Raw genomic sequence first — 141,195 nt, forward strand, 5'->3', positions numbered from 1 at the left:
AAGGGGCCTGTGAGGGTCATCTCATCCTACAGAGAAGCAGCGTGGCTCAGTGGAAAGAGCACGGGCTTTGGAGTCGGAGGTCATGAGTTCGAATCCCGGCTCTGCCACTTGTCAGCTGTGTGACTGTGGGCGAGTCACTTCACTTCTCTGTGCCTCAGTTACCTCATCTGCAAAATGGGGATTAAGACCGTGAGCCCCACGTGGGACGACCTGATTCCCCCGTGTCTACCCCAGCGCTTAGAACAGCGCTCTGCACATAGTAAGCGCTTAACAAATACCAACATTATTATTATTATCCTCACCCCCCGCCTTCGGGTAGGACCCCCCCCCCCAACCTCCGAAGGACTCCGGGAAAGATCTTTAGGCAACAAGATCCCCCTTGCTGTCTAACCCCGAGCCCTCATAATAATGACTGTGGTATTAAGCGCTTCTTATGCTCCAGGCGCTGTACTACGCGCTGGGCTAGATACAAGATAAGGAGGTCGGATCCAATCTCCGTCCCACATAGAGCTCACAGTCTTAATCCCCATTTCACAGATGAGGGAACTTGTGAAGCGACTCGTCACGCAGCGGATGAGTGGAGGAGTCAGGATTAGAACCCAGGTCCTTCTCGCTCCCAGGCCCGTGCTCTATCCACTAGGCCATGCTGCTTCTCTCGGGTTGCCACTCGTCTGCTGTGAGACCCTGGGCGAGTCACTTTGCTTCTCTGTGAGCCCCACGTGGGACACGGGCTCGGTCCAACCCGATGAGCTTGGATCTCCCCCAGTGTTTAGTACAGTTCCCGGCACGTAATAATAATAACGATGATGATGATGGTATTTGTTAAGCACTTATTATGTGTCAGGCCCGGTACTAGACGCTGGCGTGGATACAACCAACTCCTCTCCCTCTTCGATCCTGCTGAATAATAATAGTAATAATATTAAAAAATTACGGGATCTGTTCAGCGCTTACTACGTGCGGGGTACCGTACTAAGCGCTGGGGTGGATACGAACAAATCAGGTCGGACCCCATGTGGGGCTCACAGTCTCAATCCCCATTTTACAGGTGAGGGAACTGAGGCACTGAGAAGTGAAGTGACTTGCCCAAGGTCACACAGCAACAAGTGGGGGAGCTGGAATTGGAACCCACGATCTTCTGACTCCCAGGCCAGTGCTCTCTCCACCAATAATAATAACGACGGTATCTGTTAAGCGCATACTATGTGCAAAGCACTGTTCTAAGCACGGGTGGGGGGGTTACAAGGTGATCAGGTTGTCCCACGTGGGGCTCGCAGTCTTGATCCCTATTTTACGGAGGAGGGAACTGAGTCACAGAGTAGTGACTTGCCCGAAGTCCCCCAGCTGGCAAGCGGCAGAGCGGGGATTCGAACCCGAGACCTCTGACTCCCGAGCCCGGGCTCTTTCCACGGAGCCGCGCCGCTCCTCCGACCCTGCGGCTTCCTTATTAGAAATCCTTCTCCGCGTCTTATGGCTTCCTTGGGCAAATCACTTCACTTCTCTCCGCTTCACTTCCCTCGTCTGGAAATTGGGGATTGAGACGGCGGACCCCACGTGGGACAGGGACCGTGTCCGACCTGATCTATCGTATCCACCCCAGCACACAGTAAGACCTTAACACCCTAATTTTTTATATTATTATTATTATTATTATTATTATTATTCAGCAGGATCGAAGAGGGAGTCTCCACATTTCCGAGACCTCTGAGGCTTCAAGACCCGTCTGTTCCCTCGCCCGAGACGCTGCCGAGTGGCTCCTCCGCCCCTCCTTCCCGCCCTCTTTGGCCTCATTTTCTTTTCCCCTCTCCTCAGATCCAGGTGACTGCACCCCGTCCTCCTCTTCTCCGCAGAGCCGGAGGTGGTCCTCCCTCCCTCCCTTCATCTGCAGAGACTGACACCTGGAACGTATTTATAGGCGACGATCACGTCTCCCCCGCCGTCTCCCCCGCCACCCCCGGGCCGCACCGCCTGGCCCTTCTGTCTACGAATCCAGTTCTCGTGCCCGCCGCCTGGCTCCCGTCGCTTGTCCCCACCCACTCACGGTCACGGGGTTGGGGGGGGATTTGAAGGGGGGGTCCAGACAATTCCCCCTGACTGGCTCCTCTTGCCACTTCCCGCGCTGACCTGACCAGGGAGAGGAGGGTCGAGACACGAGTTCTACCCTTCCTGCTCGGCCTTTTTGCGTGTGTATTTTTTTAATGCTTATGAAGTGGCATTTCCTAAGCACTTACTACGTGCCAGGCCCTGTAATAAGCGTTGGGGGGGGGGATACAAACCGTAAGCTCGCTGTGGGCAGGGAATGTGTCTACTTACTGTTGTATCGAACTCTCCCAAGCGCTTGGTAGGGTGCTCTGCGGACAGTAAGCGCTCAATAAATACGACCGAGCGAACGATTACAAGCTAATCAGGTTGGACACAGTCCCTTTCCCGCGTGGGGCTCGCGGTCTTAATCCCCATTTTACAGACGAGGCCCCCGAGAAGGGAAGTGACTTGCCCAGGGTCACACGACGGAAAAACGGCGGAGCTGGGATTAGGACCCGGGTCTTTCTGACTCCCGGGCCCGTGCTCTATCCACTAGCCGCTCCCCTTGCTGCATCAAACTCTCCAAAGACGGTTCGCTGCGAGGAGCTCTTTGGGAGGGGCTGGGGACGGAGCATTCATTCATTCAATAGTATTTATTGAGCGCTTCCTACGCGCACCGTACTGAGCGCTTGGCAAAAACCCTCCTCGTCGACTGGCTGATTGTGACCACGCTCTATCCGCTAGGCCACGCTGCTTCTCTTCATAAAGCGTGGCTCAGTGGACAGAGCCCGGGCTCGGGAGTCAGAGGTCATGGGTTCGAATGCCGGCTCTACCGCTTGTCAGCTGGGTGGCTGTGGGCAAGTCACTTCTCTGTGCCTCAGTTCCCTCATCTGGAAAATGGGGATTAAGACTGTGAGCCTCACGGGGGACAACCTGATCCCCCTGTATCTCCCCCAGCGCTTAGAACAGTGCTATGCCCATAGTAAGCGCTTAACAAATACTAACATTATTATTATAAGATCATCTTTGCCCTAGGCCCCTGTAGAAAAACCCAGTTCGCACCCCTCGCCACCACCCTGTAATTTATAAACGGGCCGTATCCTAGATCTTCCATCTCTCAGAAGTGACGGGGGATGGCCACGATGACTTTTTTTTTTTAAAAGGGGGTATTTGTTAAGAATTTACTATCCGCCAGACGCTGTTCTAAGCACTGGGGTAGACGCGAGCCAATCGGATCGGGCACAGTCCCCGTCCCACGTGGGGCTCGGAGCCTTAAACCCCATTTTACAGGTGAGGTGGCCGAGGCACGGAGCAGTGAAGTGACTGGTCCAACGTCACCCGCCAGACGAGCGGCGGAGCCGGGATTAGAACCCAGGATCTCCGACGCCTGGGCCCCGGGCCCCACCCACTGGGCCGCGCGGCTTCTGCGTGTCCAGGCGGGGGGCAAGGTCCCGAGGGAGAAGCCGGTGGGCCGATGTCACTGAGAAATGACCCGCCCTCTGACCCCTGAGGGGATCGGAGCCGGGGAGGGGACGCGGAGGGGTGTCAAGCGAGGAGGTCTTTCCCGTCGATCGATAGGTCTGTCCGTACACTATCCGATCCGACCCGCGGGTCCCCTGAGTCCAGAGGGCTTCCGGATTTGGGGGGCGGGAGGGGGGTGGGGACGGGGAGGGGGGTGAAGAGGGTCCACACGGATCTCTGACCACGGCCCTCACCGCCCCACCGGCCCGCGCGCGCCCTCGTCGCAGAAACACGGTGTATACAAATAATTAAATGGAAGAATTGGAGTGATTAGAGCAGATGATTATTGTCAAATTATGATTTATCTTGTAGTGAAATTAGTATTCCCCCCAAAGGGAGCCGTCTAGCTCGGAGCAGGGGCCTGGCGCGGTTGATTAATAGCTGCCTTCAGAAGGTCACCCTACAGCCTCTGCAGATTAACTCAGTGGGAAAACTTCTTTCAGTAATTCAAGCTGCATCACAACCTGTCATCTCCCCGTGAATAGGACGGTCCCATCAGGAAGCGAGAGGGCACCGGGCTTCCCCCGTGCAGCCCCCCCCGCCTCCTTCACCTCCCACCCACCCCCCGCTTTCCCAACCGGGCGGACGCGACGGACGGCGGCGTCCGGCTTCTCGACGCGGGCGACTGGGAGAGCGGAGAGGGCGACACCCCTCGGGGAAGCGCCAACAGTGAGGAGGGAGAGGAGGGGAGGAGGAAGAGAAGAAGGACGGAAGCGAGGGGACGGCCGTGAACGGGGCGGGAAGGGAGAATTGACTGGGAGGAGGGAAAGGAGGAGAGAAGCGGGAGATGGAGAGAAGTGAAAGGAGAGCGAGATGGGGAGGGGGAGGATTAGAGGGAGGAGAAGAAGAAGGGAGGGGAGAAGAAGGGAAGAGAAGAAGGAGGGGAAGGGAAGGAGGGGGAGGAGAAGGAGAGGGGAAGGAGGGAGGAGGAAATGACGGGGAGGAGCGGGAGATAGAGTTGGGGGTGAGGAATTACGACAGGGAGTCCCACCCGGGGGGTCCGGTGCTGGGGGGGTGGGTGGGGGAGGCCCCAGCAGGAAGGCGAAGAATTAGGGCAGGGAGCGGGAGAGGAGGGGGGACGGCAGGAGGAAGCGGGACGGAACTAGGCCGTCCCTCCCATAGCGAGGGAGGGCGGCAATTACGGAGAAAATTGGATCCCTCCTGGACGCGGTCGCTGAGACGGCCGGGAGCGGGAGGCTGGAGACCGACCGGCGGGATGTCCGTCACGGCCCAGGTGCCTCCCGACGGGCCGGCTCCGCGGGGTCGGCGGGCCGGAGGCCGGCTCCGACCCGCCGTCGTCCGGGGTGGCCGAGGGAGGGGCCCGGAGGAGGCTTGGCCGAAGGAAGAACGGACGGGGAAAGGGAGACGGGCTTTCTTCTTGGCACGACTGCTTCCGGCCCGGGGGTGGAGGGGTGGGTCTCTCCTGGAGGTGCCGGGGCCATCCCCAGAGGTGCCGGGACTCTTCCATGGCGTTCGTGGCGTCCAGCCCGCGCCTGGAGGTCAGAAGGTCACGGGTTCTAATTCCGGCCCCACCCCTCGTCTGCTGGGACACCTTGCAAGTCACTTGATTTCTCTGGGCCTCGGTTCCTCCGTCTGTAAAACGGAGATAAAGACCGTGAGCCCCATGTGGGACAAGCCGATGACCTCGTATCTGCCCCAGTGCTTTGAACAGGGCTTGGCACGTAGTAGGCGCTCAATAAAGGCCATCATTATTATTATTATTATCCCCAGGGCAAAGGTCGCCCTCCAGAAGGGCCAAAGATCACCAAGGACCATCAGTCTCCCCCCGCCACACCTGAGCGACCGGACCCTCGGCGACTCCCCAGCTCCTTCCGGACCGGAGACGGAGGAGCTCCGGTGGTGAAGATTAGACTGTAAGCCCGTCAATGGGCAGGGGCTGTCTCTATCCGTTGCCGATTGGTCCATTCCAAGCGCTCAGTACAGTGTTCTGCACACAGTAAGCGCTCAATAAATACTATCGAATGAATGAAGAGGAGCTGGCCTTCCGGTGGGGACAGAATGACCTTCGTCTGGGCTCAAGGTCAGGGGTCTCGCAGCGAGGGGGGAAAAGAGGGCGGGGACTCCGCGACTTTTAACGCCCAAGCCGTCTCGGCCAGCGGGAGCGGGTGATTTCTCCTTGGGAGAGGGCGGGTTTTACCTAAGCGGCTTAGGGGAGGGGGCCGTCTGCCGCTTCTCCTTGTCCCCCCCCTCCTCCAATCTCGCCCCCCATCCGGTGTGAACTGGCGCTGAAGAAGGAGGTTGATTGCAATCAGAGCACGCAGCCCCCTCCCCCTAACCCTCAACCCACCCTCGCCCATCCCCGGGGTCTGTTTCCTTGAGATCCTGTTTCTCTGGGCGCTTTATCCCGCCACGATCCCCTCCGGGCATCTCCCACCTCTCCCCTGCGTCCCCTCCCCGAACTTGTGCTTTTCCCTGGGCCGGGGACAATAACGATAATAACGTTGGTATCCGTTAAGCCCTTACTATGTGCAGACAGTGAGGCTCCTACAGTTAATCCCCATTCTCCAGATGAGGTCACGGAGGCCCAGAGAAGTGAAGTGACTCGCCCACAGTCACCCAGCTGATAAGTGGCAGAGCCGGGATCCGAACCCATGACCTCTGACTCCCAAGCCCGGGCTCTTGCCACTGAGCCGCGCTGCCCCCAATATCCGTCAGGCGATCGCTCTCCCCACCTTCGAAGACTTATTAAAAGCGCATCTCCTCCGAGAGGCCTTCCCCGACTAAGCCCTCATTTCCTCTTCTCCCACTCCCTTCTGCGTCACCCTGATTCCCTCCCTTCCTTCACCGCCCCGGCACTTCTATCCACCTCTGCAGTTCATTTCTAATAATAATAACTGCGCTATTTGTTAAGCACTTCCTATCTGCCAGGCCCTGTACTAAGCACCGGGATGGATACAAGCTGCGAGCCCGTCGTTGGGCGGGGCTCGTCTCTATCTGTTGCCGAATTGTCCTTTCCAAGCGCTTAGTACAGTGCTCTGCACCTAGTAAGCGCTCAATAAATACGATTAAATGGATGAATGAATACAAACTGAGTTGCTCGCAGTCTCATTCCTCATTTTCCAGACGAGGGAACTGCGGCCCAGAGAAGTGAAGCGGCTTGCCCATGGTCGCCCGGCAGCCAAGTGGCGGAGCCGGGATGAGAACCTATGACCTTCTGACTCCCACAACCGTGCTCTATCGGAGGTCGTGGGTTCGAATCCCCACTCTGCCCCTTGTCAGCTGGGTGACCGTGGGCAAGTCGTCACTTCACTTCTCTGGGCCTCAGCTTCCTCAACCGTAAAACGGGGATTAAAACCGGGAGCCCCGCGTGGGTCAGAGAAGCGGCGTGGCTCAGTGGAAAGAGCCCGGGCTTGGAGTCGGAGGTCATGGGTTCGAATCCCGGCTCTGCCCCCGGTCAGCTGGGTGACTGCGGGCAAGTCACTTCACTTCTCTGGGCCTCCGTGACCTCATCTGTCAAATGGGGGTGAAGACTGGGAGCCCCACGTGGGACAACCTGATGACCCTGTATCTCCCCCAGCGCTCTGCACGTAGTAAGCGCTTAACAAATACCAACATTATCATTATCCCCTGCCCACAACGAGCTCCCAGTCTAGAGGGGAGGAGAGAGGGGTCGACAGCAGCTAAGCGGCGGAGCCGGGATTAGAATCCAGGTCCTCTCGACTCCCAGCCCCACGTTCCGTCCCCTAGGCCGCGATCCTTCTTATGCCACCTCGTTATCATCAGCGCTTGAGGCCCGGAATTCCCGGGGCCTCAAGGACAATCCCAGATGGAGAGCTGGACATTCCTCCTCCCGGGTTCATCCCCTCGGCTGCCCCGTCGCTCCCTCTTCAATCGGTCGGGTTCACACTGGTCTCCGGGCCTGGCAGACCGGGCATCCCGAGCAAGAGCCGAATTGTCCATTCCAAGCGCCTAGTACAGTGCTCTGCGCGTAGTAAGTGCTCAATAAATACTAATGAATGAAAGAACGAATGAAAGAGGCCTATCTCTGTGGGACAGGGCCAAGGTCGTGGGTCATCCCGTCCGGTCTCCCGCCTCTGTGACGAAGGGAAAGGAGACGGGGCGGGGTGGAAGCGATCCCCAGTCCAAAGACGACGGTCGCATAACTCCACCGCAGCAATCGCTAGCCCTTGCCGGCAAATGTCCCCCACCCAGGCTAGCCCGCATCCCTCAGGCCGCAGCGGCTTCCCTCCGGTCGGTCGATCGTATCTGTCGAGGGCTTACCGTGCGCGGAACGCTGTACCGGTTGCCTGGGGGAGGACAATACGACAGCGGACGCGTACGTTCCCGGCCCACGACGAGCTTGCGGTCTAGAGCGGGAGGCAGGCGTGAAGAGAAATCAATAAATTAAAGCTGCGGGCAGAAGTGGGGTGGGGCTGGGAGGGGCGGCCGAATAAAGGCAGCGAGTCAGGGTGAGGCGGAAGGGAGTGGGAGAAGAGGAGGGGCTTAGTCAGGGAAGGCCTCTTGGAGGAGGCGCGCCTTCGATGAGGCTTTGAAGGAGGGGGGGAAGAGTCACCGTCTCCATCCCGACTTCCTCGGGGTCCCCTCCACCCCAAAACCTAAGCGGCTTAAAGGAAACGGGGGTCCCTCGGGGGGGTCAGTCCCGCAGCCCAGCCCTTCCCCGGAAGGCTCCCCGCATCTCACCTCTCCTCCCCGAGGTCAGGACGGACCCTCCGTTCCGGCTCTCGGGCTTCCGGCCGCCTGGGCCGCCTCCCCGAGCCAGGTGGATGTGGATTTTATGAACCGTACCTCGGGGCCTAATTAATGCAATTAATCAAAGGACTCCCGGCCCCGACACGGCCGACGCTCTCCACCGCTCGGCTCGTCTGTGGGGACAGCCGGGGGGGTCGGGGCCGCCATTCATCATCCTGGGCCGGGGCCCCCGGGAGCTCGGCGGGGAGGGGCGGCCGGCCGGTGGGGACGGAAAATGGAGGTGGCCCCCGGGAGGTGAGGAGCTCCCTCTTCCCGATGCGGGAGGGCAATTTGGGGGGCTTAATCGCCACGGGCGGCGCGGCCTACCGGTTGGCGCCCACTAACCACCTCTCCCACGTGAAGGGGGTACGGGTGCCCCTCGGGGGGCCGTGGAAGCGCGCACGGGGGCAGGTACGTACACACGCCGTCGATCGGTCGTATTTATCGAGCGCTCGCTGTGTTCGAAGCACTCTACGCAGCACTCTGCACCCACGCACGCAGACTGACCCCCGCCCCCCGAGCCGGGATCCGTCGCGTCCGGCCATTCCCCTCCCGCTACACCGGGACCTCCTGTGTCCGGCCGCCTACGTTGGGGGCCTCTGCGTCCGGCCGCCCCCCGGCCCCCTTGCGCGCCCTGTGGCCCTGCCCCCCCAGGGGCAGCAGGAAATGGCCCTGGAGGAAGGCGACTGCGGCCAGCGGAGAGGGAGGGAGGAAAGAGAGCCGGAGGAAGCGCCGTTCCCACCGGCTGAGGCCTCTCCCCGGGGAAGGGGCTGCTGTGAGACCCCCACGCTGAGGGGAGGCGGGGCAGAGAACCGGACGACGGCGACGGCCCGGCTGGCCGTTGGGCCTGCCCGAGGCTTCGGGCCTCCCTCCCGAGCCGGGGACGTTCTCCGCGACCTCTGCCCCTGGGAAAAATGCAGCCATCTCCGGGGTGCGTCCGCACGGGCCGGACTCGACCGCGGTCCCCTCGGGAGGCCCCGCGGGGTCCCGCGAGGGGACTCGGCAATGGTCCCGGTTACTCCGGAGGACACGGGCGTCCCCTTGCCGGGGATCGAGCCCTGGGGGTGGGGGGCAAGAAGCGTGGCCAGGTGGATAGACCCCGGGCCTGGGAGTCCAAAGGAGCCGGGTTCTAATCCCGGCTCCGCCGCGTCACAGTAACGATAGTGGTGTCTGTTAAACGATGGCTACGTGGCGCACACAAGCGAATCGGGTTGACCGCAGTCCCTGTCCCACATGGGGTTCCCTACAGAGGAGGGAACTGAGGCCCAGAGAAGTGAAGTGACTTGCCCAGGCCCACACGGAAGACCTTCACACCCCCAAGCCCGGGCTCTATCCACTCCATCGTGCTGCTGCCCTGTGACCCCGAGCCACTCCCTTCCCTTCTCCGTGCCTCAGTTCCCTCATTCATTCAACCGTATTTATTTGAGCGCTCACTGTGTGCAGAGCACCGTACGAAGCGCTCGGAGAGTACGATTCAGCAAGCGAGAGAGACCGTCCCTGCCCACAGGCGGGTTTACGGTCTGGGGGAGGGAGATAGACAGCCAAGCAAGTAAACGGGCATCGGTAAAATGGGGTGAGCCCCGTGAGGGACGGGGTCCGACCTGATGACCCCGGTTCCTAGTACAGTGTCCGCCACATAGTAAGCGCTCAATAAATACCAATAATTTTAAAAAAATACCATTCTCTAAGGGGGTTCTGAAAAATGTCCTTACTCCCGGGTCGGGGGGGGGGGCGATACGAGAGAGGAGGGCTCGATATCCTGGGCTGCACACGGCCCCCTCCCCCCTCTCCGTTTCCTGTCCGGGACGCGGGGGCCTTCGCATCGATCCCTCCCGGAAGGGGGCCGTGGCGACCCCATTAGCATGCAGCGGCACGGCCAAGGCCGGAAAGCCGATCCGGCCCATAAACGAGCGCGGAGCAGATGAAAGCGGCCGCCCCCTCCCCGCACCCCTCCACCCCCGGCCGCCCCCGCTGCGGGACACGGGTTGGGGGGGGAGGGTGTCGGAAAGGGGAGCGTCCCGGGGCCCCCTTAGGATTCATTCAGTGGTATTTATCGAGGGCTTACCGTGTGCTAAGCACCGTACCGGGCGCTGGGGATAAACCGGAGTGCGACGGAAGGCCGGGGGGGGGATGGTCTCACCTTGGGGTCCCGGCGGAGGGGGCTGCCGATTCCTCCCCTCCCAGCTCCTGTCTCCGGATCTCACCCTGGGGGGCTGGGGAGGCGGGACGGCGTTCCAACGAGCCGGTGGGGGCACACACCCCATTTCCGGCAGAAAAGGGCTCCGGGCGGAGACGCGGCCGAGGCCGGACGGTGAGAGGTCGACCCTCTCCGGCACCGCGCCCCGCAGTGCCCCCCATCCCTCTCCAACCCTCTCAGTCCCGTGACGCCCCCCCCCCCCTCCCCAATCCCACCCCCACGGCGGCCGGGCTGGATTTTGCCGGATAATCTCCCCGGGTTGCCTATTCCCCACAAGGTTTGATTGAAGTCGCAGGCGAGGCCTCCCGCGGTTCTCGGCGGGAGGGGGAAAAGGGGAGGGGGCTGAGGGACGGCGGTGGAGGAAGATCGAGTGACCCCCCCCCCCCATTCCCAGGGGCCTCCTGGATCCAGTCGCCTCTGGATCCTGGGGACCACTTGTCTGCTGTGTGACCTTGGGCTAGTCGCTTAACGCCTCGGTGTCTCAGTTGGAAAATGGGGGATGAAGGCTGTGAGAGCCCCACGTGGGACGGGGGCCCTATTACCTCGTATCTCCCCCAGCGCTTAGAACAGTGCTTGGAACAGAGTAAGCGCTTAACAAACGCCATTATTATTAGCGGGGAGGCAGGGATCACGAGGAATGCCACCCCTCAGGGGTTCTCCATCCCGGGCGGGGGGGGGAAGGAGTCATTGGTCCGGAGGCAGAGGGATGGACACAATGACCTCTGCCCATCTCCCCCTCCCCCCGCCTGGGGGGTAGTAAGAGAATTTCCTGGTGGGAAAAATGGGGGGCAACAAGAGTCCGGAATCCCGCCTCTCTCTCCATCCCCCTCTTCCTTCATTCAATCAGATTCCCTGAGCGCTCACGGTGTGCAGAGCACTGTACTAAGCGCTTGGGGAGTCCAGTAGAACGATAACTTCTCAGTGCCTCAGTTCCCTCATCTGTAAAATGGGGATTAAGACCGTGAGCCTCACGTGGGACAACCTCATTCCCCTGTATCTACCCCAGCGCTTAGAACAGTGCTCGGCACATACTAAGCGCTTAACAAATGCCAACGTTATCAAACGGACACATTCCCCGCTTGCCTGTCTAGCCGTCTAGCTCGGAGTGCTCGCTTGGTTTCCCCATCTTTTTGTTTGTTTATGGAATCTGTTAAGCGCTTACCACATGCCAAGCAGTGTACTAGGGAAGCAGCGGGGCTCAGTGGCAAGAGTCCGGGCTCGGGAGTCAGAGGTCATGGGTTCGAATCCCAGCTCTGCCACTTGGCAGCTGGGTCACTGTGGGCAGGTCACTTCACTTCTCCGGGCCTCGGTGACCTCATCCGGAAAATGGGGATTAAGCCTCATGTGGGACAATCTGATGACCCTGTATCTCCCCCAGCGCCTAGAACAGTGCTCTGCACCTAGGAAGCGCGTAACAAACCACATTATTATTATTATTATTACTAAGTGCAGGGGTAGATGAGGGAATTGGGCGGGATACAGTCCCTGTCCCACATGGGGCTAACAGTCTTAAATCTCCATCTTACAGATGAGGTCAGCGAGGCTCAGGGAAGTAAAATGACTTGCCCAGGGTCACACAGCAGGCACGTGGCAGAGCCAGATCAGAACCCAGGTCCTTCTGACTCCCAGGCCGGTGCTCTATCCACTATGCCAAGCGCTTATGGTACACCGCCCTGCACACAGAAGAGCTACGTGAAGAGCCCACCAGCGGCTGGGCAGCGTGGCTCAGCGGAAAGAGCCCGGGCTTGGCAGTCGGAGGTCCTGGGTTCGAATCCCGACTCTGCCACCTGTCAGCTGGCCGACTGTGGGCAAGTCACTTGCCTTCTCTGGGCCTCGGTGACCTCATCTGGAAAATGGGGATGAAGACTGGGAGCCTCACGTGGGACAATCTGATGACCCTGTATCTCCCGCAGCGCTTAGAACGGTGCTCTGCACATAGTAAGCGCTTAACAGATACCACCATTATTACTCAAACGTATTTCCTGAGCGCCTACCGGGTTCAAAGCGCCGGTCCTAATCCCGGCTCCGCCGTTTATCTGCTGCGTGACCTTGGGCATGTCACTTCACGTCTCCGGGCCTCCGTCCCCTCATCTGTGAAAAGGGGATTGAGGCCGTGAGCCCCACGTGGGGCCGGGACTGTCCAACCCTATTTGCTTGTTTCCACCCCAGCGCTTAGCACGCTGCCCGGCACGTAGTAAGCGCTTAACAAATACCGTAATTATGATTATTATCCGCTAAGCCATGCTGTTAGACCAGGAAGGGGTCGGTGAGAGCCGCCCCCGCGAAGCAGGCTAGAGAGGAGGCGGGGGGGTGGGGTGTTCATCTCGGTCTCGGGCGCCGCGTTATAAATCAAACGCGACTCAATTAGGGCGGCGTGAAAACTTTCTGCTCATTCGGCAGAAACGGCCTCGTCTGGCCCTCGGCCAGCTGCCCGCCCGGAGGGGCGTCGGAGCAGACCCCGCCCCGGGGCCGGGGCAGCGGCCCCGGGACCCCCAAAGTGTGTGTGTGGGGGACGGCACGGTGGAAGGGGCTTTGTTCTGAGCAGGCCCGGGAGGGGGGAAAGAAGAACCAGGAGAGATGGGGGACGGAGGAGAAGGGGAAGGCGGGGGGGGTGGTTAGAGGGAAGAGTGAGGAGGGTCCCCCCTCCTCTTTGGGGAAGGAGGGAAAAGGCTCTTCCCCGACGGAAGGAGAGAAGGACGTGGTGGGGAGGGGGAAACTGAGGCTCTGGGGACGGGGGCCAGCACCCGGAAGGCGCCCCCCACCATCCGGGCCTTAGGTGGGAGGCAAGGATCTGGGGGGAGACTGCCGGAGGGGGGCTGCTGGAGAGGAAACGGTCTGTCGTGGGCGGGGGGTTGCTGGGGGAGGGTCTCCGGGGAAGGGAGGGGGGACTGTCGGGGGCTAGCCGGGGAGGGGGTGCTGCCGGAGAGGGGCTGCTGGGGCCGGGGGGCTGTTGGGAGAAGGTCTCCGGGGAGGGGACGGGGGGAGGAGGGGACCGTGAGCTGCCGGGGCAGGGGCTGCGGGGGGCTGGTCTGTGTGGGGGGGGGTCTCCCGCCTTGGAGCTGACAGGTGGTGCGGGGAGGGGGAGCGTCCGCATTCCTGTCCCAGGACCCCGGCGGAGGAGGCCTCGGCCTTGAGGCCGGCCCCTCCTGGCACAATCCCGCCCCCCGCCGCCCCCTCTGCCCGGCACGACGGACCCCCCCCCCCCCCCGTCCCCCTCCCCCAACGCCCGGCTCGGCCCGGCCCCCACACAAAAGGGCCTTCAATGTCGGTGGACAAAGCATTCCTCCTCGGCCCATAATCAGATCCCCGCCAGCTGCCCGCCAGCCAGCAAACCGCACTCGCCCGGCCCCGGGCACCGGGGTTCCACCCGGGACCCTCTCTCCCCGGGCCGGGCCGCACCGGGTTCCGGAGAAAGAAAGGAAAGGAAATCTCTCCTTTTCCTTCTTCGTTATTATGGTATCTGTTAAGCGCTCGTTAGGTGCCAGGCACCGCACTACGCGCTGGGGTATATAGAAGTCGATCAGATCGGACGCGGTCTTGATCCCCATCTTACAGACGAGGGAACTGAGGCCCAGAGAAGCGAAGTGATTTGCCCAAGGTCCCCCGGGAGAAGGGAGGCGGAGCCGGGGTTGGACCTCAGGTCCTTCTGACTCCCAGGCCCGGGCTCTAGCCGGTAGGCCTCGCTGCTTCTCCCATTCACCGGGCGCTTAACGTGTGCAGAACGATGTGCTGAGCACTTGGGAGTGGACAAAAGAACAATATAACATCCTCCTCCGTCTCTTTCTTCTCCACTTCCCCTCCAGGAGTCCGGCCCCTCGGTTTCCCCGCCTCTCTGTCTTCCCCTCCTTATTGTCCAGGTAACTGCGGGCCAGAGAGGGTAAGCTACTCACCTGAGGGCACCCAGCAGCCGCAGCAGAGATGGAACCCCGGTCCCCCGTCCGGACCCCCTGTTGCGGTGTGACCCCCCCCCCCAGCCCCCGGGCTTCACCATCTAGGAAGATTTGGACGAGACCCTGTTCTTTTTAAAGTTCTTTTTATAAAGTGAAGGCATTTAAGCGCGTACGGCGTCTACCCTGGAGAAGCGGTGTGGCTTAGTGGAGGGAGATGAGGCCTGGGAGTCGGGAGACCCGGGTTCCAATCCCGACCCTTCCAGCCGCCTGCTGTGTGACCTGCTCCGTGTTTCATTTTCCTCATCTGTAAAACAGGCGATAGAAATACCCGTTTTTCCTCCCCTCTTAGACTGCGAACGACTCCCAAGTTGGTGGTCTTCTCACTGGACCACACTGCCTCCCCCCCGCTTCCCCTCTACGTTCCTCGAGAACCCTCTGGCCGGTGGAGAGCGGAAGCCAACGCGACAGCAACGGTGATAACGACGGTATCGCTCAAGCGCCGACCGCGTGCGAAGCGCCGGTACGAGACGATCACGTAGGACACGACCCCTCTCCCGCCCCGGCCTCACAGTCGAAGCCAGGGGGACGGAGAACAGTATCGACTCCCCATTTTACGAACGAGGCAACTGAGGCACAGGGAGGTAAGACACTCACCCGGGGTCACCCAGCGAGGAGCGGAGCTGGGGATTAGAATCCAGGTCTTCCGATTCCCGGTCGCCTTCCGCTACGCCGAGCCGCTTCCTTGAAAGTGACAGAGAGGAGGAGGAAGTGGATATGCAGACGAGGGAGTGCTCAAGCAACAGGGTACACAAGATGTGTCACAGATCGACTTATAAATACACAAGCTACAGCGGAGCGCTGTGGCGTAACGGATAGATCGCGGGCCCGGGAGGCGGGAGGGCCCCGTATCAGTGTGTGGATCTCATAATAATGATCGTAATATCCGTGAAGCGCTTACTACGCGCCAACCACTCTTCGAAGCCCGGGTAGACACAGGATCATCAGGCGGTCCCACGTGGGCTCACAGGCTTCATCCCCATTTGACAGAGGAGGGAACTGAGGCACAAGAAGTGGCCCGCCCAAGGTCACGCAGCGGACGAGTGCGATTAGAACCCACGTCCTCTGACTCCCAAACCCGGGCTCTTTCCGCCAAGCCACACTGCTTCCGTTGGTGTGAGAGGGCATCTGATGTCAGCGTCTGTTAAGCGCTTACTATGCGCCGAGCACTGTTCTGAGCACTGGGGTAGATACAGGGTCGTCGGGGTTGTCCCACGGTGAGGCTCACGGTTCATCCCCATTTTACAGAGGAGGTCAGTGAGGCACAGAGAAGTGCCTTGCCCACAGTCCCACAGCTGACGAGGGGCAGAGCCGGGATTCAAACTCGCGACCTCTGACTCCCAAGCCCGGGCTCTTTCCGCTGAGCCACGATGCTTCTCTGCGGGGCACCTGCGCGTGTGTCTGTCTGGAGCGCGTGACGGCGTGTCCGCGACTGGGCCAGCGTGCCTGGCGCGTCGTAAGCGTTAGCGGATTCCATTCAAAACGCAACAGGGAAGAGAGCTGTGCGTTTTCAGCGCGGCGTCAATCTGTTGGGTCTTTCTCAAGCGTTCTGAGACGTGCCCAGGTCCCTGGGTATCGGGCGGGGGGGTGACTCTGGGGTGAGTTAAGGAGTGAACGTGGGACAGTCAGCCAACGGACACTGCCAACCCTGGCTTAGCCAGCCCGGGGCTCTGTCTCTGACAGGGAAAATGGGATACCTGGAAAAACCGGGTGTGGATGCCCACGGGACACGGTCCACGCTCACGGTAAGGCACGGACCACTATCCCGGCCCCTCCCCATCCTTGACTCTCCCCCAGAGACCCAGCCCGGACCATCCTCCCCGCCCCCCCGACTCTTCCCCTCGGCGCGCCGGCCGGACCCTCCAACGCCCCGACTCTCCTCTCTCCGTCCCCGACTCTCCCGGTGACCCGGCACGGACGCTCATCTATAAATCCGTCCAAGCCTCTCTGGGCCCTGCTGCTATTTTTAGCTGCCCTGGCTTCCTGTGGCTTGGAGCAGGGGCAGGCTGAGGGGCAAGACGGAGGCCCCTCTCAGGAAGCCGATCACTTCCCGGCCCTGCCCGTCTCCCCCCCACCAACGCCGCCCCCCCAACCTACCGGGATCCTCTCCCCTCCCGCCCCCGGGGGACCCCGCCGCTCCGTCCCCCTCCATCCAATCCCCCAGACCGGAACCGCCCCTCGGCTCGGGCCGGCGTCCGTGCGGCCCCGAGAAGGAGGCCTGGCTCGGTCCCCGCCTTCTGACGGGTCCGGTCAGCGCCCCGGTCTCGCCCGCGCCGCCCCCCAGCCGTGGACGGTCCGTCCCCTCCAGGCCCACCGGGGCAGGGGGCGGCTTCCCCGTACCGGAACGTCTGGGGGTCGGAAGGGCGACGGTTCTCATCCTGGCTCCGCCGCTTGCCTCTTGTGCGCTCTTGGGCAAGTCATTTCGCTCCTCTGTGCCTCAGTTCCCTCACCTGTAAAATGGAGATCGAGAGCGGTGAGCCCCAGGTGGGACGGGGACCGCGTCCGACCCGATTTACTTGGACCCACCCCGGCGCCCGGTATAGCGCGTGGCACACGGTAAGCACTTAACAGATACTACGGTTGTTATTCCCTCGAAAATTCCCCCGTCGCCTTCTGGGAAGGAGCGAGACGATGGCAGGAACGGCCCCTCCTGGCTCCCGAGACCCCCCTCCCCGGCCCGCGGCGGCCACCAGAAGCTGGAAACGTCTCCCCGGCCCCCAGGAAGCCCCACCCTCCCTCCCCCGCCTCCAGGGAGGCTTCAGGCCCTGCCCGTCCCCACGTCCCCCACATCCCCCTCCCGGAATCGGCCTCATTTCTTCTCCCGCCGCCCCCCGCCGCGCTCGGTTTCCGTGACTGATGGCGACGCGGCCTCCTCCAGTCGGAGCTCCGGGAAACCGGGTGGCCGTTGGTTTTATTTATTTCGCTCTCCCTCGCTCTCCGGAGCTGATAATTATTCAGATCATCGCGGTGATGATTTACTCGGCCATCAGAGGGGCTTGACGCCGGCGGCGGCCGGTGGCGGCGGAGAGAATGAGAATGACCGGGGGCAGCGGAGGGCGGGGGCGGGGGGGGGGTCCCGGCCCTCTTTCTTTGCTTCGTGTCCCCGTCCACCCCGGGACCCTCCCCAGAATCCACCGGGGCAGACCCGGGGGCAGGCGGGCACCCGGGCAAGGGTATGCTTCTTCACGCACGTGAAGGGGCGTGGAGATGCACACGGGTGTACGGAACGTGCACGCGTGGCCTCAAACGGGTACGGGTGCCCGGCCGTCGAAACGCAGGCCCGTGCGCAGGCGGGGTGCATCCACGTGTCCGCCCGCCCGGTGGCGGGCGGGCCCGTGGGTGAGGTCGGCCTCGTGTGCCGGCCCGCCCAGGTGAGCGACGGTGCGTACGCGCTGTGAGTCTGGGTGCCCACACGTGGGTGTAAGTGGGGCGCGTGCATCCGTATGCACGCAGGCGCGCCTGGGAATCCGCTGGTGAGGGCACGGGCGAGCAAGGGCGGACACACGCGTGTAAATGGGTGCGTGTGTGATCGTGTGTTCCTCCTCTCCTGATTGCCGCTACCAGCTTAAATGGCGGAGGCGAGGTGACCTCATTAACATCTCTGCAGCGTCCCCGGAAAAACCCATCCCATCCGTCTCATCCGGCTGCTTTAAGCGTCGGAGAACGGGGCTGTGTTTCCTTCGTCGGCCGCTTAAAATTCAGGGTCGGGGCTCAGCGCGGGGGTGTGTGTGGGGGGCGGGGGGGGGGGCTGGGTTTCCTCCCCGCTCCCCTCTCTCACGCTCACACTCGCTCGCTCTCTTTTTGGAAAACAGGGATGCTGGCGTATTGGAAAATCTCCCCCCCAACCCCTCCCCGCCCGGCCCCTCCCCGCTCTCTGGAAGGAGCTCGGTGGGGAATAAACTCTGGAATCTGTTCCACTTGAGCAGATGGCTGAGAAACTTTTGGCTGAGAAATAAATTGAGTGTGACGGCCTAGGTCCAATCACAGATGGCTGAAACCCTAGCGCCGTCCCCGATGTCCTGAGCGGAGAGAGCTCCCCGCTCGCCCCTTTCGTGCCGGAGAGCCACGGTCGGCTGTGTGACGTGGGCTGGAAGAATGTGGGGAGAAAAGCGTGGAGGGGCGAGCTTCCCGGCCCCCGGCGCTCCCATCACAAGCTCCCTCCCCGGGGCCGGTGTCCGTCGTCCCGAGGCGGGGGCGGAAGCCGGGCCCCGGGGGGGCCCCCTCCCCATCCCGCGCCCTCCTCCGCTCTCCTGCTCCCCGGTCCCGTCTCCCCTCTCTCCCTCGTGCCCCCAATCAGGCGTCGGGGTTTGGAGCACCCTCGTCCTCACTATACAGAGCTGCCCGTGTCGGGGGGGCGACGGGGCGGTGGGCCGTGGTTCCCTCCCCCCAGACCGTAAGCTCGTTGCGGGCGGGGAACGTGTCCGCTCGTCGTCGTGCTGTCCTCTCCCAAGAGCTTTAACGCCGGGCCGTCCGCACGGTGAGCGCTCGATCGATCCGATTGAACGATGGCGTGAACGGCTCCCAGCCGCGGGGGTGAAGTCACCGTCTCCCCGCCGCCAGCCCGGTTCATCCCGGGTCCCCCGCCGGGCGGAAAACGGGGGCTCTGGGACCCATTAGCTCTGCCCCCTCGACGGGGGACGCGGAGCCCAGTCGGGGCCGGCCCCGGACGCCGAGCCGATTCTCCGCAGAGGCCCCGGCCCAGAGCCCTACCTGGCCCTACCCTCCCTCAGCCTGGCTCTGGTTTCCATGGGAACTACTTGGCCACCTGCCTCGGTCATCCCGGCCTGGGGATCTGGATTCCCGCCCCCCCGCCCCGCCCCCTGCTTCCCGGAGCTCTCTCTATTCCTCAGTTTCTCCGGGAGTAAAATGAGACCGACCCAAGGGGGAAGCGGAGAGGGGGGAGAGCCTCGCGGGGAGGGGGGGATCCTGCTGAATCAGATCCTGCCAAACTCTTCAGCTCTCTCCAGACACCCAGCGGAGCCAGTATCGACCAAGGTGAAGTCAAGGTCGACATCCACTTAAGCCGCATTAAATCCCCTTCTCCCCCGGCCCCGGCAGGTAACGCCCGAGTTGCTTACGCCCTCTCCCAAACCCCGCCGGCGGCAAGGTCCTCGTCTCCCCTCCCCCGGCTCCCCGTGACGACCCGTGCCCTTTCGGGGTTTAAGACTTCCCCCACTTTCGGGGGGGACGGTCAGCCTGGGGCTCCGCTTTCCTGGAGATCTCAGGGAGCCCAGTCTCCCCTCCGCCGGTCACCTGAGCCGGGGGCCGGGGCGGGCCGAGGGGCGGGGAGGAGGGGCGGTCCTACCTGGAGGCAGGGGGCTGGACGGGATGACCTTTGGAGAGTTCCGTCGACCCGGCCTACGGTTCTTAAAAAAATCTGAAAAGGGAGACGACGACGGCTCCGTCGGGGTCGGGGGGCGACGCGGCCAATCCGGAGGCGCCGACTTACACGGGCGATGCGATTGGCGAAGGTTATTCCTCTTTAGGGTGGCACATACGGGGGTGGGAGGGGCTCAGGTGGGCCGGGGGCGGGCCCCGCCGCCGCGGCCTCCGTTCATAAAACTCCCCAGCCCAACCGCTCCATCAACGGCATTTATTAAGCGCCGGCCACGTGCGGGGCACTGGGCGACGCGCCTGGCGGAGGGCAGACCGCCGGGCCCCTTCCCTGCCCGCCGGGAGGCCGACTCCGACGAACTCCGGAGCTTACGGTTTGGAAGCCGAATAACGAGAGTGATCACAATCGCAATCAAAGGTATCCGCTAAGAGCTCACTAGGTGCCAGGCGCCGCGAGCTAGGATGGGAAGCGGCGTGGCTCGGTGGAAAGAGCCCGGGCTTGGGGGTTCTAATCCCCGCTCCGCCGCTCGTCGGCTGGGTGGCCTTGGGCCAGTCACTTCGCCTCTCCGGGCCTCAGTTCCCTCATCCGGAAAATGGGGATGGAGGCCGCGAGCCCCACGTGGGACGATCCCAGTGTTTAGAACAGTGCTTGGCACAGAGGAAGCGTTGAACCAACACCAACATTATTACTATAATTACTATCGGCAGAGGGCAAGACAACGGGCCCGTTCCCCGCCCGCGAGGAGGGTGACTCCGACGAACTACGGAGCTTGCGGTTTGGAAGTCGAATAGCGAGAATGATCACGATCGAAGGTATCTGCTAAGAGCTTACTAGGTGCCGGGCGCCGTTCTAAGCGCCGAGGGGGATTATAGGAATAAAGGCATTTGCTAAGAGCTTACTATGCGCCAAGCACTGTTCTAAACACTGAGGTAGATCATCATATTATTAACGATGGCATTTGCTAAGAGCTTACTATGTGCCAAGAACCGTTCTGAGCACCGAGGTAGATTACGATAATATTAGTTAGGGTATTCGCTAAGCGCTTGCTATGTGCCAAGCACCGTTCTAAGCACTGAGGTAAATACGATGATAATAATTATTATGGTATTTGCTAAGCGCTTACTATGTACCAGGCACTGATCTGGGGTGGATACGAGGTGACTGGGTTGGACACAGTCCCTGTCCCACACGGGGCTCACGGTCTTAATCCCCATTTTACAGATGATGTATCTGAGGCACAGAGAAGTGAGGTGACTCGCCCCAGGTCACACAGCAGACAAGTGGCGGAGCTGGAATTAGAACCCAGGTCCTATGACTCCCAGGCCCGGGCTCTATCCACCAGGCCTCTCTGCTTCTCAATCCATCAACCGATGGTACTTGCAGAGCACTGAACGAAGCGCTTCTCCCCCCTCTCCCCTCTTCCTTCTGGGCCCCGCACCGGGGGACATCCCAGACTTTTTCCTCGGGGCGTGGGGGGGGTGACTCCAAGCTCTCTAAGGGTGATGACCCTCTGGGCCCAGGGAGGGAGGGGGCTGCGGAGAAGCCAGAAGCCGATCCACGATCCACGCTCTGCTTCTTCCTCTCCTCCTCCTCTTTCTCCTCTCCTCTTATCCCTTGCCCTCTTCCCTTCTCCTCTCCCCTTATCCCCCTTTCCCCCCTTTTCCTCTCCCCTTAACCCCTTCTCCTCCACCTCTCCCTCTCCTCCCCATCCCCTCTCTCCTCCTCCTTCCCACCCCCTTCTCCTCTCCCCTTAACCCCTTCTCCTCCATCTCTCCCTCTCCTCCCCATCCCCTCCTCTCCTCCTCCTTCCCATCCCCTTCTCCTCCTCTTGGTCCTCCCGTCTCTGGGGTGGGCGGGCTGAGCTCCCCCACCCTGCCCGGAATCGCTTCCCGGGGGTTCCCGGCCATCACGTGCCCTCCCTCCTCCTCCTCCTCCTCCTCCTCCGGGGGACCAACGCGGCGCTGGGAACTCGTGCCCGGCTCCTCGGGACCCCCCAGCGCCCAAGCCCAGCCTAGCCCCCCTTCCCACCCGAACCCACGCCCATCGGAGAGCTGACGGGGGCGGGTGGGAAGGGACGGGAAAGAGGGATGTGCGTTCCAAAGCCTGAGAGCAGATGAACTTGCATCCACCCAGCGTTTAGTACAGCGCCTGGCACCTAGTAAGTGCTTAACCAATACCGTTATTAACTGGTTTAAAGCTTGCCAGGGAGAGGGATGAATCAGTGTGTCCCCCCCCCCACTCTCATTCGCTCACTGTGGACAGGGAATCTGTTTATTATTTTATGGGACTATCCCAAGTCCTTCCTGATAATAATAATGATGATGATATTTGTTAAGCGCTTACTAGGTGCCAGTCACCGTACTAAGCGCCGGGGTGGATACAAGCAAATCGAGTTGGACACAGTCCCTGTCCCACGTGGGGTTCACGGTCCCAACCCTCATTTTACAGATAACGGAGGCCCAGAGAAGTGAAGTGAATTGCCCAAGGCCACACAGCAGACATGTGGCAGAGATGGGATTAGAACCCATGACCTTCCGACTCCCAGGCCTGTGCTCTATCCACTACGCCGGGCTGCTTCTCCAGTACAGTGCTCTGCGCACAGTAAGTGCTCGGTAAAGGCGCCCGAATGAGTGACTTCACATTCGCGTGAATGCGGTCCCCATTCCAGCCGCTTCAGAAGCAGCGTGGCCTAGTGGAAAGAGCCTGGGTTCTAATCCCAGCTCTGCCACGGGTCTGCTGGGTGACCTTGGACAAGTCACTTGACTTCTCTGGGCCTCAGTGACCGCATCTGTAAAATGGAGATTAATCCATCAATCCGATTTACTGAGGGCTTACCGGACGCGGAGCACTGTACTACGAGCACGGGAGAGTATACACACTCCCTGCCCACAGTGATCTTAGAGTTTGCAGGGGGAATTAAGACCGTGAGCTTCACCTAGGAGAGTCAGGATTAGAACCGGGTCCTTCGGACTTCCAAGCCTGAGCTCCACCCACCGGGCCGTGGCCCAGGGACAGAGCCGGGATTCGAACCCAGCGTGGGAAGCGCACCCAGAGATTCCCCGGGGCTGGCGGAGCTCCTGTTGCCGAACCAAAAGTGTCGCTAATTCATTCGATAGTGTTTATTGAGCGCTTACTGTGCGCAGACCACTGTACTAAGCGCTTGGAGTGGACCATTCGGCAACAGGTAGAGACAATCCCTGCCCACTGACGGGCTTGCGGTCTAATCGCTCCGTAGTATTTACTGAGCGCTTACTCTTTGCAGAGCTCTGTACCAAAGAATTAGGAGACTTGAGCTCTGCCCTCAAGGAGTTTATAACCTGCTACGGTACGAGCCGGCGTAGGAGACGGCGTGCCATGCTGGCAAGAGCCCAGGTCTGGGAGCCAGAAGGCCTGGGTTCTGATCCCGGCTCTGCCACCCGTCTGCTGTGTGACCTGGGCAAGTCACTTCATTTCTCCGAGCCCCATCTCGCCTGTCCCGCCGTCGACCCCGGGCCCGGGTCCCACCTCTGGCCTGCGATGCCCTCCCTCCTCGAATCCGCCAAACTAACAGCCGTCCCCCCTTCGGGGCCCTCCCGAGAGCTCGTCTCCTCCGGGAGGCCTTCCAGACTTCCTCTGCTCCCCACGGCATAAAAACGCACATCTTTCTAATGCCGATTCCATTTCTTTTTACCAACGATGTGTACAGATCTACAATTCTATTTACTTATAATGACGCTACTGATGCCCGTTTACTTGTTTCGATGTCCGTCTCCCCACCTTCTAGAGCGTGAGCCCGTCGTGGGCAGGGACTGTCTCCATTTGCTGGCGAACCGTACTTTCCAAGCGCTTAAGTACACAGTAAGCGCTCAATAAACCCCACTGAATGAACAAATGGGGATTAAAATCCTACTCACTCCTACTTACACTGGGTCCCCCAGGACTGTAAATTAGTAGACACCACCTCTGCCCCGGAAGTGCTTAGAATCATGGTGTGAAATGCCTTGAAAAGCTTGAAAGGGGACAGTAGACTTTTAGTAATCAAGTTCCCTGCCCTTAAGGAGCTTATATGCGAGCAGGGGACGCGCGCATATAAGCGACCCTGAAATAATTTACAGAAAGACTAGGGTTAGGGCCCACCCCTGGAAGAATACTTCACCCCCTCGTGACTTACTGGTATTTCACCGTTCAAAGACGCAAGGAGACACAGAGCCCTGAATGGCAGAGTGAAACGGAGAAGCATCATAATAATAACGTTGGTATTTGTTAAGCGCTTACTATGTGCAGTGCACTGTTCTAAGCGCTGGGGTAGATACAAGTTAATCAGGTGGTCCCACGTGAGGCTCACAGTCTTCATCCCCATTTGACAGAGAAGTGAAGGGACTCGCCCACGGTCACCCGGCTGCCAAGTGGCAGGGCTGGGATTCGAACCCATGACCTCTGACTCCCAAGCCCGGGCTCTTTCCACTGAGCCACGCTGCTTCACATCAAGCCTCCACCCACGTCACGTCACGCAAGTGCGCGACCGCCCTCTCCTCCCCACAATCCCCGCTTGAGAAGCAGCGTGGCTCAGTGGCAAGAGCCCGGGCTTGGGAGTCAGAGGTCACGGGTTCTAATCCCGACTCCGCCACTTGTCAGCGGGGTGACCTCGGGCAAGTCACTTCACTTCTCTGAGCCTCAGTTACCTCAGCTGCCAAGTGGGGATTGGGACTGTGAGCCCCACGCGGGACAGGGACTGTGTCCAACCGGATTTGCTTGTATCCCCCGTAGCGTTTAGTAGAGGGTGAGGGGGAGAGTCGAGGAGAGAAGGTCAGGGAAGGTGATTTTAGGGGGGCTTCGACGAGGGAGAGAGTGGTGGTCTGTAGGATACAAAAAGGGAGGGAGTTCCAGGCCAGAGGGAGGATGTGGCCAAAGGGGAAAGCTCGCCGTGGGCAGGGAATGTCGTTTATCGTTGAATCGCGCTGGGTCTGGGGCTCCGCACACATTAAGCGCTCAATCTGTCCATTCCAAGCCCTCAGTACAGTGCTCTGCACATAGTAAGCGCTCAATAAATACTATTGAATGAACAGATGATTGAATGAACCGAACGGGTGTGGGCCGAGGCTCCGGAGGCAGGGGGAGGGTGGAGATGACCCCTCTGGCACCTGATGATAATGCTGGCATTTGTGAGGCGCTTACTATGTGCCGAGCTCCGTTCAGCCGGGGTCAGGCGCCAGGGGGAGAAAGAGAGTGGAGGGTGGCGTTGCGGGGGAAGCCAGGCGGAGCCGGCTGCGTGTCCCTCCGCATTGCGAAGCAAAGCCGATCCCCGGCCATCTGTCTTGATTTCGCTAAACCGCTGAGCCGGGCACAGCTGTGTGCAGAGCGGCCGGGGGGGGGGGGGTCTTGGGGGGCAGGGAGGCCGGCAAAGGATGGAGGAGGAGGGTGGGCCCCAGGGCCGGGTCCGCTCACAACTGCCCCTCTGCCCCGGCGCCTTCCTCCCGCGCCTTCCCACCTTCCCGGCCCCCCTCTACGTGTCCGTTCATTCCCTCATTCGATCGTATTTACTGAGCGCTTACGGGGTGCAGCCGCGTCCCTCCTAAGCGCCCGGGGAGAGGACAGCACGACAATATAACGGACACATTCCCTGCCCACGAGGAGATTACGGTCCGGCGGGGGCAGACGTCGACAGAAATCGATTTAGGAGAGTGCTTTGCACGGAGTAGTAATAATGTTGGTATTTGTCAAGCGCCTACTATGTGCCGAGCACCGTTCTAAGCGCCCGAGTGGATACAGGGTAATCAGGTTGTCCCACGTGAGGCTCGCGGTTAATCCCCGTTTTCCAGATGAGGTCACTGAGGCCCAGAGAAGTGAAGTGACTCGCCCACAGTCACACCGCTGACTAGTGGCCGAGCCGGGATTCGAACCCGTGACCTCCGACTCCCAGGCCCGGGGCTCCTTCCCCTGAGCCACGCTGCTTCTCCTACACGATTATTAAATAAAGGACGGGTACGGACACAAGTGGGGCTGGGACGGGGCAGGGGAAGAGCAAAGGGAGCAAGAAGGGGCAGAAGGGAGGGGGTTTAGTCCGGGAAGGCCTCTCGGAGGAGACGGGCCTCGGGAAGAGCGGGAAGGTGGGGAGGGGCGTCGGTTGGGGGTTCGAGGAGGGAGGGCGTTCCAGGCCAGAGGCGGGCCGGGGGCGAGGGCTCGGCGGGGCGCCAGGCGGGTCCTAGGCCCACTGCCGCGTCGCCACCTTCCTGTCTCCCCTGGCACGGCTCGGGGGCGAGAGCCCGGGCTTGGGAGTCCGAGGTCGTGGGTTCTAATCCCGGCTCCGCCACTTGTCTGCTGTGTGACCTCGGGCAAGTCACTTCGCTCCTCTGGGCCTCAGTTCCCTCAACTGTAAAACGGGGATTGAGACGTCGGCCCCACGCGGGGCGGGAACTCCTTCCAACGCGATTGGCTCCCATCTACCTCAGCGCTCAGGAGAGTGCCTGGCACATAGCGAGCGCCTAACGGATACCGTAATTACTATTACAGCGCACCAGCGGGTGACCAGTGCCCGCTCGCGTCCCGTAGGTGCCAAAATAGGGTAACTCGCCCCCGCCGGCCGGGCGAGGCGCCGACCCGGGAGTCAGATCGGCGGCGGCGGGTATCAGGTAATGGAGCGGGGAGTCCGGGCCCCCGTCTCCCGCCCCCGGCGGCCCCTCCCGGGGCGGCGGGGAGGGGGTCGCCGGCTTGAATGGCCCTGAATAATTCAGGGAGGCCAGCCCGGAGACATTGTTGTTTGTGTCCGGCTCCTTCTCCGACTGTCTGAGCAGCGGCAGCTGCATCCCGGGGCTACCCCCGCAAAGGCCCGGGCCGAGGGGTGCCGGCTCCGAGGGGAGGCGGCCTGGGGGGGGCCGGAGCCCACCCGACGCCGGGCTCCCAGCTGTGGGGACAGACGATGACTCTCCCCCGCCCCGTTTCCAAGCCTTATCGAGGGCCCGTCTCCTCCAAGAAGCCTTCCCTGACTAAGCCCCGCTTTTCCCCGTCTCCTACGCCCTCCTGCGTCACCCTGGCTCGCTCCCTTTGCTCTTCCCGCCCCCGCCAGCCCCACACCACTTATGTACAATTTCTGCAATTTTATTTATTTGTACTGATGTCTCTCTCCCCCCACCTCTAGACCGGGAGCTCGTTTTGGGCAGCGACTGCCGCTGTTTATCCTTATTGTTATATTGCACTTTCCCAAGCGCTTAGTACAGAGCCCTGCAGACAGTAAGTACTTTAATAAATAGAACTGAATGAACGGGACGATGTCTCATTCCCACCAACTGTCTAGACTGGATTCTGACCTCCCTCTAAACAATTATGGTACATGTTAAGCGCTTACTCTGTGCAGAGCGCCGTTCTACGCGCTGGGGGAGATGCGGGGTCATCGGGTGGTCCCTCGTGAGGCTCACGGTCTTCATCCCCATTTGACAGATGAGGTCACTGAGGCCCAGAGAAGTGAAGTCACTTGCCCAGAGTCACAGAGCTGCCAAGTGGCAGAGCCGGGATTAGAACCCATGACCTCCGGCTCCCAAGCCGGGGCTCTTGCCACTGAGCCGCGCTGCTTCTCCGCAAGCTCATCAGATTAGACCCGGTCCCTGTCCCGCATGGGGCTCGCGGTCTTAATCTGCATGTTACAGATGAGCTAACTGAGGCCCAGGGAAGTGAAGTGACTCGCCCAAGGTCACGCAGCAGGCAAGTGGAGGAGCCGGGATTAGAATCCGGGTCCTCCCGATTCCTAGGGCCGTGCTCTATCCGCTTGGCCACGCCGCCTGAGAACGACACAGAACCCGTGTGAAGGAGCCCACTGTCATATAACAGTGGCACCTGTTAAGGGTTGATGATTTGCCAAGCGCCGTACTAAGCGCTGAGGCAAAGACGAGATAATCGGCTCGGGCCCGGTCCCTGACTGACACGGGGCTCGCAGAATAAGAGGATCGCCGGTATTTAGGCCCCATTTCACAGAGGAGGAAAACTGAGGCCCAGAAAAGCCAAGTGACTAGCCCGAGGTCACGGAGCGGTCAAATGGAGGGGCCGGAATCAGAACCCAGGTCCTCTGACTCGTCGGCCTCGCCGCTCCCTTCACGCTGCATCTCCCCGGACGGGAAAGCGACGCGCAACCAGCTGGGCGGGGCTCGCGCCCTCCGGCCCCAGTCCGGAAGTTCAGAGGTGACGATATACCCTGAATCCGAAGTCCGCGTTAATGCCTTTCCTGGATCTCGATGGCCTTCCCTAACCGGTCCCGCGTCTCCCGACTCCGTTCCCCTCCCTTCCGCGTCACCTACGACTTGAGTTCTCACCCTCAAAGCACTTACTCCCATCCCTAAAGCACTTAGTTGCTTCCTCCACCGGTAATTTATCTTAATGTCCGTCTCCCTGTCTGGATTTTAAGGTCGTTGAGGGCAGGGATCGCGTCCTGTCCTGTTTATTGCTCGGGGAGTTCCACCAGTAAGCGCTCAACAGATCCAATGGATCGATCGATTGATTGATTGATTGATTGACGGGGCGGGGGGACTTGGGGCGGAAGCAAGAGGGGGTGGGATCTGAAGCAAGATCAGCCCCCCCGCACCCCGGTTTACTGCCCTCCCTCCTCCTGATCCCTTTTGCGAGGGAGACCCCTGGCGATCGAGAAATCAATAAATACGATCGACTGATCGGGGGGTTTAATGATTGAGCGGGGTTGGGAGCGGAAGCCAGGCTGGGTGGGTGAGGATGGGAAGCAGCAGCACGGCCCGGTGGATAGAGCAAGGGGCTGGGAGGCAGAGGACCTGGGTTCTAAACCCGGTCCCGCCACCGGCCTGCCGTGTGACCTTGGGCAAGTCACTTAGATGGTCTGTGCCTCAGTTCCCTCATCTCCAAAATGAAGATTCGATCCCTGTTCTCCCTCCTACTTAGACTGTGGGCCCCATGTGGGACCCGATTATCTCCTATCGTTCATTCATTCGACAGTATTTATTGAGCGCTTACTAGGTGCGGAGCACTGTACTAAGCGCTTGCGACGGACAGTTCGGCAACCCATAGAGACGATCCCTGCCCACTGACGGCCTCACGGCCCAATCGGGGGAGCCGGACGGACAAGTGTTTCATTCATTCAACCAATCATATCTATTGAGCGCTTACCGTGTGCAGAGCACTGTGCTAAGCGCTTGGTAAAATACAACAATAAAGAGTGACATTCCTTGCCCACGAGCTTAGAGGAGGGGAGAGAGGCATCACACATTAATAAAATTACAGATATGTGCAGGAAGAGCAAAGGGAGCAAGTCGGGGCGAGGCAGAGGGGAGTGGGAGGTGAGGAAAAGTGGGGCTTAATCTGGGAAGGCCTCTCGGAGGAGGTGGGCCTTCAGTGCTTGGCACAGAGTAAGCGCTTAATAAATGCCGTCATTATTAATAAGGCCTTGAAAGGGGGGAGAGGAATCGTCGGTTGGACTGGAGGAAGGAGGACGTTCCAGGCCAGAAGCAGGACGTGGCGCAGGGGTCGGAGCCGAGACAGGCGAGATTGAGGCACGGGGAGAAGTCGCGCTTAATGCAGGGCTTGGCACATAGTAAGCGCCTAACGAATATCACAATGATTATTATTATATGAAGGAGAGTGCTGTGACCGCCTGATCACCCACGTGCCGGCTCCGGCCCGAGGGTGGAGGAAGTGGGAAATTGATGCTGCGCCCGTGACCACGCCTTCACCCGGATCCCAGCTCTGCCCCCAACCCGTCAACATTAATAACAATAATAATAATAATGGTATTTGTTAAGTGCTTACTATATGCCAAGCACTGCTGGGGCCTGGGGCTTGCGGCGTGCCTTAGTGGCAAGAGCCCGGGTTTGGGAGTCAGAGATCATGGGTTCGAATCCCAGCTCTGCCACTCGTCAGCTGTGTGACTGTGGGCAAGTCACTTCACTTCTCTGGGCCTCAGTTCCCTCATCTGGCAAATGGGGATGAAGACCGGGAGCCTCACGCGGGACAACCTGATGCCCCTGTATCTCTCCCAGCGCTTAGAACAGTGCTCTGCACATGGTAAGCGCTTAACAGATACCAACATTATTATTATTAAGGTTCAGGCCCCGTCCCGGCAACGCTCCAATCAAAACCCAGGCCCCGCTCCCCGGGTGCGGGCCGCTTTCCTGGCCGTCGTCCCGGCTGTCCGTCACGGGGCTGGGTTCCCGCCGGGGCCCTGCTCTCGAGGTCACTTCCCAGCATTGTCCGGCCCCGCGGCCCGCCGGCCATCTGCTCGGCCGCCGGAGGATGTGGCCGGCGCCCCCGCCGACCCCCCGGCCCGGTCCCTGGACCCCGGCCCCAGGGGAGGGGGCGTCCTGGCCGACCTCGGGCAGGAAGGTCACCGGTCGGCGCGCCCCCGAATCCTCCCGTCGTCGGGGGGACGGGTGGGGGGGGGGGTCTCTGCCCCACTGGCATCCGGGCCTTGGCTGGCAGGAGGGGGTCCACCGGTGAACCCACCTGGGGGAGGGACCTACCCCAGATACCATACCATAATGATGGTATTTGTAAAGCGCTGACTATGTGCCAAGCACTGGGGTAGATACAGGGTAATCAGGCTGTCCCACGTGGGGCTCACAACGTCTTCATTCCCATTTAACAGATGAGGTCGCCGAGGCACAGAGAAGTTAAGTGGTTTACCCCAGGTCACACGGCAGACAGGTGGACGAGCCGGGATTAGAACCCACGTCCTCTGACTCCCAAGCCCGGGCTCTTTCCGCTGTGTGGCTTAGTCCTGCCTTCCCCCTCTCTGACCCCTTCGTCTCTGTGCCATCGATTCATTCCTGCCTCCTTCCTTAGGGTATCCGTTCAGCGCTGGCTACGAGCCGGACGCTGTTCTAAGCGCTGGGGTACGTGCGAGGTAATCAGGTCGGACCCGGTCCCCGTCCCACGTGGGGCTCACGGTCTTAATCCCCATTTGACAGACGAGGCCCAGGGAGGTGAAGTGACTTGCCCGAGGTCACCCGGCGGACGAGTGGCGGGGCCGGGATTAGAACCCACGTCCTCTGGCTCCCCGGCCCGGGCTCTCGCCGCTTGAGATCGAGCGAGCCTGGGCCTGAGGAACCTGCGTGAAAGAGTTGAGGGTCATAACGGTGGCATTTGCTCTCTGTTGCCAAACTGTACCTTCCAAGCGCTCAGTACAGTGCTCCGCACAGAGTAAGCGCTCAATAAATACGATCGAATGAAATACAACTGAATGAATGAATTTGCTAAGGGTTCACGATTTACTAAGCGCCGAAGCCAATGCGAGACGATCGGCCGGCACACGGTTCCTGCCCGACGTGGGGCTCACAGAGTAAGACCGGGTATCTCGTCCCTATTTTACAGAGGAGGAAACTGAGGCCCGGACTTGCCCAAGGTTACACAGCAGACAGGTGGCAGAGCCACCGTTAGAACCCGGGTCCTCTGACTCCCGGGCTGCTCTATCCACTAGGCCGTGCTGCTTCCGCTTCACGAATCCCCCCACCGATACAAGACCAAACCCGTGAGCTCTCTGCGGGCGGGGGACGCGTCGCCGACCGCGTCGTGCCGCACTCTCCCGAGCGCTCGGCGGAGCGCTCTGCACACGGTGAGCGCTCGATAAATGCCATCGATTGCTTCCATCTGTCCCTCCCTGTGACCGTCCCTATTGTTCTTCCTCTCTCTGTGACTTTCTCTCCGCGCTGGTGCCTGTCTCTCTCTGCCTCCCTCCACGGCTCCCTGCCTCTCTTTGTTTCTACCTCGAGGCCCGTGTCTCCGCGTCTCTGGGACCGTCTCTCTCTGCGTCTCTCTGCCTTTCCTCCCCCCCTCTTCACCTTTCTCCGCTTCCCCCACCCCCCTCCTCCCCGCAATCTCTCCCTCCGCGTGCCCTTCCTCTCCTCCTTCCTTCCTCCAGGCGAGGTCTGCACGCCGGTTCCCAGCCGGATGGCGGCGGTGGAGGCGATAATAGCCAGGCCGGCTTCTCACTCGGAATTATTTTAGACGGCAGACAGACACGAGGCAGATGGTGACGGGAGCTCCTCCCCGCTCCCCGCGGAGGATCGCTTTACGCCCCGCAGCCTCGGGGTCCTCCTCCCGCGGGAATATTTTGGGCCCGACTTCGGAGCTAAAAGCGGCTATCTGGGCTCCGTGCGCTCCGAGCCCGCCGGCGGCGGGGTCGGATTCCCAGCGGCGCGGCAGGCTCGTGACCTCCGTCGGAGTGACCGGCGGTCCCCGCCCCTCGCCTCCCGGCCCGAGACGCCCAGGGGCCCGGCGACCCCTTCCCGGCTCCCCCCCCGCCCCCCGGGGCGCCAGTCACTCGTCGGACCCCCGCCTGCCCCCGGCCCCGGTGACCGGCGGGCCGCCCCACCGATGCCGCCGGCTCTTCTGGAGGAGCCCGGTGACGACGCGCGAGTCGCCGACGGCCGGCAACCGGGCCCCCAGATGTTCTCTTGCAGGAGCTTGGCCTCCCGGGAATTTGCCTGCCGGGGGCGGGTAGTCCTTGGCTACCGTGGGCCTTCCCAATAACTGGAGAGATTCTGCCTCCACCCGCCCACCCAGCTCTTCCCCGTGCTTCCTGGACTCTCTCGGATACCCCGGGGTGTCGGGTGGTTCACGGTGGGTCACGGGGTGGGGGCAGAATTAGGGAGGGGAGAGTCGGGAGCGTCGGACGGTCCGGGCGGGGTCCCGGGGGGAGAGAGCCAGGAATGGAGGGGAGAAACTCAGGGATGAAGGGGAATTAGGAATATTGGACCATCCATCCATAACCGAGGGGTTCCCTCGAGGGTCTCGGCGTCCCCGAGGGAGACAAAGTCCCGGGCTGGCTGACCGGAGGATGACGGAGCCTGTCGGCTGCTGTTGTACGTTCTCACCTTGTTCTCCGACCCAGACGGCCACAGGAATGTGACTGGCCTCTGGTTCCAAGGGAAAGGCGGAGGAGCGGCGAGGCCTAGCGGATGGAGCAAGGACCTGGGAGTCAGAAGGACCTAATCCCGGCTCCTCCGCCTGTCTGCCGGGTGACCTCGGGCAATTCATTTCCTTTCTCTGGGCCTCAGTCACCTCGTCTGTAAAACGGGGATTAAATGCTACTCCCTCCTACTTAGACTGTGAGCCCCTTGTGGGACAGGGACCTAATTAACTTGTATCTACCCCAGCGCTCAGAACGGTGCTTGGCACATAATAAATTCCATAATTAATATTGTTATCATTCCCCAGTCCCTGCAGGGCACACCGATTCTTTGATCCTAGACCTCCATTCACTTGAAGTCTCAGTCTGGGGGGCTCACGGGCTCCTGGCCTCGAGGCCACCCCCTCCTACCACGTCCGGACCGGAGCCACATCCCTTTTTGCTCATCCTCCCCTCCGAGTCCCGCTCCCGGCTCCGAATCGCAGCCGGAAACGGGATCTCTCGCTCGGCCGATAAATTCTCCCCCATCTCACGCCCACTCGCCAGCGATTCTCAGCGCATCACTCTGCACGCTTGGTGAAGGGATTCAAGCCATTGGTCCTGGGGAGAGCGGGCTGGTAAAATCCATCCTTATTTGCAAGGCTACACGCCAACGGAAATTGGCAGTGGGCTCAGACGCTAGGTGCCCCCTACGCCCCCAACTCCACAGATTCCCCCCTCTGTGAACCTTCCAAGCGGGGAGGGGGAGGCCGGACCGCCTCCTGTGTCCCGTCCACCAGAGACCCCGACCAGCCGAGACGGAGACGAACCCTGGAGGCTGGACCGATGTCTGTGTATCGCCTGCGTTTCTTTTTTAATAATAATAATAATAATAATGATGGTACTTGTTAAGCGCTTACTATGTGCAGAGCACTGTTCTAAGCGCTGGGGTAGATACAGGGGAATCAGGTTGTCCCACGTGGGGCTCACAGACTTCATCCCCATTTTACAGATGAGGTGACTGAGGCACAGAGAAGTGAAGCGACTTGCCCACAGTCACACAGCTGGCAAGTGGCAGAGCCGGGATTTGAACTCATGACCTCTGACTCCAAAGCCCGGGCTCTTTCCACTGAGCCACGCTGCTTCTCTAAGGCATCTGTTAAGGCATCTGTTAAGCGCTTACTATGTGCCCCACACCGTACTAAGCGCGGGGTAGATAAAATTTAATCAGGTTAGACACACTCCATGTCTCCCGTGGGACTCACAGTGTCAATCCCTATTTTAAGATGCGAGAACTGAGGCGCAGAGAAGCGAAGTGACTTGTCCAAGGTCACACAGCCGACAAGGGGCAGAGCCAGGGTTAGAACAGTGCCTGGCACATAGTAGGCGCTTAACACGTCCCACAGCTATTATTATTCCGGCAGAGCACGCTACTCTCTTAGAGCAGAAGCTTCAAAATGAATCGGAAGGCAAAGAGGCAGCGCCAGGCACTGCAAACACGACAACGAAACAAAGGACGGTCTGTGCGTGTTTGTGTGAGTGTGTGCGCGCGCGCGCCCAGTGCGGTTACGATTGTGGGTCGTTCTTGGGCCCCTACCAACGCACCCATGCCCTACAGTGAATTTCTCCATTAATGGCGCCGTCTAGTTGTTCTTTGTTGTCAAAGAAGACGCCACTGATGGTGTGCGTGTGTGTCTGGAGGGCTCAAACCAGGCTAAGACAATTGTGTCTGTGTCGAACTCTAGGAAGAGAGGAAGGTGGAGGCAGGGGGATTAGATAAAGGCCCCAAACCTGCAGCCCTTTTAAAGCACCCGGGCAGCCGACTCGAAAGGTGGCAAACGCCCACGCGAATAATTTTTGGCCGGTCACTCACGTCATCGATCGTTGAGCCCTCTCCATCACCACGTCCCCCATCCCCGTTGGGTCAGAGGAGCCCAGCCCAGCCTGAAAACACACCTAGTTGGACTCCACCTAACTGCCCCCAGATCTCCTTCCACACCCCAGGGTGTTGAATACCAGGTTCACTGCTACGCGAGAGTCCAGTGGCCTCGAACCCACGTCCCGGGGAGAGAGCCGAGGCCCTAAGAGGCCCTTCTGCGTCACCCTGACTCGCTCCCTTTATTCATCCCCTCTCGCGGCCCCACAGCACTTCCCTACAGATCTGTCATTTATTCATATTAATGTCTGTCTCCCCTTCTAGACTGTGAGCTCGTTGTAGGCAGGGAATGTCTCCGTTCATTCTAATACCGTACTCTCCCAAGCGCTTAGTACACAGTAAGTGCTCAATAAATACGAGTGAATGAAGGAATGAACGAATAAAATGACTTTTCCTCAGGGCAGATCCAGTCAAATAGGGGGCAGAACTCCCGAGGCTAAAGACCTTGGAAGGAAGGACAGGAGACGGTCTTCAATTGCAGCAAGAGGGGCTAAGGCTAGACCTCACGAAGGCCTTCCTGGCAGTGAGGATTGGGAGAGACTAAAATGGGGGAGGGGAGTCAGGACATCCATTTCCCTGTGGAACTTTAGTGGCAGTAGGAATAGTATTTATTCCTGGGTGCAAAGCACTGGGAAAAATACGGGGGACAGAATAGACACAGCCAAGGTCTCACAATCCAGAGTGTAAACTCCCTGAGGGCAGGGATTGTGTCTACCAACCCAACTCTATCATAATAATAATGGCGGTATCTGTTAAGCGCTTACTATGTGCCGGGCACCGTACTAAGCGCTGGGGTAGACACAGGCAACAAATCGGGTTGGACACAGTCCCCGTCCCTCATGGGGCTCACAGTCCTAATCTACATTTTCCAGATGAGGTAACAGGCACAGAGAGGCAAAGTGACTTTCCCGAGGCCGCAGAGCAGACAAGTGGCGGAGCCGGGATTAGAACCCATGACCTTCTGACTCGCAGGCCCTTGCTCCAGCCACCACGCCATGCTGCTTATACCCTCCTAAGCATTTAGAGTTCTCAACATCGTAAACCCTTAAGGACAACGGCATCGATGGATTGATAAGGGGGGGGTTTGGAGACGACCCTTAAGGAAAGGTGAAAAGATAGAAACACAAAACACACAGGACCAAACTCGGAGGTTCACGCGGCCTCCGGTGGGGAAGGGGGACCAGGGGAAGGCCACGGGATGCCGCTGGCCGGGTCGTTCCGAATCCAGACCGGACCACGTCCTTCCCAGTGTACTTACGTTTTTGGGGCGGTCTCGCGCTCCTGGACTTGATTTCCTCACGGCCCCACGGGCACAGGGCGTGTCGGGCGAGAGAAGGGCCTTCCTTTGGACAGGACCGATCCTTCCTGATAATAACAATAGTATCTGTTAAGCACTTACGCTGCGCCAAGCACTGGAGTACATACAATACGATCAGATAATAATAATAACGTTGGTATTCGTTAAGCGCTTACTATGTGCAGAGCACTGTTCTAAGCGCCGGGGTAGTTACAGGGTAATCAGGTTATCCCATGTGAGGCTCACAGTCTTCATCCCCATTTGACAGATGAGGGAACTGAGGCCCAGAGAAGTGACTTGCCCCCAGCCACCCAGCTGACCAGTGGCGGAGTCGCGATTCGAACCCATGACCTCGGACTCCCAAGCCCGGGCTCTTCCCACTGAGCCACGCCGCTTCTCCAATCAAATACAGCCGCTGTCCAACGTGGGGCTCACGCTCTGTGGGGCATTTTACAGACGAGGAGACTGAGGCCCAGAGAAGTTGAGTGACTTGAGGTCACACGGCAGGCGAGTGGCAGGGCCGGGATTAGAACCTGGGCTTTTGCCCCCTCCAGGCCATGTTTTGGCCGCCCGCCCGTCCCGAATGGAGGCAGGGGGATGGATGGATTGACCACTTTGGTAGGGGTCTGGGAGTGTGGGTCATGAGGGCGGAGGCCGGGCGGGGAGGGAGGATGAAATGGGGGAGCTGGGGGGGCCGAAAGGGAGGTCGGATGAGGCCGGGAGAGGGGAGTCGGAGGATAACCGATGCCCAGAGTAGGGAAGGGTCTTTGGGGCAGAGAATCCTAGCTCCACAAGCGACTCTCCCACCATCCATTCCTCTAGATCGTCAGCTCTTTGTGGGCCAAGAGCCCACGTGCCTGTCAACTCAGTTGTACTGCACTTTCCCAAGCGCTTAGTACAGTGTTCTAAGCGCTCCATACAGTTCTCTAGACTCTAAGCTCATTGTGGACAGGGAATGTGTCTCTTTAATAATAATAATATTGGTATTTAAGCGCTTACTATGTGCAGAGCACTGTTCTAAGCACTGGGGGAGATATTCATTCATTCAATAGTATTTACTGAGCGCTGACTATGTGCAGAGCACTGTACTAAGCGCTTGGAATGACAGATAGAGACAGTCCCTGCCCTTTGACGGGCTTACAGGGTCATCAGGCTGTCCCACGTGAGGCTCACAGTTAACCCCCATTTTAGAGATGAGGTAACCGAGGCACAGAGAAGTGACTTGCCCCCGGTCACCCAGCTGACGAGTGGCAGAGCGGGGATTCGAACCCATGACCTCTGACTCCCAAGCCCGGGCTCTTCCCACTGAGCCACGCTGTTTCAACTTATCGTTGCATCGTCCTCTCCCGAGAGAGTCGAGGGCAGAGACTCGGGTTTACGGCGCGGAAGGAGGCGATGGTATTTTTATTTGGTATTTTTACCGGGATTCGCTACCGGGACGATCGGAGACGGAGGTGGGGCGTCCGGGAGTCGCTAAGGGCGGAAACGACTCGACAGCAAGAGACGAGACTCTCCCGAGCGCCCGGTACAGTGCTCTTTACACGGTAAGCACTCAATAAATATGATTGAACTGAATACGGTTGAGTGAATGCATTCACTAGTATTTACTGAGCACTTACTATGTGCGTTTCGAATGTACAATGCGGAAGGAATAAATACCACTCATCGATCCCCTCGCCTGTCTCACCTAAATTAGAATTCCTCAGACCTCCGCCACCGCTCCTGCCAGCCGCACGAGGAGCTCCGAAGTTTAAAATGAATCTAACTGTGGCAGCAGAGGCAGGGGAGGCTGAGGAGGCGGGGGAGGCTGAAGAAATGGGAAGGCTGAAGAAATGGGAAGGCTGAGGAGGCAGAGGAGGCTGAAGACATGGGGAGGCTGAAGAAATGGGGAGGCTGAGGAAGCGGGGGAGGCTGAGGAAGCGGGGGAGGCTGAGGAGACAGGGGACGCTGAGGAGACGGGGACGCTGAGGAGGCGGGGGAGGCTGAGGAAGCGGCGGAGGCTGAAGAAATGGGGAGGCTGAAGAAATGGAAAGGTTGAGGAGGCAGGGGAGGCTGAAGAAATGGGAAGGCTGAGGAGGCAGGGGAGGCTGAGGAGGCTGTGGCCTCGGCCCCTTCCCGGGGACAATACAGAAGGATATTATGTGTGGGGAGAGTCAGTCTTTTTGTCTGGGGAAGGAGACAGCGGTAGCGGTGGCGTCCCATTCCGGTGGACATCAAAAACAAGCACCCCTCTGTCGGCGGCCTCAAACTAAACACACCCTCACATGCGGATTCACCCAAAAGCACACAAGACACACACTCGCCCACAGACATACAAAAACACGCCCAGATACACAAAACCACACCTCTACAAAAACAAACGCAGACACACAAAACCACATACTAGACATGCACATACACACACGGACCCATTTATCCACATACACAAAAACCCACACTCACACACACTCACCCCTACACAGACTCACATTCACACACACGCCCACACAAAACTCCAGACTCACACGTATAACACCCCTCCACACGCAAACCCACTCATACACATACCCCTACACGCAAACTCAAAAAACTCACCTCTACACACAAAAACCCCTATTCACACCCACTCACCCTCACAAAAATCCACTCATATAGCTACACTCACCCCCTGACACAAATGCCTACTCACCCCCATACAAACACACACACCTACCCCTATACATACGCACACCTACCCCTACACACTCACACCCGCTCCTATATACACACACACACACACACGCCTACCCCTACACACAAAATCTCACCCACACACCCCTACACCCCTACCCACAAACACTCACACCCATCCCTACCTCTCCACACAAAAATGTCGGTATTTGTTAAGCTTACTATGTGCAGAGCGCCGTTCTAAGCGCTGGGGGAGATACAGGGTAATCAGGTTGTCCCACGTGAGGCTCACAGTCTTAATACCCATTTTACAGATGAGGTAACTGAAGCACAGAGAAGTTAAGTGACTTGCCCACAGCCACATAGCTGACTGACACCCACCCATACACCTCTACCCACAAAAACTGCCACCCACCCACATACCACTCCCCACAAAAACTAACACCCACCTACACACCCCTCCCCACAAAAGCTGACACCCATGCACACACCCCTCCCCCCAAAAACTGACACCCACCTACACACTTCTCCCCCAAAAAACTAACACACCTACACACCCCTCCCCACAAAAACTGACACACACCTACACACCCTTCCCACAAAAACTGACACACACCTACACACCCTTCCCACAAAAACTGACACATACCCCTATCTCTCCCTCAAAAACTGACAACTACCTACACACCTCTACCCACAAAAACTGACACCCACCCCTACCCCTCCTCACAAAAACTGACACCCACCTACACACCTCTGCCCACAAAAACTGACACCCATCCCTACCCCTCTCCACAAAAACTGACACCCAGCCACCCACTCGTATCCACAAAAACCGATACACACCCTTACTCCTCCACACAAAAACTGCCACCTACCCACACGCCTCTGCCCACAAAAACTGACACCCATCCCTACCCCTCCCCACAAAACCTGCCACCCACCCACACACCTCTACCCACAAAAACTGCCACCCACCCACACGCCTCTACCCACAAAAGCTGCCACCCTCCCACCCGCCTCTACCCACAAAAACTGACACCCACCCCCACACCCCTACCCACAAAACTGCCACCCACCTCCACACCTCTACCCACAAAAACTGCCACCCACCCACCTCTACCCACAAAAATGGCCACCCATCCCTACCCCTCCCCACCAGAACGGCCACCCGCCCACACGCCCCTCTCCCTCCCCGGCGAGTCACCCCCACACAGAGACACAGCCAGACACACACGCAGGCGGCCCCCGAGAGGCAGCCGTCCCGGGCCGGTTGGGGCTCCGGGGCCTCCTGAGGCCCGGTCCCCTGGCCGTGTCCCGGTGAGGCCCGCAGGCCGCAGGTCGGCACGCACGCCCGCAGACACACGGACAGGCAGGCAGGCAGGCAGGCAGGCAGGCAGGCAGGCAGACAGACAGACAGACAGACAGACAGACAGACAGACAGATGGGCAGCCGGGCTGCCCGGCCCCGGCTCTGGGCCTCGCTCCTCCCGCCATCCCGCACATCATTCATGGGAGGGAGGGAGGGAAGGAGGGCGGGGGCGGCGGCCTCGCCGCCGGGCAACGCTTAACGCTTGGAGCGCCGCGGCGGCGGGGAGGGAAGGAGGGAGGGAGGAAGGGAGGCAGGGAAGGAGGGTCACCGAGCCCCCACCCGGCCCCGGCCCCGGCCCCACCGGGCGGCCCCCGCCTCCTCCTCCCGCCGCCATCAAGGCGAAGGCGGCGTCCTAATCCCGCAGACAAAGAGCCGGATTGTCTGCGGGCCGCGGGCCGGCGCCGGCCTGGCCCCGGGCCCGGCCCCGGGAGCGAGGGTGGCCGGCCCGGCCCGGCCCGGACCCGCCTCCCTCCCCCAGCCCTGCACCTGCCCGCCTTCCTCCTCCTCCTCCTCCTCCCGCCGCCGGCGACCTCGCAGCCGATCGTGCCGAGGGGAGATTAGAGACGATTAATCTATTAGGGCGCTAATTGCCGGGTGGGGAGAGGGAGCGGGGCCGGGGGGCCAAGGGGCCCCCCCGCCCGCATCCCGTCTCCCCCGGACACCGGCCCCGCCCGCCACGGGCTGCTAAGTATAATAATGTGGGTATTTAAGCGCTTACTATGTGATGATAATAATAATGTTCGCATTTGGTAAGCGCTTACTATGCGCGGAGCACCGTTCTAAGCGCCGGGGTGGCTACGGGGTCATCGGGAGGTCCCATGTGAGACTCACAGTCTTCATCCCCATTTTACAGATGAGGGAACTGAGGCCCAGAGAAGTGAAGTGACTCGCCCACAGTCACACGGCCGGAGTGCCGGAGCCAGGATTCGAACCCATGGCCTGTGACTCCCCAACCCGGGCTCTTTCCACTGCTGCTTCTCTAGGTGCCGAACACTAAGCGCTGGGGGAGACCCAGGGTCACCGGGTGGGTCCCCCGGTCTTCCCATTTTCCAGATGAGATCACTGAGGCCCAGAGAAGCGACCTGCCCACCGTCGCCCGGCTGACAAGCGGCAGAGTGGGGATTCGAACCCATGACCTCTGACTCCCAAGCCCGGGCTCTTGCCGCGGAGCCACGCTGCCTCTCTAATAATACTGACGGCCCTGGCCGAGCGCTCGCTCCGGGCCAGGCGCCGTACTGAGCGCCGGGGCGGACGCAAGCCGATCGGGTTGGCCGCGGTCCCCGTCCCGCCCGGGGCTCGCCGCCTGAATCCCCGTTTGACCGGGGAGGGAACCGAGGCCCAAGAGAAGCGAGGCGACTTGCCCGAGGTCGCGCAGCAGACGGTTGGCAGAGCCGGGATTAGAACCCAAGGCTTTCTGACTCCCGAGCCCGTGCTCCACCCTTACAAGACGGACATACCCGAGCCCCGCTGGCCCTGCTGGAGACCCCGGGGGGAGTGAAAACACGACCACAAAAATAATACTGGTGTTTCTTAAGCGCTTACTATGTGCCAGACACCTACTAAGCGCTGGGGTGGACCCAGTCCCCGTCCCACAAGGCGCTCACCGCCTTAATCGCCATTTTAGAGATGAGGCCACTGAGGCCCAGACAAGTGAAGCGTCTAGCCCAAGGCCACCCAGCAGACAAGCGGCGGAGGCGGGATTAGACGCCATGACCCGATTTCCAGGCCCGGGCGCTATCCGCTGCGCCACGCCGCTTCCGCAAGGGAATAAGCACCCTAAGGGGACAACAAACACCCAAGGGGGTGCCCGTTTTCGCCGCCGGCCCAGTGCGAAGGTGGGGTTCCCCGGGCCCCCCCGAGACCGGCGTCCAGCGTCCGGACAGCGACACCCCAACTGGCCTCTGGAGCCCGGCCCGCCGGCTGTTTCCGGAGGAGGCCGGCGTGTCCTGTGGCTTTGTTTCTCTGGCTCCTTCCTCCGGGAACGCCAAGACCGCCCGCCCCCCACCCCCCCGCCATCCTTTGGTCTCCCCCCTCCCCACGTCCCTCCGTCCCCCTCCCCGCTCCCCGCCGCCTAGATCCAGAAGAAAGGAACGTGGCTGAAATCTGTCATCTTTAATTAAAGGCAGCGAGCGGAGCTCGAGGGCGGCACAGGGGACCCCGGGCTGCTGGCCAGCGGAGATGCCATGCGGGGCCGGCGGGGGAGGGGAGCGAGGCCGGGCGGTGGGGACCGCGGGGGAGGGGGCCGGCGGTTGGGGGGGGGGGGGACGAGGATGGGGAGCTGGCTTTTTCCACCCGCCTGTTAACCGATCCGCTGAGTGAGCTTCATTGGCGTCAGCTCCCGAGGTGTCCTTGCACGCCCGTCACCCGGGCCGGGCCCGGAGGGTCGCCGGTCCCTTCCTGCGGGCAGGAGGGAGCGGAGAGGAGAAGGGGGAGACGGGGTGGGGCCCTGGGGAGCGAGGAGACAGAGCGGAGATGGCAGCGGCCGCCCCGGTGATGGAGAGGGGTTGAGGGGGTGGCGGGCTGCGGAGCATCTGCGGTTATCAATCACCGGGTCGGTCGGGTTTCTTGAGCACTCACGGTGGCCGGAACGCCGCGCTGAGCCTTTGGGGGAAGGATGGTATAATGATGATAAAAAGAATGGTTATCTGTTAAACCTTTACTATGTGCCGAGCACTCTTCTAAGCACTGGGGAAGATACGGGTTAATCGGGGTGGACGCGGTCCCACGTGGGGCTCACACTCTTCGTCGTTATTCAGGAGAGGTCACTGAGGCCCAGAGAGGTGAGGCGGCTTGCCCGCGGTCACACAGCGGATGTGGCGAGGCCGGGATATACAGTAAAACCGACACACTCCCTGCCCACTAGGAGTTTAGAGTCTGGGGGTGGGGAAAGACATTAAAAACAAATAAAATGACAGCTGTGGACATAAGTGATTTGGGGCTGGGGGCGGTTAATAATAGTAATTGGGGTATTTGTTAAGCACTTACTACGCGCCAGGCACTGTACTAAGCAGTGGGGTGGATCCGAGCAAATCGGGCTGGGCACGTTCCCTATCCCACGTGGGGCTCACGGTCTCGATCCCCATTTTACAGATGAGGCGGCTGAGGCCCAGAGAAGTGAAGCGACTCGCCCAGGGTCACGCAGCAGACGGGTGGCAGAGCCGGGATTGGAACCCAGGTCCTCCTGTCCCCCGGGCCGGGGGGTTCTCTCGCTAGGCCAGGGTCGATGAAGCCGGGCTGCGGTCCGCGGACGGTCCATTGATCACTTTCTGCTTTCTCCGAGGGTTGGGGGGGGGGACGGGGGGGCGGAGGGAGGGCGAGCCGTGACTTATCTCGGCTCCGTCCTGCGTCTCCGCTGGCCGCCTCTAATGGCTGTTTCCCCGGCCACCCTAAATCAAGCGGATGGCAGCTAATGGCCGTTGCGATGGATCGGTGGGGCCGCGGGGGTCTCCCCCGCAACCGTGGGTGGGGGGCAGCCTGAAATAGGATGAGGGAAGGGGCCGGGGGGAACCAGATACCCCCTCCCCCGGCCGAAGGAACCGGGGGTGCAGGTGGAACGGCAAGATTCTGCAGCCCCCGGAAGGAAGCGTCATCATCGTCACCATTATTATTAACTAGCCGTAATCATTTTAAGTGCTTACTGTGTGCCAAGGACTGTACTGAACTCTGGGGTAGATACAAGATAATAATAATAATAATGTTGGTATTTGTTAAGCGCTTACCATGTGCCAAGCACTGTTCTAAGCGCTGGGGGAAATACAGGGTCATCAGGTTGTCCCACGTGGGGCTCACAGTCTTCATCACCATTTGACAGATCAGGTCACTGAGGCACCGAGAAGTGAAGCGACTTGCCCACAGTGGCGGAGCTGGGATTCGAACCCATGACCTCGGACTCCCAAGCCCGGCCTCTTTCCGCTGAGCCCCGGCTGATAAGCTGAGAATATGTCTGTTGATCGTTACACTCTCCCAAGTGCTCGGTACAGTGCTTTGCCCACAGTGAACGCTCGATAAATCTGGTCGGATGAACGATCGGGTCAGGCACAATCCCCGTCTCACCTGGGGCTCGCAGACTCAGTGGAGGGAGAACGGGCCATTTTCCAGATGAGGAAAGTGAGGCCCGGAAATGTCAAACGACTTGCCCAAGGTCATGCAGCAGGCGGAGGTGGGATGGGAATCCCCGCTTTGCTCCTCTCCTCGGTCTCTTTCCCCACCCGCCCTCTCCTGCCCCGGCCCAACCGGGCCCCCTTCCCTACATGCCCCGACACCCGGGCTCTCTACCAACCCCGGGATCCCGCTGCTCCTTGCGAACTGTCCCTTCCCCACGGACCCCTCTGCTAGGTGGTGTCAGTGATGGGGCTGAGGGGTCCTGGGTGGAGATCACCCCCCCGCCCCCAGTCCCGCCCCCATCTCACCTGGCCCCAAGACGTCACTCATTCATCAATCGGATTTATCGAGCGCTCACTGAGCGCGGACCACTGTACTGAGCGCTTGGGAGAGCACAACGGAACAATAAACAGACACATTCCCGGCCCACAAGGAGCTGTCAGCCTCATATAGGGGTCTCGCCCACAGCCCTTAGGATCACCAGCCCCCCCCAGGCCGGGGGAGGGGGGACCACCGGCCCCCGAGAGAACTTTTCAATGTGGGGAGCATCACACGGGGGTGGGGGCTGCACCTGACCCAACTGTCTTGTACCTCTCCCAGAGCTTAGCACAGAGTAAGCGCTGAGCAAATAGCCAATCGAATTTATCGAGTGCTTACTGTGGGCAGATCACGGGACTGAGTGCTTGGGAGAGTTCAATATGACAATAAACAGACACGTTCCTTGCCCACGGTGAGCTGGTAGTCTAGAGTAATAATACTACTAATAGAAATGGTATCTGTTAGGCGCTATGTCCTAAGCGTTGTCCTAAGTGCCGGAGTAGATACGAGGTCATCGGTCCCTGTCCCACACGGGGCACACGCTCTTAATCCCCATTTTGCGGAGGAGGGAACTGAGGCCCAGAGAAGGAAAAGTGACTCGCCCAAGGTCACACCGCAGACAAGTGGAGGAGCCGGGATTAGAACCCAGGTCCTTCCGACTCCCAGATTCTGCAGCAGGACCGCGTTCTACCGGATTACGCGGTATCGAACCCAGCACCTGGTACAGTGCCTGCCATATATTAAGCGCTTAAGAAATGCCACTAAAAAAAGGGGTTGCGATCCTGGAAGTCAAGGGGAGAGGGGATTGGGGAATTTCCTTTCTGGAGATTTTGAAGGCCAGGATGGATTTGGTCCAGGGCCCCACCTGCAGGCAGTGGGTGGCTGGAATTCATTCGTTCACTCAATCGGATTTATTGAGCGCTTACCGGGTGCACAGCACTGTACTAAGCGTTCGGACGAGTCCAGTAGAACAATAAACAGACACGTTCTCTGCCCACAACGAGTCTACCGTCTAGAGATGAGCATGGAGCCTAGAGACGAGTTTCAGTTCTGTCACACTTTGCCCAACTCCCCGCCGAAGCCCGGACCCACTGCCAGAGGGAAATCGAAGATCAGGCGGTCCAGAAAGGATGCCGGTTTCCATGGTAACGGGGTGGTCACAGGCGTAGCGGGGCGGTTACTGCCGTCTGTCGGCATCTCAATCAAATGATCCATCGGCCTTTCTCTTTTACGGACTTTGTGAGGCGCTTACTCTGCGCCAGGCCCTGGACTAAGCGCTGGGGTAGATCCGACTAAGCGGGTCGGTCGCAGTCCCCGTCCCACGTCGGGCTCGTGGTCTTAAACCCCACTTCCGAGATGAGGGAACCGAGGCACAGAGAAGTGAAGTGAGTTGCCCAAGGTCACACAGCAGACACGTGAGAGAGAGAGGGAGGATTAGAACTCGGGGCCTCTGACTCCCAGGCCCACGCTCTTTCCACGAGGCCAAGGGGCTTATTGAGGACATGATACATGCAGAGGACTGTACCAAGCGCTTGGGAGGGTACACTAGAGTTACTATATAGGATCCTTCCCCACAAGGACCCTATAGTTTAAAGTGTGCAGAGGATCGCACTCAGCACTTCGAAGAGTTCACCTAGAGCCCGGGCTTGGGCATCAGAAGGTCACGGGTTCTAATCCCAGCTCCACCACTTGCCTGCCGTGTGACCCTGGGCCTCAGTTCCCTCATCTGGAAAATGGGGATTGAGACTGGGAGCCCCACGTGGGCCAGGGACTGTGGCCAACTCGATTTGCTCACGTCCACCCCAGCGCTTAGTACAGTGCCTGGCACGTGGTAAGCGCTTAATACCATCGTCATTATTATTACAGTCTGTAGGCACAATCCCCAGGGTCAAGGAGTTTCCGGGCTTTGTCTTGCAGGGCACTGTACTGAACACTTGGGAGAGTCTAATAGAGTTACCAAACAGGATCCCTGCCTTCAACGAGCCTACAGTCTACTGTGCGCAGAGCACGGTACCGGGTTAAGTGATCCACGCAGAGTAGGGCCTCAATCAGGCAAGTCACTTCACTTCTCTGGGCCTCAGTGACCTCATCTGTAAAATGGGGATTAAGACGATGAGCCCCACGTGGGATAACCTTGTATCTACTCCAGCGCTTAGAATAGCATAGAGTGAGCGCTTAACAAATACCATCATCATCATCAGTTCCACTGATTAATTTATAGGCCTCTGTTTTACCAGAAGATTCCATCCTTCGTTCCTTCCATCATATTTATTAAGTGCTTACTGTGTGCAGAGCTCTGCGCTGAGCGCCCGGGAAAGTCCAGCACAACAATAGACAGACACGTTCCCTGCCCACAATTCCTAGGTCCAAACTGATGAAATCCATCAATTCTGAACCGGGGAGATCTTTCGGTTCCGGCTGATCGGCTCTCCCCCGCGGAGGCCAGAGGGACGCGAAGGGGATAAATAGCACAGGGGAAAGGGTTAACGCCACTGCCCCGTCTCCAACCTCGGAAATTCACTAAGGTTCGAGTTCCGGGCAGGGGGTCAGAGTGGGACTTATTTTATCCCACTGGCTCTGCCCTCGCGAGACACCCATCCGGAGGGGAAGGCGGAGGAAGCCGGGGAGGTTAGGGAGCGGGGCTGGGGGACTCCGTCGGCACCCCCGGCCCCCCGCTACTCGGGCACCGGCCTCTCCCCCTCGGAGCACGTGGTTTTCCCGCCGGGTCGGGTCGCTGGATCAGCCCTTCAAAGCCAACGGCCTTTGAGAGGGGGATCTGAAATGGCGGCGGCGAAGCCACCGTCCCTGGGAGCCTCTCTCTGACAGCGGCGGCAGGCGGGGCTCGGGGAGACGCCTCGGGGACCGGGCTGGAGAGGGGGATTCGGGGGATTCTGACCGGAACGGATACTCGAGCGAGGAGCCGAGTAATAGAGGCGGATTAGGCCCCACACCCGGCGCTCCAACGGCTCAAGCATGCTACTCTCCCCCTCTTCAAAGCCTTATCGAAGCCCCATCTCCTCAGAGAGGCCTTCCCTAAGCCCCCCCTCCCCATCTCCCACTCCCTTCCGCCTCACCCTGACCTGCTCCCTTTGTTCATCCCCTCTCCCGTCCCCACACCACTTACTGTCCCTATCTATCATTTATTTATTTATATTAACGTCTGCCTCCCCCCGCCCCTTAGATTTTAAGCTCGCTGTGGGCAGGGGACGGGTCAATTTATTGTTGTATTGTACTCTCCCAAGCGCTTAGTACAACGCTCTGCACGCGGTCGGCGTTCGATAAATACGACTGAATGAACGAATTCATCTTCCGTACCCGCTTCCTGCCCCAACCGGCCCTGGAGACTCACGAGATCCTTCGTGAAATAAAACAGTGCTCGCCCCCCCGGGGATGAATGGAGAGGAGGGTCACGGGGGTCGGGAGATGGGGGTTTTGGACCCCTGGCCTGCTGCGAGACCCCAGGCAGGTCCCCCTCTACCTCTCCGGGCCTCAGTTTCCTCATCTGTAACTCGGGGATGATAAATCCTTGCCACTCCCTCGCTCACGGGGAGGGTGTGAGGACAAAAGGAAATCACTGAGGTGAAAACACCGTGGGAGGAAATGACGGTGCCAACTCAATTTAAGGTGTTATTCGAGAAGGCTCCTTTAGCACTTCAGTCTCTATCAAGTTTATTTATTTCTGTTCACTGCTGGTACCAGCAAATTTTTTTTTTCCCCTCCCGTTCCCCACTGCAGGGCATTATCTGGGTCTGCCTGTCTCACTCATTAGGAGAATGGGGTTCGAGTCCCAGCTCTGCCACTAGCCCGCTGGGCGGCCTCGGGCAGATCGCTTAACTTCTCAGTGCCTCGGTTTCCTCATCTGTAGACTGGGATTCACTACCTGTTCTTCCTCCTCTTTAGACTGGGGAGCCCCGTATGGGAGAGAAACTGTGTCTCACCCGATTATCTTGGATCTACCCCAGGGTTTAGGAGACTGCTTGGCACACAGTAAGCACTTGACAAGTTATTATTAATGTTATTATTATTACCTTAGCTCTGCCACTGGTCTGCTGGGTGAACTTGGGTGTCAGAGTCTCAGCCTTCTGGGCCGCACCTGTAAAATGGGGATAAAATAGATTGTGAGGGCTTATTATCTGATCTAATGATCTTGTACCTCCTCCAGTCCAATGCCCTGGAGCCATTTCTGAGACATTTTTGATTCTGAGTCGTTTCTGCTTCTGATCCTGGCTCCACCACATGTCTGCTGTGTGACCTTGGGCAAGTCACTTCGCTTCTCTGGGCCTCAGTGACCTCATCCGTAAAATGGGGATTGAGACTGTGAGCCCTATGTGGGGCAGGGACTGTGTCCAACATGACTACCTTGTATCTACCTCAGTGCTTAGAACAGCGCTTGACACATAGTAAGCGCTTAACGAGTACCATAATGCTAGTTATTATTATTGGGACTCCATGGCTGTATTTTCTCCAGAACCTTAGCCCTTAGTCTACACTGAATAGAGTAAGCGCTTAACAAATACCATATTATTATCATTATCCGGTGAATTCCCTTGCCTCCAGGGATCTCACCCACCCCCGGAGAGGGCTGCATTTTCTGCCACAAAGGAATCAGGCGTGGACCCCAGGAATCTGATAGTCGGGTACCGGGGAGTGGAGGGGAAGGAGAGAGAGGCGCGAACGGCCGGACAAAGGATGACCTCTCCGTCCCTCTGCCTTCCCAGTACGATGCCCTACTACCAGCAGTCTGGCCCAGAGCGGAACCCGAATGAATAAAAGCGAAGCTCTCCCAGCCGAGACGTCCCGTGATCCCGGGGGATGAGGTCAGGGCGGTGACATTTTTGCTGCGGCGGAGCGGGTGGGACCCCCGAAACCGACCCTGAAACCTCCCATTCTGATTTCAAGGCTTCGAGATCACGTTGACCGCTAATCAGATTAAAGTATTAAACCGGGCTACAAAGTTGCTTCCTTAGGCTCCCAGTTCTCTCCCCTCAGCCCCCTTTCTGCCCTCCCGCCGTCTGCTTTCTTTTCCTCAGCAACAGCTCGGGCTGCCCAAGCGCTCTTCGCTTACCAGGTCCTACCCGCTGGACATCTCCAAGCCCTGGGCAGGCTTCATAATAATAATAATAATTATTATGATTATGATACTTTAGCGCTCGTTATTTGCCAGCACTGTTCTAAGCACTGGGGTAGACACAAGGTAATCAGGTTGGACATCTTGTCCCACACCGGGCTCACACTCTTAATCCCAGTTTTGTACAGATGAGGGAACTGAGGCCCAGAGAAGTTAAGTGACTTGGCCAAGGTGACACAGCAGACGTGCGGCGGAGCTGGAATTAGAACCCGAGCCCGCGCCCTGACCGCTAAACCACGCCGCTTCACCCCAGCGGGGATCTGGGGCAGCTCTCTGGGTTGAGAGGAGCCCCCCAAGCCCCCCCAACCCCCCAGTTCTGCAGAAAGGGGCCGGCAAGGGACCGCTTGGACCACCGGCTCCAGCCCGGCTGGAGACCCCCTCCCCGGGGACTGACGGGCGGTGGACGCCCCTCGGATAACTTCCAACCGGGGGGAAGGGGATGCGGGCGAGGGGCTTCGGGGATAATGAAGAAAGCCCCAGAACTGGCGGGTGGTGAGCGCCTTCGAGGGGTCGGTACACTTTTAGCAATTAGAGGGTTAAGTTTCTTTGGGTCCTTGCTGTGTTAGCTGGAAAGGAATGAAGTGTCAAGTATGTTCTCACCACAGCAGGCTGTTGGAAAGCAAGTCCCCCCCACCACCCCGGTCCCCCCAACCTCCCCCTCCTCTCTCTCACACACTCACACACGCACGGACCCACACCTCCCACTGCTATGCCCAAATAATTTTCTATCCTCCAGAGGCTCGGGATGCCAGACAAAATCCGCAAGCCCGACTCTGATTCATTGCAAAAGGATGCAGAGGCAATAGTCCCTTTTCACCAGGTTTCCCTTCCGCCGGCTGGCACCCCTCTCCTCCAGCATTTTGGGAACTTTGAGCAGCGTCTCCCCCCCTCCCCAGATCGATTCTCCCCTCACCGCCCCCCCACCCTTCAAGGGAGAGGAGGGTGGGAGGGGGAGTCGGTTCACATCAGACAGCCTCCTAGGAAGCCGGCCTCAACGTGCTAATTAGCTTCCTATTTAGAAGTAAATAGGTATGATTGGCGGCAATTTCCTGGCTGTAAGGGTAATTATTTGTTTCGAGCCGTCTGCGGAACCAGGTGAAATAGGAAACTCAATTCAAAGGGAAGTTTCCTCTTCCCACCGAGCCGGGCTAGGATCGGGTCTGAAATTCCTCTTTTTTTTTTTTTTTATATATTTATAGTGCGCCGTCTCCATGGAAACCTGCAGAGGAGGTCACGGTAGCTAGGCCTCGCCATCACCCCGGCTCGCTCGGGGGGGATTACGGTTTCGCCTCCGGGCAAGGAGGGAAGGGGGGTTCGCGGGTCCCGGGGCTGGGGGAGACTCCCGGGACTGGGGGACGGTTCCCAAAACGCTTCCCACCCCTCCCCCTCCGTGGGCAGGGACCCCTGGGGCCGGGAGGCCTGGGAAGATTTATGGGCGTCCTCCCCGCGTGCTCATTAAAGCCGGGGCCGGAGGGGGCTTTAATCAGCCGTAAATCGGGAGGGGATCGAAGTCCCCTCGGTCGTGGGGGGAGGGAGGGGGGTCTTGCTGGAGCCCCCGACCTCCTGGGTCCCACCTACCCGCGTTTCAGCAGGAGCCGGCGCGCTCGCCCGCTTTGCGCCGACGGCCGTCTCCATCCAGCCCGGCCCTGTTACTGACAGACGTGTTTCACTCAGTCGGGTTGTATTGAGCGCCTACTGCGGGCACAGCACTGTGCTAAGCGCTCGGAACGTACAGTGCCGCACTAGAGAGAGGGACAATCCCTGCCCACAACGGGCTCACAGTCTAGAGGTCTTAGTTGTGCGCCGACTGTGCGCCGGGCGTTCCACTAAGCACTGGGCTTGACACGGTCCCCGTCCCACACGGGGCTCCCGCTCCCCGTCCTGCAGAGGAGGGAACTGAGGCCCAGAGGCGGGAGGTTGGTATTTGTTAAGCGCTTGCTAGGTGCAGAGCACTGTTCTAAGCGCTGGGATAGATCAGGTTGTCCCACGTGGGGCTCACGGTTTTAATCCCCAGTTTACAGATGAGGGAACTGAGGCACAGAGAAGTGAAGTGATTTGGGTCACACAGCAGACAGGTGGTGGGGGCCGGGATTAGAACCCACGACCTTCCGACTCCCAGGCCCGGGCTCTATCCACTAGGCCGTGCTGCTTCTCAGGACTAATGAGGACGGTATTCGTCGAGCACTTACCATGTGCCAAGCACTCTTCTAAGCACTGGGGTAGATACAGGGTAACCGGGCTGCCCCCCGCTCACAGTCCCCATTTTCCAGATGAGGGAACGGAGGCCCGGGGAAGTGAAGCGACCTGTCCAAGGTCACAGAGCCGACAAATGGCGGGGCCGGGATGAGAATCCAAGTCCTCTGAGTCCGGGAGGGGAGAGGGCGAGGTGCCCGCTCCATACAGCACGGGGGACGGCGCTGGCAGGGCCGCCTCATTATCGCATCCCTTATTACGGGCGAGTCTGCCGGCGCGGAGGGCAGGGAGCTGGCATCCTCGCCAGCCGGGGAGAAGCCCCCTCCTCCGCCGGCCGCCTGGAGCGCAGACAGGCGGAGACCCGGCCTCTTTACAGCCCACTGCATCCTCCCTCGCAGCCCTGGAAACGCCGGCTCCTTGCGCCAATCGGCCGGGGCCGCCCGCGCCATGGCAACCGGCTCGGCTGCTCGCCGGCTCCCGGGTCCCCCCCGGCCCCACGGGGCGAGCACACCTGCGAGGAGGGGCGGGGGGGAGGAGGGAGAGCCGGAAAGGGCACCCGGGATCATCCGTTCGATAACGATGATAATAATTACGGTATTGGTTAAGTGCTTACCATGTGCCAGGCCCGGTTCGAAGCGCCGGGCCGCCAAGGAGCTAAGGAAATACATGGAAATCAGGTGGGACAGAGTCCCTGGCCCAGGTGGGGCTGACGGTCTCAATCCTCATTTTACAGATGAGGGAACCGAGGCACAGAGAAGTGCCTTGCCCAAGGTCACGCAGCAGACGTGTGGCAGAGCCGGGAATAGAACCCACGACCTCTGACTCCCAGGCCCGTGCTCTTTCCACTAGGTCATGCCGCTGAGGTACTGCCTGCCTTATCGTTATTATCATTCTTATTATTAGGATATTTGTTAAGTACTTACTAAGTGCCAGGCACTGTTCTAAGCACCGGGGTAGATACAAGATAATAATAATAATAATGTTGGTATTTAAGCACTTACTATGTGCAGAGCACTGTTCTAAGCGCTAGGGTAGATACAGCGTCATCAGGTTGTCCCACATGAGGCTCCCAGTCTTAATCCCCATTTTACAGATGAGTTCACTGAGGCCCAGAGAAGTGAAGTGACTTGCCCGCAGGCACCCAGCTGTCAGGTGGCAGAGCGGGGATTCGAACCCATGACCTCTGACTCCCAAGCCCGGGCTCTGGCCGCTGAGCCACGCTGCTTCTCCTAAAGTGCTCTGCCCACAGTAAGCGCTCAATAAATACCACCGATCGATCGATCGACGGGAAGGGGGTGGGGGGGATCAGAGCGCAGCACGGCCTATCCACGGCCTCTGGATAGAGCACGGGCCTGGGAGTCACGAGGTCACGGGTTCTGCACCCGGCTCTGTCACTTGTCTGCTGCGTGACCTTGGGCGAGTCACCTCACTTCTCTGGGTCTCAGTTCCCTCATCTGTAAAATGGGGATTGAGACTGTGAGCCCCTTGTGGGACAGGGCCTGCGTCCAAGCTGATTCGCTTTTATCTACCCCAGGGCTTAGACCGGTGGCTGGCGCACTGTAAGCGCTTAGCCAATACCATCGTCGTCCTCGTTATTATTAATCAAGCGCGGGGATCCATCGGAACTGAGCGGGCCAGCCCACGGAGGGGTTAAAGAGAGGCAGAGCCTGTTTTCCGGGCTCCCCTGGCCCGGCTCCGGGGCTCGGCGGATCAGCTGACCGGCAGGACCCCCCCCGGGGGAGCAAGGATGGCGAGCTGGAGGCTGCAGTGGCCCCTTTCCCTGCCAAGGCTGCGGCGGCGGCTGGTGGAAAACGCCCCCCACCCCCGCACCCCTTTGTCTCCGCAGGAACAGGCGGCCTCCCCTCCCCTAGACCCCAGGCCCGGCCACCCCAGGCTGGGTTTTCCATCCGGCTCCCGGCAGCTGTCAGGGGACGGGGCTGACCTTCTCCAAACAGGGAGTTTCAATTAACTGGAAATCAGATAAGCGAGGCCCGGACGGTATCTCCTGTCCACGGCGGCTTTCATCCCCCCCGGCCCCCCCAACCCCCGGCCCCCCGCCCCAGCTCGGAGCTCAGTCCCACGGCGAGGACAATAAGGACGCTCCAGGTTGGCACTGCGGAGGCAGGGTGGGGCTGTCACTGAGGGAGGACCCGGGGATGGGGGGGCTTCTCCTTTGGGGTATCCTGAAGGAAGGGGGCGGCGCACAAGCCCTGGGGGTCTCCGAACGGAGGGTCCCTGACCCCCTTTTACAGAAAAAATGGAATTCGTTCATCACTATGTGCCACGCGCCACATTACGCGCTGGCGAGGATGCAAGCTCATCAAGTTGGACAAGGTCCCCGTCCCACAGGAGGATCACAGTCTTCATCCCCAGTTTACGGATGAGGCAACTGAGGCACAGAGACTTGGCCGAGGTCACAGAGCAGACAGAGGGGCGAAGCCAGGGTCAGAACCCAGGCCCCGGCCTAGCGGCAAGAGCCCGGGCTTGGGAGTCAGAGGACGTGGGTTCTAATCCCCGCTCCGCCACTTGGCTGCTGTGTGGCCTCGGGCAAGTCACGTCACATCTCCGGGCCTCAGTTCCCTCATCTATAAAATGGGGATTACGACCGCGAGCCCCACGTGGGACGACCTGGTTACCTTCTATCCACCCCAGCGCTGAACAGATATCATAATCATTATTATTCCTCTCGGTCCTCTGACTTTCAGCTGTTTCCACTAGGCCACACCGCTTCCCTCCCGTCTCACAAAACGCACTGCCCCTTCTGGGGGTCTAATACGAGGGGAAGCGGGGGACGGGATGACCGGGGAGGTGACTTCGGGACCCTGGTGGTTTTTCCTCTCAGACTGGGGTCAAGGCTGTGGCCCACAGCAGATCGAGACCCCGTGGTTCCCGAGGGCCGTTCGGATGACGCCGGAATGACGTCGCGTGCCCCTCCCCAGGCGCCAGCCAGAGCTCGGTTCAGTCGCCCCTCTCCCCTTCCTGCTGACAGGGGAGGGAGATACTGTTGACCACGTGCTAATCGGGGAGGGCAGGGGCGAGATGTCGGTTTGAATCGACCCCCAGCTCCCAATCGGGAGGTCCCTCGTGCTCCTATATGAAATCAAGCTGCAATCCCATGTTTTTTTTTAATGGTATTGAGCACTTACTACGTGCCAGGCGCCGTTCTAATCCCTGGCAAGCTAATCAGACTGGATTGAGTCCTGGTCCCACATGGAGCTCATAGTTTTCATCCCCAGATGGGGGAACTGAGGCACGAGAAGTGAAGTGACTAGCCCAAGGTCACACAACAGACAAGCGGCAGAGCGGAGATTAGAACCCAGGTCCCTCTGACTCCCACTCTATCCATTAGGTCGTGCTGCTACTCTACAAGAAAAAGAGACTGAGTTACTGATTTACAAAAGAACGTAGTCTAATTTTTTAAATGGAATTTATGCGCTCACTCTTGTGCCAGTCACTATGCTGAGCTTTAGGATAATCAGGGTGGCCACAGATCACGTCCCATAGGATGCTCGCAGTCTCAATCCCCATTTTACAGATGAGGTAACCGAGGCACAAAGAAGTGAAGTGACCTACCCAAGGTAAGGGCTCAGAAAAGCAGCAGAGCCTGGATTAGACCCCAGATCCTTCTGACACCCAGTCCTGTGCTCTATCCACTAGGCCCTGCTGCTTCTCAATCTGCACTGAGAGACCAATCCATCAGTGGTATTTATTGAGCATTTACTACGTGCAGAACACTGTACTGAGCACCACAGAGAGTACTGTACAACAGAATTAGCAGACACATTCCCTTCCCATGACCATTTCTAGGTCAGATCCACACCCCACCAAGGCCAGGACTTTGTCTCCAACAGGGCACCAGGGTGCTTGGAGGGAAGCAGCGTGGCTGAGTGGAAAGAGCCCGGGCTTGGGAGTCCGAGGTCATGGGTTTGAATCCCGGCTCTGCCGCTTGTCAGCTGTGTGACTGTGGGCAAGTCACTTCACTTCTCTGGGCCTCAGTGACCTCATCTGTAAAATGGGGATTAACCTAGAGCCTCACGTGGGACGACCCTGTATCTACCCCAGCACTTAGAACAGTGCTTGGCACATAGTAAGCATTTAACAAATACCAACATTATTATTTATTATTAGTCAGTCTCCTGGACACCCTTCCTCATACAGAAGAATGTCCAGCCAAGGACATCTGTCCTTCCTCCAGTGACCCAGCACCAACCATCCAACACCCTTGACTGTCCCCTCTCCATCCCTGACTCTCCCCAGTGACCCAGCACGGACCACCCCACGCCCCGACTCTCCCCTCTCCATCCTTGAATCTCCCCCAGTGACCCAGGACGGGCCATCCAACACCCCGATTCTCCCCTCTCCGGCCTTGACTCTCCCCCAGTGACCCAGGACGGGCCATCCAACACCCCTGACTCTCCCCTCTCCATCCCTCTCTCTCCTATCGTCTCTCCTGCCACTGACCTCTAGCTCACGCTCTCCCGTGGGCCTGGAACTCCCTCCTCCTTCACATCTGATACTCCACCGCTCTCCCGTTTGAGAGCCCAAAATGGGACAGGGACCGTGTCCAACACTGATTAACTTGTATCTACCCCGGGTGCTTAGAACAGTGCTTGGCACATCGTAAGCGCTTAAGTACAATAATTATTATTCAAAACCTTCCTAAAATCACATTTCCTCTAAGAGGCCTTCCCTGACAAAGCCCTTCATTTCCCCCTCTGCGGCTACTAGTAATTATAGTATTGGCTAAGTGCTTACTATGTGCCAGGCACTGTACTAAACACTGGACTCTGAACTATGAACTTTTAGACTGTAAGCCCGGTGTGGGTAGGGATTGCCTCTATTGCTGAATTGTACTTTCCAAGCGCTTAGTACTGTGCTCGGCACACAGTAAGTGCTCAAAAAAACGACTGAATGAATGAATGAACTTAGCCAATGCCCTTTCTCCTAGACCATGCTGCTACTCACGCCTGCTGTGGACAGCGTGCTATACTATACTGAACACCTGCTATGTGCAGAGCACTGTACTGAATGCTTGCTTTGGACAGAGCGCTATACTGAATGCCTGATATGCGTGCAGAGCCCAAATGTACAATGCCCCTCTAGACTGCACGCTCACTGTGCGCAGGGAGCGTGTCTGTTGCATTATCCACTCCCAAGCGCTTAGTACAGTGCTCTGCACACAGTTAAGAGCTCAGTAAATACGACTGACCGACTGACTTGCACCCCAGGCCGCTGGCTGGTCCCACCTCCTCTCCCAGAAACCTGTATTCCCAATTCTGTCCAATGGGAAGATGGGATACCCACCCCCGGTATCCCCAACCTGGGGCCTGGCAGATCTTGAAATTCCCCACCAGCCACGGCGCCACCTCCGTATCGAGTACGGGCATCCCAGCAAGAGCAGAGATGGTCAAGGTGCCCATCTAGGGTAGAGGATTCGAACCCAGGACCCCACTCTGCCGCATCCAGTACGGTGCCCCCACATGCAGTAGGTGCCCAGAACAGGCGGTGGCTTTCTAGTGGGGTTTTGAGGGCGACTCATGCTTGGAACAAACTCCACCTCCAGGAGGTCTGCCCAGATTAATTCTCTCTTCCACAGCCCCACATACCTCCGGATCATGCCTCCATTAGGAATTCAGTATTTCAGTGATCTGAAAGCTTGTTGTGGGCAGGGAATGTCTCTCCCAAGTGCTCAGTGCAGTGCTCTGCGAGCAGTATGCGCTCAATAAATACGCTTGACTGGCTACTGGTGTCGGCTCCGCTCCCACCTTGCTGTGTGACCTGGGACAAGCTGCTTCACCTTTCTGGGCCTCAGCTTCCCCATCTGTAAAATGGGGATAAGACAGATTGTAGGGGGCAGGTTACAATTGACTACAGGGCCTAAAGGCCCCACTAGACTGTCAACTTCTTGAGGGCAGGGATCATATCTACTGAGTCTACTGACCTCTCCTAAGTACTTAGTGCTCTGCACACAGTAGATTGTAAACTCCTTGAGTGCCTACGAACTCTATTGTTCTCTTCTAAATGCTTAGTTCAGTGCTCTGCACATGAACTCTATTGTACTCTCCCGAGCGCTGGGTAAAGTGCTCTGCTCACGGTAAGCACTCAATCAATACCATTAATCGATTGACTGCTGATTGCTGTCAGTGACAAATCTTCAACTCGCTGTCCTATGCCATGATGGCTATTTTCTGAGCGACATTTCTGGGGGGAGTTGAAATCCCAAATGCCAAACTCCTCAGGCTTCGGGCAGAAGCTCCCAGAAGAGTGATCGGCACACGGTATGCGCTCAGTAAATACGACTGATTGAGGGCAGGGACTCAGTTCGATTTACTTAGTGCTCACCGTGTGCGGAACACGGCACTAAGCCCTTGGGAAAGTACAATAACTGACACATTCCCTGTCCACGGGGATCTTATAATCTAGATTGACTGGTTCTTGACTACCTAGAAGAGATAGGAAGGAGGGCAGAGGATTCATTTCCTCTGAAGACCCTAAGGGAGTTAGGGAAGGCCTGGAAAGCAAAGGTCGCAGAGCAGAGACAGAGGGAGAGAGGGAGAGAGGGAGAGAGACAGGGGGAGGCAAGGAGAGACAGAAGAGAGAAGCAAGGAGAGAGACAGAGACTGAGAGAAAGACAATTAATATTAATAACTGTGGTATTTGTTGAGCACTATGTGCCAGGCACCGTTCTAAGACTGGAGTAGATAAAAAAAGATCATCGGGTTGGACACGGTCCCTTATCCCACCTAGGGCTCATCATCTTAATCATCATCTTTTACAGATGAAGAAACTGAGGCCCAGAGAAGTGAAGTAACTTACCCGAGATCACACAGCAGACAAAGTGGGGAGCCGGGATCAGAACCCGGGTCCTTCTGACTCCCCGGCCCCGGCTCTATCAATTAGGCCACGCTGCGTCTCTTCCTGACAGAGAAAGTCAGAGACGGAGGAAGACAGAGAGGCAGAGAGAAAGAGTGAGAAGCAAAGACGGAGAGGCAGAAACAGGGAGAGACGGATCCACAGAGATACACGCCTACACAAAAAGACGGAGGCGTTGGCTGCCCACGTCCAACAAGCTTTATGCCCACGCCCAACAAGCTTTATGCCCACGCCCCTCCCTCGGTTTCATCCTCCCCCCAAAATCCCCTCCCGGGGGGGCCACCCACGGGCACTTCCTTTAAGCATCCTGGTGCCCGGCTGGTCGGGGACAAGAGCCCGGGGCCCGCGGGCCCGAGGGAGACCCAAGGAGGGCCAAGTCTGGGGTGGGGGGAGGCGCGATGACCTCTAGCTCTCCCCTTTTCCCTCTCCCTCCCACCCCTCGGCCCCTCCCCTGCCAAGCCCCAGGCTGGCACCGCCCACCCGCGCCGAGGTCTGCCAAGCCCCCGGGGCTATTTCCGTCACAGAGAGCCTCTATTCCCCAGGCGGTGAGCGCAAAGAGGGTCTCTCTGCCTTAGGGGCTGGCGGGGGTGGGGGAGCACACATATACCCACCCACCCACACTCCTATATCCTCACCCTCACACATGCTCACACCCACCCACCCACACTCACATTCATACCCACCCACGCTCGCACACATTCACACGCAGTTTTATACACACGCACGCACGCACACACACACTCTCTCTCTCTCTCTCATCTCCCCCTTGATCTGGCTGGCAGGAGGCACAGAGCAGGCAGTGTTTCTGCCCGCCCCTCTCCCTCCATCCTGTGTGGTCAGACTAATGGGTGGGGAGGAAGCCCGGAGTCCAGGCTAGAGTGCCCCGTCCGTCCGTCCATCCGGCTGGCCGAGGCGGGGGTGGGCCGGTCTCTCTCCCCCTCAACCGCCCCCCTCCTCTCCTCCAAGCAGGCCAGGCCCGAGGGAAGCCACCAGATCCCGGCAACAAGCGGCCTATTTATAATGGCGGTGTTCATCAGCGCTCATCATGTGCCAAGCACTGTGCTGTTTCCAACCCTTCACCGGCTCTGGCCGCTCTGGCCTCACTGGCCCCCGCCCCAACCCCCAGAAGCTGAGGCGGGGGTCTCCTCGATCTGTGAGCTGTAGTAGTCCCGCCTGGACTGTCTTGATGGCGTGAGGCAGTGGGGACTAATGGAAAGAGTCAGAGGGTCTGGATTAATCATAATGATTTAATAATCATATAAAAATAACAACCGTGGCATTTGTTAAGCACTTACTAAGTGCCAGGCACCGTATTAAGCGCCGGGGTAGGTACAAGTTAATTGGGTCGGATGCCATCCTTCTCTCACATAGGGCTCACAGTGTTTATCCCCGTTTTATAGATAACTGAGGCACAGCGAAGTCACGTCGAACCTTCACCCGAGGTCACCCAGCAAACAAGAGGTAGAACCGGGATGGGAACCCAGGTCCTTCGGACTCCCGGGCCCGTGCTGGTTCCCGATCCCGGCTCCGTCACCTGCCTGCCGTGTGATCTTGGGCGGATGGCTCGGCTGCTCGGTGCCCCAAGTTTTCCCAGCTCTAAAGCGGGGTTTCATTACCCATTCTCTCTCCCCCTTAGACCGGGAACCCTAAATGGGCTAGACACTGGGTCCGATAGGACTATCTGGTATCCATCCCAGCGCTTGGCACATAGCGAGGATCTAACCCCCGTGACCTCGGGGACGGAGGGAGGGACCCACGGGGGACCATCTGGGGAGGGGTCAGCCCCGTCCCCTCCCCTGACGGTCCCTTGGGCGGTGCGGGGGTGGATTCTGAGTCACCAGGCAGGGTGACGAGGTTGTGGACTCTCCGGCTCCCACGGTCACAGCCTACCGCCCCCCTACGCGGCCCCACACACGCCGAGGACCTTTCACCCCCTTACCCCAGCTGAACCCCTGCTTCTCTCCCTCCCTCCCCGGAGCTGAGGGGGTGGTTGCCTTCTTCTCTCCGACTGACTGCCCCCTCCTCTCCCCAGAAGGCTCCGGGTGCTTCCCCCCCTCAGAGGAGGCTGCGGTGACTCACCGCCCCCATTTAAATCTCATTAGAGCATCGGAGCGGGGAGGAAGAAGATCCGGACTGGCTGTTTCTGGGGGCTGCTGCGGCAGTGGCAAGCTCGCTGGGTGGGCTGCAGCTTGGGTGCCAGCTCTGCGGTGCGGGGGCCGGTGCCCCCCGCCCATCTCCTCCCGTCACGTTCCAGCTGCAGGGGGAAGAAGGCAGGGTCCCCTCCACATAACAATAATTACGTTGCTTGTTAAGCGCTTACTATGTGCCAAGTGCTCAGTCCAGCCTTGTGCACACCGAGGAGCAGCGTGGCCTAGCGGATAGGGCCCGGGCCTGGGAGTCGGAAGCTCCCGGGTTCTAATCCCCGCTCCACCGCTTGTCTGCTGTGGGACCTGGGCAAGCCACTTAACTTCTCTGTGCCTCAGTAATCGCCTCTGTAAAATGGGGATTAAGATTTGTAAACCCCACCGTGGGACAACTTGATATTCATTCATTCAATCGTATTTATCGAGTATCTATGCCAGCGCTTAGAAAAGTGCTTGGCATAAAGTAAGCGCTTAACAGATACCATTATTCGTCACAACTTCTCTGTGCCTCAGCTACCTCATCTGTAAAATGGGGATTAAGACTGTGAGCCTCATGTGGGACAACCTGATTAACCTGTATACCCCAGCGCTTAGAACAGTGCTCTGCACATAGTAAGCGCTTAAATACCAACATTATTATTATTACCCCAGCACTTACTACAGTTCTTGGCACATAGAAAGCCCTTAATGAATACCAGAATTATCATTAATCATTATTATTCTAACTCTACTGGCTCTCCGAAAGGATTTAGGACAGTGCTCTCTCAAACACTCTCAAACTCCTTAAGGGCAGGGGACATGTCTAAGTCTGTTGGATTCTCCCGATTGCTCGGAAGAGTGTTTTGCATACCACAAAGTGGAAGCTACTTGAAGGCAGGGATTGAGGTCTACTTATTATCACTGCTCTCCCAAATACTTACTATTATGCACCCAACAGGTCCTCAAAAAATACTGCTGATTGATTAATTGAAAGTAACCGTAATAGCCCCAAGAGAATGAAGACAAACATTCCATTCTCTGATCCTTTTATCTTCCTTTCCTTCTGCCCCCGAGGACAGACTGACAGAGATAAAAAAACAAAAAAGGGGAGACTTCAAGAGACAAGGGAGAGGCTAGGGGATAGAGAAAGAGAGGGAGGTGGGGAGAAAGGGAGAGAGATTGAGACAGAGAAAAAGAGAGGGAGAGAGATTGAGAGGGAGAGAAAGGAAGAAATTGAGATTGAAAGAGACAGAAATAGAGAAAAAAAGAGATGGTGAGAGATTGAGAGAGACTGAGAGACACAGAGAGAGAAAGGGAGGAAGAGGGAGAGAGGAAGAGCGAGAGAGGGAGGGATGAAGAGAGGCAGAGAAAGGGATAGAGAGTGAAAAATGCAGAGAAAGGGAGAGATGGTGGGAGGGAGGGGGAAGGAGAGAAAGGGAGAGAGATTGAGAGAGACAAAGAGATGGAAGGAGGAAGATGGGGAGAGGGAAAGGGAGAGACAGAGAGACAAAGAGCGGGAAGGAGGATGATGGGGAGAGGGAAAAGGAGAGACTGAGAGAGACTGAACGGAAGAGGCAGAGGGAGGGAGGAGTGGAGAAAGGGAGATTAAGAGAGACAGAACGAGAGGGAGGGAGAAGAGAGGGAGAGAAAGAGAGGGATTGAGAGAGGCAGAAAAGGAGACAGAGGGAGGGAGATTGAGAGAGACAGAGAAAGGGAGAGACAAAGGGAGAAAGACTGACAGAGAAAGGGAGAGACAAAGGGAGAGAGATTGAGAGACAGAGGGAGGGGGGAAGAGAAGGGAGAAAGGGAGAGAGATTGAGAGAGACAGAGAAAGGGAGACAGAGGGAAGGAGATTGAGAGAGACAAAGAAAGGGAGACAGGGAGGGAGCTTGAGAGAGACAGGGAGAAGGAGAGAAAGGGAGAGCGACAGAGTAGGGAGAGGCAGAGGGAGAAGGGGAAAAGGGAGAGAGATAGAGAGTCAGAGAGAAAGGGAGGGAGGAAGGGGGGAGGGAAAAAGGGAGAGATTGAGAGAGGCAGAGAAAGGGAGATTGAGAGGGCCAGAGAGAGACAGGAATGGAGAGAGGAAAAGAGAGGGGGGAGAGATGGAGAGGGAGGGAGCGGTGAGGAGTGTCCTTTGCAGGCCTGGGCCCCGGCTGCGTGGCAGAGAGCAATTATCACTCAGGCTGAGAGCAGCCGCCCGCAGTGAGAGAGGCGCAGAAAACCCTCCTCCTCCTGCCAGCTCCGCGCTGCCCTGTGGTCTTCCCTGCTGCCTCTTCCCACCCAGGCTCTGCGGCCCTCCTCACCCACGGTGCCCATCTCCTCCAAGGAGCGGGAACTCCCTAAGTCACCGAGCAGGTGGCAGATCACCCCCAGACTCTTGCCAAGGGGAGGAGCGTGGCCTAGTGGTTAGCGGACGGGCCTGGGAGTCAGAAGGACGTGGGTTCTAATCCCCCCTCCGCCTCTTGTCTGCTGGGTGACCTTGAGCGAGTCACTTAACTTCTCTGGGCCTCAGTTACCTCATCTGTAAAAATGGGGATGGAGACTGTGAGCCCAATGTGGGACAGGGACTGTGTCCAACCTGATTAGATTGAATCTACCCCAGCGCTTGGAAGAGTGCTTGACACATAGTAAGTGCTTAACCATTCTAGTATTCACCATTTTAATTATATTATGAAGATCTCACTCAGCCAGACTCCCTTCCACAAGGTCCGGGGGGGGGGGGGGGGGGGGGGGGTTAGGGTCCAAAGGGGACTGAGCTGAAACTGATTTTCTTCTAGCCCTGAAGGCAGAACTGGAGAAAATTCAAATTCCTAGAGTCACTTTGCTCCCCTCCCCCTCCCCCCCGGAGCTGCAGCAGAAAGGATCAGGGTTAGACATTAGGAAGAACCTTCCCCTCCCCACAGCCTTTATATACATATCTGTAATTTTATTTATATTGTTTGTCTCCCCCTCTAGACTAAACTCATTGTAGGCAGAGAACACGGCTACTTACTCTTGTTACCCTGAACTCCCCCAAGGGCTTAGTATTCATTCATTCAATCTTATTTATTGAGCACTTACTATGTGCAGAGCACTGTATTGAGCACTTGGGATAGTACAACAGAGTTGATAGATGTTCCCTGCCCACAAGGAGCTGACAGTTCAGAGGGGGAGACAGACATTAAAATGAATTTAGAATTAAAATGATAAAGACCTAAGTGCTTTAGGGCGGAAAGTGTGGTGAATATCAAGTATTTATAGGGGACAGATCCAAGTACATGGGTGATGCAGAGGTAGTCAGAGAAGACCTCTTGGAGGAGATGTCTAATAAGGAAGAAAAATCTCCCTCTGGAGGAGTGTGAGCCCCAGGAAGGGGGAGATGTGGGTTGGGCTGCTCCTTAAAGCAGTAGCATGTCCTAGGGGAAAGAACTGGGGCCTGGGGCTCAGAGTACTTGGGTTATAATCCCATCTCTGCCAATTGCTTGCTTACCTTGGGTAAGTCACTTCACTTCCTCTGTGCCTGTTTCCTTGACTGTGAAACAGATATTCAAAACCTGTGGATAGAGCAGAGGCCCAGGAGTCAGAAGGACATGGGTTCTAATCCCGGCTCCTCCCCTTGCTTGTTGTCTGGCCTTAGGCATTCATTCAATCGTATTTATTGAGCGCTTACCGTGTGCAGAGCACTGTACTAAGCGCTTGGAAAGTACAATTCAGCAACCAATCGCGACAATCCCTGCCCAACAATGGGCTCACAGACTAGAAGGGGGGAAAGCACACATCAAAACAAGTCATTTCACTTCCCCGGTCCTCAGTTCCCTCATCTGTAAAATGGAGATTGAGACTGTGAGCCCCACATGGGACAAGGACTGTGCCCAACCCTTTCTGCTCGTGCCCACCCCAGCCCTCAGTACAATGCCTGGCACCTAGTAATCGCTTAATCGTTGAGCAGCAGCGTGGCTCAGTGGAAAGAGCCCCGGCTTGGGAGTCAGAGGTCACGGGTTCGAATCCCAGCTCTGCCACTTGTCAGCTGTGTGACTGAGGGCAAGTCACAACTTCTCTGTGCCTCAGTTCCCTCACCTGCAAAATGAGGATGAAGACTGGGCGCCTCACGTGGGACAATCTGCTAACCTTGTATCTACCCTGGTGCTTAGAACAGTGCTCTGAACATAGTAAGTGCTTAACAAATAATAATATTGTTGGTATTTAAGCGCTTACTATGTGCACAGCACTGTTCTAAGTGCTGGGGGGGATACGGGGTCATCAAGTCGTCCCACGTGAGGCTCACAGTTTTATCCCCATTTTACAGTTGAGGTCACTGAGGGCCACAGAAGTGACTTGCCCAAAGTCACACTGCTGAGAAGTGGCAGAGGTGGAATTCGAACCCATAACCTCTGACTCCCAATCCCATCCTCTTTCCACTGCAACCACGCTGCAAATACCAACATTAATAATACCAACTACCATAACAAAGGCCATTAGTAACAGCACAGTGCTTGGCACTTAATAAGCCCTAACAGTGACCATTTAACAACCAAAAAAAATAGGATTGAAGGGTTTTGCTCCCACCCACCCTCTCTCTCAGAGGTGGGAGCCGTGGGCAATGGAGGCAGGAGGTGGAAGGGAGGGAAATAAACCCTCTCCCCTGCCTCATCTCTGCTTTTTCTGAGCTTTATCTTCGTTTCCTCGAAGGGCAGCCAGGCGAGGCAGCGGCCTTATGGAGGCGCCGGGCCGAGAAGAACCGTAAATCTCGCGAGATTTCGTCGGGCGGGGGTCGCTTTAACCGCTCGGGAGGATGCGCATGCGCGCGGCTCACCTGCCTCTCTATCAGGCTCTTGGGCTCCAAGGGCCCCCCATTCATTCATTCCATTTATTCATTCATTCATTCAGTCAGTCAGTCAGTCAGTCAGTCATTCATTTCATTCATTTCATTCATTCAGTCAGTCAGTCAATCCATCGTATTTATTGAGCCTTTACTATGGGCAGAGCACTGTGGATGCTATTGGGCTCCAAAGGCCTCACCATTCATTCATTTTATTCATTCATTCAGTCAGTCAGTCAGTCAATCCATCGTATTTATTGAGCTTTTACTATGTGCAGAGCACTGTGGAGGCTATTAGGCCCCAAGGGCCTCACCATTCATTCATTCATTTCATTCATTCAGTCAGTCATTCAGTCAGTCAGTCAATCCATCATATTTATTGAGCCTTTACTATGTGCAGAGCACTGCGGATGCTACTGGGCCCCAAGGGCCTCACCATTCATTCATTTCATTCATTCAGTCAGTCAATCCATTGTATTTATTGAGCATTTACTATGTGCAGAGCACTGTGGATGCTACTGGGCCTCAAGGGCCTCACCATTCATACATTTCATTCATGCAGTCAGTTAGTCAATCCATCATATTTATTGAGCCTTTCCTATAATAATAATAACAATGTTGGTATTTGTTAAGTGCTTACTATGTACAGAGCACTGTTCTAAGCGCTGGGGGAGATATGGGGTCATCAAATTGTCCCACATGAGGCTCACAGTTAATCCCCATTTTACAGATGAGGGAACTGAGGCACAGAGAAGTTAAATGACTTGCCCACAGTCACACAGCTGCAGAGCACTGTACTAGGCACCTGGGAAAGTACACTACAGCAGTAAATTGTGGATTGTCCCTCCCTGCCCACAACGAGCTCACAGTCTAAAGGAGGGGAAACAGTCTCAACACAAGTAGACAGACATCAATATAAATAAATAAAATTACAGATATATCTATATATATCTAGCATGCTGAGAAGTGCTAGATATATATAGATAGAGATATATATCTCTATCTATAGATATATCTATAGATATATATAGCATGCTGAGAAGCAGCAGGGCTCAGTGGAAAGAACCTGGGCTTGAGAGTCAGAGGTCATGGGTTCAAATCCCGGCTCTGCCACTTGCCAGCTGTGTGACTGTGAGCAAGTCACTTCACTTCTCTGTGCCTCAGTTACTCATCTGTGAAATGGGGATTAACTGTGAGCCTCATGTGGGACAATTTGATGACCCTCTATCTACCCCAGTGCTTAGAACAGTGCTCTGCACATAGTAAGTGCTTAACAAATGCCAACATTATTGTTATTATTATTATATATCCTTTCCAATGATGCAATCAGTGGTATTTTGTTAATAATAATAATAATAATAATGTTGGTATTTGTTAAGCGCTTCCTATGTGCAGAGCACTGTTCTAAGCACTGGGGTAGATACAGGGTAATTAGGTTGTCCCACATGAGGCTCACAGTCTTAATTTCCATTTTACAGATGAGGTAACTGAGGCACAGGGAAGTAAAGTGACTTGCCCACAGTCACACAGCTGACAAGTGGCAGAGCCAAGATTCGAACCCATGATCTCTGACTCCCAAGCCCGGGCTCTTTCCACTGAGCCACGCTGCTTCTCTGCTGCTTCACAACGAACTCACAGTCTAGAGGAGGGGAGACAGACTCAACACAACTAAACAAGCATCAATATAAATAAATAAAATCACAGATATATATATTATATATACCCTTTCCAATGATGTAATCGGTGGTATTTTGTTAATGAGGTGTACATCCCCTTGATTCTATTTATCGTGATAATGTTGTCTTGCTTTTCTTTTGTTCTGCTTTGCTCTGCCGTCTGTCTCCCCCGATTAGACTGTGAGCCCGTCATTGGGCAGGGATGATCTCTGTTGCTGAATTGTACATTCCAAGCGCTTAGTACAGTGCTCTGCACTTAGCAAGTGCTCAATAAACACTATTGAATGGAATGAATGGTATTTCTTGAGCGCTTAGTACTTGTGGAGCACTGTATTATTACAATGTGATTGATGGCTATCTACTTGTTTTGTTTTCTGTCTCCCCCCAGCCTTGTAGACTGTGAGCCTTTTGTTGGGGAGGGGTTGTCTCTATCTGTTGCTGAATTATACTTTCCAAGCGCTTAGTACTCATTTGATCGTCTTGGGTGCAAAGCACTGTACTAAGCGCTTGGAAAGTATAATTCGGCAGCAGATGGAGACAATCCCTACCCAACAACGGGCTCACGGCTTAGTTCAGTGCTCTGCACACCGTAAGTGCTCAATAATTACGATTGAATGAATATGATTGAATGAATACTATTACTACTAATAATAATTATGGTATTTGTTAAGCACTTATGTTCCAGGCACTGTTCTAAGCGCCGGGATGGTTACAAGCAAATCGGGTTGGACATGATCCCTATCCCACACGTCCCATCCTCTGCCATAAACCACAACCTGACGGTTCTTCCGTTATCATTTTCCCGGTCTCTCTCCATCTAGCCGGCGGTCTGCCTCTTCCACGTTTTCCCCGGACTTTTCTTAGCATCAGTGTTCCAGAGAATTAGTCCTCTTGATTATGTGTCCAAAATACGCTCATCTAAGTCGAGTCATTCGGCCTTCCGAAGACCACTTTTTATTTATTTCTCCTAGTGTCTGTCTCCCGCTCCAGACTGTAAGCTGGCTGTGGGCAGGGAATATGGTTCTTGTCATATTGTACTCTCCCAAGTGCTTAGTACAGTGCTCTGCACACAGTAAGCACTCGAAAAATACGATTGAAGACAAGTGGCGGAGCCGGGATTAGGACCCCGGTCCTTCTGACTCCCAGGCCCGTACGCTATCCACTAGGCTACTCTGTTTCTCAGCTGGGCAGCAGAGAGAAGCGATGGTTAGGGGAGGCAGAGTGAAAGTGGGAAGGAAAATGAATTTTAGCTTTAGAGGCTCAGAGAGGCCAGTAGTCATGTGACTAAGGCCTCCCCAAACCCTGCTGGGACATTAGCCACCCTCCCACTCCCAGGTGACAAGCTGGGTCCTAGAACTCTCTAGTTGAGCATTTCCTCTGTGCTGAGCACTGTACTGAATGCCTCATGAGAGCAGAATGCCTTACTGAGGGCTGTGTTCAGAACTCCTGTGTTCAGAGTGTTGTTCTGAGTCCCTACTGTTTGCTCAGAAGACTTACTCTACGCAGAATGCTCTTCTGAGAGTTTACGGTGTGCAGAACTCCTGTGCGCTGAGCTCTGTACTGAGCGCCTACTGCGTACAGAGCTCTCCCCCAAGCCCTCAGTGCTCTGAACACGGTAAGCGCTCAATAAATATGTTTGAATGAGTGAATTAACCTGGAAAGAGTATACAGGTGGGAATTAGGCATGGACCCTGTCCCTCGGTCTCTGGAGATGAGGATGGGAGATGGGATGGGGTGGGAGAAGAGGGCAGAGAGGTGTATGGAGCCAGCTGGAGTAGCCCAGAGAAAGCCCGGTCCTGATTCCCTTCCAGCTTCTCCTCTGAGTCTTCCGGCCCGGCCCTCAGGAGGCCCGGCCCGGACCCGATCTCCGAGCCAGCTGGCAGGTCCACCTCACCACCCCCGGCCACCCGCTGACCCCGGGGTTTTAACGCTGCCCCCACTGACAGGATTTACTGTACAAGCTGCTTCTGCCTTAAATCAGCGAATGGAAAATATTTTCCCGGTGTTCCCGCCCGGATCGGGGGCGTTTGCCGTCCCGGTTACCCCCTCCTTCCTGCCCGACCCGGGTTCCAGCTGGATCCGGTGCTGAAACGCCCCTCCCCCTCTTCCCAGACCCTGCCCCTGGACCCCTCCATCCTGCCCTGCTTCAGACACCCCCTCCTCCACCTCCCACCCTGCCCATCCCCCCAGCAGCCCACAGCGGAGTCGGCCCTTATTACTAATGATGATAATAATAATAATGGTATTTGTTACGTGCTTACTATGTACCAACTACTAGAGTAGATAGAGGATAATCAGTTGAGACATAGTGGTCTCCTCACAACAGTGAGCACTCAATAAATAAGACTGACTGACTGATGTGCCGGACACTGGGGTCACACATGGGGCTCACAACCCAAGGGGGAGGGAGAAAGGTATTTTATCCCCATTTCAATTTTTTCGGCATTTGTTAAGCGCTTACTATTTGTCTCGATCTCTCCTATCTCGCTGCCAACTCCTCATCCACGTCCTGCCTCTGGCCTGGAATGCCCTCCTTTCTCATAAGTGACAGACAATCATTCTCCTTGCCTTCGAAGCCTTATCGAAGGCCCATCTCCTCCAAGAGGCCTTCCCCGACTAAGCCCTCCTTTCCTCTTTTCCTTCTGAGTCACCCTGATTTGCTCCTTTTATTCACCCACCCGCCCCACTGCGCTTATCTATTCATAATTTATCTATACTAATGTCCGTCTCCTTTAAACTCACCGTGGGCAAGGACTGTGCCTGTTACGTTGTTGTACTGTACTCTCCCAAGCACTTAGTGGTCTCCTCACAACTGTGAGCACTCAATAAATAAGACTGACTGATTGATGTGCCGGACACTGTACTAAGCGCTGGGGTAGTCGAAAGCTAATCAGGTTGGACATCGTCCCTGTCCCACATGGGGTTCACAGTCTACATCCCCATTTTACAGATGAGGTAACCGAGGCGCAGAGAAGTGAAGTGACTTGCCCAAAGTCACACAACAAACAAGTGGTGGAGCTGGGATTAAAACCCAGGTCCCCTGATTCCCGAGTCTGCGCTCCTTCTAATTAATTCCAGTTATTTAGGTGTTTATTTAGAGCTTACTCTGTGCCAAGCATTATGCTGAGTGCTGGGATGGAAAAGAGGTAATCAGGTCAGATACAGTCCCACATGGGGCTCACAGAATAAGAGAGAGGGTAAGGATCTTATTGATAATAAGGTTGGTATTTGTTAAGCGCTTACTATGTGCAGAGCACTGTTCTAAGCACTGGGGTAGATACAGGGTAATCAGGTTGTCCCACGTGAGGCTCACAGTCTTCATCCCCATTTTACAGATGAGGGAACTGAGGCGCAGAGAAGTGAAGTGACTTGCCCACAGTCACCCAGCTGACAAGTGGCAGAGCCGAGATTCGAACCCATGACCTCTGACTCCCAAGCCCGGGCTCTTGCCACTGAGCCACGCTGCTTCGTCCCATTTTATAGGGGACACTGAGTGGTTAAGTGACATGACTAAGGTCACACTGCAGGCAGTGGTGGGACTAGAACCCAGGTCTCCTCAGTCCCAGGGATAGGGTGGAAGGGGGACGAGACTGGGAGAGAGAGACAGGAAGAGACAAGGGTGGTGTCTCTCCACTGACTGCCCTCCTCCTGTCTCTCTCTCCCCAAAACCCTGCACCCCATCTTTCCTCTGGCCTCAGCCAACTGGTAGGGTAGATTGCCTCTCCACCCCCAGGGTCCGGAGACAGCAGGAAATCAAGTTGAGACACTCAGCTCCATCCCCCCAGAGACAGTGAGAGATACTGACCCAGGTACACACGGACACGGACCCTCAGTTCCACCCCCAGAGACAGAGACACCAAACCAGCCTCACAGAGACACAGGGTCTCAGCCTCGCCCCCAGAGACAGTGAGAGACACTGACCCAGGTACACAGAGACACAGACCCTCAGTTCCACCCCCAGAGACAGTGAGAGACCCAGGTACACAGAGACACAGACCTTCAGTTCCACCCCCAGAGACAGTGAGAGACACCGACCCAGCCTCACAGAGACACAGACTCTCAGCTTCATCCCCAGAGACGGCATGAGAGATGCAGACCCAGGCACACAGAGACACAGATTCTCAGCCACCCCCCCAGAGACAGTGAGACAGAGTGAGAGACATTGACCCAATCCCAGATAGAGATGGTGAAAGATACTGCTCCAGCCCAGGCACAGGCAGAGAGACAGTGAGAGCCCCAGAGACACAGACATGCCTCCAACCTCTCAAACGGGAAAACATGTCATCTTTCTCTCTCCCCTGTGGTTCCCTCTTCCCCTCCACCAACTCCTTAGCAGGAATTTTACCTTTTCTGAAGCAGCAGAAACAGGCCTCCCTGCTGTCCCTAATCCAGCCCTTTGAGGGGGGACCGTGGGGATCTCTGTGATGTCACAGGTTTGTGTTCTTGTGATGTCATTCACTGCTGACAGGGCCGATTGGCCCTCTAGGAAGCAGGGGCTGGCTGATGGGCAGCCGTTCACCGTTGGCATAGGAACAGGCGATGATTGGCGTCACAGAACCCGGGCCGTGACATCAGAATCCCGGGACACCTCCCTCCCAGCCTCCTGGGGGTGTCCAGTACTCCTTTGCAGTAGCAGGGACTCTGTCTGGTCTAGAAAAGCCCTACTGAGAGCTCACCTCCTCCAAGAGGCCTTCCCAGACTGAGCTTCCCCTTTCCCTCTGCTCCCTTCCCCCCTTTTCCTCTGCTCCTCCCCCTCCCCTCAGCACTGTGCTCATTTGGATATATTTTTATTACCCTATTTAGTTAATGAGATGTACATCCCCTTGATTCTATTTATTGCTATTGTTTTTGTCCGTCTGTCTCCCCCGATTAGACTGTAAGCCCGTCAGTGGGCAGGGATTGTCTCTATCCGTTGCCGAATTGTCCATTCCAAGCGCTTAGTACAGTGCTCTGCACATAGTAAGCGCTCAATAAATACTATTGGATGAACGAATAGAGGGATGGAGGGTCGGGGGAGCCGGAGGGGGCGGAGGAAGCAGGGAACAGGGGCTTCTTTCCACGGGGAGAAGCGAGAAGCAGCGTGGCCTAGTGGATAGAGCCTGGGCCCGGGAGTTCAAAGGTCACGGGTTCTAATCCTAGCTCTGCCACTTGTCTGCTGTGTGACCTCGGGCAAGTCACTTCACTTCTCTGGGCCTCACCTCATCTGCAAAATGGGGATTGAGACTGTGAACCCCATATGGATCTGGGACCGTGTCCAACCTGCTTTGCTTGTATCCACCCCCAGCGATTATTACAGTGCCTGGCACATAGTAGGCACTTAACAAACACCGTCATCATCATCATCAAGTGACCTAATAGAGGTGACATGGCTCAGAAGAAAGAGCACAGGCCCCAGAGTCAGAGGATCTGAGTTCTAATCCCACCTCCACTTTGGGCTAGCCATTTCTCTGTGCTTGGTTCCTCAACTGTAAAATGGTGATTCAAATAATCATAATCATAATGTTATTTGTTAAGCGCTTACTATGTGCAGAGCACTGTTCTAAGCACTGGGGTAGATACAGGGTAATCAGGTTGTCCCACGTGAGGCTCACAGTCTTCATTCCCATTTTCCAGAGGAGGTTACTGAGGCACAGAGAAGTGAAGTGACTTGCTCACAGTCACACAGCTGACAAGGGACAGAGCCGCGATTCGAACCCATGACCTCTGACTCCCAACCCCGGGCTCTTTCCACTGAGCCACGCTCCTCCTCTTCAAACCTGTACTCCCTTCTACTTAGACTGTGACTCTCATGTGGGACAAGGACTGCATCCAACCTCATGATCTTTGCGTCTCCCCCAGCACTTAGTACAGTGCTTGGCACGTGTTATTATTATCGTTATTGCATTTGTTAGGCGCTTACCATTTGTCAAGCACCGTTCTAAGGTCTGGGGTAGACATGAGTCAATAAGGTCGGATATAATCCCCGTCCTAAATGAGGTTCACAGTCTAGCACACAGAAAAAGAACTTCCTGAATAACACAATCATTATTAACAACACAGATTAGCATAAATTTACTGGGATGAGAGAACCAAATAAAATAACTGACTGTACAGATATATATAATCAATCAATCAACCGCTGATATTTATTGAGGGCTTACTATGTGCTGAGCACCACATTAAGCACTCGGAACCAACCCATATTGTGCTCTCGCAAGCACTTAGTACAGTGCCCTGCACACAGAAAGCGCTCAATAAATACTCCTGATTGATTGATCGGGAAAGTACAATATAACAGAATTGATAGTGGCGATCCCTGCCCACGGGACCTTACCGTCTACAAGTGGAGACAGACGTTAAAGTCGATTCGCAAGGCCTGAGGAAGAAACAAATAATGAAATGCAATGAATTCAGGCTGGGTGTGACTATGTACTAGACGTGATCGTGGGGTCTGTTGGGACGACCCCACTTGAGGTGTCAGTGAAAAAGCAAGAGGAGGTGGGATTTTTTTAGGAGGAATTTGGAGACCGATGGGCAGGGCTGTAGTTGAAGAGGGGAGGGAGCTCCAGAGAAGGAGAAAGGGGAAGGGGGTGAGCTGGGGGTTGGGAGTTGGAGGCCTGGTGAGAAAGGGAATTGGAGAGGAGGGGCGGGGTGGCCACAAACCCCAGCTTTTGTGAATAAGAATCCAGCCACGTAGGAGTAGATGTGTCTGGGAGAGCCGAAATCCTCAGGGAGACGAGTCCAATAAAAGAAGACTCATCACCCGCCAGTCTCAATTCAGAAAGCAGGATGTCTGGAGACCTGCCACATAACCGGGATATTTTTATTCATTTATTTATTTATTGTTTTCTCAAAAGCAGATGATCGTTAACGTATTTGGTGATAGATTCTCCAGTGTGTTATACTGCCTAAATACCAGGCTAAGCTGAAAAATAAAATGATGATAATAGGAAGGATAAGTGGAATTAGACTGGGAGCCCCGTGTGGGAACAGGGAATGAACTATCTTGGATTTCCCCGGCGTTTAGTGGCAAAGAGTAAGAGCTTAATGAATTGGTTCATTATTATTGGAAAGCATTTTTCTCACACAGGTTCATATTTCAGTGATTTTCAGAAGCCCCGAGAAGCCAGAGCACGACAGTGAGGACTACGGAATCTAGGTTACAGTTGGGGGAGACTGGAGGACAGAGAGGTTAAGCGACGGCACCTAAAGTCACAGAGTGTATTAATCGGGTCCCAGGACATCTGGAATAATAGTGATCATTAAAATTAGACTGTGAACCCCATGTGGGACAGGCACTGTGTTTGATTGTATTGCATCGAGTCCCACAATCTAAGTAGGAGGGACAGGTATTGAATCCCCATTTTGCAGGTGAGGGAACTGAGGCACAAAGAAGTTAAGTGACTTGTCCAAGGTCACACAAGAGGCACCTGGAAGAACCCAAACTAGAACCAGGTCCTCTGACTTCCAGACCCATCCTCTGTCCACTAAGCAAGTCTGCCGTTATGGGGCCCAGGACGATCCCCGCCACATCACGCTACTCTCCAAGACTTCTAGACTATAAGCTCCTTGTGAACAGGGAACATGTCTACCAACTCTGTTGTACTGTGGCTACAGTACGGCCCTGGGAGATAGAAGGACCTGGGTTCTAACCCCGGCTCCGCCACATCTGCTGTGTGGCCCTGGGCAAGTCACTTCACTTCTCGGGGCCTCAGTTCCCTCATCTGTAAAATGGGGATGAAGACTGTGAGCCCCACGTGGCACAACTTGATTACCTTGTATTTACCCCAGTGCTTAGAATAATGCTTGGCACATAGTAAGTGCTTAACAAATACCATTATTATTATTATTATTGTTATTATTATCATCTACCCAGTGCTTAGAACAGTGCTTGGCACATAACAAGCGCTTAGAAAAGCAGCGTGGCTCAGTGGAAACAGCCCGGGGTTGGGAGTCAGAGGTCATGGGTTCAAATCCTGGCTCAGCCACTTGTCAGCTGTGTGACTTTGGGTAAGTCACTTCACTCCTCTGGGCCTCAGTGACCCCATCTGTAAAATGGGGATGAAGACTGGGAGCCCCACGTGGGACAACCCGATCACCTTGTATCCTCCCCAGTGCTGACAACAGTGCTTGGCACATAGTAAGCGCTTAACAAATGCCATCATTATTATTATAATTAACAAGTACCATTATTATTATTATTATACTCTCCCCAGTGCAACTATAGTGCTCTGCACACAGTAGGTGCTCAATAAATACCCCGCCCATGACCGGAAGCGATAGGTAAAGTCTCAACTGGGCTCCAGAACGGGTTCCAGGCCCATCTGGGCAGACCGAGAGTCTGGTCTCTGGCTCAAGATGCTTCCCCTGCCCTTTCCCAAGACAGATATTGGCTCTCCTTCCCACACCGGTTCTCTCTACCGGCCCAGGGTGGCGGCAGGCGGGGAACAGAAGCTTTTCACGTTTTCAGGGTCCAAGGCAAACCCTCCTCCAACCCCAATCAGGGCCTCCGGGTGCCCCAGACATTGCTTCAGCCCCTCACGGTCAGGACGGATGGTTCCCATGGAAACGGATGACAGCAACCAAGAGGGAGAGGACCACAGGGTCAAGGAAAGATGGGGAGTGGAATGGGCGGGGGGAGACGGGAAGTGGATGGGGAGGGGAGAGATGGAGAGTGGGTGGGGGAGATGGAGGAGGTGATAGAGGAGATGGGACAGTGGATGGGGAGAGCTTAGGGAGAAACGGGGGAGGCGGCGTGGCACGATAGAAAAGCGGTGGACCTGAAAGCCGGAAGTCCCGGGTTCGAGGCCCGGATGTGACACCCTTTCCCTATGTGGCCTTGGGCAAGTCACTTGACCTCCCGCGCCTCCGTTTCCCCAGCTGTAAATTGGGGATAATAATACCTGAACCCTACCTCGCAGGGGTGTTGTGAGGCGTAATAACTAGCTAATGTGAGGCGCTTTGGTAATAAAAGCAACACAGAGAAATACAGGTCCCACAGCACACATGTATACATCTGTAATTTATTTATTTATTTATATTAATGTCTGTCTCCCCCTCTAGACTGTGAGGTCGCTGTGGGCAGGAATGTGTCTGTTGTTCTACTGTACTCTCCCAAGCGCTTAGTGCAGAGTTTTGCACGCAGTAAGTGCTCAATAAATACGACTGAATGAATGAATGAAAGGGGAAATGGATGGGGGAGATAAGGAATGGTTGGGGGAGATGGGGAGGATGGTGGGGAAGAGGAGCTCCATGCTGGGGCTAAGGAAGAGGAGGGGCAGGGTCCCTGGGGTAAATCTGTCTACATGTGACCCAATGAGGGTCCAGGGCACTGTCTGGGGGGCACGATTCAGTGCCTTTGATGACAAACCAGGGGGCACCCCCACCCTCCTTCCCCTTAACAATAATAATAATATTATGGTATTTCTTAAGCATTTAGTATGTGCCAGGCACTGTACTGAGCACTGGGGTGGATGCAAGCAAACTGGGCTGGACACGTTCCCTGTCTCATGTGGGACTCACAGTCTCAATCCCCACTTTACAGATGAGGTAACTGAGGTGCAGAGAAGTGAAGTGACTAGCCCAAGGCCATACACAAGGCCAGGATTAAAACCCGTGTCCTTCTGACTTCCAGGCCCGTGCTCTATCCACATGCCATGTCCTTCAAACCCCTTCTTCCATCCTTCCCCGTCACTCCCCACCCCCATCCACACGCCCTCCTATCCCAATGCCTGTCCTTTCCCCGTTCCTGGCTGGACTAATAATAATAATAATAATGATGATGATATTTGTTAAGTGCTTTCTCCATGTCAAGCACTGTTCTAAACTCTGGGTAGATACAAGCTCATTAGCTTGGACACAGTCTCTGTCTCACATAGGCTCACGGTCTCAATCCTCATTTCACAAATGAGGTAACTGAGGCTCAGAGAAGTGAAGCGCTTTGCCCAAGGTCACAGAGCAGACAAATGGTGGAGCTGGGTTTAGAACCCATGACCTTCTGACTCCAGGCTCTATCCATTAGACCACGCTGCTTCCCTATGATCCCTGCCCTCGAGAACCTTCGGGTCCAGCAGGGGGGACAGATATAAAACGGTAGGTAGGGGAAGCAGATGAGTGGAAGGATAGGAGGAGTGGGTTTCGGGAGCCCCAGCGCGCTTAGGAGTACAGACTCAAGTGCATAAATGATGCAGGAGGGAGGAAAGTCCAAGAAATGAACCCTGTCCTGGTGGAGGTAACCTGCAACCAGGCCCCACGTTAGGTTGGGGAGGAGAGCAGAGTGTGGCACCAGGGTCTAAGGAATCTGGGGACCCAGGGAAGGGACCCCCCTGCCCCCCTCTCCCCCCCAGCTCTGCTGCTGGAGCAGGAGGGGAGGCGGAGGAAGATGAGGAGGACGAGGACGATGGCAATGACAAACCTCCAGGAATGCACGGCTATTAATCTTAGGAGCCTGTGAGTCAGCTCAACCCAAACCGCATCCCGTGGCCAGCAATAAGCCACGCTGGGGCGGCCAGCCCGGAGGAGTTAATCTCGGCTCGGGGGCTTTTCGGCAGTCCTTGTCAGGCTGCAGACATTAATTCCAAGGAGGGAAGGGAAGGAAGGAAGAGGGGGGGCTGGGGCCGGGGAGTGGGGCTCAGGGAGAGGCGGGTGGGGTGCGCAGGGTGGCTGGGAATACTGCAGTTTAGCTAGAGATAATCTGGGGTGGGGGAAGCAGATCGGACAGGGTTGGGGGCCGAGGTAGCCAGCCTTGGAGTAGACATCCCATTCTGCCCCAACTACTCCCCCGCCTGGATCTGTGCCCATCCACCCCCATCCCAGGATTAATCCATTCATTCAATCGTATTTATCGAGCGCTCACTGAGTGCAGAGCACTGTACTAAGCGCTTGGGAGAGTACAATAGAACAATAAACGGACACATTTCCTGCCCACAGGGAGCTTACAGTCTAGAGGGTCTGGGCCTACCTCACCGTTTTCTCTCCCCTCCTCCCCAGGACGGCGCCCCCCCCCAGACCCTCCCGGGCCCCCCCTCGGTTTGTGCCTACCCCCGCCCCGGACCCCCGCAGCCCCCTTCAGTTTCCCCACAGGGCAGGCAGAGTGGGTTCTTTCCCTCTGACCGCCTTAGGCGGGAATGCAGTGTGCAGTTTTTGACAGCAGATGTCTCTCCTATTATGATTTATCAAAATGCTTAAAGTAAATAATGCAAACATATTTACAGAACTGAGCACAAGGTCCCAAGCTGTCACCGTGGGTAGCCACGCCGGAGGGCCGGGCTTTGGGGCTCCCCCTTCTCCCCACATCAGGACACCCCCCTCCCCCCACAAGGGTCTGTGGGTGACCCCCCCCCACCCCATTCAATGGGTGCCCCCGGCCCCGACACTGTCAGCCCTCCCGGGGGTGGGAGCGTAGGGTATCCGGATGTGGGAAGGACGGGATGGGCCGGGGAAGCCCGGCCTGGCTCCACTCTGACTCTCTCTGCAGGACAAAACTTTGCACTTTGGGTCAGGGATGGAAGCTACTGGATCCGGTGGGAGATGGGGGCAGGAGGGCCGTGGGAGGGTGAGACCAGGAGTCCAGCCGGTCAGCAGACGCCCACTGGGCAGCAGGCTTCGGCCCACCGCTACCCAAAGCTGGGCTGGACCCTCGCACAAGCCACAGACACTTCCCCCTCTAGATACCCCCTGGGCAGGGCTGGGGCATTTGCCCCTTAAACCCCCCTCCTCCGGAGTCGAAGGGTCCCCCATTGTCCCTCCTGGGTTTTTTGTGCAGGCCGAGAGTGGGGGGCTGAAGTGGGGACAGGAGCGGTTGTCTCCATGCCCCATGGCTCCACCACCCTGTGCCCGCCCGCCCAGTCTGCCTTTCCAAATCGTCCCCGTCCTCATCCCTGGAGCCCCAACCCCGCCCCGGCGGCATCTTATCTGCGATAGACCCGGTGCCGACCCCTCTGGCTAATCCTAGCCCGGGCAGGCCGGGCCCGGGCCCCAGTGGGCCTGGACGTCTCTCCGGGGAGCCCTCTGCCGACGTGCCCCCTACCCTTCATAATCGCCTTGCGTCTCCAGCTATATTTGTATAAACGGCTTAGGGGGGTGGGGGGAAGGGGGATAGGGGAAGGAGCCAGGGAGGGGCGTGAGGTCTAGGTGGAGAGGGTAGGGCTGGAGGGAGAAGAGCTTATCAGTGGTGGGGAAAGGCTGGGAGATTGGACTTTATTCTTGCAGGATGGGGGGTGGGGGGTGCAGTTGGTTAACGTTCAGGAGACCGGACAAACCAGGGTGAGGGCAGGGGGGGGGACAGGAAGTCTGGGGGGAAGGGAGGAGTGTTGGGGAGGTGACTTTCTGGTTGGTCTCTTTCCTGCTGCGTTTTCTCCAGGGGGCTAGGGCCTGGCGCTGCAACCCTGCCCGCCTGGAGCATGAAGAGGGGGGCGGGGGGCTTCTCTCTCCACTGAGCCCGGGGCCCCCCAGACCTATAGGTCCCCAGCTCTGGGGACAAAAATGTCATCTCTCCCATGGCTGTCTGGCCCAGATCCCTAGCTTCACTCCCACCGTCACCTGAATCTCCCACCAGACCAAGAGCAGAGTGGCTTAGTGGACAGAGCACGGGCTCAGGAGCCAGAAGGACCTTGGCCCCGTCTGCTGGGTGACCTTGGGCAAGGCCCTTAACTTCTCTTTCCCTCAGTTCTCTCATCCGTAAAATGGGGATTAAGAGTGTAAACCCGATGTGGGACAGAGACTATGTCCGACCTGATAAACTTGTATCTACCCCCCGTGCTTAGAAGAGTACTTTGCACAGAGTAAGCACTTGAGTACCAAAATAATAACAACAACTATCATTATTATTAAGAGCTTCTATGCAGGTGACCCCCAAATCAGGTCTTCCGGAATCGTTAGCTTGGATCAGATTGCATGTCTTCCGTCCCCACCTCTCTGGTCTCTTCGGCCCTACCCTTTGAGCTGGCACCTTCAGCTCTACCTGGGTGCCCACCAAGGCGGAAAGGAAATCTCAGAAGCCCCTCTGCCCACCCAAAAAGCACCCAAGTCCCACCCACACCTCATCTCCACAAAGAGGTGAAGCAGCCAGAGGCAGGGGAATGTCTGGTGGGGCTACCAAAGAACCATGCAGGGTGTTCCGTGAGGAGGACAGGCCCTCTAGACTGTAATCTTCTCGTGGACACGGAACGTGTTCACCCAATCTATTATGCTGTACCCTCCCAAGCGCTTAGTACAGTGTTTTGCACCCGGTAAGCACTCAATAATAATGATCCATTTGATTTATTTTATAGTATTTGCTAAGTGCTTACTATGTACCAGGCACCGTGCAAGATAATCAGGTTCACGTAGGGTTCCCAACATAGAGTTCACGGTCTTAACCCCATTTTATGAATGAGGTGACGGAGGCGTAGAGAAGATGAATGACTCACCCAAGGTCACAGAGCAGACGAGTGGCGGAGCTGGGATTAGAACCCGAGTCCTCCGATTCCCAGGCCCATGCTCTATCCAGTAGGCCGCACTGCTTCTCTGATCGACAGGTCCAGGGAGAATCCTGGGAAACAGATGGCCACCGTGGGCAGTGGCATAAAAAATAAAAAAATAAAAATAAATGTTGGTATTTGTTAAGCGCTTACTATGTGCCGAGCACTGTTCTAAGCGCTGGGGTAGACACAGGGGAATCAGGTTGTCCCACTTGGGGCTCACAGTTAATCCCCATTTGACAGATGGGGTAACTGAGGCACCGAGAAGTGAAGTGACTTGCCCAAATTCACACAGCTGACAAGTGGCCGAGCCGGGATTCGAACCCATGACCTCTGACTCCAAAGCCCGTGCTCTTTCCACTGAGCCACGCTGCTTCTCTGCATAATAATAATTGATAGCAATAATAGTGGTATTTATTAAGTGCCTACTATGTGACGAGCACTGTGCTCAGCACTGGAGCAGATACCAGAAAATCAGGTTAGACGCAGCCGCATCGTACAAGGAGTTGATGGTCTAAGGGGGAGGGGGCGGTGACATACCGCTGGTAGGTATGAGGAAGCTAAGACTCAGAGAGGTTAAGTGACCTGCCCAGAGTCACCCAGCAGGAGATTTCAGTTTAAGACTGGAGCCTCCCGTGGGACAACCTGATTATCTTGTATCTACCCCAGTGCTTAGAACAGTGCTTGGCACATAGTAAGCGCTTAAATTAAAAAAACAAACAAAAATCCAGATGAAGGCACTACATTTCTCTAGGACATCTCTCCTCCTGTCAGATCTCTGACCCATGAGCACCTGAACCCAGAGTAAGAGTTCCTGGGGGTCAGAGAGGATCCTCCCCCAGCTCTCTCCACCTTTCTAGGCAGTGTCTCAGGGGCACATGAGGAAGCCCCGATCAAACCACTGCTTAAAGGTTCTAATCCCAGCTCCCCCACTTGTCTGCTGTGTGACCTGGGGCAAGTCAAATCACTTCTCTGTGCTTCAGTTACCTCCTCTGTACTATGGAGATTAAGACTGTGAGCCTTATGTGGGACAGGGACGGTGTCCAACCTGATTGACTTGTATCTACCTCAGTGCTTAATACAGTGCCTGGCACATAGGAAGCAGCGTGCCTCAGTGGAAAGAGCTCAGGCTGGGGAGTCAGAGGTCATGGGTTCGAATCCCGGCTCCGCCGCTTGTCAGCTATGTGACTTTGGGCAAGTCACTTCACTTCTCTGGGCCTCATCTGTCAAATGGGGATGAAGACTGGGAGCCCCACAAACCTGATCACCTTGTATCCCCCCCAGTGCTTAGAACAGTGCTTTGCATATAGAAAGCGCTTAAATACCATCATTATTATTATGAGGAAGCCCTTGACAAATACTCGCCAAAAAAGGGGAGCATATTTGCCATTCAGACCTAAATCCGCTGGGGCCCGAAGCCTAATTTCTTTCAGGCCCCCAGGGGGGCTGCCCTTTCTCCTCCGGCCCTAGATGAGCACGAGCAGATGCTCGCTCGTATGCCTCTACGGAGGCCTGGGTGGTGAATCAGACTGGATGGGATCTCAAAGGTCATTGAGTCCATCCCCCTGCCTCAAGGCATGACTGCTTTTTAACTGAAATGGAGTGGGGGGGAGAGACCTCTTATCAGATAGAACTGTGGGCAGGGGAGTGTTCCTCTGCTCTATGGCCTGGAGACCCCCACCCCCACCCTGGTTGGAGAGATTGACCTCTGAGATAAGAAAGAATTTCCAGAGGGTAAAGGTCACTAAACACTCCCAGACCGAGGCTAGGAAAATTACTTCCTCCACACATGAGGGAGATGCCCCTGGACTCTGCTGGGATGGTTTAGGAGCAGTTCTGCCTCAGAGGCAGAGGGATGGCCTTAATGATACCAGCAAGTTCCCCCCTGCCCCATTTCCAGGCCATGACTCTTTTACCCCCCCAGCAACTAGGCCAACACCCAATTCTTTGCGGGCATCTTCTGGTACAGAATCAATTAGACCAATTCAGCAGGCCGGCAAACTGAGGCACAAGAAGGGGAAGGTCTTAGATGATCCTTAGAGAAGTAGCATGACCTAGGGGATAGAGCACCGGCCTGAGTTCTAATTCCGCTCTGCTACGTGTCTGTTCTGTGACCTTGGGCGAGTTACTTCACATGATAATAATAATGATGGTATTTGTTAAGCACTTACTACGTGCCAAGCACTGTTTTAAGCACTGGGGTAGAAACAAGGTCACCAGATTCTCCCACATGGGGCTCCCAGTCTTCATCCCCATTCTACAGATGAGCTAAATGAGGCACAGAGAAGTTCAGTGACTTGCCCAAAGTCACACAGCTGACAAGTAGGGGGGCAGAATTAGAACACACAACCTTTGACTGGGGCTCTTTCCACTAAGCCAAGCTGATTCCGGGTCTCAGTCACCACACCTGTAAAACAGGGATTAAGACTGTGAGACCCATGTGGGACAGCACCTGTGTTCAATCTAATTAACTTGTATCTATCCCAACGTTTAGTACAGTGCCTGGCATATAGTAAGTGTTTAACAAATACCATAAAAAAAAATAAAATTCCTCATCCCAAGGGGGTTATCTCAAGAGCCATTCAGATCCTCATCCTAGTGCCCGGAACAATGGGAAACAGCAGAGATTCCCTCTCTCCCGGCATAAATCCTGTTCCCTCTGACCCCCTAATCATTCATTCATTCAATAGTATTTATTGAGCGCTTACTATGTGCAGAGCACTGTACTAAGCGCTTGGAATGAACAATCAGTCGTAGCTACATACGTACCGTGTGCAGAACACTGTACTAAGTGCTTGGGAAAGCACCATACATCAGAGTTGGTATCACAGATTTCTGCCTACAATGAGTTTACAGGGAGTTTACAGTTTTTCTTTTCTTTCTCTCCTCTCCCTCACCAACGGGGTCTCTATAGAGAGGAAGATGAGGAAACAGAATCCAGGAATCAACTCCCACACCTGCCATTGAGTCTTCCTGGACGTGAGGGAGTTTATGATCCCTTCCCAGACTGTAAACTTCTTGAGGGATGGTGGAAACCAATTCTATTGCGTTGTACTCCCCCGAGCGCTCAGTACAGCGCTCGGCACACAATCAGTTGGATGATTGATGAGAGAAGCATCCTGGACTGGTGGGGCTCACTGCGGATGGGGAATGTGACTTTGTGTTATTATAGTGTGCTCTCCCAAGCGCTTAGTATAGTGCTTTGCAGCCAGTAAGCACTCAATAAATACAGCTGAATGAATTAATGAATCTGCCTTCTAATCCTTGCCCTTCCACTTGCCTGCTGGGGGAAAGTCACTTAACTGCTCCGTGCCTGTTTCCACATCTGTGAAATGGGGGTTAAATAGAAGCAACATGGCTTAGTGAAAAGAGCACGGGCTTGGGAATCAGAGGTCATGGGCTCTAATCCTGTTTCTGTCAACTGTATGACTTTGGGCAAGTCACTTAACTTCTCAGTGCCTCAGTAACCTCATCTGGAAAATGGGGATTAAGACTGTGAGCCCCAGGTGAGGACACCCTGATTACCCTGTATCTACCCCAGTGCTTAGAACAGTGCTTGGCACATCATCTTTAACAAATATCATCAATACCTATTCTCCTTCCCCTTTTAGACTACAGGACAGGAACTGTGTCTGGTCTGATTATATTGCACCTACCCCTTGCTTAGCACAATGCATAGCACATAGAAAGCAATGAATAAATACCTCAGTTGGAATTATTGTTGATGGGCAAGAGGCAGAGATACATCCTTCGAGATGGTCTTCGTCCTGGTCTCTTCCCGTGGCTTAGTGGAAAGAGCACAGGTGTGGGAGTCAGAGGTCGTGGGTTCTAATCCCCACTCCACCACTTAGCTGTGTGACTTTGGGCAAGTCACTTCACCTCTCTGGGCCTCAGCTACCTCATCTGTAAAATGGGGATTAAGACTGTGAGTCCCATGTGAGACAACCTGATCACCTTGTATCTCCCCTAGAGCTTAGAACAGTGCTTGGCACATAGTCAGCACTTAACAAATATCACTCTTATCATCATTATTCTCTCAAAGCTGGAAGAGGCCAGGGGTGACCCTATGGACACAGACCCAAGCCCAGAAAGGCTGTCCTTCCCCCCAGCCCCCACCCTGGGGGGGAATTCAAATTTAAGCTGGAGCCACGATGACCCGCCCCTAACTCAACCACCTGCCAACGGTCTCTGTGTGATTTGCACCCTTTATTCTCCCCTCCCTCAGCCCTTCAGCATTTACCCATAATTTATTTATTTATATTAATGCCTGTCTCCCCCTCTGGACTGTAAGCTCGTTATGAGCAAGGAACGTGCCTACCAACTCTGTTATATTGCATTTAGTGCTCAATAAATGAGATCGATTCATTGGTCAGCCACCCTAAGAGGGTCTCCCGGCTCTCTCCCCGCCCTGTGCCTAGTCTATGGATGGGAAAATAGAGGGGCAACTTAGAACTGCCCCCAGGGGTCTGTCGGTTGCCTTCCCCAAGACCCCTCCTGGTGTGCCTGCCCCCAACCCCTTTCCGTCTCCAGGGCCCAAGGCTGGTAGTAATTAATTAATTAATTAATTCAATCGAATTTATTGAGTGCTTACTATGTGCAGAGCACTGTACTAAGCCCTTGGGAGAGCATTTTCCCGGCAGGTTCTGGCTGGAGGGGATTCTGCTTACCCTGCCCCCGCCCCCCATCCCCCGTAGGGGGACAGGGTGGACTCGTCCCCAAACCAGCATGGTTTAGTGCCAAGAGCCAGGACGTGGGAGTCAGAGGTCAAGGGTTCTAATCCCGCTCTGCCATTTATCTGCCAAGTGACCTGGGGCAAATCATTTAATTTCTCTGTGCCTCAGTGCCCTCATCTGTAAAATGGGGATGAAGTCTGCAAGCCCCAGGTGGGACAACCTGATTAGCTTGCATCTACCTCAGAGCTTAGAAAAGAGCTCTAAGCACAGAGTAAGCGCTTAACAAATATGATCATTATTAAGAAATACCATCATCATCATTATTATTACTACCCCGGCTCTTATAACAGTGGCTGGCACATAGTAAATGCTTAACAAATATCATCATTATATTGTTATTGGGCCCTGGAGAGGGGCTGTGTTGGGGAGGGGATGGGAATGGGTACATCATCCACCGCCAGCATCGTGTCTCCCCCCTGCAGGTGCTCTGGGTGGGTTGGGGACCGTGGGGAGGAGGGGAGGTAGCAAGGGGTAAGCCCACCCTTCTCGGGAGCTCGTTCGGGGTCCTTCAAGAGGCACAGACCACAGGACTGGACCCCAGAATCCCCAAGCCCATCCTCCCCGCCTTTCCCCCAGCTCTCTGCTCCCCGCTCCCCCAGCAAGATGGGCTGATGCAAGGGCAGGGTAGGGGCTATCCCGGTGGCCTGCGGGGAGGAGGCCGGGACGGGAAGGGTCGGTCGGAGCTTTAATCTCCCGGGCTGTCAATCTGCCATCTCTCACCGGCATTAAATTCCCTCTCCGGCCGGAGAACAAGGGCTTCTAAAGAGTCCGGCCAGCGAGGCGTGGAGTGTGCCAGGTCAGCGGGTCAGCGGCCGGGGAGGCACGGACACGCTCGCCCGGAGCCGGGATGCGGTTCCTGGGGCTGCGGGATCTGGGGGAGGGGGAGAAGGGCTGCCTGCTTCCTCCAGACCCCATCCCCATCCCTCCTTGGAAAAAAAAATATGATATTCATTAAGCACTTACTATGTGCCAAGCACTGTACTAAGCGCTGGGGTAGATACAAGGTCATCAGGGGGGCTCACAGTCTTCATCCCCATTTGACAGATGAAGTCACTGAGGCCCAGAGAAGTGAAGCAGCTTGCCCAAGGTCACACAGCAGACAAGTGGCAGAACTGGGATTAGAACCCACATCCTCTGACTCCCAAGCCCCGGTTCTTTCCAATAAGCCTCGGATTTAGGGCGGGGGATTCATAATAATAATAACGGTGGTATTTGTTAAGGGCTTACTATGTGCCAGGCACCGTTCTCAGTGCTGGGGTAGCACTAATAATAAAAATGATGGTATTTAATAATAATCACTGTATTTGTTAAGCGCTTACTCTGTGCCGGGCACTGTTCTAAGCACTGGGGTAGATACAAGGTAATCAGGTGGTCACGTGGGGCTTACAGTCTTAACACCTATTTTACAGATGAGGTCACTGAGGCACAGAGAAGGTAAGTGATTCACCCGAGGTCACACAGCAGATAAATGGCAGAGTCGGAATTAGAACCCACATCCTCCGACTCCCAAGCGCGGCCTCTTTCCGCTAAGCCACGCTGCTTCCCCAATCCTCCCTCCAGCTCCAGGGAGGGAGGCTCGGGGTGGGGGTGAGAGTCTCCGGCCTCCCTGCTCTGGATGAATACCCGCCCCCATCCCCCACAGGGCTCCTGGAAGGGCGGGGGGGCTGCCACTTGCCCCCCAGGACCCGACCCCCCTTCCCACCCTGCGCGTCACAGCGCATTAAGGTATCCGGCCTCACGCTTCACTCTCCGCGTCCCAACAGGATCCTGTTTTAATGTTCCCAGGCTGTAATCCAAACCCATTTCTCCCAAGCCACAAACTCCTCTCCGGAACCAGCTTCAGCCCAGGGCCGGGAGGAAGAGGAGGAGGAAGAGGAGGAGGAGGAGGAGAAGGAGGAGATGCAGGAGACTGGGTAGACTTCCCCCAGAAAGGATGAGAGAGGACAAGGGACCATCTGAATAAACAGTAGTGGGAGAGGAGACTTCCCCATTCCACTCCCTCATGCTGGGTGACCTTGGGCAACCCACTTCCCTTCTCTGGGCTTCGGAACTCCAGAATTTATTCCCCAACCACCCACCGGAGACCCCCTTTATCCCCCCTTCCCTTCCTTGTCTGTGGAGAACTTTATTCAATCAATTGTATTTATTAAGCGCTTACTGTGTGCAGAGCATTGTACTAAGCGCTTGGGAAAGTACAATACAAATTAAAAGTGACAATCCTGCCGACAATGAGCTCACAGTCTGGGGGGGGGGGGGCGGAGACAGACATGAATAAACATAAATAAAATTACAAATATATTCCCAAGTACTGCGGGGCTGCGAGGCGGGGAGGCGGGGAAGAGCAAAGGAAGCAAGTCAGGGCGATGCAGAAGGGAGTGGGAGATGAGGAAATGGGGGGCTTAGTCTGGGAAGACCTCTTGGAGGAGATGAGCCCTTGATAAAGCAGGTTCGAGGGTGGACAGTCAGCAGGTCCGAGGGCAAATGACCCAGAGAGAAGAGGCCCCCCGCTGCGCCAGCCCTGGGGCCAGAAACCTATCAAACCCCGGGTTGGCCACCCTGGCTCAGCCCCTGTCTCCTCCTCCTCGCCCAATCCGGGACTCTGACTCTGACAGGGATAGCAGGACTACAAGGAGAACCGTTTGTTGGTCATCCTCTTGGACATCTCTCTGCCCCCATGGTTAAGAATGCACCATCCCACACTGCTGACTCTCTCCGCTCCATCCCTGACTCTCCCCTTTTCATCCCTGACTCTCCCCCACTGACCCAGTATGGACCATCCCACACCCGACTCCCCCCTCTCCATCCCTGACTTTCCCACACTGGGAATTGGGAAGTGGAATTGGGCAGCTCTCCTACCTCACACTGGTCATCTCATACCTCTGAATCTCCCCTCTCAATCCCTGACTTCCCCCCAGTGACATAATAATAACAATAACAACAACAACAACAACAATAATAGTAATAATAATGATAACTGTGGCATTTGTTAAGCGCTTACTCTGTGCCGGCCACTGTCCTAAGCACTGAGATGGATACAAACAAATTGGGGTGGGCACAATCCCTGTGCCCACATGGGGCTCACAGTCTCAATCCCCATTTTACAGCTGTGGTAACTGAGGCACAGAGAAGTGAAGTGACACACCCACTGTCCCACAGAAGACGAGCGCCGAGCGGGGATCAGAACCCGTGATCTTCTGACACGTAGGCCCGTGCCCTAGCCACAACACCACGCTGCTTCTCTGTGCCCAGCGTGGGACCGGAACTGTGTCCAACCCAATTATCTTGCGTCCACCCCGGTGCTTAGTACAGCGCCTGTCACATAGTGAGCGCTTAACAAACGCCACAAAATGATGGAGCAGAGACTGGGGACAGGGGTCCGGGAGGAGGGCTGGACGATGAGGGGGAGGAGGCCGGGAGCGGGGCGGGGGCTCCGGGCACTGAGTTTCAATGGCCCCTTTGATGGAGCCTGAGAGGAAGCGGCTGAGACGTGCACTGGACAAAATGCAGCCATAGAAACGGAGCCTTAGGCGGGGCAGGGGGTGAGGCTGGGGGGATCACGGAGACACCACAGAAGGGGGGGTCAAGGGCTTTGATGTTCTCCCCCGCCCCTGCCCCTGCCCCCCCGCTTCCAGCCGAGCTGGCGGCCTTACCCAGATAGTAATAATAATAATAATAACTGTGGTATTTCTTAAGCTCTCACTATGTGCCAGGCACTTACTAAGCAGTGGGGTGGATACAAGCAAATGGGGTTGGACACAGTCCCTGACCCGCATGCAGCTCACGGTCTTTATCCCCATTTTACAGCTGAGGTAACTGAGGCCCAGAGGAAATAATAATAGCAATAAAAATGGTATTTGTTCATTCATTCAATCGTATTTAGTGAGCGCTTGCTGCATGCAGAGCACTGTACTAAGCACTTGGAATGTACAATTCGGCAACAGATAGAGACAATTTGATACCAGGCGCTGTACTAAGCAGCGGGTTGGATACAAGCAAATCAGACTAGGCACGTTCTCTATCCCATGTGGGGCTCACAGTCTCAATCCCCATTTTACAGATGAGGTAACTGAGGCCCAGAGAAGTGACTCGCCCAAGGCCACCCAGCAGACAAGCGGTGGAGCTGGAATTAGAACCTGTGACCTTCTGGCTCCAGGCCCCGTGTTCTATCCACTACGTTACGCTGCTTCCCCTGAACTCACCTACCCCTAATAATAATAATAATACTAATAATGTTGGTATTTGTTAAGCGCTTACTATGTGCAGAGCACTGTTCTAAGCGCTGGGGTAGACATAGGGGAATCAGGTCGTCCCACATGGGGCTCACAGTCTTAATCCCCATTTTACAGATGAGGTAACTGAGGCCCAGAGAAGTTAAGTGACTTGCCCACAGTCACACAGCTGACAAGTGGCCGAGCCGGGATTCAAACTCATGACCTCTGACTCCAAAGCCCGTGCTCTTTCCACTGAGCCATGCTGCTTCTCTAACTGCTACCCCTAACCACTCCCCAACCTGGAATGCCCTCCCCTGCTGGCCTCTTTGCCCCAAATCTCCGCTTCCCTCCTTCAAACCCCTCCTCAAACCCACCTCTTCCAGGAAGCTTGGCTCTGGCTTGACCCCAGATTAACCTCCAGTCATTTTAATCATCCCAGTTCCCCCCGCCCAGTCCTAGTCCAGTTCTCTGTGACTTGCATTTGTCCGCTTCTGATGTTTACGTTCTCGTGCGTTTTCCCATTCACAGAGGTTTCTGTGTTTATTTGTAATTTAGATTCCGTCCGCTTTCCCATTAGACTGTCTGTCCAGCCGCCTTTTCTGACATATTTAGAAATTAGGCCCCGGGAGGAATAGATTGGGTGGGGGGTGCAGTTTCGGAGGTAGGACAGCTGTCCAATTCCACGCCATCCGCCATATGGAAGATTTTTTTAAATAACTGATGTCTGTGTCCCCGCCTAGAGGGTAAGTAAGCTCCTTGTGGGCAGGGAACGTGTCTACCAACTCTGTCATATTATAATAATAATAATGAATAATTACGGTATTTGTTAAGTGCTGACCATGTGCCGGGCACTGTCTTAAACGCTGGGGTGGATACAAGCAAATGGGGTGAGACACGGTCCCCGTCCCCGCGTAGGGCTCGAGGTCTTAATCCACATTTTACAGACGAGGTAACTGAGGCATAGAGAAGTGAAGGGATTTGCCCAAGGCCACTCGGCAGACAGGTGGGGGATCTGGAATTAGAACCCATGACCCTCTGACTCCGAGGCCCGGGCTCTATCCATTACATCATGTTGCTTCCCAGCACAGGCGCTTAGTACAGTGCTCTGCACATAGTACGCGCTCAATAGATACGATTGAATGAATGGTACAGTGCTCTCCACCCAGCAGGCGCTCAATAAATCGCACCATAATCATCAATAATATCACTGACTGATTAATTCATTCATTGGAGGGGAGGGGTTTTCTGGGCATTAACCGGAAACAAATTAAATGCAAGTGACGCCCCTGGTTGAGGAAGTGGGGGTTTGAGTCCCCACTTGGCCGGTTTTATGCAGGAACCTTCCCCCCCACCCCCGACCTATTTCTTACCGTGCCCAACCTGATTAAGTTGTATCTATCCCAGTGCTTAGAACAGTGCTTACTACATAGTAAGCGCTTAACGAACACCATCATCGTTACTATGATCAGCCCCGGCCGGGCCTGCCGGGGCCCCTAGGGCCCATATCCCGAGTGGCCGCTCGCCCTGACCCAGGAGCAACAAAAGCAGAAGTAAGGGGGCCCTGGGTCCCCGGGTCATGGAGGGAGGCAAAAGCGGGAGGTTTCAGGAAGTGACCACCAACCAGAGCTCTGGCTGGAGCCGGACTTCCTGCCTCCCGCCCCGTCCGTGCCTGGGGGGTCCCCGGAGGGCGGGGGAAGATCCGCTTCCTGTCCCCGGCCTCAGTTTCCCCATTAGCGAGGCGCAGGGAGGAGGTTCTCCGCAGGCAGGATGTGGTTCCTTTTATCATCACGCCCATCCCATTCTCGCCGTCTACCCTAAATCCGGTCGGTCGGCTGCAGTGCCGGAGGGCGCGTAAGGAGACTCGCCCCCCGCCCCCCCCATCGATTTGGGCCTCAGAAGCCCCTCCGCCCCCGAGCCCCGCCAACTCCCGTGGAGTTGGCACGGAGATTGGCACCCCAGCCCACTTCCTGTCCCCACCCTTGCCCCAGAGACTCCCAGAATGACCACCTCCCCGCTCCCCGCACCGCTTACTGTATTTACTCACATAACGGCGCACTTGGGGGGCGACCCAGGCACCCCCTACCCATCTTCCTCCGTCCCCTGCTACTTCATATACCCTTCTTTAAGTCTGCCACATCCACGGGGACGTTCCAGGTTAGAGGCGATACCCGAATTTCTCCCCTTCCGAGGGGGAGAAACAGTGGCCACGTTTAATCAGGGTAAACACAGGAGGGGCTTCTTTCTAGATACCTTCCACTATGGGTTGGGGGAGGTTCGGGGCTCACTGAGGAGGAAGGTTGGGGGCTGCTGGGGAAATTCCTGAAGGACAACTCTCTGTCTCTCCAATATAGGGCGAAGATCGTGTCCACTAGCTCTCCTGCACTCCCTCGAGTCCTCAGTACAGTGCTCTGCACACAGTAAGTGCTCCATAAACACCACGGATTGCCTGATCGCTTGACTGACTCCGGCCCACTTTACCTGGGTGTCCAGAGCAGTAGGGCGGTGACCGAAACTTAATCCCGGCTCCGCCCCACGTCCGCTGTGTGGTCTTGGGCAAGTCACTTCGCTTCTCCGGGCCTCGATTACCTCATCGGTAAAATGGGGATTGAGACTGCGAGCCCCATGTGGGACGGGGTGGGACGGGAACGGTGTCCAACCTCATTGGCTTGTATCCGCCCCAGCGCTCAGTACAGCGCCTGGCACCTAGCGAGCGCTTAACGAATACCATTATTGTTATTATTATTATCATCACCCCGTCCCAGGTTGGATCTGAGGGCCGGCCGCGGGAGACGGGAGCGGAGAATCCCCATTTCAGTTCCCTGTAAGGAGAGAATTCAGCTGATGAGAGATGCCCCCCTCTCCACCCCCGCGGAGGCTGCTGGGAGCGGCCGGGGTTGGAAACCAGGCCATGCGGCTCCGGCGGCCCCAGGGCTCCCACATCCTGGATGGGAGTGGGAGGGGGTCGTGGGGCGGGTGGGGGAGGATTTTTCCGAGCCGTGGGGGGTGCAGGGGGGGGTCACGGGGAGGTCAGCCTGCTAATTGCGTCAAAGGGAGGAAGCCGGGGGAGGGGGGGCCGGCTGGAGAAGGGGGGCGGAGGTGGGGGGGGGCGGGGGGGATGCAGCTCACAAACTCCGGGCGACCGAGCCTGGAAGTGCTATTTTGTCAGGAGCAACAGCAGGAGCGGAGAGCAAACTATGACGTGGAGCGCGGCCAAAGCCGCGTTGGGGAGAGAGTTGGAGAAGGGGGGGACTGCCGGAGGGGGAAGGGCGGGAGGGAGGAGAGATAGGGGTGGGGGCAGAAGGGGAGGGCCAGAGGCCGAGGTGACAGGCCAAGAATTCACCCCTCTGTACGGCCCTTCCATGGATGGGGATCGAGAAATCAAAAATCACCCAACAGAGCAGGAAGAGCATACCTCATTGGCTGCCCGGGGGGGCATTTTAATCCTCGCCAGCGTTGTCTGCCAGGGAGAGAGCGGGGAGACGGGGACAGTTGGGGGGCGATGTGTGTATGCAGGGCTCAGCTCCTTTCTACTGAAGGAGCATTACAAAGCCAGCCCCAAATGGCCAGAAAACCCCAGAGGTCATCCCGTCCTTCCCCCTGCCTCCACGCCGCCGCCGAACACTGGCTGGTTTGCAAGCCCTCCAGGGGGCTGTGGCCTCTTAGCTCTCTCCATCTCAGCCCCTCTATCCCGACATCTACCGCCGCTGCTTTGGTTGGGGGGAGACTTGAGATTAAATGAAACCCCCTCCTGATGGGTGACCTTTGACCTCTCCTTCTCCGCTTCTCAGAGGATTCAGGTCTCCTGACCAGCTGGAGACTCTCGGGCTCCTCCTTCGCTTGTTCCAACGGGGATGGAGGTCGGGGGCGGGGGGAGGGTGCCCAACGGTTGGGGCTGAGCCGTTTCCCAGGGTCCCGGGGAACTTGCGACTTGCCAGGACCCCCTGGTTCTGCTCCCAGAAAACCTCCTGCTCTCCCTACTAGTATTTATAGTTGCGCACTGTGCCTAGCGCTGTGGTAGATAAGAGATAATCAGATCAGACCCAGCCCCTGTTCCACTCTGGGCTCACTTAAAGGGAGGGAGAACGGGATATTTAACCCCATTTTACAGCTGAGGAAAATGAGGGTCACAGAAACTAAGTGACTTGACCCAAAGTCATACAGCAGGCGAGTGTCAGAGCCGGGACTAAAACCCGAGTGTCCCGATTCCTAGTCTCACGTTCTTTCCGTTAGTTCACCCTGCCTCTCCTCAAGGACAAAGCAGCTGAAGGCTGAAGGGACAGGAAAGGCTACCAAGATGGTCAAGGGGAGGAAAGAGGAAAGAGTTTGGGCAGATACAGACTGAGCGGGGATGGATTGGATTTTACAGGATCGAGAAAGGAGTGGTTGGGGCACCCCTGGAATTTCTGGACCCCCAAACCTCTCCCCCGCGAAACCCTAGAGCAAGGGGTACCCAGTGAGGCGGGGTAGTGGAGGATTCAGAGCAAACACCCCGTAAGGTGTCTTCTCCAGTGTGGTGCGGGCACGGGGAATCGCTCCCTCAGGAAGCCGGGCAGCCGGGAACGCCAGCCCAAACCGCGGGGTTCGGACAGATCCGTGGACACGCATCCATTCTGGAGCACTAGGGGAGAGTCGGGGTGTTGGACGGTCCATTTTGGGTCAGTGGGGGAGAGTCGGGGTGGAGAGGGGAGTCTCAGGGGTGTTGGAAAGTCCGTCTCTAACCACGAGGGCAGTTATCCAGGAAGGCAACCAGCAACTATTCCCTCCATGGGTCCGGGTGTCACCGTCAGAGACTGACTCCATCCGCCACGGGCCTTAGTCGAGGCTTGGTCCCAGGGAAATCAGCCAGGGAAACCAACAGGACAAGCTGGCTCTCTGAAGGCGGCCTGGGCCGGGATTGGTCTGGGGTCCCGGGTTTGCTGAAGGCACGGATCTGGGGGGAGGGGATGGAACAGGGCAGGCCGGGGGGTGGGGGGTGGGTGGGATGGGGCTTAGGTCCCTTAGCTCCCCACGGTGGAACGGTGTCGATCTGAGCCAGACCCGGGGCCGATTTGGAGCCAGAGCCCGGACCACGCGGAGGGAAGGGGCTGCTTCGGGGGCAGGGACGGGGACAGGGGCAGAGGAAGCAAACAAAGCCGGACTCTGGGGAGGGCCCCTCTCTCTCCCCCGCTCGGACGCACCATCCGCCCCTCTCCGGTCCGGCGCTGCCAACCGGCGCCGCCGAAGCCGCGGAGCATGGAATGCTATTCCAGCTGCGAGGGAGGGGGCGGGAGGCCGAGTGGAGAGCCCCCTCCCCCCGTCTTCTCTCCCCTCCCCCCCACCTCCCCGTCTCCCCTCGAGCGGCCTAGGGAACGGAGCCCAGGCGGGCGGAGAACGCGCAGCTGGTCCTGCCACCTGTGCCTGCCACGCTCCAGCCTGAGACCGAGCGCCCCCTCCCCACGCCCCACGCTGCCCCCTGCCACGCCTCCTCCTCCGGGCGGCCCCCTCCCTGCCCGTCTGCCCCTCACCCCCTTCCCCCACCCACTCCCCCACCCCTCCTGCCATACAGCCCCTTCCCTGCCTCAAGTCCCTTTCCTCCGCCCTCCTTTCTCTCCCCCGCAACAAGAGGCAGCGTGGCTTAGTGGAAAGAACCCAGGCCTGGGAGTCAGAGGAGGTGGGTTCTAATCCCCACTCCGCCGCTTGTCTGCTGTGTGGCCCCGGGCAAGCCACTTCACTTCTCTGTGCCTCAGTTCCCTCATCTGTAGAATGGGGATGAAGACTGTGAGCTCCACGTGGGACAACCTGATTACCTTGTCTCTACCCCAGTGCTTAGAACAGTGCTTGGCACACAGTAAGCGCTTAACGAATACCATCATCATCAACATCACTCTACGCCCTGCTCCCCCTCCTGCGCCCCATCGGACCACTTCCTCCATGCAGTCCTCTCTCTCTGTCCATCTGCCCCACGTCACCTTCCCCGTGCGGGTCCCCTACTCGCCTTCATTCAATCACATGTACAGAGTGCTTACTGTGTGCAGATCACTCTACTGAGCGCTTGGAAAAGTACAAAACAGCAGTAAAGAGAGACAATCCCTGCCTCTCCTGCCCCCCATCGGACCCCCTCCTCCATGCAGTCCTCTACCAGTCTGCTCCGCACCTCTTCTCTCCGCACCCCCGCCCTGCCCCATCGCATCACCTCCTCCATGCAGCCCCCTCTCTGCCAGCCCGCTCTGTGCCCCTTACCCTCTCCTCCATGCAGCCCCACGCAAGCCTGTCCTCCCGCACCTCCACCGCGACACCTCCCTGGCACGATCGCCTCCGCCGGCCCGCGCCCTTCCCATTGCGCGCCCCTCTACCCTGGCCCTCCCCCGCCGAGGGACCTCAGCTGGGGTGGAGTCGGGGGAGGAGGAGTCGGGGGGCCCTGCGGCAGGCATCGCCCCCCACCCCACTCGCCACCCTCCCCACCCTGGACACGAAACTCCAACCCAACACCGGCCAGCTACGGGGAGGAGACATCCCGGGAATGGTCAGGCCGAGGGCGAGGGGTGTGGACAGGGTAAACACTGAAAGGTTGCCCTCCCCAATCCCACCCCGGCAAGGCGAGGAGTCCCCAATGAAGCGGGGAAGGGGCTGACTCAAAGCAAACGCCGACTAACGTGTCTTCCCCCAGCGTGGGACCAGCGTGGGGAATCGTTTCCCCAGGAACCCTGGCAACCGGGAATAGCAGCCCATCCCGGCGGGGTTGGACAGATTAATGGACGAGCGTCTGTGCTGCGTCGCTAGGGGAGAGCCAAAGATGGAGGAAGGAGAAGCAGGGGTGTGGGATGGTCTGTATTGGATCACTGGGGGGAGAGTCAGGGATGGAGAGGGGAGTCGGGGGTGTGGGGTGGCCTGTGCTGGGGGACTGGGAAGAATCAGGGATAGAGAGGGGAGAGGCAGGGGTATTGGACGGTCCATGCTCGGTCACCGGGGGGAGAGGCAGGGATGGAGAGGGGGCGTCAGGGGTGTTGGATGCCTATCCCAGGGATGGCCAATGGGTCTGAATCCGGGTGGCAGTGTCCACATCCACATGTCTGACCGCCCTCCTCCCCTTTCCATCCTGCACTGCCCTGCCAGGCACAGAGTCTCCATCCCGAAAGCTGAGTCCCTGGTCACCTAGGCGAGTGGCTTGGACATGAGAGGGCCAGGAGCTGAGCCCTTTGGACAGGCAAACCAACTGACAAGGAAGGCTGAAATCCAGGCTTCCCTCTAGGTGCCTTGTCCCCCGTCTCCCTCCATCTGTCCCTCTCCCTCCGAGTCTCAACTACGGGAACCTCGGGGTCCGGTCCGAACATCGAGGGGGTTCAGAGGACGCCCCACCTCGGCCCCCTCTCCTCCCCAGCCCCGCACGCCAGCCACCCGAAGAGATCACATGCAACCACTTGAAAAGGAATTTTTGCCGGGCCTCTCGAAGAGGTTGGCAGTCGGGCCCTTCCCTTGGCATGGTTTCCCTTCCCCTCCCGGAGGGAAGCCCCCTTCGGCCCCCTCCCCTATTCTCCTCTGACCCTGGAGGTTTTCCAGATTGCCCGTATAACCCTCTCACCAACGGACCACCGCCCTCAAGCAGGCAGGGTGCCTTCCCATGAGGCCAAGCGGCCAGGAAGCCGTGGCTTGGGTTTCTGGGAATGGGGGTGTCCTGTGGGGCGATCGCTGAGGGCCAGACTGGGGGGCCCCGCTGCCTCCCATCTGCCCCCCCTCCAGGAAGGCTAAGGGCAGAATGCCCCAGTCCTGCCACGAGGGACGCAACACGACGCTATGACGTGACGAGAAACTGTTCACAGAATCCCACGGAATGGAAAGCTCGTCCCCTGGGGGATTCCCCCGGCCCCTCCCCACCCCTTCCCTGTTCTCCTTCAAGCTCCCGGGGCCACGGGAACCGAGACTGAGGCTCAGTGCAGAACATTAAAACAAGCCAGGACCCGTTTGGGAGGACAACCGGCTGGAAACTGGACCGACGGGGCAGTCAGGGGCCGGCGTAGGCCTGATTCTCTTTCGCCTTTGAGAAGGCGATTTTACACCCTGCGGTGTCCCAGGGTCCCATACCTACCACGCTCCGTGGCCTGCTTGCCCTTCCTATGGTCTTTCCTGAAACCCTCCTGCTGCCAGGGAAGCCCATTTCCTATCGTTTGATCTCCGGTGAAGACGGTCAGTCCTCTGGGACTGAACAAACGGGTCTCTGTTCTCCCTCTACTCTTCCCCAAGAAGGCAGAATCAGGGGTTATTGGATGATCTGTGCTGGGTCACTGGGGAAGAGCGAGGGATGGAGAGGGGAGAGTCAGGGGTGTTGGACGGTCCTTGCTGGCTCACCTTTCTAAGCACTGAGGTAGATACGAGGTTGGACGCGCGATCCCTGTCCCACATAGGACTCACACTCTTAATCTCCATTTTACAGATGAGGTAATTGAGGCATGGAGAAGTGATTTGCCCAAGGTCACACAGCAGACTCTTCTAATAAGACGCTGAGATGGGTGGGGACTACAGGTCTGACAAAGCCAAGGGGTGTCCGGCTCTGCAGGAGCTCAGGCAGGGGGGCTACTCCCCCTGGGTGGTGGCATTGCATTCTCCCGAGTGCTTAGCACGGTGTCTAGCACTCAGTTGAGCGAGAGACTCCGAGAGAGAATGGGTGGAGTCGGAATCAAGGGGTCCCGAGAAGCCTCAGACAGCCGAGCCCGGTGAGAGGTCGGGGGAAGAGGTTCTGCTTTAAAGGGAGAGAAAAAGGTTAGACAGTCCAAATGCACATGATTCCCCCAGCCCTCCCAACCCCTCAAGTTCCCCAAACTCCCAGGGACGGTGCCCCCTTCCCAGACTGAGAGGGGAACAGAGATTTAGGAGGGGCAGCCCCTTTCCCGTCCCCCCGCCATCCCCCTGTCCTCCCGGCCCTGAGAGCAATGAGAGATTGGGGAATCATGACACAAAACATGCTTTCGTTTTATTCACAAAACAGCTCGGGTGGCTAAAACATTACAAACAGCGTCTTCATCTCGGGTGTGGGGCTGGGGCCGGGGCCGTGGGGGACCCCCGGGTCAGCGGAAGGCGGGTGGGAGGGAGGGGCATTTCATCTTGGTTATTTTCACCGAACCTTGGGCAACATTATAAAAACAATTTCCTCTAAGTAAAACTCTGGCTGAGGCATCCCGCCATCTAGATTAATAAACTAAGGTAAACTTTTTTTTTATTCTTTCGAAGCCTGTGTTGGGGGCAGAAATTAGGTATTTTCCGACTCGAAACACCAAACTCCTCGCGGGTCAAACGTACGTGTGTGAACGGTAAGGGGAGGGTTGGGGGGGTGGGGGGGTGTCTACGTCGCTTTAAACATGTTCTCATTATAAACATGAAATTGAGTATTCTATAGGGAACTATGCACTATTTTATGGCAGGGAGGGGGTTAAAGAAAATTTAACTGAGGGTAGAAGTTAACTGCTAAATTACAATAGTGCTTATTAGTAACTAGATTTCAAAAGGGTACTGAAAATTTACATTTTCTACACAAAACTGCATCTTCCACACGTAAACAACAGCAACACCAGAACACAAAGAAAATGATTGTCCCATAGTCCGTCTATTAAATCTTGGTACTTTACAGATTCATTTTTTTTCCCCCACCCTCCCCTCCTCGTAAAGCAGTTAAATGTTTGATACTAGGACTGGAAGGTGTTAAAACCAAAAAAAAAAAAAAAAAGAAAAGAAAACAAACAAAAAAAACCCCCAAAAAATAAAAATAAAAACCAAAACAAAAAAAAAAAACCAAAACAAAACAACCCCCCCCAAATTATAAAAACAGGAATGAAATCTGCGAGAGAATATTTTTGGTTCTAAAAGAGACACGGGTGTGTATCCATTGTTTGCATCCCAAAGCATCTTGGTCGGTCTGGCGGGAGACCACACAAGCTAGCAGGAAACACTAGGGCCTTGGGGTTGCGACCTTCACTGAAACCATCTGAATGCCGTTCCTGTAGGAAGCATGACCTTCTAGAGAAAAAGGAAGAGAAGAAAGGGAGGGGAAGGGAAGGGAGAGAAGGAGGGAAGGGGCAGGAATTAAGTCAAATCCACAGAACTTGGGGTACCCCCACCCTCCCGAAGCTTTATTCGTTCATTTTTTTAAACCCTGACTCTGTGCCAGGCACTGTGTTATGTGCTGGGGTGGACTGTAAGCTCAGGGAATGCGTCTATTGTACCGTACTCTCCCAAGTGCTTGGGTCAAGGTTCTGCACACAGTCGGCTCTCGGTAAATACGACCGAATGAGTGAATGAATGAGCTAATCAGGTTGGACACAGCCCATGTCCCAAACAAGGCTCACAGTCTCAATTCCCATTATAATAATAATAATAATGTTGGTATCTGTTAAGCGCTTACTATTGCAGAGCACTGTTCTAAGCGCTGGGGGAGATACAGGGTCATCAGGTTGTCCCTCGTGAGGCTCCCGGTCTTCATCCCCATTTTACAGACGAGGTCACTGAGGCACAGAGAAGTGAAGTGACTTGCCCACAGTCACCCAGCTGCCAAGTGGCTGAATACAGATGAGGTAACGGAGGCACAGAGAATTTAAATGACTTGCTCAAGGTTGCACAGCGGACACGTGGTGAAGCCAGGTCCTTCTGGCTCCCGGCCCCATCCTCTCCGTACTAGGCCACGCTGCTCCTTTATTGTTTCCTGCACCCTGAGAGATTCAGGGCGTCCACAGAGTCACCCAGGACTGTGGTGAGGAGGTGACCTCTCAGTTGGGGTGCAATTAAAGCTTCAGTTCCCACCGCCCCGGGGCAACTGACAAAGTCACTGCCGGGAATCCACCCTGAAATGAACTTCTCTCCCCTCCCAACTCCTCAAATCCAACAATTACTCTCCCTGCCTTCAAAGCCTCATTGAATCTCATCTCCTCCAAGAAGCCTTCCCTGATTAAGCCCCCCTTTCCTCTTCTCCCACTCCCTTCCGTGTCACCTTGACGTGTGCCTTTTGTTCATCCCTCCTCCCAGCCTCACATCACTCCCGATTAGACTGTAAGCCCGTCAAAGGGCAGGGTCTGTCTCTATCTGTTACCGATTTGTACATTCCAAGCGCTTAGTACAGTGCTCTGCACATAGTAAGCGCTCAATAAATACTATTGAATGAATGAATGAATCACTCACGTTCGCATCTGTCATTTATTTATTCATATTAACGTCCATCTCCCCCTCTCGACGGTAAGCCAGTTGTGGACAGGGAATGTGGCTGTTCTAGTGTTGTAGTGTACTCTCCCAAGTGTTTAGTCCAGGGCTCTGCACCCAGTAAATTGCTCAGTAAAGCTGAATGATTGACTGACTTCTTCAAGCTCTTAAGGGGCTCACTGACGACCCCCCCAATTTAGTTCCGGACTTGGGGGGTGTCTTCCTGGATCGTGGCCGTGGGGCTCCCCTGATCCCTTTTTCCCGCAGTTGGGGCTGGGGCTGGTGTTCCCCGGCGGGGTGGAGAGGAGCAGGGTGGTCTCTGAAGAACTTCCCGCTGCCCCCTACTTTGAGTCCCGGCTCCCACCGCCCTCTCCCGGCCCCTCGGAGGGGAGGGGGGGTAAGGAGGGATAGCACAGTCTCTGCACACAGTGAGTGCTCAATAAACACTACTGGTCGACTGAGGGAGATCCAGGGGATGAGGGGCCTGCCGCTAGTGGGGGGCGGAAGATTGGTCGCGGCTCCCCGGCTAGACGTTGCCCTTCAAGTATGACACCTCTGACCTTCAACCCAAGGTTCTTGCCTGTCTCCCTCCCTACCACTGGCCCCCCCAAGGGCCAGCCCCGCTCACCTCGGTCCGATCTTCCCCTTCCTCAGCAGAATTCTCCCTTTCCAGCTCTCCCCTGACCCCCAGTCTCCTTCATCCTGCCTTCCTGACATCCGTAGCCCCGGGAACCAAGCCTGGCTTCCTGCAGGGGACCCGGGAGCGGGGGTCATCTCATCCAACCCCCCGCCTCCGAGCGGAACTGCACCTCACTGGGCCACGAGGACGGGAGCCCCTCCCCACCGTGGGTTTCCAATTCATTTTTCCTCTGTCACTCCCCACTGCCAGAGAGCTTGGCAATGGGTTGGAGGCTCTCGGGGGCTCTTTCCTTTCATACAGAAACAGTGTGATCTAGTGGAAAGTGCAGGCTGGGGAGCCAAGAGACGGGGTTCTGATCCCGGCTCCGCCACTTGCCTGCTGTGTGACCTCGGGCAAGTCACTTAACTTCTCTGAACCTCAGTTCCCTCGTCTGTAAAATGATGACGGTATCTGTTAAGGGCTTACTATGCTCCAAGAAGACACCAGTTGACCCCCTCAGACTGTGAACCCCATGTGGGATGGGGACCGTGTCTCGTATCGGCCCCAGTGCTTAGCACGGTGCTTGGAGCATAGTAGGTGCCTAACAAATATCACAGTTACCATTAATGGTGAACTGTGATAGCCTGGGGACCAGATCAGGGCAGGGAGGAGCCCCTCTGGGTACCTCCAGGCTGCTCTCTGGCAGACCAGGTGCTGGATATCGCTGTCCCCGGCCCGCTGGGCGACCCCGGGCGAGTCGCAGAACCTCTCTGGGTGGGACCTGGGTGGGACAGGGACTGTCACCGACCTGCTTTCGTGAGTCCCGTATAGGAGACCGTGAGCCCCAAGTGGGCCAGAGACCGTGTCCGACCCGATTCGCCCGTATCCACCCCACGCTCGGTACAGTGCCTGGCGCACAATAATTGCGGTACGTGTTAAGTGCTTACTACGTGCCAGGCTCCGTTCTAAGCACTCAACGGATACCACAGTTATTATTACCGCGTATCTACCCCAGCGCCTCGCTCAACGCTTGGCACCTACAGAACGCTCCTCCAAAGCCACCGAGTCGATCATTAAAGGAGCCGGGGAAACTCCGCTTGAATGGGCGGGGTGTGCGTTGGGGTCCCGGGGACTCCCGCCCAGCCCCGGTCGGTCAGCGGACGGACGGACGGACGGAGACCGCCCACCCCGCTCCCCTGGGCCCCCGGGGCCCCGCCGGGTTTACCTCCAGGGCGGCGGAAGGCTTCTTTTTGAGTTCCTCACATTTTCTGAATTTGCAAATCTGGTGACCAGTTTTTCGGTTTCTACAACTGCTGCACTGCTCGCAGTTGACCCGCCGCCGGCAAGGCGGGCACATCCCGCAGCGCTTCCGCTTCTTCTTCCCGGAGCCGATGGCCGACGCCAGCTCGTTCTGCATAGGGTACTCGGCCAGGCCGGCCATGTGCAGGGCGCTCTCGGCCAGGAACACCCCGGCGGGGGTCATGATGAAGAGGCCGGGGTTCAGCGGGAAGGCCCCCAGGTAGGGGAACTCGGAGGGGCTGTTCGTGGTCTCCGCGGCGACCGCGGCCTCCATCTCCGCGAGGCCGTTGCCGTGGTCGCCCACCAGGGGCATGTGTTCCTGGACCACGCGCCGGAGCATTTCGGTGGACTGGGCGTACTGCTGCAGGGCCGCCTGCCCCTCCGCCGAGATGCCGGCCACCTGCTCCACTTTGCTCAGCAGGTGGGCGATGCTTTTGTGCTTTGAGGTAGGCTGGTGCTTCTCCCCCGCCGCCGCGGCCGGGGCGGGGCCCTCGCTCCCGCCGCCCCCCGCCGGCCCCCCGGCGCCCTTCTCGGGGGGCTCGCCCAGGGAGCTGCCGCCTCCGAACGGGGAGTAGTGGGAGAGCGGCCGCGACTTCTTCAGGCTCTTGTTCAGGGGCTCGCTGATGATCCCGCTGCGGTTCCGGCGCTCGGCCGGGGCGGGGGGCTCGTCCGGCCGCCCCTTCTCCTTCCCGCCGCCACCGGCCTCCCGGGGGCTGCTCAGACTGGCCATGGTGGGAGACGGGGACGGGGCCAGGCCGGCGGCCGCTCGGCCGACCGCGGGACCGGCCCGGCCGACGGGCCCCGGGCCGGGGGGAGGGGGGCGGGGAGGGGGACGCTCGGGGGCCGGGGGGCTCCCGGGGCGGCGGCCGCGAGAGGAGGAGTCCGGGGGCCGGCGGGGTTCCTCAGGGCCGGACCATGGTGGGCCGCACCGACGATCGAGCCGCAGGCCTGCGGGGAGGAAGGGTACGACTCGGTCAGGGGGCGGCCGGGCCCTCGAGGCGCCCCACCCGCCGGACAGCCGGCGGAGGGTCGCCCCCACCCCGGGCCCTTGGCCCCTCCGAGAGACCGCCCGCCACCTCCCCCGACAGGACCCCGCCCCGCTAACGGAGAGAGAGGGCACTACCAGCTTACGGGAGTCGTGGGTGGCCTAGAGGAACTGACCGGGCGGGGGATGGGGACGGGGTCCCTCTCCCCCAAGACGGTGGGCCCGCCTGGTCCTCCCGGCCACGTCTTCCCCGGCTCCTCCCCCGCCTCCGCCAGCCGCCTGCTCCCTGCCGCCACGCAGGTGGGAGTCAATTAACGTCTTGTTCCTGCGGCTGGACCGGGGGAGCCCCTCACTCTGCCTTCAATCCCCCCTCTGTACCTCCCTTCGCTGCCTGGGAACAGCCGCGCTGCCCCTTCCCCCCCAGCCCACCTGCCCCATGGCTCCCGGCCTCCCGCCCAGCCCCCAGAGCAGGGCTCTGAGGGCATCGCAGACCATCCCCCCACCCTGACTCTCCACGGACCATCCTCGGACTCGCTTCTACGCCGAACACAGGCTCCGAAAGGCCTCACAGAAACCTGGCGGCAGCTCCTACAGAAATCAGGCAGCGGTTGGCCACGGGGCTCTGCCACTCACTGTTATATGATCACGGGCAAGACCCTCAACCTCTCTGAGCCTCCCTCTCCGGCCAACGGGGGGAACAATCCCCGCTCCTTCCCCAGAGCTCGGGACCAGGAGTCAGGGGACCTAGGTTTGAATCCTCCCCCTTGCCACAATCCTGCTGCGTGACCTTGGGTTAGCCACTTCACCTCTCTGGGCCTCACTTTCCTCTGTAAAATGGGGATTCGAGACCTGTTCGCCCAGCCCCTTGGACTGTGAGCCCGACGCGGAGCAGGGACCGGGAATTGTAGTATTATTACCCTAGAGCTTAGCTCAACGCTGGGTCCCGAGTAAGTGCTCAAGAAACACCACAATTACCGTGACGATTCCCGGGATTCCATCCTAGGAGAGGGTGGGGAGGAGAGTTGGGATTGGACTCCCTAGCTGGCCCTGGTCATTGATGCTGGGGGAGGTAGGGACTCGGTCACCGAGCCTGCCCTCTCCCCCTCCACAGCTCCCCGGGACCTGAGGCCCGAGGATGCTGGTCCCGCCGGCGGCCGGATCGGCCTGACCTCCCAGCGAAAGGCTGCCGTCTCTGCCTCTGCCTGGGTCCCGGGGTTGGCAGGCTTTGGCCCCCGGTCTGGCCCCGGACACTGACCCCGTCGGTCTCGGCCGTCCCTTCCCGGCCTCACGGCCGGGTGAGTAGGGCGACAGGCCTCCTCCGGGCCCCAGTCGAGGGTCTTCCCGTCTCCCGCTTCCCCCCGTTCCTCTCTGGGGCTGACTTGCGGCTGCTTCTGGGGTGCAGCGTGCTCGGGGGCCAGTGGGGAGATAGGTTCAGTTGGCAAGAAGAGAAGGGAGGGGGTCTGGCGATTCTCCACATATCCCCTCCGACCGCTGGGCCGGCTGGGCTCTCGGACCACACGCTGAAGAGGGGGATGGGGCGGGGCCGGGATGGCGGAGATGGCCCCCCCGGGGGTCAGATGGTCGGGGACGGGGCGCCCGGCTCTACTGCGGGTACACGAGACCTTTGTCCAGCTCGGCCCCTCCACGGTGGCCCTCACCCTACCGGCCTTTCCCGCCACCCGGGCCGCCTGTAGTGTGCAGGAGGGAAGGACTGGGGAGGAAAGAGATGAGGAAGAGGGGGGAAAGGAAGCAAGAGAAGGAAAAGGAAGAGGAAATGAAGAAAGGGGAGAATGGAGGAAGGAAAGAAGAGGAGAAAGAGGAGAAGAGGAGGACGAGAAAGGGGAGGGAGGTAAGGAAAGCAGGAGAAGGAAAAGGAAGCAGAAATGAGGAAAGGGGAGAATGGGGAAGGAAGGAGAAGGGAAGAGGAGAAAAGGAGGAGAAAGGGGAGGGAGGAGAAGGAGGGAAGGGGAGGAGGAGGAGGAAAAGAAAGCGGCAATGTCTGCATTCCACTGGATCCCGATCTCAGCCTGCTCTGGGAGTCGCCCCCCCAGCCCGTCAGGCCCACCGGGCACAAAACCGGCAGGAAGTGGTGGGGTTGTCCCGTTGGGCCAAGTGAGGACGATTGCCTTGGGAGGGGGAGGGGATGGGGGAGGAGCGGGAGGAGGGGGAGGACAGGGGAAGGCCCGGACCCTACGGCTGAGGGAAGCTAACTCCCAGACGGAGGTGGAAAGCACAAGGCCTTGATCCAGGAGGATCTTCGAGGAGGAGAGAAGAGGCCCGGCCTGAGAGGCTGGTCAGTTGGAGGAGCAGAGGATGATGGGAAAGGGCAGAGGCCAGAGGCAGGACTGGCTGGGGACTGGTTCGGGGAGGCGGCCCGGCAGCCTTCGGTCTAGAAGGTCTCTGCCACGTCCATCTTCCGGAGGGCGGCCTCTCCAGTGAGGTCCAGAGAGGCTGAGTGACTTATCCAAATCCACCCAGCAGCCCAGGGTGGAGCGGAGCTGGGATTAGAGCCCTAACATTCAGAATTTGACATTCTTTCCACTGGGCCACACCGCCTGGGGTGTCCAGTCACCTTCCAGCCCCAAAGGCTGCCCGCTCCAGGATCCTCGCTCTGACGCCTGACCCCCCGGACCCCACCCACCCTCTCCACAATGCCAACCTCCCCGAGGGGCCGGGGACACCCACCTAACTGGAGCCGTCCACTGCAGCCGTGTCCTCGCTGGGTCCCGGGCTGCGGCCTCACTCCTGGGCCTGCTGGACCTTTGACCTCTGCCCTCTGGGTCCCGGGTCAGGGGCTGGGATGGCGCCCCGAAGCTTCCGGCAAACACCGCCGCATCGGCAAAGCTGGAGGAAAGGAGAGACCGTCGTCAGAGAGGACTAGTTGGGACTTCTTCATCCTGGCCACCGGCACTAACGCAGATGGAGTCCCTGGGCCGGAGCACTGTATGGGCACCTGCCGTTGGCAGAGCACTGTAATGGACGCCTACTGGACTCCTTACCATCGCCTTTAAAGCACCCGATCACCTTGCTACTCTCCTACTACAACCCGACCCGCACATTTCGCTCCACTAATGCCAACCTTCTCACTGTACCTCAATCTCGTCTATCTCACCGATGACCTTTCGCCCGTGTCCTGCCTCTGGCCTGAATCTCCCTCCCCCTTCACATCCGACAGGCAATTACTCGCCCCCTCTTTCAAAACCTTATCGAAGGCCCATCTCCTCCAAGAGGCCTTCCCTGACTACACCCTCCTTTCCTCTTCTCCCACTCCCTCCTACGTCGCCCTGACTTGCTCCCTTTCCTCATCCCCCCTCCCAGCCCCACAGCACTTATAAAAATAATAATAATGGTACGTCCACGTCTGCAATTTTATTTATTTATATTAACGCCTGTCTCCCCTTCTAGACCGTAAGCTTTCTGTGAGCGGGGAACGTGTCCGTTATAGTGTACTCTCCCAAGAGCTTAGTACAGCGTTCTGCACACAGCAAGTACTCAATAAATACGAGTGAGTGGGTATCGGGACAGGACAAAGTATCAGGGGCCTGCTGCAGGAAGAGGAGGCTTTAGTAGAGGAGGTGTGAAAAGACACAAATGACCACTGGATCAGTAGGGAAAAGAGAGCAGAAACAACCTCTCAGAGCCCTCGGCATTTCAATAAATACACAAACAAGCAGATAGTCCATAAGTCGGCGATTCAAAAACCAAACAAGCAGATACTCTCCTAAGCACTGATGGAATTGAAGGGATGACTCGGCTGGAGGGAAAGGGGAGTCGTGGAAGACCTCCTGGAGGTGGGACGCTTTCGGGGGGTGCTGTGAAGGAGGGGCGGGATGGGGTTTGGAGAGGGGAGGGGAGGCAGTGGCAGGAAGGGGATGGGAGGAACTGGAAAACCGAGCCAGGCATAGAGAGATTTGCTGGGAAGAGCAGGAAGGGAAAGTGTGGACGGGGGCGCGATCGGAGAAGAGAGCAGAGGTCAGAGGGAAACTCTGGCGGGGGGCCTTGAGGTCAGTGGTTGGGAGTGACGGCCAGGAGAGTACCGAGGGTCCCCCCCGCTCATGTAGGACCTGCCAGCTGATGGGGGTGGGGACGCTGACCCTGACTCCGTCCCAGGAGTGAGGGAGGAAAAAGGATGCCCCCAGAGCGTGGGAACCCCAGAGCTTGGGGGCCAGATACCAGGGACCCTAGCATCTGGGACCTAGGGCCAGCCAAGCCCCTGAACCAGCAGTCCTCAGTTGCCCCATCTGCATAATTGGTGGGATCAGCCCCAGCCTACTCGGTGAAGGGAGAATGAGAGGACTGGCCTAGTTGGCCTTGGTGATTCAGGAGGGTCTGCCCTGCTAGGACCATCAGGAGTCTCTGAATCAGCTGACCGGGGCGGGGAGGGGGTGAGCTTTGGGACCCTCTGGAGAAATCCAGGAGGGAGGGTCGCTGCACCTGGGCTGGAGCCCCTGGGCTCCCCCCATAGTGGAAGCAGCATGGCCTAGCAGAAAGCGCATGGGGCTGGGAGCCAGGAGACCTAGGTTCTAATCCTGCCTCCACCACTCGCTTGCTGAATGATCTTGGGCAAGTCACTTTTCGGTGTCTCAGTTTCCTCCTCTGCACACAGCAAGCACTCGATAAATACGACCGACTGCCCGACTCCCCTATGAAACAGGGATTCGATACCCATCCTTCCTCCACCTTAGACTGTGAGTCCCGTGTGGGACAGGGACTGTGTTCAGCCTGACGGTCTCGAGTCTACCCCAGCGCTTAGCACATAGTAAGCCGTTGCCGGATACCACAATTATCAGTATTGTTTAGCGGGAATTCTCAGAAGCTCTCTCTTCCCTCCATCCTCCGCTCTGTGGAGCAGCCAAGAAGGCCTGGCCCGGGAGGCCGGTCGACCCCTGTCCGACCCCTGCCCAGCCCAACCGGGGGGGTTTCACCTTGTCCCCTCGAAAACGGGCCAGGGCCCGAGAGCTGGACCGGAAGCGGCCTAGGTTCTGGGGAGGTTCCGGCCGGGGGCAGCCGAGGGGAAGAGAGGAGCCATCCTGGCAACCGGTCCAGGCCAACGGCCCCACGTCCCCCGGAACCCTCTCTCGGTGACATCATAATGACCCACTTCCACCAGCAGCAGGTGGGCAGCTGGGAAGTCGGTCAGTGGTATTTATTGAGCGCCTACAGAGCACTGTACTAAGCGCTTGGGAGAGGACAAGAGAACAATCCCCAGCCAGGTCCCACTGGGGAGTTAAGGCTCTCTTATCAGGAAGGAGCAGAGAGAAGCAGCATGGCCTAGGGGAGAGAACCCGGTGCTGGGAATCCGAGGACCCGGGTTCCGATCCCGGTCCCTCACTCGCCCGCTGGGTGACTGGCCCAGTCACTTCATTTCTCTCTTCACCTCCACTTCCTCATTGGGGATACAATACCCGTCCTTCCTCTTTAGATCGTGTGCTCCGTTTGGGACGGGGACTGTGTCTGACCCGAGAATCTTCCATCTACCCCGGTACTCAGCATTTATTAAGTGCTTTGCAAATTATTAGTGTTATGAGCATTACAGAGGGTGCAGCCTCAGCCGAGTCACTCCAGACTGGCGGAGGGAATGCTGCGGGCTGGGGTCCGGGCTTGAGAGAATCCGTGGATTTGGGAATCCGAGCAGGGGGAGGCTACAGGTGACCGAGGGCGGGAGTGTTTTTCCGTCCGCCCTCAATTGCTCTGATTCTGTTCCAGGAGCTTCCCAGTGGCCCCAACCGTCCACACCCAGCAGCTGCCACGGAGGCAGGGGGTCGTCTAGGTGACTCCGAGAGGTCATCCTGGACCCCGGCGGCTCCCTGCTGGATGTATTTCGGGTCGCTAACTCTGCCGGGCCAGCTTTCCCCTTGGGGCACCCAAGTGAGTTATGCTTCAAAGTCATAAGCTCGCTGTGGGCAGGGAATGTGTCTGCTGTTGGACAGTTCTCTCCCAAGAGCTTACTCCAGTGCTGTGCCCACAGTAAGTGCTCAATAAATTTGACTGCCCGACTGACAGAGGGCAGAGCCACCAGACTGCGGTGGGGTGTGGCCTGTTCCCCGAGAGAGCTTCCCATCCTCAGTACTGGAACAAGACAAACACACTCAGCGGCAGGAGAGGGGGTGGCGTTCACCTCCCGGGACTCTCCCGAGCCGCTCCCCAGTACCCTCCGTCCTATTCAGACTGTCCCAGGGTCGGGGCCGGGGGGCACCCACAGTTGGCATCTGGGATCTGGACAGTAGAGGGAGGGGCACCAGAGCATGAGACCCCACCCCTTATTGATTGGTGTCCACCACCCCCCTGAAAGGCCAGAGGAGGAGTAGGGGGTTGGGAGAAAGAGGCAAAGGGGTTAAGGGGGCGATCCGGGATGGTGGGATGGGGATGTTGGAGGTTTTCCAGGCCGACAGGAGTTGGGGAGGGTGGGGGTGAGGATGGGGGTGTTTGGGGTCCGGGCTGGGTCACCAACTCCCTAGGGTGACCACAGGCCAGGCGAGAGGTGGGAAGAACAGCTGTGAGCGGGGTGGGGGGGGACGGGGGAACCAGCTGGACCGCAAGGGGAGGCCTGGAAGGGGGAGGAGGCTGGACCATGGAAGGGGGTTGGAGGGGGCAGGGAGCTGGCTGGACTGTAGGGGGAAGGCTGGGGGGAGGGGGCAAGGAGCCAGCTGGACTTCAGAAGGGGGCCGGGGGCGTGCGAGGAGCCAGCTGGGCCGGGGGGAGAGCGGGGAGTTCGTTGGGCCGTGGGAGAGGGCTGGGGGGGCTGTCCGGACCACGGGCGGGGAGCGGGCAGGTGGGCAGGGGCTGGGCCGTGGGGAGGGGCCTGGATGGGGGCGGGAAGCCGGCTGGGCCTCGGGAGGGGGCCGGAGAGGGGGAGCCGGCTGGATGGTGGGGGTGGGCGGGGGCGGCCTGTCCGTCCCCAGCGGTCCGTGGCGGGCGCGCTCTGCCTTTGCCTGGCAGCGAAGGTCACCGGATTGATGGCGTGGAGAGAGGAGGCCTGCGGTCCGCGGGGCGGGGGGGAACCACCGGCCACCACGACAGGAAGGGCTCCTCCCTCGCCGGCCCAGGGCCCTGGAGAGCTGCATGCCGGGAGGGCCGGGGAAGGGGGTGTCGCCGGGGGTGGCGGCGGTGGAGTGCGTGGGATGGGGATAACGACGGGAAGAGAAAAAGCAGCAGGAAGTCTGCCCCGACGAGCGCTTCCCATGAGCCCGAGGGGGTGGGTGCAGCAGGAGAGCATGCTGGGAAAGTTCCCAAGCACTAAATCAGTCCCTGAAGGACCTTTGCTCCCAACGTCCCTGGGGCCTGGGGGCCCGGGGGTCTGCCGTCTGACGGGTTTCAGGGGGGCAGGGGCCAGGCCAGGGCCCGGGCCGATCCAGGCCGCCGGCTACGGACGCCACCGTTTGCCCGCCGCTCCCCGCTGTAGGGGAGCGGAGGCTGATGGGACTTCCCGGGGGCAGCCCGTTCAGCCCTGGAAAAAGCCCCCGGCCCCCCGGCTCGGGTTTCCGGGCAGACGGGACTGACCGCCTGAGGCGGCGGGGGAGGCCGCGGCGGCCTCCGAGCCGCAGACGTGAGCCGGACGGATGGCACCGTGGGGCGGCCCCCGGGGCCTCCTCTCTCCACCGTCCCCCGGGGTCCCGGAAGACCGGCTCGTTCGGGGAAGGGAGAAACACCAATAACCGGGACCATTCCTGGCATCCTTCGCTCCCTAATCCAGGCTCAGGCGGTGGGGGGGCGGAGGGGGGTGTTGGAGAGAGGGACCGGGAAGGGAGAGGAGGGGAGGAGCTGAGCCATGCAGGAGATTTCCCTGTATCAGCTGCAGTGCTCCCGCCCCCAGCCCGGAAAAATCCTCTGGAAATCTTTGCCCGGAAAAGGAGGAAAAACAATCTTCATGCCTCACATGCTCACAGACGCGCACACACACACACCGAGCCCCAGGCTCGGCTTCGCTCTCTCACGTCGATAATCCCCCAGATAAGGAGGGTTTATCTTGCCGCCACAGATCGGATCCGAACAGCCCCCGAGAAACTGGCACTGCCCTGCTGCCCAGGAACACCCCCCCCGCCACCGCCACCACGCGCCCCTTAAAGATACACGTTTATATGTGCGTGTCTGCGTGTATGAGAGCATGTGTGTAGTGTGTGCAGGCGTTACGGGGAGCATGCAAGGGTGCGTGTGCAGAGAGCGGACGGGAAGAAGAGAGTGGACAATGGGAAGATTCCTGCTGAGGGAGCAGTCGTCCATCCTATGCAGGGCTGAGTGTTGCGCCTCAGTTTCCCCACCTCCCAGTCCCGACATTCTGGGAGGCTGGGGTTCTAGACGACCACACCTGTGGGCCTGGAGCCAACGGACCAGCACCGGGCGCGGTGGGAAGCCGCTGGTCACCCGCTAAGCCCAGTTGGGCACTACCGGCTCCCCATCGAGCCCGGACCTCGGTCTGTCTTCCCGTAAAATGGGAGCGAAGCCGCTCAGAGCCTCCGTTCGGCCCAGGCTCAAAACAAAGATCCTGGTTCCCTTTTTCTGGCGGGGACCTGCCCGGGCTCCCTTCCCACACACGCACACCCCCGGCCTACTGTCCACCCCCCGGCCATTCTCCGCGGTTCTCTCTCCCCACCGGCAACTGTGCTAGCCAGCTCTCTGGGCCCACAAGCTCAGAGAACCCCTCTCCAGCTGCCGCAGCTGGCCCTCCCTGGCAGCAGTGGGAGGGGAGAGGGTGCCCTCCCGGGCATTCGGACAGAGAGCCGGGGTCCCCCGTGACCACCCCCGACGAGGGGAGCAGGAGGCCGCATAATCAAAGCCCCCCTCCCCGTGCGGAGCGGGGCACGGAACGGCAGCGGGCTCTGGCGGGCAGGGGCGCCGTGACCCGGGGCCTCCCCGACCGGAAACGCCGGAAGCCACAGCGGGCTGCGCCACCCTCCACCTGGGCCGCCTGGCTACGTTCCCCACGGGGACCACCGGGAGGAGTGCCCCCAAAGGGTGGGTGGGGGGCAGGGAGCGGGGCGGTTGTAGGGCCGCCGGACCCTCCCCCTCACTTCCGCGGGTCTCGACGCCCTCCCGGTCTTCCTCCCCAGGCCGGTCGGTAGGAGCCAGCTCGGCTCCCTGAAATGCAGCCAGCTCTGGGGTGGCGCCTGGCAGCTCTTTCTCTCTCTCGCAGCGTGCAGGAACGCCAGGCAACCCTCCCCCCGCCGCCCCCCCCGCCGCCCCCCTCCCGGGCCTGGAAAAGCCGCCCCAGACCAGCTGAGGCTGCCAGAGTTGGGGGGGAGAGGGGATGTTGGGGGGCGGGGGGGGAGAGAGAAGGGGATGAGGAGGGGGAAGGGAGGGAGGCCGAGCCTAATTAGTCGGCTTGGGATTTAGCCGGGGACTTTGGGAGCTGCTGCCTCCAGCTCTTGCAGAAGCGACCAGAGGAGCTCTTGACACAGGCAGGCACGCACGTATGTGCGTGTACGCGCGCGCGCACACACACACACGCACACACTCTCTCACTCTCACACACACGCTCAGGATCGAGGGGTGGAGGAGAAGGGGAATCTGACAAGCCACGGACAAAGGGATGGCAAAAGAGAAAAAGAAACGGCAAAGGGGTGTGTGATGGGGGGAGGGGGCCCCGGGCGGGGGGCTGCGGTGGGGGGGTGTGAGGGGACGGTCCGGTAGGGCGACTTGAGACCCGATCAGCTGGCCGGGGTCTCTCAACTCCTTGGGGCACCCCAGGCGTCTCAAATAAAGGTTTCAAAGTTTGTCCTTAATTGGTTTCATTTTTGCCTTATAAATGATTCATGGGGGCCCATAAGGTACAAGCGGAGATGGCGGGCTGGGGGTGGGGAGGGGGATGGAAGGATTGGGGGGGCGGACAGCTTTAGGAACAGCTTTCTCCCCCCCACCCCCACGGCGTCCCCCTCTCCCCACTCCCATCTTCCCTGCTGCCGGGTCCGTGGGGCCAGCTGGGGGGAGCGGGGAGGCAGAGAGTAGGCTAAGCGCTTCGCTCCGTGCTAAGCGCTGGGGACGGAGATGAGATGAGCAGATCGGACACCGCCCCGGTCCGCAGGCATCTTTTCCCCATTTGCCGGACGAAGAGAACGAGGACCAGAGAGGCGAGGCCGCCTGCCCGGGTCACACAGTAGACGGCGGGCCGAGCTGGGACTGAAACCCGGGAGCAGAGGGGGAGATGGAATGGGCTGGAAGAGATGTTCCTTTGCTCCGTTCCCGCCAGGGACCGTGGCAGGCTCAAAGCGGACGGTTGGTTTACGCGAACGAGGTGGTTTGAGGAAGGGGCGGGGAATGGGGGCAAAAGCGTCTGGGTGTTCGTAGGGGGGCAACTCGAGATCAAGCCTCGCTGCACCTCAGGCAACATCTTGTTAGACGTCTGCAGCGAAGGTACTGGATTTAAAACCAGGAAATAACCCAAGCCCCAAGCTCCCCCTCAGACACGGAACACGGTCGGAAAAAAATATATATATAAAAAGAAGAGGATTTGACTTTTAAAGTTCGCTCGGTCTTAATGAGCTGGCTAATGAAGAACTGCGGGAAAAAGATGTCTCTCCAGTCCACGGGCTGGTGCCAAGGGGCCAGGCTGGGCCAGGAGACGGGGGCTCCCGTGGTCATCTGCAACACCCCCCCGTCCCTCAACGCACACATACTTCCTGCTCGGCCTGTGGGTTGGGAGGCCCTGAGGTTAGACACCTGGAAGGACTTCCTGAAAGCTGTTTGGGTGGAGGGGGCGGGTAACTGGAGGGGGGAGACGCAGTGGGGTCTTGTGGGAAGAACGGTGGCGGGGGGAGGGGGTCCAGGTGTCAGGACACCCAGTCCTGGGTCCGGTTCAGCCCCCGGCCTGCTGCCCTGTGACATCCGGCAAGTCGTTTATTAACCTTTCTGAGCCTGTTTTCTCATCTGTACGACGGGGGTTATAATACCTGCCTCTCCCTCCCTCCTCACAGGATGAGAGGAGATGGGTGTTCACCCGTTCATTCGGTCCTATTTATTGAGCGCTTACTGGGTGCAGAGCCCTGGACTAAGCACTTGGGAGAGGACCCCAGAACAATAAAAAGCCACATTCCCGCCCCACAACGAGCTCAGTCTAAAGGGGAAGACAGACATTAATATATGTGTGAAGCTGCTGTCCCAGTCCCACAGCACTTACGTCCATAACCGGAATTTTATTTATTTGCAACGAAGTCTGTCTCCGCCTCTCTAGAACGTAAGCTTGTTGTGGGCAAGGACGGTCACTGTTTATTGTTGTAGGGAACTTTGCCAAGTGCTTAGTACAGTGCTGTGCACACAGTAAGCGCTCAATAAATACGACTGAATGAATGAACGGATTGAACAAATCCAGAGGATGGTTCGTAGTAGCGCAGTAGCTCAGCAGGCACAGAGAAGACCGGGTTCTCCCCCGGACCCACACCTTGCCCTACTGGCCAGTGGGTTTTTGTATTTTTTTATGGTATTTGTGCAGCCCTTACCATGTGTCGAACACCATACAAAGCACTGAAGTAGATACAAGCTAATCAGGTTGGACACAGTCCCCGTCCCACATGGGGCTCACGGTCTTAATCCTCACTTTACAGACGAGGTAACTGAGGCCCTGAGAAGTGAAGTCACTTGCCCAAGGTCACACGGCAGACAAGTGGCAGAGCCCGAATTAGAACCCAGGGCCTTCTGACTCCCGGGCTTGGGAGAAGCGGCGTGGCCCAGTTGGCAGAACAGGGGGTCAGAGGGGGCCCGGGCACATGCCCCGGGGCACTGGCGCTGTTGTGAGCATCCACCCCCTCGACCCCGGGAAGCCCCCTGTCCTGGTTGTCCCCCGGCCGCCCGGGGCCATTCTCCAGGGGGGTGAAGGCGTCCCTTTTCTGGGACAGCCCTCGCGCCCGCCCCTCCTAGTCGTCTGAAATGGGGCATCAGGTGCAGGGTGGGGGTGGGGGGCGGGGGGCTGTCACGGGACCCGCGGAGCAGCCCCGGCCGCCGGCCACTGGGCGGGCAGTGGGGGCTATTTTGGTTTGCACCTGTGTAAAGCAGCGGGATTGGGTTTCCTCCAGCAGGCGGGACAGGGGCGGAGGGGGGCGAGGGACAGGGTCGGGGAGGGAGATGGGGGGCAGAGAGTACAGAGGAGGACAGGGTGAGAGAAGGAAACGGGGGGGGGATGGTTTTAAGGGGACACGGAGAGGGGACAGGGTGGGGACGAGAGCTAGGAAAATGGGGAATGCAGAGGGGGACGGGGTAGGGAGACAGACCAGGGCAAGGGGGACACGGAGGGCGACGGGGTTGGGGAGAGAGACGGGGAATGAGGGGACGCAGACGGGGACAGGGCACGGTGACGGGGTGGGGGGGGGGAGACTGAGGGACAGGGGTTGGGTGGGGAGAGAAGGCTGGGTATCGCCCGAGTCCAGCTGGCCTCGAGTCCTGTGTGCAAGAAAGCTCTCACCCCACCTCCAGCCTGACTCCGTCCCCGCTCCCCTTCTCCCTGGAGCCAGCAACCCCAAAGGATCTCTCCCCTTCTAGACTGTAAGCCCACTGTGGGCAGGGATCGTCTCTCTTTATTGCTGAATTGTACTTTCCAAGCGCTCAGTACAGGAGAATACAACACAAGCATAAAGGCAACCTATGGAATCTTTTACAGATATCTGCAAGGTCCTCAACTGCGTCTTGGGAGGCAAGTCACTTTACTTCTCTGTGCCTCAGTTCCCTCATCTGTAAAATGGGGATTAAGAGTGTGAGCCCCATGTGGGACACGGGCTGTGTCCAACCTGATTACATTGTATCCATTCCAGTGCTTAGTACAGAGCTCTGCACATAGTGAGCACTCAATAAATATTGAATGAAAGAATGAATGAATGAATGATCCCCGCTTGGCCCAAATGCCCAGGCCTCGCTGACCAACACAGCTGAGTCCAAGCGCTTAGTACAGTGCTCTGCACACAGTAAATGCTCAATAAATACCAACGACTGTCAGCTCAACTCACCCGGGATGGCCGGGGGCAAGGGGGGTGTCCCTCATCCTCAGGCAGGAGGGGGTTCAGAGTGGGGGTGGTCCCAGAGGGCTAAAGAGAAACAGCATGTAGTAGATAGAACATGGCCCTGGGAGTCAGAAGGTCATGGGTTCTAATCCTGGTTCTGCCACTTTTCTGCTGAGTGACCTTGGGCAAATCACTTTACTTCTCTGTTCCTCAGTTACTTCATCTGTAAAATGGGGTTAGAGACGGTGAGCACCACATGGGACAGTGACTGTGTCCAACCCGATTTGCTCGTATCCACCCCAGCGCTTAGTACAGTGCTTGGCACATAGTAGCTTGGAGCTTAACGGATACCACAGTTATTATTATTGTTATTAAAGTCACATGCCTGGTCTCCCGCCTCTTAAAGCTGACCCGGAAGAACCTCAAGGACAAGGATCTGGGCTACAGGAGGTCATTGGATGGGGTCATGGGGCTGTCCTTGCCTCTTCCCTGTCCCTTTCACCCCCAAATTCTTTCCCAACTCCTCCCTGGGTCCCCTGCTGACCCCCAAGGCTGGGGTCTCCCTGGATGGAATGGTGTCTTGGAAAACAGTCATTGCTTTCGATCGGGAGTGTCGGGGAGGAACGTAGCGAGATGCAGAGAAACCGAGCGGACCGAGGGACGGGAGAAGGCCGACCGCTGTCCGACCCACGGCCTGACAAAGCGGTACCCCTTTCGCCCCGCGCCGAGTGCCCCCGCGAAGAAGGGTGGAGCCTCTCTAACTGCAACACCAAGCTGCCAGTGTCACACCCATGAGGGTCCCTTGGGGTGTCAGAAATCAACCCTGTGGAAAGAGGCCCACGGCTACTTCCCTCGGGACCATTTTTGTGTGGGGGTGGGGGAGGACACTTCCCGGGACCCCGGGCTCCCCGACCCGCCCTTTCCACGGGGAGGAAGAAGAAAGAGACTGCAGTAGAAGCACCCCGCGGTCAGCGGCCATGTTAGCTCCGTCGCCCATGGCAACCGGACGACTGGGACTTTCTAGGCCCTTTGCTCCCGGCCTCCCTGACTGCGCTCTCCGCCCGCCGGCCCCTCCCGGCAGCCGGTCCGGAGGCCAGGGACCCCCGGGACCCTCGGCGGGGAGGACCCCAAAAAGTCGGGCTCTTTGTGAAATCGGGGTTTCCAGGGAGACGGCCTGTCCCCTCCGCAGCAGCCCCCCAAACCTCCCTGAGCTTCTCTGACCCCCTGGGCCCTGAAGACCGGGGGGGTTATCCCCTGAAATATCTGCTCACCCCACCACCGGCAGCAGGGGGTGGGGACCCCGGATCCCAGCAGGGCGGACTGGGGGACTCTGAGGGTCGGTTGACTCGCTGGGCCCCACGTTAATTAACTTTTCAAATTAATTTTCCAAGGGAGATGTTGTAATTACTTTTGCCTGGTTCTGACCCAGACGGCTGGCCTGGTCAATTAAAAGGGGGGTGGTGGTAAAAGACTTGGGGGGGAGGGTAGACAGGAGGGGTGAGCGTCAGAGACACGTCCAGAGGGGGGACAGGGACAAAGTCTGGAGGGAAGAGGGTCTGGGGGGCTCGGTCCCCAAGCTGGGCCGCCTCCCCCGCCGCCAACCCCGCTCCCCCCGCCAAGCCAGCAGAGGGATGGGGGTCTCTTCGCTCTCTTTCTCCATCCACGCTGAAGTGGATGCTTATTCCATCGCATCCGAATTTCCCAAAGGGGCCAAGATTAATTAGCTCACAAACAGGCGCTGAAAGGCTCACGCCATTTCGCCACCGGCTCTGCAGGCAGGCAGCAAACCCGGACGGGGGCTCTGTGGGCAACCGGAAAGGTGGCTACCAGCCACCGGCACGGGGGGAGGGGTCCATCTTCCCCTCTCCTTCCAACTGCCCCTCTGATCCCCCCTCTTTTTTAAAGGTATCTGTAGAGCACTTCCTCTGTGCCAGGCACTGTCCTAAGTGCTGGGGCAGATACTAGTTAATCAGGTTGGACATAGTTCTTGTCCCACGTGGGGCTCACAGTCTTAATCCCCATTTTACAGATGAGGGAACTGAGGCACAGAGAAGCCAAGTGACTTGCTCAAGGTTACACAGCAAAGTCGCAGAGCCGGCTTTAGAACCCAGGTCCTCCGGACTCCCAGGCCGGTGCTCTAGCCACGGGAAGGGAAAATCCAAGATGCCGAATGAACTTGGGGCACGGTAAGTGCTCAATAAATAATTGACTCGACTGACCGATTGACCAACCGGCTGACCCCCCATCGGGGAAAAAGCACCTGCCTGAGTGTCGGAGGACCTGGGTTCTAATCCTGGCTCTCCCACTTGTCTGCCGTGTGACCTCGGGCACGTCACTTCTCTGCAAAATGGGGATTCGATATCTGTTCTCCCTCCCCTTTGGACTGGAAGCTTCCCGTGGGACAGGGATCGTGTCCGTCCTGATTACCTCGTACCCAGCCCAGAGTTCAGTAGAATGCTTAGTACCTGATAAGTGTTTAACTCCATTATTAAGTATCAAACAGAGAAGTGATCCGTTCCCTGCTCATGGCGGGCATAAACTCTAATGGTAGATCCTGATTCCTTGCAGGGAAAGCCATAGGGATTGCTGCAGTGAGGTGGGAGGGCCTGAGGTAAGACAGTAGGAGGGACAGGGGAGAGAGGAGAGCAGGTGGTAGGGAAGTGGAGTCGATCAATCAATCAATCGTATTTACTGGGCATTTACTGTTTGCAGAGTACTGTTCTAAGTGCTTGGGAGAGTACAATTGATAGATACATTCCTTGCCCACAACCATTTGAAGCAGTCCCCCTTCTCTCTGAAAATATGCCAGACACCTGGAGAGGGAGGCGTTCTGGTTGCTGAGAACGTCATACCCAGAATTTACTCAGAGTTCCTGACAGGGCTGGATCTCAGCTACGCTCAATTTCCGCCCCGCACATGCTCTGTCCTACATCCCTCGCACACGCTCTGCCGTCCCATGTCCCCTGCCCCACCTAATACTTCCAGGTGCTTCCGCACCTGCTCCAAAATCTTCCCGATTTCTCCCGATTCCGGGAGGAGAGTCGCCCAAGGGGACTGGCTAACCCCAGCAACTCCCCTCACCTCACTGTGTCCCCACCCCACTTTTCCCTGCTCCCAAGTTGACAGTTAATCTAGCATACAGGCAGGCAGGATTCGATCTCGGATCTTCCGTGAGGGGAGGAGGCCGGGGAATATCTAGGTAAATATCTGGCCTGTAGTCTCCCTCTGGTGATGTCCCCCAAATGCCTCCCCTAGGACAAAAGGGGAGAGGAGAGAGCCTCCCAGCCCCCCAAAATCTCCCTGCTGGATTCTGAGCCATCAACACGGGCTCGAGACCACACGTCGGCTCCTCCGCACCGGCACCAAGACGCAGAGAAGCGGCAGGAGCTAATGGAAAGAGCAAGGACCTGGGAGCCAGGGGACCCGGGTTCTAATCGTGTCTCTGCCGTGTGTCTACTGTGTAACCTTGGGCACCTCGGCTTGCTTCTCTTTGCCTCGGTTACCTCAACTGTAAAATGGGGATTAAATCCTACTCCCCTCCTACTTGGGCTGGGAGTCCCATGACGGACATGGACTACGCACAACCTAACTTGCATCTACCCCAGCGCTTAGTACAGCATGTGGCGCATAGTAAGTGCTTAACGAGTAACATAGTAATTCTGAAGAATACTAGTGGAGGATGGAACAGGCTGGGTGACCTCAGGCAGGTCATGTGACCTCTCTGGACCTGCCTCAGTTATCTCATCTGCGCAATGGGGACAATAGCCCCTGACTCATCCTTCCTCCCTGGGGTTGTCACGCGGAAAACACGAGATCAAGGACGGGAGCAACGCCCCAGCGACCAAACAGACCTGGGTGAGGAAATTCTCGTCTCCCTGGAGTACAGGGGTAGCATGGCCTAGTGGAAAGAGGCCAAGCCTGGGAGTCAGATGACCCGGGTTCTAATCCTGGCTCCGCCACTTGTCTGCGGCGTGACCTCGGGCGAGTCACTTCACTGGGCCTCAGATATCTCATCCTTAAAATGGGGATTAAGACTGTGAGCCCCATGTGGGACAGGGACTGTGTCCAACCCAATCATCTCACATCTAATCCAGCACTTAGTACAGTGTCTGGCACATGCTAAGTGCTTAACAGATACCATAAAATAAAAAAAGGACTGTCCACTGGTCACTCCTCGGGGAGCTGTTAGTCTCACTTGGATTCCTGGGTCTGCCCCTTGGCAGTCATGAGGCCCAGTCATTTCTCCCTCGACTCCCACGACTCTCACCACTCCTTCCCCGACGTCCAGATCTGGGTGTGGTCGGGATCCGTGAGCTGTCCACTTCTGGCATCCCCCCCCCGGCCAGCTGCTCTGGCCACCTGGTTGCCCTGAGCTGAGGTTGCAGCCCAAAGCCAGAGTCCCGGCCTCAGAGAAGCCCGGGTCTAAAGATGGCTGCCGCGAAGATGACCACCACAAAGATGGCTGGCTTCTGTACTCCTTAGTCGCCCAGCGCCAGGACCTGGGATAGCCCTCCTCCTCCTCCTCCTCTTTCTCCGCTGATGGGTGAGGAAAGAGAAGGAAACCCAGAATCCACCGGGTTCCCGTCACACTCGTCTTTTCAACCTGATCCAAGTCGAGACAGGCAGGGCCTGTGGGGGCAGTGGTCACGTCTAGCGTCCCTCGTCCTGGCCGGCCGGCCCCCGCTGGGAGCCCAGTGGTCATGGGCTTTCGCCCACGTGACGGTAGGCTAGTACTGGCCTTCTGATTGGCCCAGGGTCCACCTTGATTGACAGTCACGACCTTCATCTCCCCCCAGCCCACCCCCGGCAACTAAAGTTACAACTCGATCCCAGTCAGACTCCCGCCCCAACACGAATCTTTCCCAGAATCCTCTTTCCAGACCCACCTGCCCCACTGACTCGCCCTCCGGGGGCTGCCCAGACAGATGGACGGACGGGAAGGGGAGGCAGCCCTAACACCCCCCTCCCCTTCCCATCTCGCTCTTCCCTGGCTCCTCACGGTCCCCCCACCCCGACACCTCTCCAGGAGGGGGCCGAGCCCGGGGCCAGGAATACGAGACAGAAATGTGGCCGGGGAGGGGGTCGGGGGAGACGTGTCTCGGCCTCTCCCCGCTGGGCGTCCCCCCGGCCAGCTGCCGCGCCGGGGAGGGGCAGAGACGCGCCGGTGGAGACGCCCGGGTGGGGCGAGGCGCTGTTTGTGGACAAACCCAAAGTTCCGACGTTCTCGGCAGGCCCCATGGGGTCTCTCCCAGGACGACCCCCGCGGCTATCTCTGCCGGCCCCTCCCCGGTCCTCCCCTGAAGCGTCCAGGATAAACTGGGCAAGGGGCGGTGGCCTGCGGGGAAGGGGCCACCCTGCTTCTCCCGCCCTTGGGCTGGGCTGGAGTTCTGCTCCAGGTTGTTTACTCTGGGCTGGAACCCCCCCACCCCACCCCCAACCCCGGCTCACATCCGCTCCGCCGGCTCACTCACTCCTGCTTCTTTGGCCTCTCCCCCGGCCCTCCCGGCCTGGTGGGCTTCCTGGCTTCCAGGACACGAGTCCAGAGGACGTAGGCCCAGAGGAAACGGGCCCCGGCCCTCTTGGCGGAGGGGGTACCGGAGACCCCAAAGCTGGGCATCGCCTCGGCCAGGGTGGTTTCCTTCACTCAGGGCTTCCCATCACTAAAAGGCCCCCCGCTGCCCCCAGCTATCGGTTCACCCCTCTAGGCCCCTGCCCAGGGCCAAGTCCCGGAATTCCTCCAGCTACCCCTCCGTGGGCTGCGCCAGGAGGGTCTCTCTGAACCAGGGGCAGCCCGGCCCTGGAATCTACACCCTTCAGCGGCACCGGGAAGTTCGGAGGAACCATCTGTGTGCTGGACGTCCTCCTGGGCAACCCCCTTCATGGTCAGTGATGCACCATCCAACACCCTTGACTGTCCTCTCTCCATCTCTGACCTTCCCCCGGTGAGCCAGCACAGACCATCCCACACCCCTGATTCTCCCTTCTGTCTCTGACTCTCCCTCCAATAACCCAGCACAGACCGTGTATCCCTTCATTCCCAAGCCCCCAAGACCAGCGGCAAGGCTTAGTGGATAAAGCATGGGCCTGGGAGTCGGAAGGACCTGGGTTCTAATCCTGGCTGCGCCACATGTCTGCTGTATGAACTTGGGAAAGTCACTGAACTTATCCGTGACTCGGTTCCCTCAGCCAACGACTAACTGTAAGCCCCCCCAACATCTGTGAAATGGGGATTAAGAATGGGAGCCCCAGGTGGGACAGGGACTGATTAACCTGATTAACTTGTATCTACCCCAGTGCTTAGAACGGTGCTTGGCACATAGTAATTGCTTAATAAATACTATTATTATTATTATTAGGTGCCTTCACAACTCTAAGCATCCTGTGACTAGAGCCTGAATTCACTTTACAGGCCCCCTCCCCAGGCCCTAGACAAGCGTTCCCCCCTCCACCCCCATCGCCCCCTGAGCCCCAAGCTGCGGGTGGATTTAGGGATCACCCAGCCACCCTGCCTTGCCCCACAGACCGGCCCGCTCCAGGTCGGGGATCACTCTCCCCTGCCCATCCTCGTCCACCATAGGTGCCACCTCCCTCTCCTGGGCTCCCAGCCCCCTGTATCCCACTGGGAAAACTGTAGATATTTGTGTCCCCTCCCCTAGGAGGTCTCTCCTCTTGCCTCGACCACCCTGGGAGATGGGAGGGGTAGGACATTATTTCTGTTAATGTCTGTCTCCCCCTCTGGACCGTAAACTCGTTGTGGGCAGGGAATTTGTCAGTTTACTGTTCTATTGTCCTCTCCCAAGTGCTTAGTACAATGCTCTGCCCACAGTAAGTACTCAAAAACTACGAATGAATGAATGAGAGGGCATCAAAACCAAGACTCCATCCTGCTCAGGGGAGAGGGTCTCGGGGGGGGTCCACGGAGCAAGGGGAGCGTCCCCTCTCCCGCAGGATCACGAGTATCCTCCTTAATGAGTCCAAGAGGTTGTGTCCAGACCTAGGTCCGGCCCACCTGGTCCCATTGCCGGGGGTTGGGGGGGCCCCGCCACCCCAGTTCTTGTTTCACTGAAACCCGAGCTGGCGAAGACCGATCAGGTCACCTTGCCCGCCCCGTCCGCGGAGGGAGACCAGCGCGGCCCGCCCGGGGAAAACGTGGGCTGGAATCAGATCCTGGCGAGTGGACGAGGTGGGTCTGGGTCCTGCTGCTGGGGGTGGGAGGGGGAGGGAGAAATACCAGCAGCAGCTCCTGGGGGACCCCGGAGTCTGAGCCACCACTAACCGTAAGCCCCCCATCACCCACCAAATTAGATTGGACATGCCCCACCCCCACAGTTTCAACTCCCATAGCCAGGTGGGGGAACAGAACATCTGTAAATTACACCTGTAATTCACTTTATTTGTTTATATTTTTGTCTGTCTCCCTCTCTAGTCTGTAAACTCACTGTGGGCAGGGAATGGGTCTGCCTATTGTGATATTGCCTCTCCCAAGCACTTAATTCAGTGCTCTGCACACAGTAAGCTATAAATACGATTGAATGAATGAACTGTCGGGGACGGAGCGGGACTGTCTCTCCACATCTGGCCACGAAGGGGTCGGAGTGGGAAAGGAAGCCGGAGGGCCGGGGAATGGAGGCAGAGGGGCCACTGAACCCCAAGCCCAGTCCTGAGCCCCTCCAAAGTGTCCTGTCAATCCCGCCCTCGGCCTATTCTGTCTCGGGCAGAAACACAGACGTTCCAAGGGACAGAAGCAGAGGTGGAGGATGGGCCTGATAATTACTTAATTGTTAAGTACTTACTATGTGCCAAGCACTGTTCTAAGTACTGGGGTAGATTCAAGTTCATCAGGTTGGCACAGCCCCTGTTCCACATGGGGCTCTCGCTCTTAATCCCCATTTCACAGATAAGGGAACTCAGGCACAGGAAGTTAAGTGACTTTCCCAAGGTCATACGGCAGACATGTGGCACAGCCGGGATTAGAACCCAGATCCTTCTAACTCCCAGGCCCGTGCTCTATCCACTAGACCACACTGCCCCCGTCCCCACCCCTTCTCACCCTCCCAGGGCCTGGTTTTCCCGATTCCCGAGAGATGGCGGTGCTTCTTGTGGCATTTATCAAATGCTAATTATTTTCCAAACACTGTATTAAGCACTGGGAAAGGTATTAGAAAATCAGGTCAGACCCCATCCCTGTGCCACATGGGGCTCAGAGTCTCAGAGGGAGGGTGAACAGAAATTAGATCCCCATTTTACAGATGAGGAACCTGAGGCCCAGGGAAGTGAAGTGAGATTTGCTCAAGGTCTCACAGCAGACATGTGGCAGAGCTGGGACTAAAACCCAGGTCTTGTGACTACCAGGAATGGACTCTTTCCACCAGGCCACCCTGCTTCTCTTCGGCTTGGGAGAACTATCACATCCAGGCCTGTGACTGTGTGCGCATGCACACACAACACACACACATAAACACAAACACAAGTGCAGATACACTGCGTCAGCCAGGAGACAGAATTCGGGACCGTCCCACCAAGAGAATCTCCCCCGACAAGGAAATCTCCCATCCCTCTCTAACCCAGCTCAATCTCAATCCTTTCAGAGCCTGGGGTCGGGAACAGATTCCAGAGGCTTGGGGAGCTGGGAAGGGTGGAGGGGTGCGGAGGAGAGGCAGCTGCTTCCCAAATTCCCTGAGGAGCTGGGATGGGGGCAGTGGAGGGGGAAGCTGAGGTTGTACCCATTAGGCAAATGCTACTGCCTTTCCAGCCATTCTCACTCGGCTGCTGCTTCTCCTCCTCCTCCTCGCCCGCCATCCTCCCTGGGCACTCCAGGCCCAAACTCAGGGAGAAGCGATCAATCGATGGTATTTGTCAAGCGCCTACCGTGTGCAGAGCACTGTACCAAGCTCTTGGGAGAGTACAACAGAGTTGATAGATCCGATCCCTCTCCACAAGGAACTGAGAGACTGCGGTGAGCTCCCTCCACGAGGCCCTACTAGACATGGTTGGGGTCCACTTCCATTCCCTCACGGCCCCCCACTCACCCCGATGCTGGTCCCCGACAGATAAGCCCCGACCTCATTAGCCCCTGCCCACCCCGATCTGGCCCCAAGGGCTGACCGGTGCCAGTAGCGACCAGTCCAAGCTAGCTCAGACCGGTACCATTCCACAGCCGGCCTGCTCTGACCAGGCCTCGTCCTACGGACCGAGCCTATGTGGGGTGGGCGCTGTTCGCGGAACGATGAAGCGGGTGGTTAGACAGAACGCATAACTGTTGCTCCCCCAAGCCCTGGGGCAAGGGGAACCCAGTGAGGTGGGATGGTGGCATGAAGCCAGGAGGATAGCTGGCCCGCTGAGGGGCTGGTTCACCAGGGCAGGCCGGTCAGGGATGGAGAGGGGAGAGTCGGGGACGTTGGATGGTCCGTGCTGGGTCACTGAGGGAGAGACGGGGTGCTGGTGGGGTCCACCTGGACCTAGCTCCTCCAAGCATCCCGGTGCCCCCGTTGGGGACAACGTTCTGGCTCAGCTGGGCCTTGGGGTTGACCCAGGGACAACCGTGCCGGCAGACAGATCATCTTTCATTCATTCAATCGTATTTATTGAGCGCTTACTGTGTGCAAAGCACCGTACCAAGCGCTTGGGAGAGTACAATATAATAACGAGCAGACACACTCCTGCCCGCAACAAGTTCACAGTCTAGATGGGACTTATATGCAGACCAGATCACCCTCAACTCAAGCCCCAGTTTCACCTGCAGCGTGGCTCAGTGGAAAGAGCCCGGGCTTGGGAGTCAGAGGACCTGGGTTCGAATCCTGGCTCTGCCACCTGTCATCTGTGTGACTGTGGGCAAGTCGCTTAACTTCTCTGTGCCTCAGTTCCCTCATCTGGAAAATGGGGATTAACTGTGAGCCTCACGGGGGACAACCTGATTACCCTGTATCTACCCCAGCGCTTAGAACCGTGCTCTGCACATAGTAAGCGCTTAACAAATACCAACATCATTATTATTAATCCCTGCAGCGCCCTCCCCGCATACACCCCAATCTGGAAAAGGGCTCACATCCCGGAGGAAGGCCTTTCTGACCATCTGACTTCAGTGACCTTCCTCCTCCCCGGCGACTCAACTTCCAGCTGAAGCTGGACACTGGGGACTCACCATGGGCTACCCCCTGACCCCGCCCCCCCCCCCCCCCGGGTCTGGGGCTCTTCTTCCCCACCAGGGGGGACTTGGGTAAGATCAATAAATCCAATTTATTGAGGGCTTACTATTCATTCATTCAATAGTATTTATTGAGCGCTTACTATGTGCAGAGCACTGTATGCTGAGCACTGTACTAAGCGCTTGGGAGCGGATGACACAGCATTAGCAGACACATTCCCTGCCCGTAATTAACTTACAGTCCAGAGGGGATGACGGAGATTAATATGAATAAAATCCTGGAGGTGAAGCAATATGAAAAAAACCCCGGTTCCAGCCTGATACACGTGTCCTGTGAAGGGATTTTCCAGTCTTTCACCCCTACATCCCAACACCACGGTGTCCCTCGCTGTCGCTGAGACCCCTCCCTTTCCTCCTCACACTTCACGGCTCCTCCTCCCCACCAACCCCCTTCCCCTTCCTCCTAGGGGCCCTCCGTGAGGATCCAATTGCAGCAAGGGGGATTTAGGTCACACGCAAGGAAGACAGGATGCAAGGGAGTTTGGAAAACTGCGTTCCTGCAAGGGACACCCATTTAATCCCAGGCGGTTTAAAGGAGGCTTTACTTAGAGGCAGGGGGATGGATGACATGACCTCTCGGGAATGCTTTCCTCCCCTTCCCCAACGGCACACCACCCCAACAGGGTGCGATGGGAGATTCGACTTGGGATTTCTCAATCGGTGGTATCTACTGAGTGCTTACTATGTGCCGAGCACTGTACTGAGCACTTACCTAGGCCAGGAATCAGGCAGCGGCTCCTCCTGGCCTGCCCGGGCATGGGTCGGCCCCCTCCAGACCCTGCCCGGGGCTGGGTGGGCGGGAGGGGGAGCTGGCCAGTGGCCCCAGGAAGGGGGATCGGAGACGGAAGCTGGGGGGCCTCCCGGATCTCAGGGGCTGTTAGAAGCAGCAGAGCGTGCTTCCTCCTGCTGGCCGCCCTGGGGGGGTGTGGGCGGGCTCTGCAAATGAGCCTCCCGTGCAGAGGAGTCCCTCATGCAAATAAGCCTCGCGTGCAAAAAAAACACGAGCCCCCCCCCCTTCTCCTCCCCCAGTCTCCCATGCAGCCTCTCTGGAGGCCCACTGGATCCTCGGAGGGCAGGTGGGGGGAAGGAGGAGAGGGCGGAGGGGAGGACCGGGGAAGGGAGGACCAGGCCGGCTGGTGGCGTGTCTTCCTGTCTTCCCCCAGCACTGGCTGCCTGAGCTGGAAATGGCAACTAGGCCTGAAGTGAGCCAGCTGGGACCCGGGATCTGACGTCAGCTGCGGACGGGACCGGGCCACCGGTCGGGACCAGCAGCGGGATGGAGCTGGTTGGGGCGGGGGGGGGGTGGACGGAGCTGACCGCTCCTGGGGAAGGGGCTGCCCCCCTCCCCCAGATTATCCAGTGGTCGTTGAGTGGTTAGAGAAGCGGCCTGGTGAAATGGAGAGAGCACGGACCTGGCAGTCGAAAGGGCATGGGTTCTAATCCCGGCTCCGCCACCTGTCTGCTGGGTGGCCTTGGGCAGGTCTCTTCACTTCTCTGGGCATCGGTTACCTCATCTGTAAAATGTGGATGAAGATTTTGAGCCCCGTGCGGGACAGGGACCGCGTCCAAACTGATTTGCTCCAATCCACCCCAGTGCTTAGTACAGTGTCTGGCACACAGTAAGTGCTTAACAAATACCATGATTCTTATTATTCTAATCCCGGCTCCACCACTTGTCTGCTGGGAGACAGTGGGCAAGTCACTTCACTTCTCTGTGCCTCAGTTACCTCATCAGTAGAATGGGGATTAAGAGTGAGCCCCATGTCGGACAGGGGATGTGTCCAATCCAATTGGCTTGAATCCAGACCAGTGCTTCGCACAGTGCCTGGCTCATTGCAAGGGCTTAAGAAACACTACAATTATTATTATTATTATATCCAGTCCATCTGGACCTCACTTGGCCATGCCCCCAGGGATCTCCAAGCACTTTATTCCAGTGGTGGAGAGTGTTTGAAACTCCTTTACTGCAGGAAGAGACCTCCCCCTTGGGGTTAATAATAATAATGGTACTCGTTAAGCGTTTACTATGTGGCAAGTACTGTTCTAAGCACTTAGATACAAGTTAATCAGGTTGGACAGAGTCATACAACTTAATCAGGTTGGACAGAGTCCCTACCCCACCTAGGGCTCACAGACTCAATCCCCCTTTTACCGATGAGGGAACTGAGGCACAGAGAAGTGAAGTGACTTGCCCAAGGTCACCCAGCAGACAAGCGGCAGAGCCGGGATTAGAACCCTTGACCTTCGTTACAACGTCCTTCCCAAAGTCCCAAGACGGAGCGCAAACCCTGCCTCCCCATTGCAGATCAGCTGGGGTGGGGGCAATTCGGAGGGGTCAGGGCTGATGTCCGGCATTTGGGGGGGGGAGGGGGAAGGGAGCAGCGACTGCAGCCAGCGGGGTCAGAATACCCAGGGTGACCCAGCACACCCCAGGGACGCTCCCCTTTCAAATTCCTCCTCAAATTCCACCTTCACGGACTTCCTGGTGACCTGCCCAGGTCTCCTTTCCTCCTCCAGCCAACGGGACCCGCGTTAAGGAAGGAGAAGGGGAGGATTCATTCCTTGGGGACCCTCTCCCCGGCTCATCCCCCGACCCCCAGCCCCACCGCCCTGGGAGAGCCGGGCCAGAGACTGCTCGGCTGGGGAGACGGTAGGGAAGAGACTTAAAGAGTAAATAGATCTTAAGAACATAAGCCATTTTGGGGTCAAAGGTGACTGCTCCACCTCCCCTGCCTCCACTCTGGCCCAGGCCGGCTGGGTCCCCGGAGGTGCTCGTTCGTTCATTCAATCCTATTTTTTGAGTGCTTACTGGACATAGAGGACTGTGCTAAGCGTCTGGGGGAGTACAAAAGAACGATAGACACATTCCCTGCCCACAGTGAACTTACAGTTTCACCTGTCCCTTTCCCTGTGGAGAAAGCCTACCCCAAAGACACTTCCCTGCTTCCTGAGAAAACCCTTCTCGCCATCTTCAGATATTTGTGGTGTTTCCTAAGCGCTTACTAGGTGCCCAGCACTGTACTTAGCACTGGGGCAGATACAAGATAATCAGGTCCCACATGGGGCTCACAGACTAAGTTGAAGGGAGAACAGGTATTGAATCCCCCTTATGCCGATGAGCGAACCGAGGCACAGAAATGAGGTGATCTGCCCAAGGTCACGCAGCCGACATGGGGCAGGACTGGGATCAGAACCCAGGTCCTCTGACTCCTAGGTCCGTGCTCTTTCCACTGGGTACGCTGCTTCCCAAAGCCCTACTGAAATCACATCTCCTCCAGGAAGTCTTCCCTGACTAATCTCTCATCTCCCCGCCCTGTTTTTCCTCCTTTACGGATCACCTATGCACTTGGGTCTGTATCCCTTAAATACTCCGTGACGCCCCACCCCCGGCCCCTAAATTCATCTCCTTATACTCTATTTCTCCCCAGTTATGATTTATTTTAATACCTTCCCCCCATAGATTGTAAGCTTCTTGAGGACGGGGATCACATCTACCGACTCTTGCTCTGCATTCTGAAACCACTCAATAAATACCTTTGATAGACTGATTGATTGATTAATTGACTGTGACAGCCCCCAATCCTCTCCGAAGGCTCAACCACCCTCTCCCCTTCTCCCCCTCCACACCCGGGGTAGAGATCTGACCCACTCCCCAGAAACACACTGATTCCCCTTCCATCTGGACTCTTCATTCCTTGAAGGCAGGGACTACCTCTTCAATCTCTGCTCTATGCTCCCCAATGCCCAGAACGGTGCTCTGCGCCCAATCCCGTATACTCCGCCCGATAAGCGCCCGGTATAGTGCTCTGCCCACGACAGTTATCGAATCCACTTCTCCGCACCCGTTAGGCATCCAGGACACTGCTCTGCATCTAGTACAATGTTCTGCACTGATTTAGGCCCTCCGTAGAGGGCTCTGAACACAGCAGGTGCTCGGTACAGCGCTCTGCATAGTAGGCGCTCGGTACAGTGCTCTACACTCAGCAAGCACTCGGTACGGGACTCTGCAGACAGTGAGTGTGCGAGCCGGTGCTCCGCGCCCTGTAGCCACTTGGTCGGTACTGGTGATGAGGACCACAGCACTGACCACCCGGGTGGCTAGAGAGGGCACTCCAATCGGGTACCTGCCCCAGTGCTTATCACAGTGCTTGGCACAAGCGCTTAAACACCACCATCATACAGGATTCGCTCCAAAAGGGAGGGAGAGGGGTTTGGTGGGAGCAGTGACAGCTTGGCTGGGACATTTATGTCGCCCCTCCTACCTTCCCTCTCCGCTCTCCTACTCCAACCCAGCCCGCACACTTCGCTCCTCTAACACCAACCTACTCACTGTCCCTCCATCTCGCCTGTCTCGCCGCCGACCTCTCGCCCACGTCCTGCCTCTGGCCCGGAACGCCCTCCCTCCTCAGAGCCCACAGACGGATCATCCTCCCCGCCTTCAAAGCTTCCGCCGAGGGCCCATCTCCTCCAAGAGGCCTTCCCCGATTAAGCCCCCAGTTCCTCTTCCCCCAATGCCTTGGCCCTTGGAAATGTCCTCTTTATTCACCCCTCCCTCAGCCCCAGAGCACTTATGTCCCTATCCGTCATTTATTTATTTATATTAAAGTCTGTCTCTTCTTCCGGGCTGTAAGCTCATCGCGAGCGGGGAACGAGCGCGCTGTACTCTCCCAAGTGCTAAGTACAGGGCTCCGCACACAGTGAGCGCTCAATAAGAACGATTTATTGATTGCTTGACATCCCAAAGTGGGAGGGGTGCGGATGGGCACGTGGCTGGACTGATCTGACCCAGTTGGACCCCCGCTTTGACCAGATATCTGGGCACAACCCAGCCCACGTATCCGGGTTCTCAGTTGAGATGGGGGGCTTCGGGGTTCCTGTGAGCCTGGACCCGCGTCGATGAGGCCAAACTGGACTGTCCCCAGCCCTGGGCGTTTGAGGAAAATGTCTGCACCTCCGGCGACTCTGTCACACGCAGGGACTCATCAGTGCCCAAGCCTCGAACCTCAGACCGGACAGGAGTTACGCGTTTGGGTCCCCACGTCCTGAGCACCCAACTTCTCCCGCAAGGAAACCGAGTCACTGCACTCTCCTGGGTGCAGGATGCTCGACTGGCAAATGACGCGGCCTAGTGGAAGGAGAACGGGCCTGGGGGTGGGAGGACCTGGGTTCTAATGCCAGTTGTTTGTCTTGGGACCTTGGGCAAGTCACCCAACCTCTCTGTGCCACAGTTCTCCCTCCTAAGCTCATCCTCTAGACTGTAAGCTCATTGTGGGCAGTTTATAGTTATGTGGTACTCTCCCGAGGGCTTAGTACAGCTCTCTGCACACAGTAAGCGCTCCACAAATACTACTGAATTGAATAAATATAATTTAATGAGGTACTTAGAGTGTCAGCCCCTGATGAACAGGGACTTTGTCCAACCACATCTACCCCAGGGCTTAGAATAGTGTTTGACACATAGTAAGTGCTTAACAAGTACCAAAAAAAGTGCCTAGTACAATTCTCTGCACACAGTAAGTGCTCAGTAAGTACCACTTCCAGGGCCAAGAGAGGGAACGGGAATCCATGACCGCCCTGAATTTTGTCTCCGATCTGAACTCTATTTAGGGACAAACAACTCCGCCATTCTCTCCCGAAGCCAAAGAAACCCAGATCCTCCAATAATTAGAATCAGCGTGACTTAATGGATATAGCACATGGGCCTGGGAGTCAGGAGGTCATGGATTCTAATCCCGGCTCAGCCACTTGTCTGCTGAGTGACCTTGGGCAACTCACTTTTCACTTCTCCGGGCCCAGTTACCTCGTTTGTAGAACGGGGATTGAGACTGTGAGGACGGGGATCGTGTTCAACTCGATTTGCTTGTACCCACCCCAGTGCTTAGTACAGCGCCTGGCACCTAGTAAGCACTTACAAATACCACAGTTATTATTATTACTATAGGATCTGAAGATCCCTCATTCCGTAGATGGCAGTTCCTTAAGGGCAGGGATTGGATCCTTTATTTCATAGGTTGGTTCTCTAAATGCCTACTGTGATGCTCTGCTCAGCACAGTGCTCTGCACAAAGTGGGCAACGAGTACGGTGCTCTGCACCCGGCAGGCACCCAGTACAGCCCGCTGCACACAGCAGGTTCCTGATAATAATGATGATATTTGCTAAGCACTTACTCTGTGCCAAGCACTGTACTAAGAGCTGGGGTAGATGCAAGCTAATCGGGACCCAAGTGGACTCACAATCCAAGAAGGAGGGGGAACGGGCATCGAATCCCCATTTTGCAGATGAGGGAAATGAAACACAGAGAAGTTAAGTGACTTGCCCAAAGACACGTGGCAGAGCCGGGATTAGAACTCACGTCCTCTGACTCCCAGACCTGTGTTCTTTCCACTAGGCCATGCTGCTTTCGAGTACATCACTCTGCACACAAGAGGCTCCCAGCACAGTGCTCTGCACATAGTAGGTGTTTAGTATCGGTGCTCTACACACGGTAATTCCCCAGTGTGGCGTCCCGTACACGGTAAATGCTCTGCGCAGTCGGTGTCCAGTACAATGTTCTGCAGATTCTAAGTGCTCAGTACATAGAAGATACCCAAGATGCTGCTCTGCACCCAGTAGGCACTCAGTACAGCTCTCTACACACAGTAGGTGCTCAGGATGGTGCCACCCAGTGCGATAATCTGAACACAATACGCACCCAGGAAAACACTCTACACACAGTAAGGTCTCTGAACAGTGCTCTGAGCACAGCAGACGCCCAGTACGATGCTCGACAAACAGAAAGCACTCAGTTCACCACTCCGCACAGAGTAAGCGCTCAGTCTATCCCGGTGATATCGACTGGGACAAGGAAAGGAAGATAATAATAACTGCGCTGTTGGTTAAACCACCTACTATGTGCCAGGCACGGTTCTAAACACCGGGGTAGACACCAGCTAATCAGGTCGGACGTAGTCCCTGTCCCACGTGGGGCTCACCATCTCAATCCCCATTTTACAGATGAGGTGACTGACGCCCAGAGAAGTGAAGCGACTTGCCCAAGGTCACCCAGCAGCCGAGCGGCGGAGCCGGAATTAGAACCCGTGACCTTCCGACTCCCGGGCTGTAGCCACTGGGCTGCGCTGGAGAGAATCCCGGAGGTCCCCCCGGGCCCCTTGTTGCCCAATTCTCCATCCCTGAGATTCTTGCTTAGACGACTCTTCCCCCCGAACCCGGCACCCCGACAACATCCACCGCCCCCCGATCTCATCCCAGTCCCCAGGTGGCCCCGCTCCGGGCGGGGACACAGCCCGGCCCATCCGATCCGACCCGCCGCCGCCCCAAGGCTGCCGCCTGACGCGGGGGCCGTCCCGTCCCTGAAGACCCGGGCAAGGTCGGCGGGGGCCCCCGCGGGGGCCGTCCGCTCCGGGTCCGTGGCCCCAGCTCCCTCCCGGGATGCCCGTGGACGCTCGAAGCCGCCCGCGCCAGGGGGCTGGGGGAGGGCCGAGGTCGTGTTTGAAATACTTGGCATAGTTCTGGTCACCAGATTACAGGGCTGGGGACGGCTCGGGGCGGGAGGACCGGGAGCGGGAGCCGGGCTGGGGCTCCGGGGGCACCGGGCCCACCAGGGGAGAGAGCCTTCCTGCCTCGCCGCTTGCCCGCTGGGTGACCTTGGGCAAGTCACTTCGCTTTTCTGGGCCTCGGTCCCCTCATCTGGAAAACGGGGATCGAGACCGTGAGCCTCACGTAGGACAGGGACCGCGTCCGACCCGGTTCGCTTGTACCCACACCAACGCTCAGTACGGCGCTTGGCGCGTAGAAGCCCTTTAATACCACAATCATTAGTATTATTATTATAATTCCTTCCTTCCCTCGGCATCCAGAGTGGCCAATTTTCCCCACTCGACTCCACGGAAGCTGTGGGTCCCCGTGGGACTCCCCGGGCCACGCCACACCTGTTCCGAGACGGTCTCCGGGACCCCTCCCCCCGGCCCGGCAGCCTGTCCGGGGCGAGGACGAGACCCAAATCAAGCTCTGAACCCGGTCCCCAAGATCAGAGCCCAGAGCCCCCCCAGGGCCGATCGGGCCTGGAGGGCAGTGGAGTTTGGGGGCGGTCAGCCCATAGACCGAAGCTCCTTGTGGGCCACAATCCTGTCTAACTCCACTGCTCTCTCCCCAGCGCTCAGTACAGTTCTCTGCACACAGTAGACCACAAGCTTCTTGTGAGCCAGAATCGTCTCTACTATACTGAATTTTCCCAAGTGCTTAGTCCAGTGCACGCAGTAGACGCTCAAGACCAAGCCCGGGTTTGGAAGGTCATCTCCGGGTTCCAGGCAGAGGCCCCCGCTGCCCGGCGGGTCCCCTAGGTCATCGCCGCGCCCTCGCCCTCCCCGCTCCGGCCACAGCCGGTCTGCCCGGGGCTGCAGGGTCGGGGGGCGGTGGGCGGCGCGCGGTGTAGACAGACGGAGCGTCCAGCAGCAGAAGGGCAGTCTGTGGCCGCATTCCTCGGACGCCAGCGAGCTAGGAAGGTCCTGGCAGGCCAGGGCCGGCCAACTCCGTCCTCTCGGTGCCTGGGGCTCGGCTTCCGGCTGGCCGCGGGGCCTGGGGCCAGGAGCCCGGGAGGGAGATCGGGGCGGGGGAGGCGGGCGGGTTGCTTAGCACAGTTCCCCGGGATTCGGCGCTGGCTGGGGGCGGGGAGGGCGGCAGCAGAGACAGAGAGTAGCCAGATGGACAGACAGGATACGGGCAGAGGCAGACAGGAAGGCAGCGTTCAGGCGGACAATCCATCAAATCGATCGATCGATCGTGTTTATCGAGCGCTTACTGTGTGCAGGGCGCTCTACTAAGCGCTCGTAGGGGTTGGTGGACACGTTCCCCGCCCGCCACGACGAGCTTACAGTTTAGAGGGGGAGACGGGCATTCATCTAAATAAATTAGGGATCCGGACTTGAAATTACGGCAGCCGGAGTAGAGAGCGATAGCAAGGGGACAGACAACGCCGACAGAGAGAGACGGACGGCAAGGGGGTGGGCGATGTGGGCAAGGACCGACAGATAGCGCCCGGTCAGGCAGGGCAGACAAGACGGGCGGAGTGTGAGACAGGCAGTGAGCGCGGTGGAGGCAGAGACAGACAGACAGGCAGAGACGGAGAGAGAGAGAGAAAGAGAGAGCAGGAGGAAAGAGACCACTCCGGCCCCCGGGGGATCGCCCGCCTGCCTGGGAGCCAGCGGGGAGGAGGGGGCGGGAACGGGGCACATCCTGTGAGCGTCAGCGATCGGCTGCGGCCACAGCTCTGAGTGTCAACAACAGCCGTCTGGAGGTGTCAGAGACGCAGGCAGACGCAGGCGCTGCGACTTTGGGAGGACAAAAGGAAGCACGAGGGGCCGGGGGTGGGAGGGGGCCCGAGGACCACGACGGAGGGGAGACGACGGACAAAGCCCGCGGCCCCTCGGCCGGATGGACCGACGGATACGGGGAGCTGAGACCGGGGTGGGCCAGACCGGGAGAGGAGGGCCAAGACAGGGGAGGGAGATCACGGCCCAGAAGAGGAAAATGTCATCGGAGGCGGGAGACATCACCGCCCCGGAGACAGACCTCAGAGTCGCCCCCCGCCAACCCCCGGGCCCGGTCATCCCACCCACAGGGCCTGTTCAACCCTCACCCCCAGGCCCGGCTACCCCGGCCCCCAGACCCTCTCCCTCCACCCCCGGGCCCGGCCTCCCTGGCACTCAGGCCCGGCTCCCCGGCCTCCCGGGTCCACCCCCGCCCCCCATCTCGGCCCGATTCCCCCCGGCCCGGTGGAGCCGAGGGTCCAGGCCGGGGTCCTCTCCCCATCAGATGCGAGGCTCTGCCCGTCGCCCCCGAAAGGGCAGCGCCCCAGGCCCCCCGGGGAGGCTGACCCGGCTCGGACACACCGCCTCCGGTCACCCCCTCCGGCCCCACCCCCGGGGCTCATTCTTGCTCAGTTTTCCTTTCCCGTCTCGTCTTGTCAGGAAATCTGGGGCGGTGGGGGTGGGGTGGGGAGGGGGCGCCGGGGGGGCGGGGGGGCTCGGGGGATTAGTAATGGGAGACGGAGACCTTTACTGCTCAGCACGCAGATCGGCAGGCACGCAGACCCGGGCTGCGGTGACCAGACAAGCATTTCCAACCTGTCTCCGTGCTGTCAGGAGGCTTCGGGGAAAGGACTGACAGCCCCCCCTTCCCGGGCCGGGCCCGGCCCCCCGCGGAGCCCGCTGGGGAGGGGGCCGCAGCAGCCTCCTCTTCCCGCGTGCCCCTGCGGGACCCCGGCCCGAGCAGGCCCCTTCCCTGACTGTGCTTCCCCCCCCCAGGTGCGCAGGACCCCAAGGCGCTTCCCGGGCGGGGGGGGGACTGTGCCCCCATTTTACAGAACGCACCACTGAGGCAGAGGGCGGGGGGACCCACTCTCCCTCCTCCCAGGGATGGGGCAGACCTGCCATCGGTTCTCGATTTAGAAAACCCCGGCAGTCTGGCTGCATCCTAATTTCCTCAACGGGCGTAGGGGGGTGGGGGAGATCTCAAAGCACGCCCCAGAGGCCTCTGCCCGGCAGGCAGGAAGGCCCGGGGGGTTCTGCCGGGACGCCCCCTCCCCCGGCATCTCTGGGATGGTACCGGGAGCCCTCCTCGCCCCCCGCCCATTGGCACAGAGCGGCCCAGAGGGAGGCCAGCGTGTACCACGGCAGGAAATGAAGAAGAATTTGAGATCTAATTGAAACGGCGGGGGGATTAGGGAGGCAGAAGGCAATTACAGGCGCTGGAGTGAAGCCAGCTGGACGGGGTTAACACCCCAAAAAGCCCTGCGGGGGCCCCACCTTCCATCCGGCCCCAGGGGTTGGGGGACAACCCGGATCCCCAAGTGGCCCGACCAGACGCCTGGGGTGTCGGGAGAAGGGAGGGACACCCATCAGCATCACCCCAGATCCGGGATTCTCCCAAAAGTCCCCGGGGCCTGACCTTTTCTCTTTCTCCCTTCCACGAAGACACCCAAGCCGCCCCCTCGGAGGAGATGGGGTGACCGGACCCCCTGATGGGGCCGGGGGGAGGGCGCAGCACCCCCTCAGACCGACGGGTCCGGACACCTCCGGTCTCCCCAACCCCCTCGGACCCCCGCCCCACGGCCACCGGCACCCCCTCCCCCGGCTCCTTCCGACCCGCTCGCCCGGGCTCCTCCGAAGCCACAAAATAAACCCTGTGACCTTAAAATCCTTTTATTCCCGTAATCAAAGGCTGCCATAGCTGAGGCTACATACCCACGGCCACCCCAGCCTGTCTCCCGCCGCAACGAGGCCGGAAAGCTAAGGGTGCCCGTCCCCCCGGCCGTACCCCTCCAGCGAGGGGGTCCAGGGTCGGGTGGGGAGCCGGGAGGGGGTGGGGACGTACCCGGGAACAAAGAGCAGAGGGGGACCGGGAAGCGGGTGAGAGAGACAGCCAGAGAGAAAACAGCCACGGAGGGAAGGTGAAAGGGCGGACACTGGACACTCCAAGAGCCGGGGGAGATTCTCCGCGTCCCCCTGGGGTGAGGCAGCAAGGACCGGGAACATCCCACCTGAAGGAGAGGGAGCCCCCCCCCCCCCCCCCCCGCCTCCCCTCCGCCCACCCCCCTCCCTCCGGGGGAAGGGCAAACTGAGGGCCCGGAGAGAAGCCGGGGACGGACAAGCTTAGCCGAGACCAAGCTGCCCGACCCAGGAGCCCGGTCCCAAACCAGGGGAGGGGGCCGCGGGGTGGGCGGGAGGGAGAAGGGAAGAACTTGGAGCACCAATATTCTTGTTGAGCAACAGAGCATGAGTAAACGTTGAAGGCTTTTCGTGGTCTGGTGAGTTTGAGCTATGAGCTGAAAGTTTAACTATTAATATACTTAATCAAGAAGGCATCTACCGGCACCGCTCACCGCCCCCCCCGAAAAAAAAAGCCCACAACTGCCCCTCGGTAGGGGAAGAGGAGGGGAGGCTGAGGCATCTGGGTGGGATGGGGTTCCACCACTTGTCTGCCGTGTGATCCCGGGTAAGTCACTTTCCGCTCTGAGCCTCAGTTCCCTCTTCTGTAAAATGGGAATTTGAGCCCCATGTGGGACACGGACTGTGTCCAACCTGATTAACTTGTATCTATCCCAGTGCTTAGGACAGTGCCTGGCACGGAGTAAGCAGTTAACTCAGACCACACACGCATACACACACACAAATAGCTGCCGGGGTTGGGGAAGGAGGGTGGTGAGAGGAAGAGGAAACAGCACAGAGGGTGGAAGAGGAGGGGGCGAGCTTCGGGGAAGAAGCCATTAGAGGATGGACCTTCCGAGTCTATTGGATTGGACTCTCCCAAGAGGTCGGTCCAGTGCTCTGCACACAGAAAGTGCTCCGCAAATACCACCGATTGATTGCTAGCGAAACCGGGAGCCCGGTGGGACACACCAAACCCCGATCCCGTCCGTCCACTCCAGGCCCAGCACCTCCACCACTCACGCCCCCGGTATTTTGGGGAGGAGGGTGAGTAGGTTTGCAGGTGCCCTTGGGCTCGAGAGTCAAGAATTCTGGGTTCTAATTCTGGCCAAGACAGAGGTGCTCTACGCGGACAAATTCTGGAACCCCTCTGGGTTGGGTTCCTCCCCCAACCGCGCTCAATAAATACGACTGACTGATTGATGGCTTGCTTTCCACTGGCCTGTATTGTGGGTGTCCTCTCCGTGGTCAGAATCGCCAGCACCTGGGGGCTTATCGAATGTTCTCAGGGCCCCCCATCAATCAATCCATCCATCAGAGGTATTCATTAAGTACTTTCTGTGTACAGAGCATAACAGTAACGCTTGCGGTATTCATTAAGCGCTTACTGGATGCCGGGCATCGCACTAAACGCTGGAGTGGATACGAGCAAATCGGGTTGGACGCGGTCCCTTGTCCCACATGGGGCTCCCAATTTACAGATAACTGAAGCCCAGAGAAGTGAAGTGACCTGCCCAAGATCACACAGCAGACGAGTGGCAGAGCCGGGATTAGAACCCACGACTTTCTGACTCCCAGGCCCGTGCTCTATCCTCTGGACTACTACAGAGTTGGGAGATGCGGATCCTTGCCCTCGAGGAGTCTATAGCCTTCAGGGGGAGACAGACATCCACTTCTACTTCAAAACTTTAGTAAGGCCTCATCTCCTCCAAAAGTGATAATACTAATTATAATAATAACAATAATTATGGCATTTGTTAAGCGCTTACTATGTGCTCAGCACTGTTCTAAACACTCCGAGAGGTTAAGCTTTCTTTTCTCAGACCCCCTCTCCCTTCTACAGCATCAATGAATTGGGATCTGTACCCTTTAGGTGCTTGATATTCACCCCACCTTCTGTAATTTATGAACATAGCTGTAATTTATTTATTTATGTCCCCCTGTACAACAGGCCTGTAAGCCTGTTGTGGGCAGGAAACGTGTCTACGGACTCTGTTGCATCGTTATTCTCCCAAGCGCTTAGTACAGTGCTCTGCAGCACTAAGCGCTCAATAAATACCATTGATCAATGGCTTGATGGGGGCCCTAAAGACATTTGACAGCTCCGAGGGGCTGGCGGTTCTGACGGGGAAGGCCCCCCACCATCCCCCTGATGCAACCCGGTGGGAAGACTCTCCCAAGCGCTTTTGCACACCGTAAGCACTCAATAAATACTACTGAATGGAGGACCAAGGTTCTAGCACCAGCTGTGCCTGCTGGGTGACCTGGGACGAGTCACTTAACCTCTCTGAGCCTCGGTTTCCCAGCCTGTACAATGGGGATGAGTCCCGCTCTCCCCTCCCCTTAGACTCCGAGCCCCGCGTAGGTTGGGGACGGCGTCCGGACCCAATCTTGTGGCGCCCCCCGAATTAGGGCTTGGCACAGGGTAAGCGCTTAATCAATACCAGAGCTAAGAGTGGAATAATCAAGTCAAGTGGGGTGATAGCCGCCCCCCACCCATCCTCCCCACCCCAGAGCCCCCTCCCGCTCTGCTCTGGTTTCATGGCCTCCTGCCCCAGGGCCCCCCCCCGGGGGTGTTGGAGGGGGAGAAGACGTGTCAGGGCTGAACTTAGCCCATGAAGGAGACATTCCTGCCCCCACAAGATAAGAGCTGCAGCTGATAAGTCAACAGGCTTTGTCCACGGCAGAGGCCCGATCACCTGCTGAGCTCAGGAAAACAACGGGTGAGTGGAAAAAGTCCCCCAGAATTTTAAAATCCTCTTCCCTAGCCGGGCCCCAGCGCTTCTCTCCTTGACAAGGAGAATCTGCCCTGCCCATCCTCGTCCCCGACTGCGACGGAGAGACCGCTCACTCTTCTGAGCGTCAACTGGAGGCAGAGCCCTGTTCCGGGCATCTCCTGGGTGTGGGGCACTGTACTGAGCACCTACTGAGTGCAGGGCACTGAACTGAGCCTAAACAGTTCTGAGGGTCTCCTCCGAGGATGGCATTGTACTGGGCGTCTACCGGGTGCAGAGCACTGTACTGAGTATCTATCGGGCGCAGGGCATGGTACCGTTGGTAAAATACTGTACCGAACACCTACTGGGTGCAGAAGATTGTACTGAGTGCCCATTGTTCCGAGGGCCTGCAGAGCACTGAACTGAGCATTTATCAGGTGCGGGGCACTATACTGAACACCTACTATTGGTAGAATAC

General features: G+C 57.7%; 1 protein-coding gene and 3 long non-coding RNA genes across 9 annotated transcripts; all 4 read right to left on the reverse strand.

Moving 5' to 3' along the window:
• Positions 1–7,833: 7,833 nt before the first annotated feature.
• On the reverse strand, positions 7,834–12,482 carry LOC114807393. Of its 2 annotated transcripts, XR_003755480.1 has the most exons (4): positions 12,445–12,482; positions 10,394–10,466; positions 8,206–8,318; positions 7,834–7,871 (listed from the first exon to the last, which is right to left on the reverse strand). It is a non-coding gene; the product is annotated as an uncharacterized LOC114807393 (long non-coding RNA). The 2 variants fall into 2 exon arrangements; XR_003755478.1 differs by lacking the exon at positions 12,445–12,482 and having other exon boundaries at positions 10,394–10,585.
• Positions 12,483–14,466: 1,984 nt separating this feature from the next.
• On the reverse strand, positions 14,467–71,425 carry LOC103165313. 4 transcript variants are annotated; one of them, XR_003755523.2, is made up of 7 exons: positions 71,355–71,425; positions 64,005–64,068; positions 48,247–48,311; positions 35,741–35,847; positions 16,738–16,847; positions 14,995–15,081; positions 14,467–14,644 (listed from the first exon to the last, which is right to left on the reverse strand). It is a non-coding gene; the product is annotated as an uncharacterized LOC103165313 (long non-coding RNA). The 4 variants fall into 4 exon arrangements; XR_003755524.2 differs by lacking the exon at positions 71,355–71,425 and adding an exon at positions 65,085–65,229; XR_003755522.2 differs by lacking the exons at positions 48,247–48,311; positions 64,005–64,068; positions 71,355–71,425 and adding exons at positions 19,703–19,774; positions 37,467–38,698.
• A 26,886-nt stretch (positions 71,426–98,311) lies between these two features.
• On the reverse strand, positions 98,312–103,257 carry CXXC5 (CXXC finger protein 5). 2 transcript variants are annotated; one of them, XM_029052464.2, is made up of 2 exons: positions 102,394–103,257; positions 98,312–99,373 (listed from the first exon to the last, which is right to left on the reverse strand). In XM_029052464.2, the coding sequence occupies exons 1-2, from the start codon at positions 103,195–103,197 to the stop codon at positions 99,332–99,334; spliced, it is 846 nt and encodes a 281-aa protein (XP_028908297.1). In that variant the 5' UTR covers positions 103,198–103,257; the 3' UTR covers positions 98,312–99,331. The 2 variants fall into 2 exon arrangements, with proteins under 2 accessions (XP_028908297.1, XP_028908296.1); XM_029052463.2 differs by having other exon boundaries at positions 98,312–99,376.
• Positions 103,258–103,302: 45 nt separating this feature from the next.
• LOC114807336 lies at positions 103,303–108,513 on the reverse strand. The gene is made up of 3 exons (XR_003755378.2): positions 108,378–108,513; positions 106,138–106,296; positions 103,303–103,415 (listed from the first exon to the last, which is right to left on the reverse strand). It is a non-coding gene; the product is annotated as an uncharacterized LOC114807336 (long non-coding RNA).
• Between the last annotated feature and the right edge of the window lie 32,682 nt (positions 108,514–141,195).

The sequence above is a fragment of the Ornithorhynchus anatinus genome, chromosome X2 (genome assembly GCF_004115215.2).
Source record: "Ornithorhynchus anatinus isolate Pmale09 chromosome X2, mOrnAna1.pri.v4, whole genome shotgun sequence".
NCBI classification, from domain to species: Eukaryota; Metazoa; Chordata; class Mammalia; order Monotremata; family Ornithorhynchidae; genus Ornithorhynchus; species Ornithorhynchus anatinus.

Excerpts from the sequence above, each read along its gene's own strand:
- CXXC5 (XM_029052463.2), bottom strand. The coding sequence starts at position 103,197 with ATGGCCAGTCTGAGCAGCCCCCGGGAGGCCGGTGGCGGCGGGAAGGAG. Across the intron at positions 99,377-102,393 it reads AGCCTTCCGCCGCCCTGGAG|AAGGTCATGCTTCCTACAGG; the intron begins GTAAACCCGGCG and ends CTTTTTCTCTAG.